Source organism: Tenrec ecaudatus, chromosome 15 (assembly GCF_050624435.1).
Source record: "Tenrec ecaudatus isolate mTenEca1 chromosome 15, mTenEca1.hap1, whole genome shotgun sequence".
Taxonomy (NCBI): Eukaryota; Metazoa; Chordata; class Mammalia; order Afrosoricida; family Tenrecidae; genus Tenrec; species Tenrec ecaudatus.
In genome coordinates this window covers 17,713,523-17,855,164 of record NC_134544.1, presented here as the reverse complement: position 1 = coordinate 17,855,164, position 141,642 = coordinate 17,713,523, and the positions used below count along the sequence as shown (strand labels likewise).

At 51.7% G+C, this 141,642-nt stretch overlaps 4 protein-coding genes across 10 annotated transcripts; 1 reads left to right on the top strand and 3 right to left on the bottom strand.

The window, feature by feature from the left end:
- The first annotated feature begins 46,147 nt into the window (after window positions 1–46,147).
- GRP (gastrin releasing peptide) lies at window positions 46,148–52,503 on the top strand. The gene is made up of 2 exons (XM_075533223.1): window positions 46,148–46,286; window positions 52,205–52,503. Exons 1-2 carry the CDS (start codon window positions 46,148–46,150, stop codon window positions 52,501–52,503), a joined length of 438 nt encoding a protein of 145 aa, XP_075389338.1.
- A 23,796-nt stretch (window positions 52,504–76,299) lies between these two features.
- On the bottom strand, window positions 76,300–81,088 carry RAX (retina and anterior neural fold homeobox). Its single transcript, XM_075533053.1, has 3 exons — window positions 80,742–81,088; window positions 80,188–80,441; window positions 76,300–77,088 (listed from the first exon to the last, which is right to left on the bottom strand). Exons 1-3 carry the CDS (start codon window positions 81,016–81,018, stop codon window positions 76,528–76,530), a joined length of 1,092 nt encoding a protein of 363 aa, XP_075389168.1. The 5' UTR covers window positions 81,019–81,088; the 3' UTR covers window positions 76,300–76,527.
- A 2,002-nt stretch (window positions 81,089–83,090) lies between these two features.
- CPLX4 (complexin 4) lies at window positions 83,091–117,521 on the bottom strand. Its single transcript, XM_075532709.1, has 3 exons — window positions 115,010–117,521; window positions 111,846–111,933; window positions 83,091–93,557 (listed from the first exon to the last, which is right to left on the bottom strand). Exons 1-3 carry the CDS (start codon window positions 115,174–115,176, stop codon window positions 93,330–93,332), a joined length of 483 nt encoding a protein of 160 aa, XP_075388824.1. The 5' UTR covers window positions 115,177–117,521; the 3' UTR covers window positions 83,091–93,329.
- A 5,528-nt stretch (window positions 117,522–123,049) lies between these two features.
- On the bottom strand, window positions 123,050–138,901 carry LMAN1 (lectin, mannose binding 1). 7 transcript variants are annotated; one of them, XM_075532706.1, is made up of 14 exons: window positions 138,637–138,901; window positions 135,158–135,312; window positions 134,967–135,074; window positions 134,693–134,754; window positions 133,239–133,338; window positions 132,724–132,847; window positions 131,628–131,686; window positions 130,912–131,044; window positions 129,712–129,905; window positions 129,566–129,636; window positions 126,821–126,974; window positions 126,312–126,433; window positions 125,960–126,026; window positions 123,050–125,551 (listed from the first exon to the last, which is right to left on the bottom strand). In XM_075532706.1, the coding sequence occupies exons 1-13, from the start codon at window positions 138,872–138,874 to the stop codon at window positions 125,990–125,992; spliced, it is 1,557 nt and encodes a 518-aa protein (XP_075388821.1). In that variant the 5' UTR covers window positions 138,875–138,901; the 3' UTR covers window positions 123,050–125,551; window positions 125,960–125,989. The 7 variants fall into 7 exon arrangements, with proteins under 7 accessions (XP_075388821.1, XP_075388822.1, XP_075388823.1 ...); XM_075532707.1 differs by having other exon boundaries at window positions 123,050–125,546; XM_075532708.1 differs by having other exon boundaries at window positions 123,050–124,518.
- Between the last annotated feature and the right edge of the window lie 2,741 nt (window positions 138,902–141,642).

Genomic DNA, 141,642 nt, shown 5'->3' with positions numbered 1-141,642 from the left:
CTAGGAACCGCAAGACAAGAACTCACACCCACACCCCACAGATCTTGATTTGTATAGATTACACACGGAAACCTGCACAAAGTCCTGGGACATGGAGGGCTTAGCTGCCCGGTCCTCTTGAACAGTCTTCTCGACAACCTTAGGCCAGGAAATCTACCCTTTTCCCCTGACTTTTCATTCTGCTTCCCCACCCAGTGCATGGGCGTTTCTCCCAGGAGCTTTTGCATGGGGCCGGGGCCAGGGCCTCTTTCAGGCTCCATCCCACTCCTGCGCTAGCTCTGGGCCAGCACGGGGACAGGATGCATGCTCCATGTGCCCCATGTCTCCAGGCCTGCTGTGGGAGGAGTCCCTTTGTCCTGCTACCATCTGCCCTGGTGGATAAGTGCTTGGCCACAAACCAATGACGGCAATCGTCCGACCCTACCAGCAGCTCGCCTTGGAAACCTGACAGGGCGGCTGGGTCACTGGGGGTCCAAATCAGCTCCATGGCACCAGCAAGGGGACCAACAGTGCCCACTCCCACTAGGCATCTCTGTTTCAGGGTGAACAACAGGAGGAGCCCTGGCGGCACAATGGGTTAAGTGTTGGGCTGCTAACCACGAGGTCAGCAGTTCAAACCCACCAGTGCACTCTGCAGGAGCAAGATGGGACTTTCTGCACCCAGAAAGAGTCACAGCCTCCGAAGCCCACCGGGGAAGTTCTACTCTGCCCTAGGCCCACTGTGAGTCAGGGTTGACTTAATCGTGGCAAGGTGGAGTGTAGACAGGTATTTAGCTGCTCCAACACGGCAGAGGCTTTCCCAGGCCTGTGTGTTTGGAAAAGCCCATTCAGCCTCTCCCTGGCCTTCTTCCTCTGGGCACTTCACTCCTCCTGGCCCTCTCTGAGACAGCAGCGCCCCTTCCTTCTTTAAACCCTCAGGTTGAACTTCGCCTGCCTTCCTGGATCTATGATCCCATCCATCAGGGTGGGAACTTGAGTCTTGCCCTCCCCTGAGAGTCACTGGGAGCTTCTCAGCTATTCAGCACCCACTCATTGGCTAATCTATCTAGAAGCCCTGGTGGTCTAGTGGGTTATACATCAAGTTGCTAACCACAGGTCGGCAGTTCGAACCCACCAGCCAGCCACAGGAGAAAAATGAGGCTTTGTACTCCGTCTTCAAACAAGCAGCCATCTAATTGAGTAGTCAACTAAGTCTACATGGAAGAAGCACACCAGCCTGTGTGATCCAGAGATAATGATCTCATAATCCGAATACGATGAAGGGAAAGGCCATCGACGTGTAGAAGGCTGTAGAAGACAGTGGGCGCCCACACTCCATCTGCAGACTATCTAGTCAGATGAAGCCTGGCAGATCCCCTCGACACGGACTCGGACAGCTTTACTATCAGACAGACAAAGATTATTGTAAACTTGATTCTGGTGGATCGAACCACGGTACGATATGATATTTAGTCCGTTGACCTCCTTCTTGATCCCACCTTGAATTTGCTCTAAGCGGAAGTATTTCTCACCCATTTCAGGACAGAAATTACTTTTCTGGTCTTTTAAGTATTGATGGTTGTCTTTTCTTTAGTACTATTTTTTTGTATTTTTATGTTTATATAATTATTATTTTCTTCTTGCCATTCTGTGTCTGTTGGGTTTCCCAGTTTCTGAAGCACAGACGGAGTGGAGACTCAGAGGCAGTAACTGATGCGGTGGCTTGTCAGGGACGGTGGTGGGAAGGTGAGGGGATTTGGGAAGCAAACATTGAATTTGGGAGGGGGCAGGGAGCACTAGAACTGATTATGATGGTGTATGTACAACTCTTTTAAAGCGATTTAACTATGGAAGTGTATGGTATGCCCACGTTATATCAAGAAAACTACTTACAAAAAAAAAAAAAAAAGAAAGCCAACTTGCCCAATGGTTCCTATGGATGAATGAGGAAGAGTCTGCTTACATGACACTGAGCGTATGTTCATGGTGGTGGAGTAGTTTGGAAAAGAACTTCAATAACGGTTGCACAACCTGAAGAACATCAACGGCACTGAGTTATCCATGCAGAAGTTCTTGAATGTTTTGTTGTATTTTTGCCACAATTAAAAGAATAACCACAATAATCACACAAGTAACGATGACTACAGGAAGAAGAAACGTTCTTGGGGCAACGATCACACACCGCTTCTTGATATGATTGAACGATTGAATTGTATGGCAGAGGATGAAGTGCCAATAAAATGCTTTTTAAGGGGGAGGGAGGGGAAAAATGAGGAGCTGATACCAAGGGCTCAAGTTGAAAGCAAATGTCTTGAGAATGAGGATGGCAACAAATGTACACATATGCTTGACACCGTGGATGGATGGATGGACTGTGATGGGTTGTAGGAGCCCCCAATAAAGTGATTTAAAAAACACACCCACAAACTATTTTTTAAAAAGGATTTAAAGCCTTGGAAGCCCCAAGGAGCAGCTCTCCTGTGCCCGGTGGGGTGCTCTGTCGGGCTGCTGCTACTCTGCCCCCACAGTCCAGAGGGGTGGGGATCAGCTTGAAGGTGGCAGATTTGTTCTTGGGCTTGGCTAATAGGTCGTGGCTGGGCCAACGGGTTCCCTTTGCTCCCTCCTCCCCCTTGGCCATCAGGTTCTAGCCCTCTTGATTAGATCAGAGGATTTAAAGCCAGACAGATTGGCTTGGACTTCTCATGAAGAAGAAAGAGGTCATAACAGGATCCAGCTGCCACTTAGTGCTGGTGGTGCTGGGAACTGCTGACGGGCGCCCTGTGGAGGATTAAGAACCCAAGGGAACCCGGTGCCCACGCATCAGCCTTCAGAGGGACTGCTCTCATCCCACGAGGGTAGAGCTGTGGCTTGTGGTCCTACTGAGTGCATCGCCCCTCGGCCACATGCCTTCTCAGGTCAACAAGGGAGACAAAATAAAAACATTAAAGGATACTGATTTTCACATGCAAACTTTTCAAGCAGTTTTATTGACATGGCATTCACATATCAGACAACTCAGTGGTTGAAGCATATTAAAAAGAGTGGTGCAGTCATCAACACAATCCACTTTAGAACACTTTCTTCTTTTTTATACCCATTATCATTAGCTCTCCATTTCCCCCGACTCAACTTCCCTTGCTGTCATAGCCTTCCAACCCAAACCAGTTTCACTGCCATCGAGTTGAGGCCAACTCACAGCGACCCTATAGGACAGAGCAGAACTGCCCTGTGAGATTCTGAGACTGTCACTCTTTATGGGAGTAGAAAGCCCTTTCTCCCACCGAGTTGGCTGGTGGTTTTGAACTACTGACCTTGTGGATCGAAGCCCAATGTGTAACCACCAGGGCTCCTTGTCATAGCCCTAAGAAAGGTTACAGCACTCTCACTGTCCAGTCACTGTCTCTATAGCTTTACCTACCCTGGAATTCATACGTCACATCAGTGCTTTCAGTGGGAGGCTTTCTTTTCTAGATTTTAAGAGAAAAATGGTTTAACTGCTGGGAAACACTGACTTTAGTGGAAACAAAGAACCCTGAACAAGCTTCTTCACGTGTGTATGGTGATCAGGAGCAAAGTGATTTGCTGACTGGCCGCCGGTGTGAGGTGAGGGGGCAGTGTGTCCTGAATCATCTAGACTATTAAGTAAGTAAGTGGAGGAAGTGAGTTCCCACAGAAAACTCCCTCCTCTGTGGCCCTGAATTTGATTTGAAAACGAAAGCGCTCTTGAAGCTGTTGTCTCACCGGTGAGCTTCCTTACCAGGGCCTCCTGACAAAGGCTTCTTTGGAGACAATGCCACACTCGCCCGCAGACGGAGAGGCTAGAGGCAGCGTCACATGCCAGCAAGGCATCAGGACCAGAAGGGTCACCACCAGCACGCGGCTGACTGCTATGGCATGGAGGTCGGCCATACCGCCTCCCTGCAAACTTCTTACCAGTTCTGACCCCAGCCGTCCCTTCCATGGTACGCTCCACCCCTCTGCTGGCTTTGTAGCTTCATAGCAATGGCCACACAGGACTCAACATGACGGGGTTTTTATGGACGTAGCAGGTTACAATTCAGGAGCAGAAACCATTCAGGATACAGCTCTTCGGTCAGGACAGCTTCAGGCAGACTTCTTCCTCAGTGCCCCTGCATGGCCTCTGCCCTGCTCTGGCAAGTATTACCCAGCTCTTTAGCTCAGCCAGTAAGTGCCCAGGGGCACCCTACTCTGCCAGGAACCCCCAGCCTGCAGGTGCTCAGGTGTCTCTTTGGTGGGCAGGGAGGCCCCCTGTGCCATCTTATACTTGTCTCCTGGTCCTGCTGTCACCATTTCTCTGTGACTGCTTTTCAGCATCTCATGGCATCTCCAGTGTTACAGCCTCCATGCCCCTTCTCTTAGATCTAGAAGGTTCTCAGCAAAGGGACCCCAGGTCACGCTCTGCTCGTAATCTTCCTGATGGTAGTAGTGAGACCCCCTGTGCTCTGGGATTGACTTTTAAGTCTAGTGGGATGCAAAACTGACCCAGCGTCTCCTTAGGGCTCCTTACTCCTCTTTGCATGTCTCAACTCAACGTAACAGGGAGCTCTGGCGGCATAGTGGTTACGTGTTGGGCCGCTAACTGCAAGGCCAGCAGTTCAAATCCACCAGCTGCTCCTTGGGAGAAGGACAGGGCTTTCTACTCCCTTGGTGAAGAGTTACAGTCTTGGAAACTCACAGGGACAGTTCTACCCTGTGCCATAGGGTAGCGATGACTCAATGACAGGGAGTTTGTTTGTCTTTACCCCACATAAGAATGCTAATACGCACAATAAACAAGTTGTCTAACCCCATTACGGGCCACAAGCGCTTATTTGCATAGTCCCACCCATTCTGCTGGAGTTATAAAACCACATAAAAAACCATCTAGAATTGATTCCTTGCACTTCCATGTAGATGTGAGGGGTCCCTTAAAAGTCCAAGGAAATGGTGGACCGTCTAGCCAACCATTGAAGCTGATGCTTAGCGCGGTAAGCTGATAGGTTCAGTTGGCGGAACCACGTAGAACACCTCCCGAAGGATTTGACCAGAGATTGAGCTGGGGGATTCTCAGTAGCACATTTCACTGTCCCACGGGATGAGAAGCCCCTGGCTGTCTCCCACGCGTTCCTGTGTGCTAGGAAGCCCCGCTTCCCTGTATCGGTTTTGGGTAAGTACTGGTGGGCCTGGGTATCCTGTCTCCCGCTGTCTATGCCCATGCCCCCCGGCTCTTTTCAGAAGCCAGGACTGGCGGAAACAAGCCGTTACTTGAAAAACAAAACAAAACAAGCTCTCTCTCTCTCTCTCTCTCTCTCTCTCTCTCTCTCTCTCTCTCTCTCTCTCTCTCTCTCTCTCTCTCTCTCTCTCTCCCCCCTCCCCCTCCCTCCCTCTCTCTCTCTCTCCATGGGGCAAACATTAAGAAATGAGAACTCCAGGTAAGATGCAAAATGGAGTGCCAGGGCTTTGACAGGAAGTTTGAAAGACAAACAGCTGAAGATAAAGAGATAATTAGCAAATGAGGTGAAGGAGGTGGCGGGTGCCCAGGCCTCAGCTGGCCACCTGGCCTAGCTGGGATGGCTAGTCCCATCACCTGCAAGGAGCCCTGACCAGCTGCCAGTCACCTGGCTGGATGCCCACCCCCAGAACCTACGTTCTCACGCTTGGAGAGTTGTGGCACTTTCGGGACACTGCAACCTCTCTCTCTACCCTCCCTCCTTCCATTTCCAGCTTCCGCCAAGTGGGGAATTCAGGAGAACGGAGGATGGGGTGGGGTAGGCAGAGACAAGAGTGGGCAGGACGCAGCTAGAGCAGGTCAGTAGTTCACATGCACCAGCTGCTCCCACGTCAGCGGTTCAAATGCACCAGCTGCCCTGAGGGAGAAAGATTAGGCTTTTTGTTCCCATAAAATGTTCTTATGGTCTCAAAAACCTTCTGTAAGGGTCCCTATGGGTCTGAATCAGCTTCATGACATTGGATGGATAACTTAGTGTTCAAAGTCCGTGGGGAGCTAACAGGTGGCCAGTTTGAACCCACTTAGAGAAGCCTTGCACCCATCACCAGTGGGAGGAGACCTGGGCTGCATTTCACAAACGTCTGGTCCTGGGCCTCATCCAGGCCATTGGAAAGGGTGCCTGGATATAGACAGGCATCCCCAGCCCCTCAAACTGCTGCGGTGCACATAGCCTGCTTGACTTCTCTTGGGAGGGGGGCAAGGTCCCCTCCAGGCAGCCTTTCCTAGAGACCTGCCCCCTTCACTTGCTCCCTCACTTGGGGCCTCTCCTGCAAACCTCTGTCTCCGCACGCAATGAGGCATCTGAGAAGGGCACCCTGGCGGTGTGTGGATGGAGAAAGAGGCCTGGTGGCCCGTGGTAAAGCACTTGGTGGTTCGAACCCACCAACCGGCTGCTCGCAGACAGGCAAGGCAGTCTCCCCGCTCGAGATTTACAAACCTGGAAACCCACGGGGGAAGCAGGGCGCGGGGATGCAGGGGTTCTCCTCTGTCCAGTCAGGGGCTGTTGTGAGTCAATCGCCTGGACCACTTGGGGTTTTTAGGTCTGGTGGATGAAGTCCGTGCTCCTCACCTTGGAAGGACTCTGAGGCAGGGCTCTGCAGACTCCACTGAAGGAAGGAGCCCTTGGGATTTTCTTAAGCCTGGGACTCCCCTCTTCCCAGGGCCGGAGCTCCCACTTGAGGCTGAGGGCCAGTAGGTTCATGTGGGGCAGCAAGACCCTCAGAGGCTGCCGGTGCCCTTACTGCCCTCGGGGGATGTTGGGGGCTACCTTGGCCCTATCGGGCAAGGTGGCTTCATCGGACTTGCCCAGAGGGTATCAGGAATGAGCCCCCCTGTGACCCTGGGCTGGCTTAAGGGTTGTTAGTGAACATACCGCCTGCAGCTCAGAGCGGGTACTGCAAGCGCCCATTTGTTGGGTGAATGTAAGTAAAATAAACGACAGGGCTGCCCACTCAAGCACCAGCACCAGACCACTGGTCTCGTGGGCCTAAAACCAGAAAGCTCGCTGCCCTCGAGTCAGTACCCCTGGGCTGCTAAGGACAAGCTGAGCGGTTCGAAACTACCAGCGGCTCCCACTCTCAGAAACCCGCCGGGGCAGTTCCACCCTGTCCTTCAGAGTGGAGCTGATGTTTGACAGGAAATACTAGCTGGAGCCTGGTGTGGTCACAGCTAGCACGCTGCTACCTCACACGAAGGGGATCCCTTTGCTGCCCTTCCTCAGCCTTGTGTTTCTGTGTTGCCATCCTTCCAGCTTCTCTGCTTTATGCCTGCTTCCCAGAAGAGGGTCTGGGTGAGCCTCTAAGGAAGGCTGAGGCAATTTGGATCTTTGACCACAAGGAAATTGCCAAAGTAAAGCAGAAGTGTTAGGAATGACAGAGGGAAGGGTCTGCACCAGCAGAGAAATGGGCCACAAATGAGAAGGATCAGAGGCCAGCGCGCGGCAGGCTGCTGTCCAGGACGAATACAGATTTAACGTCCACTTGAGAGCCAGTCTCCCTTTTCCCTTGGAATCTGCAAAAATCGGTGTCAGGGTTCATTGGCTGCCTCCCAACTCTGACTGTGGTAGCTCAACCTGTGACCCCTCTCATTTCCTGGAGATCTTTTCTTGCAGAATCGCTGGCTCCGTGTTCATTTGGGAAAATCTCTGAAAGATTGTACAGCACAGTGAAGGGGCGCACGGCCCATCTGCAAGAAGGCCCAGATGCTTGACTTCTCCCACCCGCTGCTTCTGGCTGGTGCGTGTGGAAGAAGGAAAATGAAGGGAGATGAAAGCAAATCAACCTTACCCTCTCTCCGCTTATGCATACATGACCAATGTGTGTGTGCGCACGCATGTGTGTGTCTAAATCCTGATCATGGGGAAAAGATTGAAGTTGTCAAGGATTTCATCTTGCTTGGACCCACAGTCAATGTTCCTGGAAGCAGCAGTCAGGAGATCAAACTGCACATTGCACTGGGTAAATCTGCCGCACGAGACCTCTTTGCGTATTGATGGGCAAAGCTGGTACTCTGAGGACTAAGGTGCACCGCGCCCAAGCCGTGGTATTCATTCACCATTGCATCATATGCCTGTGAAAGTTGGACAACGAATAAGGAAGGCCATAGAGGACTCAATGCATCTGAATTGTGGTTCTGGAGAAGGCTATTCAAAGTACTGTGGACTGCTAACAGGACAAACCGACCTGTATTGGAAGAAGTACGGCCAGAGTGCTCCTTAGAGGAAGGATGGGGACAGGGAGACTTTGCCTCACATACTTTGGACTCAGCATCAGAACAAGTGAGGACAGAGCAGGGCCGGGCAGTGTTTCAATCTGCTGTGCACAGTCACTGTGAGTCAGAACTGACTCAATGGAACCTAGCAACTATCAATATATATATGATCTATATACACATACATATGCACAGCTCTATTTTAAAACTTTATTTTACACGTAAAAATGTGAATGGCAATGACTGCTAAGATTCCTGTCTTTTCCTAGGCTACTCAAAGTTTCTGAGATGTCTGTGGACAATCAATCCCTTCACCTGGTGCACTCTTTGATAAGACCCATGACCTCTTACGTCCATGACATGAATTTGTTATAGGTAAAAATAGCACATGACTATAATAATGCATATCATTTAAAATTTTTAAATATATATCAACACCTCATGTCCTACATTTATTTTCATATACAAAGAGCTTTTTGATGGCTTTGTTGTGAGCGGGTGAGTTAATTAAGGTCCACCCTCAGTAGGGCCTGATCCAGGCCCCTGTAACCCAGGAAAATGAGATACCTACTTGGGTGGTAGAAATTGAATGGTGCCCCTCTCCCAAGGCCCCAAGTGGGTGTTGACAATCCTTACCTCCGCCCTCTGGGCTATAACCCCATTGTGAATAGTTGTCTTTGTTGAGTGGAGGAGACAGGTTAAGTGGAGTGAGTATTGGGTGTATTTGGAGCCAATGTCTCACTGCCACTGGCTTGATCCGGACTACAAGGGACTCCATAGGACAGGGAGAACTGCCCCAGTGGGTTTCCTTAACTCTATGGGAGTAGAAAGCCTGATCCTTCTCCCGAGGAGCGGCTTGTGGTTTCAAACTGCGGACCTCACAGATCACAGTCCAACATATAACCACTACGCCAGCAGGGCGCCTGGTGTTGAGAGTCAGTCTGTATCAAAAGCTACACAGGAGCATATTCAGCAGGCAGAGACGGAGGAAGAGAGATGGGTGCCACACCACAGGGAGACCGGCAAGGCCCTAGAAGGGGGAGAGGCAAGGCCCTTCCCCCAGCCGACAGAGAGCGAACCTTCCTGGGGAGCTGCAAGTTCTGAACCCTGACTTCTAGCCGCCTCAACTGTGAGAAAATACCTTTCTGTTTGTTCCAGCCCCCACTGGGGTACCCCTGTTACAGCCTGTGTGAGTCCAGGTGCATTAGAAAAACAAATTCACAAAAACGCATGTGCAAGACAGAGTTTTATATAAAGAGTAAGTGCACATCAAGAAAACATCCCAACCCAGTGCTGCCCAAGCCCACAAGTCCAACGTTAGCCCATATGTCCGACACCAACCCACAAAGTCCCTCCATTTCAATAAACACATACAATGACGCCGACTGCAGGAGGAAAGCCGAGTCAGTGGATGTGTAAGCATCTCAGCGCTGGCAGCGGTCTCCACACGGCTGCTCCAGCACCCAGGGCTGCATCAGGGTAGGTCCATGTGGCTTCTCTGGGATGTCTTGCAGGAAGTGAGCCTTGCCTGCTGAAGCAGGGAACTGGCTAAGACAGTTACACCCTGGTCTGACCACAAAGCAAGAGACCCGAGAACTCAAAAGGCGAGGGCCACCAAGCCATTTATCTCTTAATTAACCCCACATGTGTTGGCACAATAAACTTTAACTCTATCACAGCCACACTAGATGGCAGGACAGTGGGGTTACCTCCTGGGGGAGGAGCCATGACTTCGCTGCTGTGGCTAGGTGCCGGCCAGTCCGCTCTGACTCACAGCACATGGCTTTTGTAGACACCAACCCTCTTTCTTGAGCCTGGTTTAGGGCTGACTCTCAAACATATGTGAAGGAGAACATTCATTAAGGTCTTAAACGGGACGAAGAGAAGACAAAAGGCAGAGACACGTCGTCTGGATGAGGAAGATGGTTCATGCTCTGTTTCACTGCGCTGCCACCTTACCAAGCAGGATGCTCTTCTCTGGGGGCGGTCTCTGTCCAAAGGATGGGAGACAACGTCTTCCCATCCATCCTCGCCTGTACGGCTCACTCTGCCTTTACTGCCCCCAGGACAGATTTGTTTGTTCTTCTGACAATCTAGGGTACTCTCAAGATTCTTTAGCAAAGCAGTGGTTCTCAACCAGCGGGTCGCAACCCCTTTGGGGATCGAATGACCCTTTCACAGGGGTCGCCGGATTCATAACAGTAGCAAAATGACAGTGATGAAGTAGCAACAAAAAAATTCTATGGTTGGGGGCGCGGTCACCACAACATGAGGAACTATATGAAAGGGTCACGGCATTAAGAAGATGAAGAACCAGTAAAATAAAGCATGGCATACAAAGGAAACTCACAAATTCGTGATTGGCAGCAGATCATCAGCTCATAGTCACAGGTGGGTCTATGAAACTGGGAAAGGAACCATGACTGGGACACATGCACTATTTTACATTGATTGTGGGTCTTCTGACCAACGCAGGACAGGACTCATGGCTATGTTAAGCCCCACCCCCACCCCCCGGATCCCCCTACCCCAGTACCTTGTCCAATACAGCGAATGCCTAAGGAAGAGTACTGTTCCCTGGGCTGGCTGGAGAAGGGTGGGGTGGCTCACTTTCCAAGGCACCCTGCCTGTCACCCTTTGCCACTGGTCAGAAGGGAATGGATATAAAATTCCCTTTGCCACCAAGAGGATGCTTACCCACAGTGACCTGGTAGGACGGGGTAGAACTGCTCCCATAAGTCTCTGAGGCTGTTACTCTTTATGGGAGTAGAAAGCCCCAGTTTCTCCCGCTGAGTGGCTGGTGGTTTTGAACTGCTGACCTGCTGGTTAGCAGCCCGACTTGTAACCACTATCCCTCCAGGGCGCCTTCATCTATGTAGGGATTCTAAAAATGGATTTTGGGTTTTCACTGTTGCCCATAGCCTTTCAAAAAACAGGGTACTTAGAATCTAAGCTTTAATGCAAGACGAACAATTACCTGTGCCAAACTGTCTAAGTAAGACACTTGTTAGTGTACTCCTTTATTGTCCCACTTGCTTACAAATCAGAAGGATGCCGCCAACCTTGCAGTTCACGAAGTGGAATTAAATACATCCCTGGGCTCTAGAATAAGACAGGAGGGAGATCCAGATATCTGTGGAGAATTACAATGAAGGCAACAGCAGTTTTCAGTCTCATTGAGGTTGGAGGTGGTTCTTATTAAGGGCTGCCTTCATCCTAAACCTGTGAGTTACTTGCCTTCTAAAAATCACACTTGTGACTAGTCCTTATATATACTTTTGCCATCGCTGGAATGTGTGTAGAACTGGGGACATCTGGGATGCGTGGGCATAGAAACAATGGCACAGGGTTGTATTCTGGTGTGTGTGTGTGTGTGTGTGTGTGTGTGTGTGTGTGTGTGTTGGCCTGTGCACAGAGAAGGAAGTCAGAGGAAAGGCAGATGGGAAGGGATTTGGGTGAAGGGAAGTCCTGGCAGGAAGTGCTGTTGGAGTCGTGGCCATGTCAGCCTGAGTGTCCAGGGCGGGACTGCTGCAGTCAGTCGGTGACACCTCGTCTTGTCCCCACCATCTCTGCCTCTGCCCCAGACCCTGCCCTCTGCGGGCCTGCTGGGCTCTAGGCCATGTGGAAGCAGCACAGGTCCGGGGTGGTGTCTGGGGAACCACAGGATGGAGAGTGTCCCCTTGGTAGGAAAATAAAAGTGAGTTTTTGCCTAAAAGCAGAGTCCGGGAGAGGCTTCCACGGACTGTGCAAGACAAGGTTGGATAAAGCTCTGGAAGCAGCTGACTAGGGTGATGTTTTTCTGAGCTGCAGGCCAGGTAGGTAGAGGAGGACAGAGGTACAGTCTTCCCATTGGACCGGTCTAAGCTGTTGGCTGATCCTGCAAGTGACTGCCCCATGGGTGCTGACTGAGTTATCAGGCACTCTGCCAGGCTGGGCTGTCTGTGGGTGGGGAGGGTGGAGGCAGAGAGAAACAATAGGAGAGAAAAAGAGATAGAGATAGAGATAGATAGATAGATAGAGAGAGAGAGAGAGAGAGAGAGAGGACAAGAAAAGAGACAGATACAGAACACACACACATAGAGAAATAGCTCACAAAGCATAAGCCCAAACTCAAAATCCCAAAGCACGTGGATTCTAGCTATACAGTTAATATCAGGAAGATTGAATTCATGATCTTAATCCACATGAAAGTCAAAAGGTTTTAAGAGTAGCTATGTTAAGACAGATGAAGAAAGAGAACCCAGAGCACAAATCAGGACGACACGGCCACAGTCACTACCACCCAGTCCATTTCGACCCAGAGTGACCCTCCAAGGCGGGGGGCACTGCCCCTGTGGGTTTCCAAGACTGCTGCTCTTCACGGGAGCAGAGAGCCCCGTCTACCCCGCAAGGGTGAAGCAACACTGGGCATCCATGAGTGAGAGTGGGTGATATTAGATAATAAGCAATTAGAACCCTTCAAAATAAAAGTGATCCGGAATTACCATGAGAGAACAACATAGCTAGGATAAATTATAGACCGGTAATGGTATACGTGTCAGGCTGCCAACCCCACGGTTGGCAGTTTGAATCCACCAGCAGCTCTGTGGGAGAGAGACTGGGCTTTTCTACCCCCATCAACAGATATAGTCTTGGAAACCCACAGGGCGTCACTGTGGACTGAGCTGTAGTCCCAGAAGAATGCTGTTCCAGATGAGAAGTACAGACTGAAGTGATAGACTAGGTGAGGATTATGATAGACTAGAGGAGAGGGGAAGGCGAGACTCCCTGCTGGACGGGAAGGCAGGCCAGAGAGACAGAGGCTTGGAAAGAAACAAGCAGCCTCATAGACAGGCCTGCTAGCCCCCGAGGCTCCAGCGCGTGCCAGTAAAGACCGAGGGAAGACTGAAGATGAGCTCCCGGGGAGCGTTATGTGCTGGCATCGTAGGTGAGATGACCCCAGAGTTGAATAAAGCCGTGACGCTTCCTATCAAAGGCCTTCTCTGTGTTCCAAGCAAAATAGATAAGCTTAACCCCGCACCTAGACCCATCGCTAAGAAACGGGAGCATATTGACGATCGACAGGAACACGTTCGTCTCCCTGTCAGAGAGAGGCGCGAGAGCTCTTTCCCACCACGGAGCAGTTAGCTCCACAGCCAATGTCTCAGCACCTCCACGAGACCCTCAAAGTCAGAGGAGCCAACGCTGTCCAGGACTGAGAACTATTCTGCTCACCTTGGATTCCACCCAGCTGGACTCTTCTTTCTGAGGAGGGACAAATGGATTTGTTTACAGACACACGAAGACGGAGGAAATTTACTACCCACGTCCCCTCACAGAGCAACGGGGAGGCAAAAAGAAATAAACAAATGAAATAAAGCATAATGGATCCAGATGGACACGCAAATGGGATTAAGAAACAACAGCAAACGCAGAAATAATAATAAAAAAAGAATCGGCAAATTAAATTCACTATCGATTACTAAAAGAAGCAAACCCAATTAGCAAATTTGAGTGTGTATTATTTTATTTTATTTTACAAGCGAAACAATGCCTGTTATTGGACAATCACAAGAAGACACACGGATGAGAATGTCCGTGCCCGGGGGGACCATCAGGAGTGTTTTTCTCAGCTTTCTGCTCTTCCTCCCAGCGTGCACACAGGGTCTGCGACACAGAGAATATCCTTTAAGGGTCTGTTCCCCGAGTGGCCGAGCAAAGCATTTGCGACGCGGAAGTACACACAGCGTCTTCCCTCTTCCTGGGAGCGGGAGATGCTGATGAGCTTTATGCCTCGTTAGAAGAAAACACTCAAAGAGTGGAAGTGCCCTCAAGGGCGACCAAAACCGGAGAGAAAAACAAAGAAGCCCCAGAAGCCAAAGGGGGAGGCTGAGAAGGAGAACGGGGGAAGTAAAGAGAGAAGCGGGTGCCTTTCATGAGCGTGTGCCTGGGACGCAAACCATCATCATCATGCGTGTCCCTTCTGATTCTGAGAGATCCGACTGCGTGCCTCTCCCCCACACGTCCTTGCCATCCACCCACCCACGCACCTTCCAATCCTGCCCCTTGCATGTCCCCGGCCATCCAGCCAAACTATTAGCCACTGCTCAGACATCAGCGGAGGACCGATCGTCACTCATGCCCAACAAATGGGATTAAGAAACAAAAGCAAACAAGAAATAAAAAAGACATTGGTAAATTGAATTAATTATTGATTACTAAAATAAAAAAGCATTTATTCCCAGCGTAACCAGGACGTTTGACCACCAACCACTGTCCTGCTTTGACCCCTGAAACACAAAGTACATCCATGCATTTCCCCCCTGCTCCCACAGCCCCTGCTGTTTTTGCTACACATATGCCCATAGCAATAGGAATGTATCAGTTATGTATTGTTATGGAGAAATTACCCTAAAGCCTAGTGGTTCCACTTAACCACCTGCCTCTCTGTAGGCCAAGAATGCAAGAGTTCGGGCTCTCCTGAGGTTGTCCTCCGATGGGGGCTAGGGCTGCTTTCGCCTCAAGGCTTGCCTGGCCTTGGGGACTCAGGGATCTGCTTCTAGGTGGTACCAGGAGATCATACAGACCCATATTTAAATCAGGCTTGATGTTTTCTTTTTCTTATTCATCAAATGGCCCAAGGAACTCCCCCGTAGGCAGTAGGCATGGGCTGAGGGGAAGGAAGAAATCCAATAGGGATCCGAGTTGGAGAAGTTGGCGAAGTCTGAGATATTCCCCACACTCGTTTGCTTAGAAGCCACTTCCACTGGATGATGGATAGCTGCTATGAGTCCCCATCTCCAGGGTACTTACATCCCTACCAGAAAGGCACACCCCACCAAAAATTGGGTCTGTTTCCTCCTCTTGAATGGGGCTTGGAAGCATGCTCGCCAGTGGAGCTCAGAGGGAATTGCATTACGTGACTTTGAGGCTAAGCCCTAAAAAGAATGTTGCTTCTCTCCCTGCCTCTTGCTCTTGCTCACTCTCTCACTCTTGCATTGCTTGCTCTGGGGGAAGCTGCCTTCCATGCCACGCGGGCACTGGAGGGGCTCCCAAAAGGTCCACCCAAGAGGCACCAAATCCTCCTGCCAACAGCCAACACCAACCTGCCAGCCTGGTGAATGCATTGGAAGTGGAGTCCCCCGTTCCATCAGGCCTTCAGATGACTCAAGCCCCAACCGCCAAGTACACTCTGGCTCCTGGAGACGCATGTGCGTCAGTTCTTTAAGCTGCAGCTCTGCCGAAGGAGATGGCCAGGCCTTTCTTCCGAGGGCCCCTGGGGTGACTTGAACCTCAAACCTTTCAGTTAGCAGCCAAGCTCAGGGACCATTCGTATCTCCTTGGACACTGTGAGTATAGCTTATTCTATACTTTGCTTTATGGTTTAAAAAGTATTCATAATATTGGCTCCGGCCACTGATGCTGCCCTTCATCTGTCTGGGCTTTAGGAAGCTGCGAAGAACCATGCCCTCACCTCCCGTCCCGCCTGGTACACAGAGCTCCTGGGCTTGTACGTAGAAGTAGCTCTCAAGAGCTCAGTCAGGGATTGCTTTTTATAGGCGTTTGTCCGTGGAAACCTACAGGAGAGAATTTCAGAAACAAAATGTTCTTGGTTAGAGGATTTGGGAGAGGGAAGGAATTGCTGGTCAGCCCCTCTGCCACGTCGGGGACAGCTCTCACAGGTGCTTCCTGACAGGTGCTTAATCTCACGGCCCTTTAGCACCTACCAGTGACAGGTGCTCAGGCCTGGAGCAGCGTGTTCCACCAAACAGCGGACCCCGCTCAGGCCGATTGAACGCAATTCCCCATGATGCTCACTCACTGCGTTTAACTTCCAAAGCAGCACACGCCGGGCTACTCACTTCTACTAGACATCCCTGCAGATGTTTGCACACAACATCTTCTACAAACTCCCCTCCTCCTTGTAAGACATCTTTCATTCCTTCAGAAAGGGACAAAGCTAGAAACTCTTCAAATATCGGTCATATATATGCCCAAGAGCCCAGGTGGCATAACGAGGTATGTATTGGGCTGCTAACCTCAAAATTGGAGGTTCAAATCTACCAGGCACTCCTTGGGAGAAAGATGAGGCTAGCTGCCACAGTCAAGCGTTACAGCCTCAGGACCTGTAGATTGGGTTGCTCTGGGGTGGGGTGGGCTGGGAGATGGCAGTGGGTTGGTGGTTTTGTGTTTGTTGTGTTTTGTCATATGCGCTTGGCATTTTGGATTCAGAGCTTGACGTCGTCTTCAAATCTCCTGTGATTATCTGCACCCCAGATTGGGACGCTGAGGTCCAGGGCTGTTTGTTTGTTTTTAATTGTTGTTAAGAAGATACACAGTGAAACATGCATGAATTCAACCATTTCTTTTTAAAAAATCATTTTATTGGGGTTCGTACAATTCTTATGACAATCCATACATCCATCCATTGTGCCAAGCACATTTGTACATTTGTTACCATCATCATTCTCAAAACATTTGCCTTCTACTTGAGCCCTTAATATCGGCTGCTCATTTCCCCCTCCCTCCCCACTGCCCCCTACCTCATGAACCCTTCATCATTCATAGATTATTATTATTTTGTCATATGTTACACTGTCCGATATCTCCCCCCCCACCCCTTCTCTGCTGTCCATCCCCCAGGGAGGACGCTATACGTAGATTCTTGTAATCAGTTCCCCCTTTCCACCCCACATTCTCTCCACCCTCCAGGCATCGCCACTCTCATCACTGGTCCTGAAGGAGTCATCTGTCCTGAATTCCCTGCGTTTCCAGTTGCTTTCTGTACCTATGTATATCCTCTGGTCAAGCCAGATTTGTAAGGTAGAATTGGGATCATGGTAGTGGGGGCGGGGAGGAAGCATTTAAGAACTAGAGGAAAGTTATATGTTTCATCGTTGCTACCCTGCACCTTCACTGGCTCATCTCCTCCCCACGATCCTTCAGTAAGGGGGTGTCCAGTTGCCTACCAATGGGCTTTGAGTCTCCACTCTGCACTCACCCTCATTTGCAATGATATAATTTTTTATTCTTTGATGCTTGATACCTGATCCCTTCGACAGCTCGTGGTCACACAGGCTGGTGTGTTTCTTCCATGTGGGCTTTGCTGCTTCTGAGCTAGATGGCCGCTTGTTTACCTTCAAGTCTTTAAGACCCCAGACGCCATATCCTTTGATAGCTGGGCACCATCAGCTTTCTTCACCACATTTGGTTAAGCACACATTTTTCTTCAGCAATCGTGTTAGGAAGGTGTGCATCATGGAATGCCTATTTAATAGAACAACATGTTCTTGAATTGAGTAAGTACTTGAGTGGAGGTCCAATGTCCATCTGCTACCTTAATACTAAACCTATAAATATATGCATGTAGATCTATTTTCCCACCCTCCTATATAAATATATTTACATATGTACCTGCCAGTATTTAGACCTTTATAAATACCCTTTGTCACCTAGTTCTTTCCTTTATTTCCTTTTACTTTCCTCTTGTCCCACTATCATGCTCAGCCTTCATTTGGGTTTCACTGATTTCTCTCCGTTACATTGCCCTTGCTGAATCCCTACCAGGCCTCTCACACCCTCCTTGACACTGATTTTGGATCACTTGTTGCTCCCCTGTCCCTGGGTTTGTCAGCACCTCCTCCTTACCCCTGCCTCCCCCTCTCCCATGTCTCCCCGGAACCATTGGTCCCATTGTTTTCTCCTCCAGACTATTCATCCAGTCTCTCTTATCTAGATAGATCTGTAGAGATAATAAGATGCACCAAAAATCAAGCCATAGCAAAAATAGGTGATGAATGAGAACACAGCGATGACAACAAAAAAGAAAACCAATGACCCATAGAAGAATAAATTAATTAAAAGAAAAAAAATTTAAAGAAAGAAAAGCCTGTAAGTAGATCAAGGTCTGGTTTTTGATATCTAGGTGTATCCTTCAGTCAGGTCTGATGGGGTGCCACGCTCTGGCCCCAGAGTCTGTCCTTTGTATTCTCTTGGGAGCTTCCTGCTCTGCTTCCATGGTTGCTCTGCCGCACACCTTTAGTGGTTTGCCTTGGTGTCATGGGTCAGTCTGGACCAGGCCCAACACTGAGTCTTCAGTGTTGTCCCCCTTAGGGCCCTGGACCAGCAAGGGACGGCATGTCTCATAGTGGGATCAGCCATATTGTTCACTCTGTCCATTGGCTGTTCAGGGCAGGGATATCGTCCTCCAGGCCTGGTGGGCCAGGATGTGCTCCACTCTCTCTTCCTCCCCTTTCATTTGCTTCCATGTGCTCTTGCTCTGATCAGACATGCCCCTCTCCCCTAGCTGCAGCTTCAGTGCTGTCCTCTAAAGTAAATTCTTCTGGGGTGACGGGCAGTGGTCCACATGGCTGGTATGGGGGCCAAGCCCTCAGGTCCCTCCACTGGCTCCCCACTCCTTGCCGGCACACTGCATTCATCTGGCACTGGCTTTAAGTCTGGTCCCTCTTTCCCTGTAGAGACACAAACAATACCCTCCCCTTAGGTGGGTCAGGGCCCTATTCCCCTATCACACATCTGTTTTTTCTTTCCCTTTCTCCCTCCCTGCCCCCTTTATAGTTGGCTATCATATGTACCCCTGGATTTGGTCTGGCCCCTGACATACTACCTGGACATCACCCCTGGAGTGTGTGTCTACAGTAGCTTTTCCCTGTGCCCCTTTTGCATTTACTTTTCTGTTCTTTCTTTTATTTTTATTAGTATTATTTTTTAAACAAATCATTTTACTGGGGGTTCTTACAGCTTTTATCAAATTCTATACCTCAGTTGTTTCAAGTATATATATATATATATATATATATATATATATATATATATATATTAAACAATTTATTAGGGGCTCATTCAACTCTTATCACAGTCCATACATATACATACATCAATTGTATAAAGCACATCTGTACATTCTTTGCCCTAATCATTTTCTTTCTTTTTCTCCTCTTTTCTTTTTTTTACATTTTATTAGGGACTCATACAACTCTTATCACAATCCATACATATACATACATCAATTGTATAAAGCACATCCATACATTCCCTGCCCCAATCATTCTCAAAGCATTTGCTCTCCTGTTCTTTCTTATATATATATATAAACTTACCTCAGCAGACTCATGTTGAACTTGTCCTTTTGTGATTGGCTTACTTCACTTAGCATGATTTCCTCCAGTTCTTCCTATGCGGCGATATACTTCCTGCATTCATCACTGCTTTTTAGCGATACATATTACTCCATTGTATGTATGTACCACCATTTTTTAATCTGTTTGTCTGTTGATGGAAATTTGGATTGTTTCCAACTCCTGGCAATTGTGAACTGTGCCGCAATGAACGCTGGAGCACAGATGTCTGGCCATGGTTTGTTTCTTGCCTCTTCTGGGTATATGCCCAGTAGGGGGATTGCTGGGTCATATGGTAGCTCAATTTCCATCTGGTTTAGAAATCGCCAAATCGATTTCCCAACCATTTCTTCATGTACAATTCAGTGACACTGGTTCCATTCTTTGACCCCAGCAACCATTCTCACCGCCTTTTCTGAGATGCTCCTCCCGGTTAAGGCAATCTCGTCATTCCCCAAGTTTCCTGTGCGTCTTTTGAGGGGCTGTTGTCACTCTGACTGCACAGAGGCACGATTGAGACAAGCCCAAGCCCAAGGCACGTGTTCATTACTAGTTAAACCAAACTGCTCTTTGGCTTTAAGAAGACGTGTGTGTGTATGTGCGTCCGTGTGTGTGTGTGTGTGTGTGTGTGTTTAAGGCTTAAAGATTGCTTCAGGACAATAATCTCAGGGGTTTATTTGCCCTCTGTGGCTCTAGAAATTCTGGATGCCGTGTGAATGTGAACATTTTTTTCCCGTTTCCCACTACACCCCCCCCCCTTTTTTGATCATGATTTTTCTATATGATATTTTATCCAAATGTTCAGTAAAGGTTGTTGTGATTGTTGTGAGACACCATCAACCCAGGGACCCCAAGCCCAACAGAAGGAAACCCTACTTTGTTACATACATACCCCACCGTTGTATCCCGGCCCATGGTTGCGGTCACTGCGTCACTCCATCTCGCTGAGGTCTTCCTCTTTTTCAGTGACCTTCCACATGGCACAAGCATGATGTTCTTTTCCAGAGCCTGATCTTTACGTGAAACAAAGTCTCACCACCCACAGTTCTAAGAAGCGTTCTGGCTGCACGTTTTCCTAGAAGGATCTGTTTGCTGTATTGAATGGAGCCTCGGGGAAGTGGATGACTTCGCCAGAGGTTAATAAGCTGATGAAGCAGCAAAGCCTCTAACCCTCAGCTTCTGTTGCCTTTCTGCTTCTGAGGCCTAAAAAAATGAGTGCCAGGATGATTCAGCTCTGACTCACGTGAGCCCATGAGTTTCAGAGTCAGACTGAACCTAGGGTCTGGGCTGTGGTCTTTCAGAAGCAGTCAACCTGCCCTCAAACCCAGTGACAGTATGCAAGACAGGGATTAGAAAGCCTACATTCTAGAGCAAGAAAACTGGGTTCTTAGCAGGATTAATTCCCCCAGGAAATCTCACAACCACGGAGTAGACGATTTGGGATGCAAACTTAAGTCTTCAGAGTTCACACCAGCCCCTTCCACTGCACCAAGATGCTTCTCTGGGTCCAGAAACTTCCCAACAGGAAGAACCATTGCTGCTCAGTTCACGGGAACTTTATCTAACAATCCAAGCCACCCCTAAGAACCTGAAGTCTTCGGCGGCCAGTACTGTAGACTCTGGCTGTGGGCAACCTCCAACGGTCTGCGTTACACATAAACCATTGGGAGCTCGGAAGGGGCCCTGGTGGTCTAGCGGTTCCACACCAGGTGGCTTATTGCAAGGGCAGCAGTTTGAAACCATCAATTGCCCCGAGGGAGAAAGATGGAAGAGTTACAGTTTCGGTTCTGTCCTAGTGAGTATTGACTTGATGGCAGAGCTAGTTTCTGTCGGTGTTATTGGGAGCTCACTGTTGCCCGTGTCCTCTCCTTGTGGTTGAGAGTACACAGGGCCTTGGAAAACCCTATCATCTTCCATCCCAGGGTGAGCTACCCCCCAGCACCACCTGTGAGAGCATCCGGACCTCCTTGGAGCAATCCACCCAAGAAGCTCCTCCTGCTGGCATTGGACCCCCTGCACCATCCAGGACCATGTTCTTGGTCGCTGTGGATTTGTTGAACCCCCACTGAAAAGCAGGTCACTAAGGATGGAGTCCCAGGTCAGGGCTCCCCGGACAGCTGCCCGAGGACATACAATCGCAGGAAGAGAGACAGATGCAACCTTCAGATGCCGTGTCGGCGACAGGCAGGTGGTGGTGGGCAGCAGCCTGGCAGCAGCCCCTGGGAGCTACAGTCGTCTCTGAGCAGCAGGGGGAGGTTTGCAAGGAACAAGACATGCAGGGAGATGCCCGAAGCATCCAGGGCCTGTCACTGGAACAAACACACCTGCCATGCAGGAAGTCCAACCAGAATGCTCCTCAGAAAACAGACTTTGTCTCAAGTACGTTGGCGTGTTGTCAGGGGAGAACCATCCTGGAACTGGACACCCCGCTTGCTAAAGTGGAGGGTTAGTGGGAAAGAGGCGAGGGTTAACACAGTGGGTGCAGCCATGGACTCAAAGGTAACAGTCGTGAGGACGGGTGGCGGACAGGGCAGGTCTCCTTGTGCGGTGACCAGGAGCCGGCGGACAGCATGGGATCATCCCGGTTCATCATGGAGGTGGTCAAGGACATGTTGTTAGTTGCCATCAGTTGACTCTGACTCACAGCAAACCCCCTGTGTGCACTGTGCTCCCTGGGGCTCTCCTGGCTCCGTCTTACCAGGAGCAGATCACCAGGCCTATCTTCCGAGGGACCCCTGGGTGGGTCTGAACCACAACCTTTTCAAATAGCATTTAACCATTCCCGTCCCTAGGAGACTCTCTGCTCAGGGCTCTTCTGAAGGTCAGCTGGCGCCATCGCTGTCTCCCACGCGTGCTGCGCCACCTCAGTGGTGTTCCAGTAGCTTAGAAAAATCCCATCCCTGCCCCCGATGGAAACAGGGTCCCCCTCCTCCTCACACAGGTGTCCTTCTCGAATCGCTTTGAGCTCTCTCTTCTCCGAGACAGATGGTGTTTATCGACAAGAGTGGAATGGGAGTTATTCAGCCTCAGGGCTAGCAGGACGTACCCAGAAACCTCCTCTCTGAAGGCCGCAGGCCGCAGCTACAAGACCTAGGGGCCGAGATGGCCAGGCTGTGCCCGGAGAAGGCACATACTGCGTGGGGAGGAGGAGATGAGCCACTGGCTAACTTGTCCCCGCTGGACTGCAGTGGGTGGTTCTGGTGAGGAGTCCGGGAGCAACCAGACCTGCTTTTCCCAGAGCAGGGGGAGTTGACTGAGGGTCCCCACAGATCCTGTCCTCACCTCTGCTAGGCACCCAGTGGGACCCTGGAGAGAGGGAGGGGGCCTTTAGCTGCTGAGTGGCTAGGTTCCCGGGGCACCTGGTTCTTTTTGTCCTCAGCAGGGGTGGAAGTGGGAGATGAGGCAGAGGGAAGGGCGTGGGCATGTGTGCTTGTGTGTGGGCCTGATGGGGATAAGTGGATAATCATTAAATGTGCTCTCTCTCTCTCTCTCTCTCTCTCTCTCTCTCTCTCTCTCTCTCTCTCTCTCAATGAGTGAGAGGTTTGGGTTTGTGTTGAGAGAGAAAGAGACCTGGTTTCTGAGCCAGCTGCTACAGGGTTATTGCAAGGACAGCAAGGACTCAGGCAGTGGGCCCAGAGTGTGGGCTGTAGGTGGGGCCCACACAATAAAGGGCGTGGAAGAAGACATGGACTTCCAGCACCCCAGGACAAGGACCTGGCCCGCCACAGACCACCCTCCCAGTGGCCAGCGCCTGCTGTATGAAAGTCAGTCTGCTGGCAGGATTTGGGTCAGCCCCAGCCAGGAACCATGACAATTATAGGGACCTCTCTGTACCCCTTTTCCTTCCCCCATGGGAAGACGATTTCACTTCTGATCTAAAATGGGTTCCAATGGAAATAGTCCTATACCCTTCCCTGCGATGCAAACAAACCACGCAACCGCAGGCCCATCAAGTCGATCCTGCTTCACAGCAGAATTGGTTCTGACCCGGCAGAATGGAGTGGACTGTCCTAGGGGGGTTCCAAGGCTGTGGATCTTCACGGAGTAGATGCCCCCCTCTTTCTCCCACACAGCACAGCACATTCTGCTCAGGTAGACATGGGTGCCAAGAAGGGCCCTCTTCTGGAGAGCTCGCCCCTCAGAAACAGTCAGCCTTGTCCTTGGTGGTGACTCTGGTCTCTTCAGACTTCGCCAGGCCTGAGCTCTGAAGTCACCATAGCTACCCTGCGGCCAGCAGAGGATGACAAATATGTGGTGACTTAATCGTCGTGCCTGCCATTCCCATACATACTGCTTTCATGGCAAAGCAATGCGATTACTACCATGAAGACCATTAGTGTCCTTCTGTCCTCTGGCTCCGGGTCATTTTGCCTGAGCTTGTAAAACAAAACAAAAATGAAAACAAAGAGCTATAAGGCATCTCATCCCTCAAAGCAGAGAGATACTCACATTTAAAAATGAATTAAAATAGGTTTATCTGGTTGAGTGAGCATGTAGGAAATCCAAGAGGTGGTGTCCAGTAAGAATGCACCCTCCAAGCGAGGATGGCAGGACATTACCTCCTGTGCTTTGGACCCGAGATGCATTGGCACCATGGCTGCAGCAAGGGGCTTAGAGTGGGAGAAAATAGTGGGACAAAAATCAAAATTATTAGAGACCAGGCTCACTTGGTCAAACAGGTGGGATTCCCCCAAGATGGTGGCCCTGAGTCACCTCTCAAGTCCGGAACTCAACTGAGCCCCTGTGACAATAACCCATCAGTGAAGATCAAAAGACCAGCATTTTCTTAAGGACAAAGTTCAGGAGTGTTAGTGAAGACGGAGGGATGGAAACTGGATGGACAGGGAGGAAGTGGGGCAAGCAGGGACACACGGAGGGGACTGCGGCGCTGCAGAGTTGAAAAAAACATGCATGTGAATGGTCACTCGTAAGACTGATGACCCGTTCTGGAAACCCTCCCTTAGCTCACATGGAAAAATCTGGACAGGGGAAAAAGGCAAAAGCAAACATGTTAACCCCAGGGCAAAGTCAGAGTTGGAGCTGTGAGTAGATGTACTCTTGGATTCATAGATTGAGAAGGGGTGTGGGACCTCCTCTTGCCACAAGCGTGGGCTCGGTTAATACCACCACCACCACCACCATCACCACCACCAACAACACCAACACTATCACCACCACCACCACCACCTCCACCACCACAACCACCACCACCACCACCACCACCACCATCATCATCACCATCACCACGACCACCACCACCACCACCACTACCACCACAACCACCACCTCCACCACCACAACCACCACCACCACCACAACCACCACCTCCACCACCATCACCATGACCACCACCACCACCACCACCACCATCATCACCTCCACCATCACCACGACCACCACCACCACCATCACCACCACCACCATCACCACAACCACCACCACCATAACCACCACCACCACTACCATCACCACCACCATCACCACCACTACCATCACCACGACCACCACCACCACCACCACCATCACCATCACCACCACCACCATCACCACGACCACCACCACCACCATCACCACCACCACCACTACCACCACAACCACCACAACCACCACCACCACCACCACAACCACCACCTCCACCACCATCACCACGACCACCACCACCACCACCACCACCATCATCATCATCACCATCACCACGACCACCACCACCACAACCACCACCATCACCACCACCATCACCACCACCATCACCACGACGACCACCACCACCACCACCATCACCACCACCACCACTACCACCACAACCACCACCTCCACCACCACAACCACCACCACCACCACAACCACCACCTCCACCACCATCACCACGACCACCACCACCACCACCACCACCATCATCATCACCATCACCACGACCACCACCACCACAACCACCACCATCACCACCACCATCACCACCACCATCACCACGACCACCACCACCACCACCACCACCACCGCCATCACCACCATCACCACCACCACCATCACCACGACCACGACCACGACCACCACCATCACCATCACCACCATCACCACGACCACCACCACCATCACCACCACCACCATCACCATCACCACTACCATCACCACCAGCACCATCACCACCACCACCATCACCACCATCACCACCACAACCACCACCACCATCACCATCACCCCTATCACCATCACTCCCACCACCACCACCATCACCCCCACCGCCACCACCACCACTACCACCACCATCATCACCACACACACACACTCCATTCATGTGGATTAATTAATGGTTCACTTGAATTCCCAAACTATTAACATAAGCATGCTTGTGAGGGTCTCCGGGCACAATGGGCCCACCATGGTAATTTACCAACAGTCATGAGCCAGCAGTTTTACCTGGGGAACAACCAGTAGGTGGTGAAAGGCCAGCTATTTCAGACAAAAGTCGCAAAGGAGAGGCACAAGGTACTGTTTTGTTTCCCCAAAATAATTTTATTGGGAATATATGTTATTCATATGTTGTTTGGTTAAGGTACTCTTTGGGCAGTTTTGAAATGGCCAACGAATGTTGAGCGTGCACATGTTCTGATAGAGTTATTCACGTCCAGGTGACCTCCTGGGGAGAGCCTGATATGTGCACATGGAGATCATACGCAGCCAGGTGACCTCCTGGAGAGAGCCTGACGTGTGCACATGGAGATCATACGCAGCCAGGTGACCTCCTGGGGAGAGCCTGATGTGTGCACATGGAGATCATACGCAGCCATGTCCGGCACAGCATCCTTTGAGAGAAGCGATGAGCACTAGTTGAAGTATCATTGGCAGAGGGGGCTGGTGAGTAAGCGAGGTCCTTCCACACAAAGGGGGAACGGTCCTGTAAGAGAGCAGGGTTGATGGATGCTTAGTGACAAGAAAATGTTCCAAACAGGTGTTTAGTGACTAACAGCCAGGCTTGTGACCCCGCAGAACAAAGGAAGATGCCAGGGGGCTTCAAGCAGTTTGTGGGAATGAAAAGGAATCTATTGACCTTCTGGGTGGATGTGAACCTCCAACCTTCTGATAGCAGTAAACACGGGAACTGTCTGCACACCCCCCCGGGATCCCTATTTAATCCCTGGAGTAACTTCACTGGGTGGCAGCGGTGGCGGTGGTTAGATGCTTTTGGGTCAATTCAGACTTACAGATAGAGTCCTGCAACACCCTCACATTGTGATCTTTCAGCTCATTGTTCAAGTCCCTGTGTCAATCCACCTCACGGAGGGTCCCCTCCGCTTTACAAAGCATGACTCCTTTCCCCAGGTACCGGGCACTCCTGGCCATCTGTACAGGAAGTCTCACCATCTCGTTTCTAAGGAGCTTTCTGGCTGTACTTCTCCCAAGACGGTTTATGCTGGCAGTCCTTGGTACCTTCAATATTCCTGGGCAACACCATGATTCAAAGGTATTACTTCTTCTCCAGTTTTCTTTATTCTCCAAATTTAACATGCCCATGGGGTGATGAAAAACATCATGCCTCAGGTCGGACATGTCTTAGTCCTCAGAGTAACATCTTTGTGTTTAAATATTGCAAAGAAGTCTGGCATAGCTAGTTGCCCAATGCAATACCTCATGTGATTTCTTTTTTTAATTATTAAAAGATCATTTTACTGGGGGCTCTTACAGGTCTTATAACAATGCAGACATCAATTGTATCATGCACATTTGTACAGATGTTTCACTCGAGTTTTTGACTGCTGCTTCCATGAGTGTGGATTGTGGATCCGAGCAAGATGGAATCCTTGACAACTTCAGCATGTTCTCCATTTATCATGATGTTGTCTATTGGTCCAGTTGAGAGGATTTGGCTTTTTTTACAATGAGTTGTAACCCACACTCAAGGTCATTGGCTGTGACCTGGTTGACAGGCTAGACTCCACCCCTTCACAAGTTGACAGATTATGTAACTGCCACAATTAGAATACTCTACTTTGTCTTCTCAAGCAATCCCTCAATATTTCCATTCTGCTCTCTTACCTCCTCATTTCTCATCTTCGTTTTAGCTACTGTAGGAGCAAGAGCAAGTTTGAGAGTCTCTTCTGGTATACGCCTTGGCCTTTCCTTCCTTTCCAGTCTTTTAATGACCTTTGGCTTTCTTCAGGTAGGATGATCTTGATGTCCTCCCACATCTCGCCAGGTCTGTCCCTGATGTGCGATGTGTCGAATCTGTTCTGGAGATGATTTCTCAGTGCAGATGGGATATACTTAAGATTGCATCTCGGCTTTTTTTTTCTTTTTTCCAACTTTAACCTGGATTGACAAAGGAGCCATCGATGGTCTGTTCCACAGTCAGCCTCTGGCCTTGTTCTTGCTAGAGCTATTGAGCTGCTCCATCTTCCCTTCCCACAGATGTAGTCAATTTGATTCCTGTGTATTCCAGCTGTTAAAAGTCAACGTGTATAGACGATGTTCATGTGATGGAGACAGGCTCCTACTGCAGCACGCTCTAGAAGGCAGTGAGTGTTCCGCGGCTAGTCAGGCGGTGTTCCTTGGCTCATCTCCTAACAGCAGACTGCCGTGTTTGTGCTTCACGGTGGGTGACTCTGCTAGTACGGGAAATACTAGTGGCGTGGGCTTTTATTAGAGGTGTCATTGTTTTTTTGGACTTTAAAGCCTCAGAATGAACTTGCCCAGAACACAAAGTTCATAATTAGCAAACTCAGGAGCTCCACTCCGTCTCCCTGAGCTTTGTATATTCTCTAGATGAGCGCGCTGCAAATACAGTCCAGGGCACGCTCCTTGTGCACGCCATAATCCCTGCCTCTCCGTGGAATGCGGGTCAGTCTGAGAATACGGCATCCGAAGGTGGCATTGCCACCACAGCACAGTCACAAACAGTCACAACACCACACGGTGGTAAACACGGATGCTGTTCTCTACAAGAGAGCCCTCCCAGGCCACTGGCGCGAATGGTCCCAGAAAGACCACTGAATCCTGCTCTGTGTTCTTCATTGTAGCTATTGATGTCCCAAGTGCCTTCCCGGCTAGCGTATCAGCCCTCTCTCGGCAACAGTTTTGTCTGCTGTGTTAACTTGTGGGTCCCAGTGTCTAGAAAGCTGCTTGGTCCATGGTTTGTGCCTAATTATTTGAGGAAAGAAAGAGCGAGGGAGAAAGGGCACAAAGGAGTGAGGGGAGGGGAGAAGGAGGAGAGAAAGGAAACTAAAAGGGGATTTAGAAGTCTGCTTTCTCTAGAGCCCTGGTGGCAGAGGAGGTTACACATGGGGTTACTAACCAATAGGTCAGTTGTTTGAAACCACTAGCTGCTCCTCAGGAGAAAGATGAGACTGTCTACTTCCATAAAGAATTACCATCTCAGAGTTGGACAGTACAAGACATGATGAAATCATAATAATTATCAAGGATTTGTGAGGGAGGGGGAAAATGAGGAGTTGATACCAAGGGCTCAAGTAGAAAGCAAATGTTTTGAGAATGATGATGGCAACAAATGTGCTTGACACACGGATGGATGTATGGATTGTGATAAGAGCTGTACAAGCCCCCAATAAAATGATATAAAAAAAGAATGACCATCTCAGAAACCAGTTCCACACTGTCCTATCAGGCCTCTCTGAGATGGAATCAACTCAGCGGCAGGGAGTGGGTGTGAGTTCAATCCCATCCCATCCCAACCTTAATGATGGAGCGCTTCACTTCTGAGAGGGGAACTAACAAGCTGGTTGGTCAGCAGTAGGTCTCTCTGTTTCTCAGTCGGCCCATCCACTCCCTCTTTCTTGGTGGTAGCAATGGGGATGGAGGGTGGCCCGTTTGAGATAACTCCGAACACACAGGATGTCTCACCATCAGCATGGATGCTGTTTGGGGTCTGAAGAGCCTCTGTTGAGTCTGGGGGGAGTAGTAGCACTGGCCCTTCCCCACTGGAGATGCCTCCAGCATACCTTCCCACAGGTAAGTTGTGACAGCTCAACAAAGCCTCCAGACATTTCCAAATTGGCCACAGCCGACAGCAACCGGACTAGCAGATACTGACCAGCAGCCAGCTAGTTAAGGAGTAGTTCAGAGTCTTCACTTTGGAACAAGAAAGAGGGTATTTCAGACTTTAGTGGGTACCTAAGAACATTCCATAAACCGCCAAGACCACAGCAACCTGGACCTGTCTTGGCTTCCAACTCAACAGGCAAAAAACCAGTCATAACTCGGTGACTCGGGGCATGAGTGTCCTCACGGCTGCCCTGCCATCCCAGGTAAGAACTAAAGCAATGTAATAAGAAAATTGATCTCCATGCGCATGGTGCCAGAGAATCTAATGAGCAACAAGCCAGGCAGATTCAAAAGCCTCAAATTATTCCCCCAATGCAGGCCCGACCCTGTTTGACCATAATTATAGACTCAAAATCCCACAGGGGAATTCAGGGGAAATCATTTAGACATTTATCAGATGTGACCCCAGCAATTCATGGAGCGATTAAAGCATGGGGGCCTGGGAAGCCGGGCAGGAGCGTGGCTGGGGGTTCTGCTGACAAATGGCTGGTGCAGGTTATAATTGGTGACATCTTGAATTAGATCTGAGGCTTAAGAAGAATGGAAAAAGATCTCGTCGGGCTCAAGACAGGAAACTGCATTATCCAATCTGCAGTGCTGATTAACAACGTGGCAGGAGAAAGTAAAGCTGACTTAGATTAAATTTCCAGATAATGCAAAACGAGTGAGAAATGGCCAACGCAGAAGCTAAATTAAAGTTAAAATTACCCACGGGCCTGGACATCTGAGAACCTTGGCCAGATGGAAATGAGATGGAATTTAACAGGAAATGGGAAGACGTTACGCAGTTAGCTTGGGTTACCAATGAAGGTCCGTGTAATCAGATCGCACGTTCAGAGAGTGGTGGGGGCGGTGGGGGCGGCAGGCTGAGGACAGTTGGCACAGCCTGGATGGTGTCTTGAGCTTTTGCAAGCAGGCAAGTGGGATCGGTAGAGGTACAGCTCTTGCTCCAGTAATCCCGGTTCCAACCAAAACCAAACCTGGTGTTTCAGGCTCATGGCTACCCTATATAGGACTCCAAAGACTGTAAGCCTTTCTCCTGCACAGCGAGTCCAAACATCCCCAAACAAACTCACTGATATGGAGTCAATTCTGACTCAGAGAGACCCAATAGGACAGGGTAGAACTGCCCTGTGAGTTTCTGAGGTTGCAACTCTTTACAGGAGTAGAAAGCCTCATCTTTCTCCTGTAGAGAGGTTGGTGGGTTTGAACTGCTGACCTTCTGATTAGCAGCCCAACTCGAAACCCGCTGAACCACCAGGCTCCTGGTGGACCATGTAGCGGGGTCTGAATCACCAACCTGGCAGTGAGCACTTCAGTGCTTTGCCACCAGAGTTGATTTCAGGGCATAGATTTTTACCACAGGAAAGTGGAATTCTGGGTAGAGACTCGCGTATGGCTGCACAGTGATTCAGTTCTTTGCAGGTATGGCTCTGGCATCCTGGAGAAAGATGGGTTTCTACTCCCATGGAGTTAATTACAGTCTCGGAAACCCACAGGGGCAGTTCAACCCTGCCCTGGTTCCCTATCACTTGGAATTGACTCAATGGTGGTACATTTGTGTTTTGGGGTTTTTCACCTTGAGTTTATTCTTGTGCATAGAGTGAGATAAGGGTCTTGCTTCATTTTTCTGCAGGTAAATATCCATTTTTTTCCAGCACCACTTGTTGAAGAGGAAAACTGCTTTCCATTTGATATTTTTGGGGCCCTTACCAAAGATCAGTTGTCTGTATGCTGATGATTTTATTTCTGGGTTTTCAGTTATTTTCCATTGGTCTGAGTATCTGTCATTATACCAATACCATGCGGTTTTGACCACTGTGGCTGTACAATATGTGCTAATGTCAGGTAAAGCAAGCCCTCCCTCTGAGTCCTTCTTCTTGAGTTCTCTGCTGATTCTGGGCTTCTTCCCTCTCCATATGAAGTTGGTCATCGGATTTTTCATTTCTTTGAAGAAAGATGAAGGTAATTGTATTGGGATAGCCTTAAACTTATATAGTGCCTGGGCTCAGAACTGACATCTTTACTATATTGAATCTTCCGATCCACGAGCGTATTCTTCCATTTGTTGAGGTCACTCTTGGTTTCTTGTAATAGTGTTCTGTAGATTATCTCATATAAATCTTTTGTTCTTTTAGTCAGATGTATCCCTAGATATGTCAATTTCTGCTTGGCTATTGTGAAAGGTACTGCCTTTTTGATCTTGTGTTTTTTGGTTTGTTTGTTTTTTTCAGTTGTATCAATAGGAACCCTGGTGGCCGGTGGGTTGCATGTTGGGCTGGCCTGCTCCCTTTTGCCAGGACACAAAAGCTCTCCCAGAACCCACGTGTAACGGCTTGAACTGAATCCCCCCTGCCCGCCACCCCCTAAAAGTAGGTGCCATAAATCCAAAATCCCATTGGGAAGAGGCTCCCTCTGTTGTGCTCACGAAGCAATATAGGTGTGCGGTGGGTAGCAACCCATCTCTTCTCTAATAGAAAAGAGCAAATGAAACAAGCAACTGAGCAGAGATGGAGAGAGACAGATGTCCAGAGAACCAAAAAACAGATGCTAAAAAGAGACAAGGGCCTTCGCCCAGATCCCACAGAGAGAGAAAATCTTCCCTTAGAGTCAGGGCCCTGGATTTGAACGTCTAGCCTCCTAAACTCTGAGGACACACAGTTCTGTTTGTGGAGGGCAACATGTGACAACACTTTGACAGCTGCAGGAAAAGTGCTGGGACACCACCCAAGCATCCAGCCACTTGGGCCTCGATGGCCAAACTGAGGTCACAAAAGTGATAGCTAGAGCCTTGGGATCAGAGCCCTGAAACTCTAGTGGGGGGCTGACTCTGGGCAGCCTGGAGTCCTGGTGTATATGATTGATAGGCAACAGCGTTTGAGGTCCCGGTGCCCCCCTGCTCAGCCACAGATGCATGCTTAGGCTTTCCCAAGCTCAGATTCCCTCTGAGGAACGGAATGATGTGTGATAGCAACATGAAGAGATCAGATTCACACATTAAAAATGTCTTTTTATTAAAATATCCTTTGATTTTTAAATAGGTACAACAGTTTTATTAAAAATATTGTACATTCCATATATTGATAGGTTTAGTATTAAGGTAGCAGATGGACATTGGCCTTCTATTCAAGTGCTCCCTCAATGGAAGAACACTTTGTTCTGTTAAACTGGCATTCCATGATGCTCACCTTCCCAACACGATTGCTGAAGACAAAGCAGGTGCATGGGCAAATGTGGTGAAGAAAGCTGATGCTGCCCAGCTATCAAAAGATATAGCATCTGGGATCTCAAAACAGCCATCTAGCTCAGAAGCAATAAAGCCCACATGAAGAACCACACCAGCCTGTGTGAGCATGAAGTGTCGAAGGGATCAGTTATCAGGCATCAAAGAACAAAAAATCATATCATTGTGAATGAGGGGGAGTGAAGAATAGGGACCCAAAGTCCATCTGTAGGCAACTGGACATCCCCTTATGGAGGGTCGCGGGGAGGAGACGAGCCAGAGTGTAGTGTAGCAACGATGAAACATACAACTTTCACACACACACACACACCCCAACTATCATGATCCCAATTCTACCTTGCAAGTCTGGCTAGCCCAGAGGATGTACACTGATCCAGATAGGAACTGGAAACACAAGGAATCCAGGACAGATGAACCCCTCAGGACCAGTGGTGAGAGTGGCGATACTGGGAGGGTGGAGGTAAGGTCGGGTAGAAAGAGGGAACAGATTACAAGGATCTACATATAACCTCCCTCCCTGGGGGACTAACAACAGAAAAGTGGGTGAAGGGAGATGTTGGACAGTGTAAGACACGACAAAATAATAATAATCTATAAATTATCAAGAGTTCATGGGGGGGCGGGAAGAGAGGGGGGAAATGAGCTGATACCAAGGGCTCAAATAGAAAGCAAATGTTTTTAGAATAATGATGGCAACGAATGTACAAATGTGTTTGACACATGGATGGACGGATGGATTGTGATAAGAGTTGTACGAGCCCCCAATCAAATGATTAAAAATATATTGCACATTCACAGTTTAGTTTCATTGCTAAATATCTGACCATGGAAGAATTTGAAGGTAATGAAATAAACCTACTATTAGAAATACTTCATACGAAACTAATGGCCTAACCAAGTAGAAATAAGCATGACTGTGTAGCCAAACATATAAATTTTCACAAACTTCAAATAATAACTGATATATCCTCAGCTGTACAAATCACTAGATGATACTAAAGCATATGCATTAAAAATACTATTCTAATTTATTGTAAAATTTATAGAAAACATTAATTCATTTTTAAATTCTATTCAAATCTATCAGGTACTCTTACAAAATTTTTCTAATATGAGTTGAATATAAGAGCCCCCAATAAAATGATCTATTAAAAAAATAACTCAATTCTAGGAAGAAAATATTTAAGTACTTTTATTAATTTAAGGAAGGCATTCAAATCATATTATAAAAAATTTGTAAAAGATCATCTTATTGGGGGCTCTTACAGCTCTTATCACAATCCATACATCTATTGTATCAAGCATATTTGTAGATATGTTACCATCCTTATTTTCTCAATATTTACTTCCTATTGAGCGCTTGGTATCAGCTCCTCTTTTTATCATGCACATTTGTTAACAGGAGCTAACTTCCCTGGTCTGAGAGCTAATCTTCTTAGTTTCCTGGCCTCTGGGCACTTCTAGGCGCCCTCTCCATTGGCTTAGCTGACAAGAGGAGTACAGAAGTTTGACCCCCACCAGAGTCAGTGGTGGCTGAAAATGGAATTGAGTTTCCAAATCCGGTGGGGAGGACTCACCTAATCTCACTGTTTTGAGTGACCATCAGATCCTTGGTTTGGGCTGGTCTGATGCCCCCACCCACCCTGCACCGCAGCCCGTGGGCCCCTGCACCGCCCTCGGCAGGCACGCAGCCCCTGCCCACCAGTTTCGGGAGGCCACACAGAAAGGGCCCTGCCCCTTGGCTCCCTGGCTTCTACTCTAATGCGATCTCCTGGTCCGGGTACCTGGATGCCAAGGTGCTAGACGCCATCAGGATGGGGAGCAAGAGAGACGGAAGGATGGATCTTGATTTGATGAGTCAAATCAGATTAGACTAATGACATTTCAGAGATTTTCTGAATAGTTTTTTTCCATAGGAATTTACCACTGAGCCTCGCTGAGAACCTCTAGGCTGGAGAAGCTTGAGAGCTGAGTGGGAGAGGCAGTCATGATTCAGGGTTCACCAGACTTCCCAAATCTTTACTCTCTCTCTCTCTCTCTCTCTCTCTCTCTCTCTCTCTCTCTCTCTCTCTCTCTCTCTCTCTCTCTCTCTCTCTCTCTCCATCTCAGAGCTGTGCCAGCCCCGCCCTGGACAGCCTCAGCCTCTTCTCTCTGGCTTGCCTACTGTCTCAGCCCTTGAGTCCATGTTATCTGAGGAGCAAGAGAAACCTTTGAACTTCCCAGCTTTCCAGGCAGGGTTGACCTGGTGGATGCACAGGGGTCGGGGTGGAGTTCGGGGTGAAAGTAGCTGTGAGCAGCTTCGTCCGCCAGGTCAACCCTGCCTAGGTGGCTGGATGGCTCCCGCAGAGAAGCTCGGGTAGAGGTCGAAACCACCAGCAAGCCCGCAGGAGAAGAATGCGGCTTTCCACTCCCATGTAGACTTGAACCCACGGAAACCCACAGAGGCAGTTCTGCTTTGTTCTAAAGCAGTGGTTCTCAACCTGTGGGTCACGACCCTTTCACAGGGCTTGCCTAATTCATAACAGTAGCAAAATGACAGTGATGAAGAACAGTGAAAGTAAGTTGATGGTTGGGGGGTGGGGGGTGGGTCACCACCATGTGAGGAACTGTGTGAAAGGGCCTCGGCATGAGGAAGGTAGAGGACCACTGGTCTAAAGGCTCGGCTCGGCAGGAGTTGCTCTCAGCAGAGTCTAAGGAATCCTGGCCTGCAAACCCAAGGAATTGTACCTGATGTGGGGACTTAAACCTCTGGGAAGTGCTGACCAAGCGTGCTCCTGCTTCATCGACCTCTGGTCCCTCCGCGTGATTCGAGGAAGTGGTTCTTTTGTGATGGCTCCATATATGCTCCAACTCTCCCACTGTCTCCACTTTCAAGAAGGGGTGTCGGAACTTTGGGGCGTCCCAGCCAACGCAAATGGTGATGGGCGTCAGCGGTGCACTGCGCGGTCGGAGGTCCCAGTTCATCCAGAGGCCTTTTGAAGCACGGCAGGCGAGCTGCTTCTGGAACCCTGTGGGGTACCCATTCTACTTGGAGACACAGAGGCGACCAGGGGACAAACGCCACTGGTCCCGCAGGGAGGACAGGAGGCCTTGGAGCTGGGGAGCTGCTCATTGCTGGAGATTCCAAGTGAGGGCTGGGGGGGCCCGGAGGCTATAATGGAGGAAGGCAGGCAGTTCGTTTGACTGGGACTTCCCAAACAGGGGATCCTGTACCTGTGTATGGAAACACCTTTGATTGACATATCTGGTGGGGGAGGCTGCGGGGGTGGGGGGCTAGGAGAGGAGGCACGCTGCTTACTGGTATCTGATGGGAGAGGTCAACGCTCAAAACCACGCTCACTCTCTCAAGTTGAATCTGACTCATAGTGACCCTATAGAACAGGGTAGAACTGCCCCTTTGGGTTTCCAAGGCTGCAGCTCTTTGTTGTTGTTGTTGTGATGTGGTGTCTATTCAGTTCCCGCCCAAGCACAGGCCTGTGTGCACCAGAAGAAAACATCGCTCAGGCCTCGGCCATCCTCAGAAGTGCTGTTAGATTCGAGCCCGTGGTTGCAGCCACGTGTCAGTCCATCTCCCAGAGAGTCTTTCGCTTTTTCTGCTGCCCTGTGAGTTTACCAAGCACAGTGTCCTTGTTCCAGGGCCGCCTGGTCTCCCTTGGTAATGTGTCCACAGTACACAAGACAAAACGAGGAGAAATCTTTAAAGGACCAAAAAACCTCGTTTTTCTCCCTTGGAGTGGCTGGTGGGTTCAAACTACTGGCTTTGCAGTTCATAACCCAACACATAAACCACCAGGCCACCTGGGCTCTGCAGCTGAGGTCAAGAATGCTGCTAAACATCCCAGTGTGCCCTGGGCAGCCAAAGAAAGAATGGCCCCAAGGAAGCATGGTCTGGCCCCAACTAGGACCGGGACTGAGGCTGAGAAGCCCTGGATTCCATCAACTATAGGGCCGCATCTAGAACAATGCCTCCCCCCTGCGGTCTCCCAGGAGACGGTGGCGGTGACCAGTGAGTTTCTGGGGACCGGGGCTCCCAAGAGGCCAGCCCACTAGGCAGCTTAGGAGCCTGTCCCTCTCAGATGGGCCGCATGGGGTTTTCTCCTGGTGGTCTGGGGACTGCGCTCAGGGGTGGTTTTAGCCTGGGGAGTCCAGCCTGGGCTATATGTTTCTGCCACCACCAACTCTTCCACCGGCAGCACGGCCGGCCTTTGCGGTGGTCCCTGTCAGCTTCTCCTCCCTCACCAGAGCCTCTGCCCAGCGGCAAGCTCAGGGCAAGCAGCAGAAGGCCCTGCCCGTCACCTCCCTCCCACTCTCACCTCAGTCAGCTTGCCCAGCCCAACCCTTCCCCACCACCCACTCCCTCGCTCTTTTTTTAAATTAAAAGATCATGTTATTGGGGGCTCTTACAGCTCTTATAACAATCCATACATCAATTGTAATCAAGTATATTTGTACATATGTTGCCATCACTTTCCCCTAAGCATTTGCTTTCTATTTGAGCCTTGGTATCAGCTTCTCTTCCCACCCCGTCACCTTCATGACCCCTTGATAAATTATAAATTATTATTATTTTCATATTTTACACAGACCGCTGTCTCCCTTCCCCCATGCTTTTTGAGGTTCACCCCCCTGGAAGGGGGCGTGTGTATGGTTATGTGTAGATCATCGCAATCGGTTCTCACTTCTTCCCCTCGTCTCCCCACTTTCCCCTGCCCTCCGGGTATCACTACTCCCATTCCCGTTCCTGGATTCGGTGTGTCCTGAGCTCTGGTCTACAGCTCTTTAAGGGACTCTTGTGCCTTGTTTGTATTTTCTTTGTTGGCCTGGAGTGTGCTTTTCAGATGGTCAGGTTTGCCAAGCCTCAGGGGAATCCTGGAACGACAAAGAACCTCTTTCTAGGAGACTTGACACAGTCCGCGTGCAGACTCAGACAGCTCGCAAGTTGGCTCTTGGCTCTACCCGTTCCTGGCTGGGCACTGAGCAAGTTGTGGCATCTCTCTGAGCCTCAGTTTCCTCATTTATAGAATGGGACCCCCAGCATCTGTTTCCTCAGGATGGGTGTACAGTGGAATGGAAGGCTGGGGGTGGCAGCCAGGCCCGGCACCTGGCACATAATGGATTCTGTTACTGTCTGGTCACCCCTTAAGGGGAGTAGATTAGCACCTGGCATTGCATTAGGCTCTGAACATGGAAATGATGCTGTCTTCCACCTCACACTTTAAGACAGAAATGGGCTGGTTCTAATTCCCACTGTCCTCAAGTCCACTCCGACTCACGGTGACCCTACAGGACCAAATAGACGTGCCCCACAGAGCTTCCAAGGTGGGCATCTTCATAGAAGCCGAGGGCCATGACACTCTTTCTTGGAGCAGCGAGTAGGTTTGAACTGCTGACCTTTCAGTTAGCAGCTGAAGCACTGCCTTCCTGAGGCTCCTAGTGGTTCTAATGACAGCTTGCCACAAGGAATTCTTTACAAAAGAAATGGAAGCAGCTGTCAGCAGATCCAGATGATGACCTCATTAAACACTCCTATCGACTTGGGTTAAGTGTTGGCTACTAACAGCAAAGTCAGTGGTTCAAACCCACTAGCCACTTGACAAGGGAACGATGAGGCTGGCTGCTTCTGAGATTTATAGCCTCGCACACCCTACAGGGGAGTTTCTCTGCCCGACTCTGTGTTTGGTTTGGTTTGGTCTGGTTCATAGCCTAGGATTACAACCCATCCTGTTAGGCCGTGGGGTTTCCCGTGTTGCTGCGATGCTGGGAGCTATGTTACCCGGCCCAGCAGGCTAAGAAGAAACAGCCTGTGATGTGTGTTCAAAAGATAGCCAGTGGAGACCACCCGGATCACAACAGACAAGGGGCTGATCAGGGGCTGGAAGGCACTTGGAATACGCAGTGGTTACAGTCAGTGTGGCGATGGGTAAGGCCAGGCCACACTTTGCTGTGTTGTGCCCGAGGTCACCTTGCATGTGAGTCGTCGACTCGGCCACACACTCAGGAAGGGGCATTGCTAACTCCAATCACAGACAGCGAGGCCAAGAGCAGCGGTTCCGTGCCGTCCAAGGGTCCCAGCCGCCCAACGAAGTGGCGGAGGTGGGATCTGAACGCTCGCCAGCCTGCCTGCTACTCATTAGCGATGTTTCCTTATGGATGCTGGCATGACAGCCGCTCTCCGTGAATCAAAATGGGAAATTCAATAAATACAGCCTGTTTAGTGCCTTAGAACATTGTCCGTCTCATGTGCTTTGGTCGTGTTATCCGGAAAAGCCAGTTCCTGGAAAAGGACATCCTATTTAGAAGGGTAGAAGGGTAGAAGGTCCACCCAAGAGGAAGACTCTCGGTGAGACAGATGGACACCGGGCTGCAACAATGGGCTCAAACAGAACAACCATTGTGAGGATGAGCAGTGTTTTGCTCTGTTGCACGCAGAGCACCGATGAGTCACAAGAACTCCATCGATAGCCCGGAACAGCATCGTTCACCAAGACCATGTTCTGCCTCCTGACTCGGTGGGCGGAGACTGAGTCCTTAACACTGGTGAGCAGTCATCTCAGGCGCAGATGCGGGTCTTTCCCTGTCCAGAGGAAAGAAGAATCATGCACTTCAAGAAGACACAGGGAAGCAATTCGTCCAATGCATGACAGACCATGCAGAGGACAACCCTGCAACGATGGCTGCCAGCTGCCCTGGCGAGAAGCACAATAGAAGGACCAGGATCCAGTGGGAGGAAAATGTGGAGCCAAACCCCAAATCATACAAGAATTGTTGTCAGGCTTTTTGTTTTTGTATGTTTCTCTGTAGATGAAATCCAGAAGAAGTAAATTTATAGAGACCATAACTGGATTAATGCTTCCTTGTGGGTAAGGCAGAGGAGCTTGGAGGGAAAGTGGAGAGCTAATAACACTGAGTACAGGAAGGAAGAAAATGTTCTAAGATTGATTGTGGTGATGATTGTACCGCTGTGACGGTGACTCTTCTTGGCATGATTGAACCGTCAAATTGTATTGGATGTGGGGTATACATGTCAATAAAACTGTTTCTAAGAAATCATAAAAGAGACCAAACTTCTTAGTCAGAGAGAGAAATGTGGGACCCCACACCCCCTCCCCCCAGGACAGTGGTCCTTACCCTCCAGGGCTGGAACTGAACGCACCTCCTCATTACAACCGTCAGCTGCATCAGATCAAAAGGGGCAGCAATTATTTACCTATCAGCATTTTATTGGGGGTTTGTACAGCTCTTATCATAATCCATCCATCCATCCATTGTGTCAAGCACATTTGTACATTTGTTGCCATCATCGTTTTCAAAACATTTTCTTTCTACTTGAGCCCTTGGTATCAGTTCCTCATTTTTTCCTTCCCTCCCTCATGAACTCTTGATCATTTATGTTATTATTATTTTTCATGTCTTACACTGACTGATGTCTCCCTTCACCCACTTTTCTGTTGTCTGTCCCCCTGGGAAGGGCTTATATATGATTGGTTCCCCCTTTCTACCCCCTACTTTCCCCTCCTGGTATTGCTACTCTCAATATTGGTCTGGGGGTCTATCTGTCGTGGATTCCCTGTATTTCCAGCTCTTATCTGTACATGCTTTGGCCTAGTCGGATTTGTAAGGTAGAATTGAGGTCATGATAGTGGGGCTTGGTTGGAAGGGGGTGGAGGAAGCATTAAAGAAGTAGAGAAAAGTTTTTATGTGTCATTGGTGCTACACTGCACCCTGACTGGCCCATCTCTTCCTTGTTACCATTCTCTGAGGCAATATTCAATTGTCTGCAGATGGGCTCTGGGTCTCCACTCTCATTCACATTGATATGATTTTTTGTTCTGGGTCTTTGATGCCTGATATCTAATCCCATCGACACCCCATGATCACGCAGGCTCGGGTGCTTCTTCCTGGTGGTTTTTGTTGCTTCTCAGCCACATAGCCACTTGTTTATCTTCGAGCCTTTAAGAACCCAGATGCTATATATTTTGATAGCCGGACACCATCAGCTTTCTTCACCATATTTGCTTATGTACTCATTTTGTCTTCATTTTGTTTTCAGTGATCATGTTGGGAAGGTGAGCATCACAGAATGCCAGGTTATTAGAACAAAGTGTTCTTGTGTTGAGGGAGTACTTGAGTGGAGACCCAATAAAAGGGCAGCATTTAACCCAGGACAGAGGGTTGGGAAAGGAGAAGGAATGGCATGGTGACAGGAAGCACAGGGAGGAAGTGGGATGAGGGACATGCATTGAAGGGACTGCACTGGAGGAGTTGAATCAGATCATGTCTGGATCGTTGCATGTAAACCGCTGTTCTGCTCTGTACACCTTCACCTAAGTCATAAAACTAAAAATAATAAATAAATATGGCCAGTCCAAACATGAACTACCTGTGAGCACAGGAGAAAAGCTGCCCTTAATGCTGTTAGAAGGGGAATCCCAGAGCTAAATGGAAGCAGCCTGCCTTGTGAAGGCTGGGGCCAAGGTTAGGCTATGATACCATGGCTGTTAAATTGATTCTGAATCATAGAGACCTCATAAAAATGTTTTTAAACCTTCACTGTTATCAAGTCCATGCCAACCCAAAGTGACCTTGTAGAACTAGGGAGAACTGTCCTTGTGGGTTTCTGAGACTGTAACTCGTTAGGGTAGTAGAAAGCCTCATCTTTATCCTAAAGACGGGCTACTGGTTTCAAACTGTCCACGGTGCAGTCAGCAGCCAGTTGTATAACCACTTCACCACCAGGGCTCTGAGAAACCCCATGGAATTCGTGCATTGAGTTTCCAAGGTTATAAATCTTTACAGAAGCAGACTGCCTCATCTTTCTCCCACTGGTGGGTTTGAACTACTGACCTTATGTCTAGCAGCCAGACACTTAGCCCCTGCACCTGCTGGACTCTTTTGCATGAAAAGTTGTGCAGTGACCACGTTGCAAGCTGATTGTCTCTGGACATGGAAGCACACTGCGTTGAGTAAGTGGGGTTAACCCTCTAACTGGCAGCAGGGCTGTGACGATGTGCTGAGAGGCACCATGAGAAGCAGCCAGCAACCACGTGTGGCCCATCCAACCCACCTGGGTCTGAGCTGCAAGGGTTTCTTTCTCTATTGCGGGACCATCACTATCTTTTCTGGTGAGGGGACTGGACTCAGGTGCCTACACCCGCAGGACAGCTCATCCAATCACATCTACTGAGACACACCTTTGTGCCCAGGGCTGGGTCAGGCAGGGGGATGTGGCTGAAACAAGATCTCGGTGGTTGCAACCCCCAGGGGATGCCCCACCAGCCAGGTAGCCAAGCCCGAGTCCATGGTAGACAGTCTGCCGGTGGGCTGGGGGCTGCAAACCAGAGCAAAGGTGACCTCTGGGGACCTGGAAGTAGCGGCTTGCTTGAAGGAGGAGAAGAAGAGTTGAACCTTTTGTAGAATTGCTGGGTTTTGCAGACAGAAAGCGCTGTTTAAAGGCTTCCCAAACCAGGAGAGATGTGTTTACTGCTTCTCCAAAGTTCTAGAAGGCTCTTAGACCCGGGCTTTTCTTAGATCTGTTATTCATTCAACACACACTGAGCACCGCCATGATTCAGTCAGAAGCCCTATGGGCAGTGGTAAGTGCTTGGTGGCTAACCGAAAGGTTGAGGGTTCTTACCCACCAACCTCTCCAGGGAGAAAGATTTGACCATCTGCATTCCTATAGACTACCCACTGCCATCATGTCAATTCCAACTCCCAGAGACTCTACACAAAAGACTAAAAATTCCCCCTAAGGATGTAGCTCTTTATAGAAGCCGACTGCCTTGTTTTTCTTTCATCCAGTCGCTGGGGGATTCGAATCACTGACCTTTCAGTTATCAGCCCAGTGCTTAACCCGCTGCACACCAGGTATCCTTTTCATAAAGATTTACACTCTTGGGAGTCCTATTAAAACAAACAAACAAACACAGGGTGCAGGATAGCACTGATGAAACATACAACTTTCCTCTAGTTCTTTAATGCATCTTCCCCCTCCCCACTATCATGACCCCAATTCTACCTTACAAATCTGGCTAGACCAAAGGATTTTCACTGGTACAGATAAGAGGTGGAAGCACAGGGAATCCAGGACAGATAAACCCCCTCAGGACCAATATTGAGAGTAGCGATACCAGGAGGGGAAGGGGAAGGTGGGAGGTAGAAAGGGGGAACTGATCACAAGGATCTACATATAACCCACTCCCAGGGGGACAGACAACAGAAAAGAGGGTAAAGGGAAACATCAGTCAGTGTAAGACATGAAAAAATAATAATTTATAAATAATCAAGGGTCCACGAGGAAGGGAGGGAAAAATTTTAGGAGCTGATACCAAGGACTCAAGTAGAAAGAAAATGTTTTGAAAATGATGATGGCAACAAATGTACAAATGTGCTTGACACAATGGATGGATGGATGGGTTGTGATAAGAACTGTATGCGCCCCTAATAAAATGATTAAAAACTAAAATGAACAAATCCACTGCCATCGAATTAATTCTGACTCATAGTGAGTCCATAGAGTGGGGAGGAACTGGCCCTGTGGGTCTCTCTAAGTATGGGAGTAGAATCCTAGGGTCTCTATGAGTCAGAAACTTAACTAAAAAAATTATAATCTGGGGAGGGAGGGGGGAAAAAAAAAGAGGACCTGATGCAAGGGGCTTAAGTGGAGAGCAAATGCTTTGAGAATGATTGGGGCAGGGAATGTATGGATGTGCTTTATACAAGTGATGTATGTATATGTATGGATTGTGGTAAGAGTTGTATGAGTCCCTAATAAAATGTAAAAGAAGAAAAGAGAAAAAAATGATTAGGGAAAAGACTGTACAGATGTGCTTTATACAATTGATGTATGTATATGTATGAACTGTGAAAAGAATTGTATGAGCCCCAGTAAATTGTTAAAAAAAATTATAATCTGTGGACTCTGTGACCACACAGAAAACCAAGACCTAGTTCCTGATCAAGCCAGCTGGTGCCACAAGGTGGCCTTGCTGACAGTGGGCCGTAGGCTTATGGCAGGGCCTGGGGAGGGGACGTATGGACGGAAGCCCCAGGGGGACAGAGATCCAGCCAATTTGTGGGCATTTTCCTTTCTATTTTCATTTGGACCATTCCCTCGAGAGAAGATGACTGTATTTCTTTGGCAGCCAGTAGCGATCTTGGAAGTCACCAAAAAAAAAAAAAAAAAGGACAAATGCTTTTTTTTCTTTGTCGTGAGACCAAACCAAGAAAACTCCCTGCCATCAAGCCAGCGCTGTCTCCTGGTGGTCCCACAGAACACAGTCAAACTGCTTCTTTGGATTCCCGAGGCTCTCAGTCTTTGGGGAAGCAGACGGTCTCTTCTTTCTCCAGACTCATGTACAGACAGACTCAAGCACAGAAATACCTTCCCAAGCCCAAGCACGCAGTCATCCAACATGCACGTGTCAAGTCACCATGCAGTCCACGAACAGCATGCTAGTTTCAACTACCACAGCATCTGCACAGTGCTGCCGTGCAGCATGGCGCTGCGGAGACCCGACGGGGAGCAGCACCCAGGGCTCCGAAAGGACTGTGCCTCCGAGAACAACCCCTGGGCCACAGCAGCCTACCGCCTTCTCTTCAGCATCGCAGCGCTATGGTGGCCAGGCCCTTGGTGCCCATGGCAACTCGAACCCCAGGAGTTGGGCTGGTGACCTGTCTGCATACAGAGAGTAGCAGGTGAAAGTTATGTGACTCGAAAGAGGTGTGTGGCAGCAGACTGGGGACAATGAAACTCTCTGATGGACACTGCCATCAGAAATGGAAGGAAAACGTTCGTCCATAAGGGGGCAGAATGTGTCATGAACGCAGTGCCCGTCATTGCTCAGAACTAGCCTGCAGCTCAAACAAAGGACACCAAACCCACTGCCACAGAAACAATTCCCACCCATGGCATCCCTAGAGGACAGAGTGGAATTGTTCCATGGAGTTTCCATGACTATACATCGTTATTGGAGCAGACAGACTCATCTTTCCACTGAGGAGTGACTGATGGGTTTGAACTACCAACCTTGCAGTTAGCAGTTCAGTACACGCCCAGAGCTCCTTGTTACTACTGACCCCACCCCCACCCCAAGCCCACTGCCATCAGTCCATTCAGACTCACAGTGAGGCTATATGGGGTTTGCAAGGCTGTAAATCCTTATGGGTGCAGAAGAGCCTCATCTTTCTCTCGGTAGATTCGAACCGTTGGGTTTGCAGCTAACAACCCAACACCTAACTCACAGTGTCAACTGCTGTTGTTAAGGAGGCATCAAATCAATCCTGGGGACAATGGAAGGAACTACTTCTGGGGCCACACCATCCTCACAGTTGTTGCTATGTTCAAGGCTATTGTTGCAGCCCCTGTGGCCATCCAGCTCTCCAGAATCTTCCTGTTGCCCTGATCCTCTACCATAAGGAGCCCTGTTGGTTAGTGGTTCTTGGGCTGCACACCACTGGGTGGGCTGTAGGAAACCGGCAGTCCCTGTGCAGTAGAAAGCCAAGGCTTCGTATTCCCTTAAGGAATGACAGTCTAGGAACCCACGGGGGCAGCTCTACCCTCTCCTGCAGAGTCGCTATGAGTCGGGATCCACTAGAGTTTGTGCTCAGGGGACTGCTTTCTCCTGACGTGCCCAATGCATGAGGGGCAACGCCTCACCACCTATCTTCTGGAGAGCCTCTCACTGCCCTCCTTCCAAGTCAGATGGATTCTTCTCCGCATCCATCCGTGAAGTAAACCCCGCGGGAGAGAGTGCAGGTGCTGCGGACTCTGGGAGTGGATCTGTGCGCTCTGTGAGGGGTGGGAAGCACCGGAAGCTCTGGGGGCTGGATTGTGAGAAAGAGGTGCATGGAGGAGGATGGAAGGCTGTAACCTCAGAACACACACACACACACACACACACACACACACACACACACACGCGCGCGCGCGCGCGCACGCGCGCGCTGACCCTGCTGTTACCTGCTCTCTGCGGTCAAGAGACTGCGATCTGGTTGGAAGAGACTGCCAAGCCTGTCTTTGGTGGCTCCGCTGGGTGGGCTCAAAGTGATGACAAACCGGTGCATCCCCCAGAGACCCAGCCCTGCCCTGCCCTGCCGGAAGCAGCCATCCGAGGTGCCCTGCCCTGCGCCCCACAGGCGCGGGAGAGGAGTCACCGTGCCCTCCGCGTGGAGCAGAGGCGGAGGCGATGGGGCGGGGCGGGTGGGGCCGCCGGCTCCCCAGCTGCGCCGAGGAAGACTCCGGAGGGGCGGGCTCCATCCAGCTGGGGCACTGACCGGTGGGGGACTGGGAGCGGGGGCAGCGCGCGCACGCCTGTCATCGTTGGCGGGAGATGGATGGCTTTAAAGGACGCGTGTGGGGCGGGGGTAGGGGGGAGACGTCAGAGCGCCGGGTCCGTGGTGCCTAGCCCCCTGCTCCGCTCGGGCTGCATATAAAGTCGCGCAGAGAGACTGCGGCGGCGGCGGCGGCGGCGGCGCTCCGAGGTCCCCTGCTCCCGCGCTCCGGCCACCTCGCCGCGTGCCCGCCGACCGGACATGTGCGGCCGCGAACTCTGGCTGGTCCTACTGGCGCTGGTGCTGTGCCGCGCGCCCCGGGGACAAGCGGCCCCCGCGCCGGCCGACGGAGGCCCCATGCTGGCCAAGATGTACCCGCGCGGCAACCACTGGGCTGTGGGTGAGTGTCCCCGCGCCCTCGGCTCAGGGTCGAGTCCTGGATTCGGCTCCTTCTATGCAAACCTAGAGCCCGAGCGCCCCAAACCAGCCACGGGCGCGACACCCGCTGCGCTGACCCCAGCCCTTGCCGGCCGTTCCCCAAGGCGCTGCCCAGCCCTTAGCTAGGGCGCAGCCCCTGGCCCTCTGAACTCGGACCCTCCTTGCTTAGCCACCCAAAGCCCTCCGCCAGGTTCCTCCTTGCATAACTTTGGGGGCGCGGGGCGCTGGGGCGCGGCGCCGCCGCCGCCGGAGGGACTAGTCCAGGCTGCGCTCGCTCGGGGCTGGTGCAGGCACAGGTGCTGAGACCCCAGCGCAGGGAGCTCTGCCGGCTTTCAGATCGGCACCCCACATGGATGGCTTTGGTTCCAACGTCCCTTCTCTTCCTTCAGCAACAACATCTCTGTCCCCTGCGCTGCACCCAGAACGCCAGATCCAAGGAGCTGTTCTGCGCTGGGGGAACCGAGCTGCCCCAGCCTCTCTGCTCTCTGAGCCCAACCCCCTCCTCCTCCTCGCTAGAGCCATGAGCTCCTCCCTGCGCGCTACTCTACACTCTTTCTGTCCATCTGTCCACAGCCCCCACTCTCCTGGGCGTGTGGGTTTGCCAGTCCCTGGTGCCTGTTCCCCAAGTTCAGGTGGTGGGGCCCCGTGTGGTGGGAAGAGAGTGCGCACCCTTGGCCTTGGGCAGGTGGGAGGCAGGGAGGGGTGGGCAGCCTCCGCCTCTTGACCCCATCCTTGGCACTCAGCCTTGCTCAACATCACCTCTAGCCCCAACACAAAGGGTTGTGTTCCCACTGACTCTTAGGGTGCTGTTGAGAGGGAGTAAGGAGTGTGTTGCTGGCTAAGCCCCACATCAATCCTTCATAGATTTGCACGCCTAGGATGAATTTCCCGGCAGTAACGAGCGGGAACAGTCTGGTCCTCCACTCCCGGTGCCCTGCCCGAGAACTGGAGGCCTCTGGGGTACAGAATGGAGTAGTTCTCATCCTTGCTCACAGAAACGCTTGCTCTCTCTAGCAGACCCTGGAGTGGAGCATGTTCGATTTACGAGGGACAGGGTGACCCGAGTAGTGTGTCCAGCAGGGGCGGGGAGAGGTGACGCCCAGAAGCCCTGCATTTGTTTCCAGGAGTTGGGGAAGCCAAACAGGGGACTGGCTCTTTCCTTTAAATCAGCTTTTGGGGGCTTAGGGAAAGTGGCTGATTCCTGACTCGGGCACCAGCCAATGGGCTGGGAAAGTAGAGGGAGGCTTCTGGATTCCCCACCTCTTTTTGCTCTTTTACCTTCTTGGTGCTGAAAAGGATAACTATTAAATAACCACCATTGCAGGTCGGAGGGAGGGGTGGGAGTTAGCTGGGAAACCAAACCAAACCCCCAAAGCACTGCCATGCAGTGGAATAATGAGGAACCGCACTGCTCTGCTTCCAAGCCTGTTGATTCCTGGTGCAAGACCCCACCCCACCCCCACCACTACCCACCCCCGTTTGCCTGCACTTTGGAGTTGGTCTGTCGTTGTTACTTGAACACAGTGGTACCTGAACTAGAAGGAGCGGAGAGGCAAGCCCCCAGGACACGCTTCTGATTTGCTCTCAGACATCTTCGTTTTTCTCTCTCTCCTGTTGGGGATTGTGTCCAGTGTAGGAAGAGCAAGGAAAAGAGGTGTGTGTGTGTGTGTGTGTGTGTGTGTGTGTGTGTGCGCGCGCGCGCGCGCGCGCGCGTGTAAAGTCCCCCGGGACCTGACAACACATGGTAGGGGAGATGCAAATTTGCTTTAGGGGAAATTGCCTTCTGCTGAAATGTGAGCGTTGACCAGAATGCATGGCATGTCAGGGCCGGCTTTGTCATGTCCCTGTCACCTATCTCTGGCCAGGGTCCCTTGCTCCTGAATCAGGGAAGGCAGGCAACTGAGATGTGCCCAGCTTCATCCAGACACTGGTGGCCTGGAGGAAGCTGTTGGTCTGCACTGGCAGGCAGGTTAGGAAGCCAGCTTCTTCTTCCAGCAGAGGAACAAGGTATAGCAATGGACACGTGAGAAATGGCATGGCATCTCCGGCTGGCATGCTGTCCCTGGAAGGGTTGTGTTTGTGAGGTAGACATACCACCGTGTGTCCAGGCTTCACCCGGTGACCATCTCCCTGATGTCTATTAAATAGTCCGAGCGGTGGCTCTCCCTTTGATAGTAGGTCCGTGTCCAGAGAATGAATCCCAGAGCCCTGTCTTACTTACCCAGCCGTGCTGCCTGAAGGACGCACTGGTCAATCACTGTCTGTGCGGTTCCACAGGACTGCTCTCAGAAGTTTTACTCAACACTTCCCTCTGGGTCTTGAGGTAGATGGATCCTCACCTAGGATAATATTCAAGATTAGAGCTTCTAGAAAATTCATCTGCTTTAGACCTGCCCTACAGTAGTATCTTTAAGTGATTAAAAAGGACAATCGGTTTTGTTTTGTTTTCCCCCTCTGGCCAACCTTTTATTTTCCCTAAGAGGCTATCTTGTTATCTATTGTGTCCGTTTGATGTCTCTTTGTCTTTTGTGTCTATGTGATGTCTATTATGTCCATGCTTACAATGTGGACAGATGACAGATGAGGGCAGGGACAGATAGAAGAGAGTATCCCATCCATGTTGCCATAGAGATGGTTGACCGTGGGCAGCTCAAAAGCCAAAGGGGCCCTAGAGAGTGTGGGCTTCATGAGATGTGATTGATACCCAGTCTGTGGGCCCAGGAGATAGAGCACGACTTACTCACAGCCGTGCACACGTCACAGGGACCAAAGTCAAGTCAATGCAGCAGGAGGTCTTCTTGGTTCTTCCGTTTCAGGAAATTCTATAAATCTACCCAGGCCTGGCAAGAATGAAGCTCCTGTTTGTCCAAAGATCTCCCACAGTCCCCTCTGCATCCCTGTCCTTAGTGTAGCATCCTCACTAGATGACACTCCATCAAGGAGCGCAAGCATGGCTTTGGTCATTCCTGGGCACACCAGGGTTCAAACCTGATCTCCCATCAGCGTGACTCAATTTCCTCCATCGGAAGAAAGCCAAATGCGTTGCTACTGGCTGGGCAGTGGCCCAGCACAATCCGCTTGGTGGCTGAATGTAAGGTTATTGAGTGGACATTAAAATGACAAGCTGACCAAGCCAATGAGTGAGGGGCCCTGGTGGCCGAATGCGCTGCTAACCACAGGGGGAGCAGTTGGACTCCACCAGCCACTGCACAGGAGAAAGAGGCAGCTTCCCATGCCCACAAAGACTTAGAGCCTCGGAAATGCACAGGGGCAGTTCTACTCCGCCCATTAGTGTCGCCATGAGTGGGAATCAACGTGACGTTAGCGAGCTTTAGTGAATGATCACTCCAGGATTGTAGTCCTTCCGTGGAGACCCTGTTCTCAATTAGGTCTCCAACTTGGGTGGCCAGTCATGTCACAACCAACAGGGGTGCTCAGTGCAGTGCAGGATTCCAAGGCCCCCAATGTTCACAGAAGTCATTTTTCTGAGTCAACATCATGAGTCAGGATGTGTGGATCAGGGATCCCGATTCCTTCTTACAACATTAGAAATCCTGTTGTACGCCATATCCTTACTTCCAGACTCCAGAGTGATTTTAAATGGCATCATGTCCCTAGGAGATTAAAGGCACGTAAGAGCGATGTAATACAGTAGACCGTGGGCTCTGAGTAAGGATCGCTGGCGGGGGGTGGGGGGGTGGGGGGCTGAGTTACCAAATGGGCTGCTAATCACAAGAGCAGAGATTTGAACCCACCCACCAGCCCCTCCTCAAGAGCAAGATGAGGCTTTCTGCTCCTATGAAGATCTACGGCCTCGTAAACCACCCATATGCCAGTCTCTAAAATGTGCGTTGAACACACACCCAAGCATAGTGAGCTTCATTTTATGGTGATGGGTAAACCCCATGGATCAAGGGTAGCCAATTCTTGGGATGGCTGTCAATATAGCATGACCCTGTTTAAAAGAAAAAGCTGGATTGGCAAAAGGTGCATGCTAGATTTTCTCAAAGATCCTGACCTAAAGGGGGACCATGCAGAACACAATTTCAAATTCTCCTGGACGCTAGACTTTGTGGTGCCAAGGAGGATGTGTGAACCTCAGAAAGGATCGCCCCGGGATCATTTTCAAACCTGAAGTCGCAGATACCCCACTGAAACCCTCTTCAAACCCAATAGCAGTATCGTTTCCCAAGTACAGACCACCTGCCTCGAACACCAGGCTCTTCTAAGAGCCACCTGTATGGGAGCCAATGAACACGCACACATGCGCTCACTGCCTGCGGGTCAATCTGACTCAGTGACTCTATAGGACAGGGTAGAACTGCCCTCTGTGGGTGTCTACCCTCCTGGCAGTATAAGACGTCGTCTTTCTCTCAAGTAAGCAATAGCAACTCAAAGGAGAAGATAGAAACTGTGGGGTCGGGGGAGGCACTGCGTTTATGTCCTTGGAGGAGGAGCAATTCCGAAGAGGAGGGTGTGACTTGTCCAACCTGAGGAAAGTCACCGGTGCCACAGAAGGATACGGGTAAGAACTCTTGAGCTGCTGTGTGTTTTGCCGTAAATCTTCTCAACCATCATAGCAAAAATATAAAGAAACCCCCCCCCCCAAAGATGTACATAGGCAATAAAGCCACCGGAGGATTTCTCTAAAGTTGAGGATGGAACTTTCTGGGAAGCGGCCTTTTGCTCAGCTTCCAGGCACCAAAGGGCCTTCCAGTGTTATTCCTCATAGTGTTTGCCTTGGGCCTCTTTAATGCTGGATAACACGGATTCACTCAGAGCCCTGCCTGGGGAGCTTTGGATGGCAGCAGCGATTTCGAAATGTGAGAAACTGGTCAGTGGAAGAAGCCCAGTTCTAGAGAGGTGTGAGAGACCCATGACAGAGAGGAAGACTGGTGAGCTCGGTCGGTTGAAGCAAAGGACAGAGGGGGTAAGGACGCAGGTTTGGGACGCCAGGCCTCTTTGCCATGGGGAACCCTCTTGGGTTTGTTGATTCAAGCTCACAGCAGCCCTGATAGGACAGGCTAGAACAGCTCCCATGCATTCCCAAGGCTAGCTCTTCACGGGAGCAGAAAGCCTGTCTTTCTCCCAAGGAGTGGGTGGCAGAGACTAGCAGCCCACAAGTCACCACTGCGCCACCATGACTGCTTGCCCGCCCGGAGACTGTTAATATGGAGTACCCGAACTCTCCACTTCGGACACGCAAGGGAGAATTCTACTCTGAGGGCGGTTTGTCAGGACTGGCAGCTGGCTGGCTTGTGTGTGTGTGTGTGTGTGTGTGTGTGTGTGTGTGTGTGTGTGTGTGTGTTTTCATTTCAGAGCACCTTTTCTAAGTGGACTTTCCTCGATCCAATCTCAGCTTTAAAACCCTGAGAGGGTTGAGATGGAAATGCCTTTGGTACCCGAGCAGAAACCACTTTGGCATTCTTCCTCTTCCTTTGAGCCACACAAAGGACGCCACGGGGACTTCTCTTTTCAGCAGCAGTTCAAAGATTGTCCAGGAACGCTGTTTCCACGCCGCCATTCAGCGGAGAATAGAAATCCGCGCACACAGGACTGATGATAGAATTGTTGGAACGGAAGGCCCCTGCGCATTCTCCAGTGGAGAGCATGGAATGGCTTGGTGCGGGTGGCCCAGCTTGTTAGTGGGCGCGCTGGGGCCAAGCACAGGGCTCCAACGCACCTAGCTCCTTACATGCTTTTGAAATCGGGAGAAAAGGCAGCCATAGATGGCCGACCGCCTAACACAAAAAATGTTCTTTGCTCTGTGTTTAGGAGGAAGGAGTACCAAAGCCATCCGTGTGTCTTGTTTGAATGTCGCGTTCGCTCATTCCCTTTGGTGACATTGGTGACACTGGGCTTCGCTTGTGTCTTCCACAGGACACTTAATGGGCAAAAAGAGCACCGGAGAGTCTCCGTATGTGGACAAGGATGGGAAGCAGGAGCAGTCACTGCCGGAGCAGGTGAAGTGGGAAGAGGCTGCCCGAAACTTGCTGGGCCTCATGGAAGCCCAGGAGAACAGGAGTGGCCAACCACCTCCGCTCCAGCTCCTGGGTCACCGTCAGCCAACCTGGAAGCCCGAGGGTAGCAACAAGTTCAAAGACAGAGGTCCTGAACGTGAAGGTAAATTGCCCATGCCCATGTGGGGGGAGTGGTGGAAGACAGAGACTTTGGAGTAGAGACATCTAAAGGTGTTTCTGATGCGAGCCTTCAGGGCCACCACATTCACCAGGTGGCCACCAATACCAGTGGCTGCTCCCCAAGAGCCTTCCCTTTTCCACATTTCAATTCCTTTTCTCTTAGCCCCCAGAGGGAGCACCGGTACCAAACTCCAATTTAGGAATTGTACTCACTGCCTCCGAGTTGATTGCTGACAGGACAGTGGAGAACTGCCCCTGGGCTTCAGACACTTCCATTCGTTCCAGGAGCAGAAAGCCTTAGCTTGTCTTTCTCTCTGGTGGTTTCTAACTTTGGACCACTAGGCCACCAGGACGCCTTAATTTAAAAGTCAACCATTTCTATGGGCACCCTTCAGTGACATTGATTACACGCTGCAGCCGTCCTCTCTCGCCTTTTCTGAATTGTCCTGCCTCATCAACACGAACTTACTGTCCCCCAAGCTTCCTAGCTACCCTTTCCGAGGTACTGTTGTCCATCTGAGCCCATTACGGATAGTTCTTAGAGGGCACAGGGCTCCAGGCTGGCCTTCATCACTAACTGAGCCGCACTGTCATCTAGTGTGAAGACGACTTCAGAGGGTGTTTTTGATTTAAGGTTTGAACATTTTTTTCACCCTGGCAGTTGTTTTGGAGGTTGATTCAACCTCTAGGACCCCGAAATGTCTGAGTTCTGTGAGTTTTGTCATTCTGTTCCACATTTCCCATCTCTGATCAGGATTTTTCTGTGGAATCTCTGATCAATATGTTCAGTAAAGGTTGCCAGGCAGTATCCAGTCTATCTTTGGGTCTCATGGCAAAGGAGACAGGTATGCACGGAGGCAATTGACCACACATTCTGCTTTATCTTCCTATTCCTGACTCTCCTCTTAGTAGATTCCCCATCCTCACTGCCAGGTCCGACCAGAATATGGGGTAAGACCTAGTAGATGCACAGCTAGGCTTACGTTTGATGAACACAGGTGGAAGGAGCCAACTCACAGATGATTTCATAAGAGAGCTTGCTTGTTTGCTCCCCTTTATACAAAGGAGTATTTCCTTGCATTGGCCCCAAGTTTATCTAGGGCAAGCTTTATGCTAATATTTCAACATTTTGGTGAACGTATCCAAGGTCAACTGATGGGTCTTACGTAGGCTCTTACAGAATACCGGGAACAATAATGATAACAAACTGGCATTGTTTACATTCCATGGACAGGAATCAGGATAACGCCCACCTCTACCTCAACATTGAGTCAATTCCAACTCATAGCGATCATGTCAGAGAGTAAAACTGCCTCCTTGAGGTTTCAGAAGCTGTAAATCTTGATGGGCACAGATTGACTCATCTTTCTCCCTGGGAGCAGTTGGTGGGTTCGAACGGCCAACCTTTCCGTTAGTAGCCTGATGCTTAATGAGCAGGATAAAGGAGAGAGTAAATTTTTTAGCAAGAAAGCAAAGCAACTGAACAAGGAAGTGATACCATGAATGTTTATGACATTTCTGTGAAAGGTATGACAACAGACTAGTCATTGTGATAATAGTCGTACTGTAACAGCTAGTGTGATGGAATGCTCAGTTCGGTTTTGTGGGCTAAGCGGTTTCCTTCGGCCTCTGTTCCCAGCAGTCTTGGGTGAATTCTATTATCCTCTTCATTTTAAAGGCTTATCACGTAGTTCTTAATGGTGGGAGCAGTGTGAGAGATCCTGGGGCGGTCTGCCTGGGACACTCTGTTGTCACTCCCCATAGACTGCTCTCCCAGAGTCCCTCACTTGTCGACCGCTGGCCCCTTTCCCGGCTTTGCCAAGCGTCTTCTCTGTGCTCCACGACCTCAGATAGTGGGAGTGGTTGACACACTCCACTGCTCTCTCAAAGGTTGGGGGTTCAAGTACACCTAGAAAGGCCTAGTGATCTTCTTCTCCAAAACCAGCCCCCAAAGCCTCGTGGAGCACAGGTCTCCTCTGGCCCCCGTGGGTCGCAGGGACTTGAAATGGAGGCCGCCGCAGCAGGTCTTCCCCTTACATCTACAGTAGTGGCACACACGATGCCCTGCAGCAGCTCAGAGCTGGATTAAACAACAGACAGAAAGCCTCGGTTGCTTTTCCGCAAAGAGAAAAATGGGAATCCAATCAGCTCGGAGAATTCAGTACCACCTCTGTCCTGAGTGAGGAGCCCAGTGGTGAAGTGGCTTACTCACTGGCCTGCTGACCGCAGAGTCAGCAGTTCAAAACCACCAGCTGCTCTGTGGGAGACAGAGGTGGTTTCTGCTTCTATAAAGATCTGCAGCCTGGGACACCCAGTGGGGCAGTTCTACACTGTCCTAGAGGGTCGCTGTGGGCGGAAACTAATCCCGGCAGTGAGTTTGATTTGGGGTATTGTTCCTGAGTCTGGAAACAAAAAGGCAGCCATCAGCTTGAGCTGCTTGTTCCTTCAGCCTGGCTCTGCCGTCTGTGGACTGTTTGGGGAAATTCGAGGATCAGGGTGGCCTCTGCGTGCTGAGAAGGAGATGCTCTAACCGTTAAGGATCCTCAAAAGAGGCCTGGCAGTGAGGTGGGGTTCAGTGGGCAGCCTCTTTGCATCTTGGAAAGGATGCTTCCAAGAGGAGAGTAATTCTTGGTATCTAGAGCGCAATGGGAGAAAAAAGATCACCTTTGTGTAACCAGGCTTTACTTTTCTACTAAATATTGTTAGACCTTTCCAAGTATGGAATCCCCCTACAATTTTGTTCCACCTCAGATTAAGTCAATGGCTCATATTGGCAAGTCTGCTCAAACCCCCAAAACATACTCACTGCCACGTCACCATGACCCGGCAGGACAGAGTAGAATGGTCCCCTGTGAATTCCTGAGACTAGCTCATTGCAGGAGTAGAGAGCTCAGGTTTGCTCCCATGAGACCACTGGTGGTTTCAAACTGCTAACCTTGTAGTCAGCGGCCCAATGTATAACCACTCTACCACCAGGGCTCCTGGGAGAAAGATGGGCTATCTCCTCCTGTAAAGAGTTACAGTCTCAGAAACTCAAAGGGGTAGTAGTTCTCCCCTGTCCTAGAGGGTTGCCATGAATCGACTGGATGGCAGTGCGTTTAAGACAGAATCAGACTGACAATAGCAAGCAGAAAGAATTCGTTGGGAACCTAGGGGACTGAGATTCTGCTCATGGAGAAGGCGCAGCTCAGGGGAAGGAGGCGCAGAGTGGTGGCCCAGTTTGTACAGCGTCACTGGAGTCCCCGCATGGAACAGGTCAATGGTTCCATCGGTGTCTACTCTGCTGTGTGTCTTCTGCATCACAACAGCAAACAACAGTTTGAAAAGAGAAGAGATGCAAAAATAAAGAAAGACACGCAGAGAGAGATGCCAAGAGACTAGTTATATTAGGAACTCATCCAGCTCTGAGTGTAAAGACAAAGTTTAATAACGTAGCCTACCATTTCCAGAATTAGCAGCAGGGGTTTTCAGAGGCTGGAGGATGTTTCTTAAAATTAAAAACTATCCACATATGCTCTCCGCTCCCATTTTCGTAATCAAGCCGGGAGCCCTGCTGCCAGCGCTCCCAGAGATGTAGTTAGTAACGCGGAGCCTTTCCCTGCACTTCAGTGACAGAGATGGTTCCTTAATTCAGAAAAGATGGGTGCAAAGTGCCCGACTCGCTACCGCTGCATCACAGCAAACAAGCGGCAGCGCATTGTGACCCGTTGTGGCTAATAATCGGCACGGCTAACCTTCAGCTTTCTTTTAACTGTGTCTCCCTCGTGCATCCTTTGACTCTATTCTGCAGTGAATGGAACCTTTACGCCGTTGCTTCTGCCACATGAAACGGAGTTGTGGCCGGTGCCGGAGTCCAACCCATAATCCTCAGGGCTGAGGATCGCTCTGTGATCATTTTGGTTTAAGATTTAAGATCTGAGCTCCGAGAAGGGTTTGAATTGATCTTTGGTTCCCTTTGTCATTTGGACTGAGGCCTCTGGGAGATGGGATTATGCGTCGATCATTGTGATTGGTTCTCCCCTTCCTCCCCTCCTCCCTCCACATTCCCAGCACTGGGGTCATAATAGTGGGGGGTGGTGGTGGTGGTGAGGAAACCTCAACGAACCAGAGGAATATCATGTATTTCATCGGTGCTATACTGCGCCTTGGTTGACTCATCCCTTCTTTGTGACCCTTCTGTGAGGGGATGTCCCTGTCTACAGATGGGTTTGGGTCTCTGCTCCAATCCTCCTCATTCTCAACAATAGGGCATTTTTTGTTTGTTTTCCATCGACACCCCATGATCACACAGGCTGATCTGCTTCTTTCATGTGGGCTTTGTTGCTTCTCTGCTACATAGCCACTTGTTTAACTTCATGCCTTTAAGACCCCAGACCCTCTATCTTTTAATAGCCTGGCACCATCAGCTTTCTTCACCGCATTTGCTTATGCACCCGCTTTGTCTTCGGCAATTATGCCAGTAGGCAGGCAGCAGCTCAGAATGCCAGGTTGTTAGAACAATGTTCTTGCTTTGAGGGAGGGCTTGAGCAGAGGACCAAAGTCCATCCACTTCCTCATTGACGGTGTTTCTTTTCATTGCGATTGGAGTGCGAGTCTAGGGCATACACTCCAACAACTGATCTTTCGCTTAGCAGCTCAGTGCTTAACCCGCAGTGCCACCAGGCTTCTTCAACAATGCTGGGCACTGGCTGCGGTACCCATGATGGGGCTCCCCATGCCCATCCTACTTTGTGGTTTGCATGCATCCTTCCTTCCTGTCCCTTCCTACTTCTGAGCTTCCTCTGGACCAAGGGGATCTTTGGGTCTCCTATGGTGGGCACCTCCGGGGAAAGGCTTTCTTTCCTAATGCTTAAAATGCTCCATAGGGGGCTGGGGGCGAGGCTGGGGAATACAACCTACACTTGTTGTTAGGTGCTGTTGAATTGCTCTGACTCACAAAAAACAACACCTCACTGCCATCAAGCCAGTTCGTATTCACGATGACTCTATACGGCAGGGTAGAACTGCCGCTGGGAATTCCCAAGACTGTAAATCTTCACGGGAGTAGAAAGACTCCTCTTTCTCCCACAGAGCAGCTGATGGTTTTGAACAGCTGACCTCAAGGTTAGCAGCCCAATACGAAACCTCTACCCCACCTCTGACTCATAGTGACATCACACACAACAGGGCAAAGCATTGCCTCACAATCCTTGTTCTGTTTGAGTCCATGGTGGCAGCCACTGTGTCAGTCTATCTCGTGGAGGATCTTCTGACATCCCTCTCCTGGAACTGGTCTCTCCTGTTAAGTCCAAAGGACGTGAGAGGAAATCTCGCCCTCCTTGCTTCTAAGGAGTGTTCTGGCTGGGCTTCTTCTGAGACAGATTTGCTTGGCAGTCCGTGGCATGTCCAGTATTCTTCACCAGTAGTTCAGAAGCCATTGTAGGTGTTCAGTGACGGATTCCTCTGGAGTGGACAGCCTGTCTTCATAGTTTGCCCTTAGTCTGGAAGCTCCGGTGAAACCCATTCACCTTGGGTGAGCCTGCTGGATTTGGAAATACTGGTGACAGAGCTTCCAGCATCAGCGACATACAAGCCACCAGAGTATGACAAAGAAACAGACAATAGACACGAAAAAGCATACCCCTCTGAATACCTTGCGGTCCTGTGGAGGAGCAACTAACTCCCACCCCACATCCAGGGGTGGGCCTGCAAGTGTTTGCCCTTCCCTCTTCTCCCAGCACGACTCCAAGGCTCTTGAACCAGACCTCTCCGCTGGGGAGCTCTGGGGAGCTTCCTTGACTGGCCCCTTTCTGACCAGGGCAAGATGGTGGGACCTTCAGGCCCGAATCATGCAGTCCAACCTCACAGAGGCAACTGGAATGATCTCTGTGGGAATCGAACCCCTGACTCTGGCCTCATTAGCCCTCTGGCCGGAACAACTGAGCTGCCCAGTAGGGAATCAGGCCTTTCTCAGTAACAAGTGGCTGCTGTGGAGGCCGGGAAATCAGAGTTGCCAGAGAAGCTGGGGAAGGTGTGATAAGCACCTGTCTAGGTGGGAAGAGTTTGCTCATCTCATGGGGTGCCGTGTGGAAACAAAAGAAGGGTTGTTTAATTATAGCCGCTCCCTCTTTCTTCTGTCTCACTCAGTTGGTATACAAGCCACTCCAGGGCAACTGCTCACATTTCAGAATGGGCAGATGTCCAAAGGAGGGCCCAGCCAGAGGCTTGTCCCTGTCCTGGTGCAAACCTAGCTCTCATGGATATACTAAAGCTGGGAGGAGAATGCACTTAATGGCCAACAGTGATCCTGTCTGGGTGCCAGGGAAGGTGACGAAACAGCAAAAACAACATCAAACTCACTGCCATCGCGTTGATTCTGACTTGTAGCTCACCCTATAGGACTACTCAAATAACAGTCGCTCAAAGAATAATAATAACAAGGCAGAAGAGCGTGTCTCAGGGGAGAGCTGTGTTCCCTGCCTCAGAATCATGTGACGGTCCCACTGAAGTGCAGGTTGCTGGCCCCGCCCCCAGAACTTCCTATTAACAAGACCCACCCCACCCCACCCCCACCCCATGCTTATGGAGTATTAGGAATGTATTTCATTTCAGAGGCGCCCTAGAGTGACTCATGAGGTGAAGTGCTCGGCTGCGACCGACAAGCTGGCAGTGTGAATGTAATCCACGGTGGCTCGGAAGAAAGGCCTGGCAGTCTCCTTCTGAAGGTCACAGCCAAGCAAAGTCCCTGAAGCCCGCAGTGCGGCTCACATCCAAATCCGCTCTACGGCAAACAGCTGGGCTTTCTTAGTCTTCCAAATCCCTAACTGGATCTCTCTCTCTCTCTTTCTCTCTCTGTCTCTCTCTCTCTCTGTCTGTCTCTCTCTTCTGTGTTTTAAGTAGGTGGACCCCCTGACCCATCTGGCGAAGGGCAGCACCCATAGTTAATCGCCTAAAGGTGGCTGCCTCTCCAGGGAGCGCGCAAAACCCTGAAGAGACTGCATTCTATGAACCGATGCCTGCGCGATCTCCTTTGTCTCCTCTTCTGGTATCTTTCCACCTAGACGAACCCATGGTTCCCAAGCAACGCCTTCCTCTTGCCTGCGGGAAACCATCCTCCAAAAAAGAGTCTTCCGATTCATGCTTGGCCCGCAGCGCCACCACTGAGGCTCCCCTCCGTCCATTACGGTCAAGCCCCTGCCTGTGACCACTCACAATAAAAGTGTAAACCCAGCTTCCCAAAGGCAACTGGTCCTCTGCTTTCTAGGTCAACGAGGGGACGGTGTGGCAGAGATGAACATTGGCGTGGTAGGACCCTTAGCTCACCCCACTGAAGGCCGTGCCTACTGCATCCTGGTAGGGACCCGCAGTCTTCCCAGAGGTGTCTGGTGAGCTGACTCTCCACCCGTTATCCCCCAAGGAGCCCGGAGGATGTGATTGGTGGTTACACATCAGGCTTGTAACCATAGGGGCAGCGGGTCTAACCCACCAGGTGTACCTCCGGAGAGACAGGAGGCTTCGGCTTGGTGAAGATTTACAGCCTCATAAGGGCGGTTCTGCTCCATCGTCCTTCAGGGTCCCTGTGAATCAGAATCGACTCAAGAGCAGAGTTTGGCTTTGTGCTTTCACTATCACCAGCCCTGGGCAAGGTGGCATGTGCTATTTGTCACTGAATGTTTCTCCCTATCTTCAGCCTTTACCTTTACCATAGAGCAGGTATTTTACCTACAGCGCTAATATGCTCCTTGTAACCATTGCACAAAAATGATAATCTCCCATCTAATAGAGGAAGAAACTTGTCCAAGATAACACAGTGAGGGGGCTGGATTCAAACATCTGAAGGTGTCAGGGTTCCTGCATCACATACTACCTTCTGCATCCCCTCCCTTTGCTAACAGGCAAGCCTAGTGAGGGGGAAATTACATCCCAAATCTGGGAAGAAAAGTGCTCTCACCACGCTGTAGTGAGCTCTCTCTGTGGCCGTGGAGAAGAGGAATTGTAAAGGCTGCCTTTCCTTGTCAGGAGCCGTGACCTGGCAGTTCCTAACACTTTCAGGTCCATGCCTACCTCCATGATTACACACGCACATAGAAGGAAGCTTCTTGGCCTGTGTTTAGATCTCCTAAGATGAGGGAGCCGAGAAATGATCTACCCTCATTCTGATTGGCAAAGATCATTGGCTGTGGTGGGTCCTTTCTAATTTCTTCAAAAACAACAGTTTCACAACTCACAGTGAACCAGACCTGGGAAATACGTGGAAAGTGTTGTCAGGGTCCTACCACCTTCTTATAGGAGCTCTGGGGGAACAGTGACTAAAACTGAACAGTCAGCAGTTCAAACCCACCAGCAGCTCTTTGGGAGAAAGAGGAGGCCGTCTGCTTCCGTCAGGATCACAGGCTGGGAAACACAATGGGGGCCTTCTAGTCTGTCCTATAATGTCACCAGGGTCCGAATGGACTTGTTCTGGACCCAGTTCCGAATGGACCCAGTTCCTCTGCAGAGCCCCGGAACACAACCCTGAGCTGTGTAACTAAAACCTGCCTGCAGCAACCAGTGGTGAACGGTGCACCCTCTCAAGAGTGAGCCCGACCCTCACAGAGATGGAGGAAACTGCAGCCTGGGAGACTGCCTCTAGCAGTGACACTGCAGGTGTGGGGGGGTGGGGAGAAAGGTTTCCCCACAGCAGACATGTTCCTAAAACAACCCCACCCAGCCTATCGTTTCTCGTGACAAACGTGGCGATTTGTCTCTGAGTCTGACCTAACAGCAAGAACAGCTTACTGGACGACGCCCTTGACCCTTATGAGATGCCGTATCAAGCGCAAGTGATCCTCAAACCCCACTTCTAGCAACCTTACAGGACAGAGAAGAACCACTCCATCGGGTTTTCAAGGCTGCGATCTTTATAGATTCTCCTTGGAGCCACTGGTGGGTTCAAAGCACCAATCGTGTCTTTAGCAGCCTAGTGCTGGACCACTGCACCAGCAAGGCTCCTTCAGGTCCCTTTATGTAAGACACAACTCTTCTCCCTATAAGGGGAGCTTTCTGGAACTCTTGCTTATAAATGAAATCAGGTCGCACATCTGAGTGTATCTCTTAGGTTAGGTGTTTTGGAGTTTTTTTTAGGGACAATTACAGTGTAGGTTACAGAGCAGATCATAATTGTTACATTCAATAGTTCATGCACATTTTGTTTCACCTCATCCATGGCAATGTACTTCAAAGGCCCATCACGTCTCCCATGGCCCCCCTGGCGTTCTTGTTTCTGCTCGCCCTTCTTCTGTAGCTCACTGAGTACTCACTGTCCTTGTGATCTGAAATGCGGATCACTCTCAACGTGGGCTGAGTTCAGCTCTACACCCATCTCTATAGGACCCCTAAATCTGGTCTCTTTTTTGCTTTTGAGTTTCCTGCCACTCTGTCTAAGAACCTTTCCAGAGTGGTTGGTGGTAGCAGCTGGGCACCATCTAGTTCTTCTGGTCTCTGCCATGGAAGAGGATGTTTTCTTGGTCCATCAGTCAAATAGACTCACCTTTCCCTCAGATGGGGAGCGACTAATACTTTCACCCTAAGTGGCAGCTCATGAACTTTTAACAACCCCCATCACTACTCCCAAGGCAGGATGTAGAACACTGTCTTTGGGAACGTATGTCTATTGACCTTGGTGTCTCCTGAGACTATGGTTCTGATTTGGGTCGGGTAATTCTAAACTCCAGCTCACGGGTGCTCCTGGGTCACTGAAGCAGAAAAGACATGCTAGGGAAGGCCAGAGTCCCAGGCTCATGGAAATGTGCTTCTAGGTCATTGGGCAAGGCCATGCCTTCAATCCAGTAGATGATAAGGCTGTCACCCTCCCTGCTCACTGTGAACACCCTGCACAACTGCCTGGGTTTATACACTCCTCCATGGCCCCAGCGACCACCAGAATCTGCAGCGTGAGCCCCCTGGAAAGTCTCCCTGTCCCCGTGGCTCACTTCCTAAGGGGTGTCTTGAATGGGTGCATCTAATGATGGAACTCAGATCACCTGCCTGGATCAAGCTGCAAGTTGGGAAATGTAGTCTTAAGCCTTGGAATGTGGGGCTAAAATCGTGAGGCTGTGTCCACGTGAGAGGAGCCCAGGTAGGGTAGCGGGGTAATATTGGGCTGCTGACCACAAGGTCAGCAGTTGAAAACCACCTTTCCCACTCTGTGGGAGAAAGACACGGCTTTAAAGAGTCAAGGTCTCAGAAACCCACAGGGGCAGTTCTACTCCGACCTACAGAGTTGCTATGAGTTGGAATCGACTCGCTGGCACTGAGTTATGACATGAAGGTGAGGAAGGTGCCCTGGTGGTGTGCTGGTTAAACACCCAGAAGCCAGTGGCGAGGCTGGTGTTTCAAACCCACCTGCAGCTCCATAGGAGACAAGACCTGGCCATCTGCTTCTGTAAAGACCACGACCCAGAAAACCCACTGGGCAGTTCGACTCGGTCCCCTAGGATGGCCTACAGGGCCCATCAGAGCAGCAACATCGGAAAGCAGAGAGGGGCCTTCCAAAGCCGAGGTCAGCTAGATGGCAGATAGCCCCTTCCATCTGCCCATCCAGAACCCAGTACCCTGCCTGGAATTCTGGGGGACTCAGAGATGGTCATTGGTTTCTATGGCACTGCCAGCCCTGGAAGACCGTCTTGAAGAAGTGGCCAGGCTTAGCCATCCGCACACAAAGCAGGATCACCAGGAGGAAGAACTCAGAAGGGAAGGAAGCAATCGCCGCTTCTCAAACTGGCTCTTAGAAAAACACAGCCCTGGTTTTCCCTTCTCCCCCTTAAGTGCCACGGAGTGGATTGCTCTGGGTAATTTGGCAGCCTGTGCTTATGATTAGAGGCGCAGCAACGCACCAGATGGGCATTTGGAGCTGTGCAGTGCCTTCTCCAGCTAAACCATGCCCGCTGTCAGGTCCTGCTCAGGCTGCTGGGTCACCACAGTCTCCCCGCCCAGCTCCGAGTGTGGGAAGTCAACACAGTTAAACACAAGCGTGCCACCAGTCCCTTCGTCAGCCACAGGCCGCTGTCATAGGAGACCTGTGAAGGGCCCCATGCTGCTTCTGAAGCAGGGAGCCCAGTTGCCCTGGGACCCTGAAACACTCCACACTCCTCTCAGGTCTCTGTGACGCCCCTCCTTGCTGGGACTCAGGTGAAGCACAGAGCTCAGAAGCATCTCTCCACGGCCCCTGTTGGGCCACGTGCCATACACACAGGGCCTGGCTGACAAAGGAGGTGGGGCTGGCCACGGGAGGCAGGGGCCAGAGGGTTGAGGGCTCCCTGAGTACACACTCATATTAAGTGGTTCACAACAGGTTAGGAAGTAAGCACAAGTAAGCCCGGGCTTCCCATCTGCCCCTGACCCAACACCACCTGCTGCCATCACGGACTTCCTGTTTCACTTAGTAGTCACTGCTATGGGAGAAAGACGGGGCTTTCTGCTCCCATAGAGAGTTGCAGTCTTGGACACCCTGTAGGGGCAGTTCTGCCCTGTGCTGTAGGGTTGCTATGGGCTGGAGTCGACTCAATGGCATTGAGTTTGGGTTTTGCCTTTGAGTCACTGCTATGATGTGTGAACGGTCTCTGGGCAGCACAAACAGTAAGAACCGCATAAGGGGCATGATTGCTGACCGGAAGGTTGGTGGTTCAAATCCACTCAGGCACCTCGGAAGAAAGGCCTGAGGAGCAGCCTCCGTGAGGTCACAGCCTCAAAATCCCTAGGAAGTGCATTGCAACTCTGGACCATGTGCATCCGAACCCACGAGACGGCAACAGGTTTGGGTTTGCAGATTCTGCTAAGCCAGTGGTCCTCCCAGAGGTCACCCGATTCAGAGCAGTAGCAAAATGACAGTTATGATGTAGCAATGAAAATAATTTTTATGCTTGGGGGTCACTACAACATGAAGAACTGTATTCAAGAGTTGCGGCATCACGAAGGTTGAGAACCACTGTGTTAAGCAGAACCAGGAGAAAGATGAGGCTGTCTGCTCCCATGGAGATTTACAGCCTGGAAAATGCGAGGAAGTCATTTCACTCTGTGTCCCAGGTTTCTATGCGTCGGAATCGACTCGATGGCTGTGGGGCTACTAGGTGCGACCCATTGGGTTTGCGTCCTCTCTCAGCCGCTCCTGTGCAGCGGTCCTTCAGGACAGTGTGGAGCCTCTGCTTTTGTTGCCCTGACCAAGAGACCACAGTTGGCTGGCTGATCCTTGCCTTTGTCTGGGCTGTTCCCATTCTGCACGTAATTGCCCTTCTGACTACCTCAGAGAGAAACAGAAATGAAAAGGGAGTGGGGAGCTTCCAGTCTGCTGCCTCAGCCCACCTGCTTCCCCAGCTGCCTCCACTGAGATGGCCGAGCATGATGGGCTTGAGGTCAGCAGTTCAAAACCCCCAGCTGCTGCCCAGGAGAAAGAGGAGGTTTTCTACTCCTGTGAAGCCTGTCTCTGGAATGCACAGGGGCAGTTCTACCCTGTCTAATAGGGTCGCTGTGAGTGGGTACCGACTCGGTGGCAGTGAGAGAAGAGGGTGGAATCAGATGACCTGCTTCCAGAGACTCATTCGCTGAGAACTCTCACTGTGTCTGGAACCCAACCACAGAGCTATCCCCACGTGGAGAGCTGCTAGTTCCCTGTGGTCTATGTGACCCAGACCCCACTGCCATCTCTCTCTGCTCTGTGAGGAGCCAGATGACCAAGCCTCACCAGACCCAACAGTCATCACTACTTAGAGACTTTGATTTCATCAATAGAAATATTCAAGTTCTCTGGAGTGGTTCAACTTGCGTGATGACCGCCTCTCTCAGCAATCTCCTCCACTCACAGGACGTCCAAGCCCAACACCCTGATCCTGGATTTCTGCTCTGCTCTGCCCAGGTCAGCTCAGATCGATCCTCTAGACTCCCCTTTCAACAAGACCTCCGCAACCTAGACACACCTCAGTTATCCAGGTTCATGCTTCCTCTTGTATGTACCCCAACCCCCCCGTCCATCATCTGGATAAATGAGAGCTCAGTGCTTGAGTGGGTCCAAGTTTAGGAGGGCTTTCAAATGAGGGAAACCTGCATTAAATTTATTTCTTATATGTTGTTGCTAGGCACCATCAAGGCTGCTCAGACCCATAGCGACCCCATGCAGCACAACAGAAACACTGCTCTGTCTGCGCCGACTCAAGATTGCTCCTATGCTTGAGCCCATTTGTGGTAGTTACATCATCTGGTGTCAATTTGAGAGGATTAACAGTGAAGGGGTGGAGTTTAGCCTGTCAATTAAGTCGCAGCTTGACCTCATTTGGAGGGACGAAGGAGATACATAGCTCACTTGAGGTGGGGCAAGAGCTCACTCCCTGGGAGGCATTGCAGCTGACAAGACTCGTGAAACTATGCTAGAGCCGTGGGAGCTGGAGGAGCCACATAGAGACCCCTGCCAGCGCTGAGATGCTTATACCGCCACTGAATCCAGAAGACTTCCCACACTGGTCTGTGATTTTCCTGCATTTGGTGTCATTGCATATGTTTCGTGAGTCTGAATAGGACTTTATAGATTGGTATCGGACGTATGGGCTAATATAAGACTTATGGACTTGATCTGGAGTGGGCAGGGCTGTTTTCTTCATATGCAATCACTCTTTATATAAAGCTTTCTTTTATACTTGTAAGTATCTCTTGATTTGTTTCTCTAGTCTACCCGGACTAACACATCATTGTTGCAGCCGCCGTGTTAATCCATTTCCTTGAGGGTCTTCCTCTCTTTTTGCTGCCCCTCTTCTTTATCAAGCATGGTGTCCTTCTCCAGGGACTGGTCTCTCCTGATCACGTGTCAAAGTTCGCAAGATGAAGGCTCATCATCCTTGCCTCCAAGGCGTACTCTGGCTCTGCTTTCAAGGCAGATCTGTTGGTACTTTGGGCAGTCCCTGGTGCTTTCAATCTTTTCTGCCAGTACCACAGTTCAAAGGCATCGATTCTTCTTCACCTTCTGGGAAGGTTCACTTTGGTCACAGTGAATTTTTTCGTAAAAGCAGTTTTGCTCAAACCTCGTTTTTTTGTGATGGCCAATTTAGGAGAACAGCATGCAGCTGTGAAATTTGGTTTCCTGCTTTGGAAAAATGCCGCAGAAACTGTGGTGGTGTTGAACACAACTTACAAGGACAGCCCTATGGGAAGAACTCAGTGTACGAGTGGTTTTCTCATTTCAAAAAACCGTAATGTCGATTAACGACAAACCTCAATGTGGGCATCCATTAACTTCCCAAAGGGAAGAAAATGTCGACTCCCCAGGTCAGACTGTTAATCAAGCTTTCTATTTAGAGGTTCTGAAAAGATAGCGTAACAACGTGTGACCCAAAAAGGCCTGATTTGTAGTGATACAGAGGACGGTACTGATGATAGAGTTTGGGGAGAGCGGCTGCCCTGTCCCGTTCACATGGGAACAAACTAAGATGGAGAGAGAGAGAGAGAGAGAGAGCGAGAGCGCGAACGAGCCTCATTCTGATGCACCAAGCCCTGAGGATGACAGCCATGGATGACAGCCGTGTTCGGAGCAGCTGGGTCACAGAGTGCACTGCAGCGCTGGCTCCAGCTGGAGATATGACCTCTCTTCCCAAGATCACAGCTCTATAGAGGTCATTGTAGATACAGGGCAGGGAGTGTGGCCCATCTGAGCTCCCCACAAGGGGGCAAACCAAGAGGGGAGCACAACAGATCAGCAATGGGAACAAAGCCACAAAGTCTCAGAGGAACCCCAACAGTAGACTCCTGTCTCTGAGAGCAGCTATTAGCACCTAATTTGAACTTATTGGGGGAGGTTCCGAAGGTCAGCAGCAACTGTGTGTGTGTTTATATTTTTATTTATTTTGTTTACATTTTTATGTCTATATAAGATAGACAGGATAAGCAATCTCAAGGAGACTGCAATGGGACTGATGGTTCGGGGTGGAGGGCGCTCTGTGGAAGACTTTCCTATCTCAAAGACCACCTCTTCTCTGAGAACTATTAGAAGCAGTAGAGGGACCCCTGGATGCCGTTCCTACTGTGAGACAGCTAGGAACAATGTCACCGCATGGAAGTCCCTGCAAACCACACAGTGCAGGCCACAAAATGCCAGCTGAGTGAAGCCCCAACTCATCTTCCACTTAACCACATCCCTAGCACACCAGTGGCCATCCAACTGACCAAGGCAAATTTTGACAAAGGGGATTTCAAAGGGGAAAAGAACAGTCTTAGCCAATTGTGGTGCAAACATCTCGAGTTTTGCAGAAACACCTGCAAACCTGTGGTTAGCAGCTTTCCCCAGGGCCTTGGAAAGAACTAAAGCAGAAGCTTGGCTAGCCTCCTGGTAAACCGGATTTGGTTTAGGCGGAATTTAGAATGGTTTCTGAAAGCAATGCTGTTTTTAAAATCGTTTTGTACGCCTCTGCTCAAGACCCAATGCTTGGGGCCTTACTGTGAAAATAAATAACGCCTAAGAGCACCTTTCAGTCGATCAAATACTTCCCTGAATGTCCTCACTTCTCTTCCACGCAGGGACGCTTTGGAAGTGGTTTCAGGACAAGACTTCCAAGCTGAGTTCTTGCAATATTTTAGTGTAGCAATTCTTGATCATTGATGATTCTGAGCAAGGGCTACTTGGAAGTTTGTTGTACTATTTTTACTTCTATTAGTACGTTTCTACTTTTTTCTCTTCGGTTCTCGTGCAGCTTCTACTTTGTGACAATGACGGCTATGTTAGGTGGTGCATTGATGTCCATAACTTTTCCATTGTGCACTGTGAATTGCTCCCTTCAATACAAAGCCCGCTTCTGTTTTTCTTTTAATAGGTTTGTGGCTTGAAGTCTCTCACTAAGCCATCCGTTGCCTTTGTGTGTATAGCTTGTTTTCTGATCTTTAGGAAGGTTTGTGTTTATTTTTTTAACCTTTATAACTTTATAGAGTGCCTTTAGACATCAATTTCTATAAAACCAGGGAAAAAATGCCGTCAGGTCAACCCCAACTCACAAGCACCCTTAGGAGAGACTCAAACAAACCTATGGGGCTTCCCAAGCTGAAATCTTTACAGAAGCAGCCTGCCTCCTCTTTCTCTCCTGGAACGGCTGGTGGGTTTGAACCAGGGACCTTTTAATCAGTAGCCGCACATTAGCCACTGCACCCCTGGGCTCCGTATCTACTTCTGTAGACAATGTCTGTTCGTCTTTATATGCTTCAGTGATCATAGTCTTTGCCCTGCCTCCTTGCCCTTCTCCTGCTTTCTTGGCACTTCACTTGCCACACGCCCACTGTCACCGAGGTGACTTCCACGCATAGCCCCTCTCCAGGACAGGGTAGAACTGCCTCAGTGGGCTCTGAGACTGTAACCCTCTATTTCTGTTAGTTCATTTGCCAGTGTGGCACATTGTTTTACTTCCCGCTGTTACACAGGAGGTGACCAGCATGCCACCCTCATAGCTTCGGGCTAGTGGCCCCATTTCTCTGTTGCTCGAGCGGTGTACTTTCTGCTCTGCCTGCCTCATCCCTGTGTTTATGTTCACCTTTCAACTGTCAACACCCCCTCCCAGTTCTTTGGCTGTGGCTTCTCTGGATGAGCTGAAATCCGTTCTTTAATAGTTTTTCTAAGAAGGACTCATAAGGAGGAATCCACTTCCCTGGGTTCTTGATCATTCAAAACTATTCGTTCGTGGCTTTTATACTAAAAAAAAAAAGTTCGGCGAGGTTCGTAATGCTGTTATTGAGTATCCTGGGGACAGTCAAGGACATTCGACTCCAGGCAGTTCATCCATGATCTTCCATGGTGAGAAATTACTATGGCAACCTGATCGTGTCCCCCTCAAAAGTGATCGGACCTTTGTTTCTTTTCTCCAGTGACGGACATATTTATCCATCCTCTTCCCTTTTACCACTCACCAAGTTTGTTGTGAAAAGCAACACTCCAACCCAAACTCACTGCATCGAGTCACCGCTGGCTCATAGCGTCCCACTGTGGGTCTCCAAGACCGTGACTGCTTATGAGGGTAGAAACAGCTTGGTCTTTCTCCCTCGGTGGTGCCAGCCATGTGGATCACAACCCAGCACAGAACCACTGCACACACCAGGGCTCCTGGAAGACTCAGGAGAGTGCAGAAAGCTTAACCACTAAGAAATAGTTGGTGAGCTGGCCAGTATCAACATCCCTGTCCCATCCCCTCCACTGCCCCTCCCTGCCCCTATGGAGAAGGTTTTCACTTGTTTATTTGGTAATTTTGTCTACCTTTCCCCATTTAAAAAATCTATTTTTTCCATTATTATTAGTTAGGCAACAAATGAGTTGACTTGCTTTTATCTAGCTAATTTCACGAGTGTGGTAGTTACACAGTTTCATGTCAATTTGATAGATAAGACTGAAGGGGCGGAGTCTAGCTTGTCAATCAGGTCACAGCCTGGTGATTCCTCCTTTCACGCGTGACCTCATGAGGATTCTGGGAACTTCCTCTCGATTCTGCCATCAGAAGAGATGGGTCTCTCTCTCTCTCTCTCTCTCTCTCTCTCTCTCTCTCTCTCTCTCTCTGTCTTGCACATTCCTGTTGACAAGTTACATAGAGCCAAGCTGATAGCAGCCAGAGCCCTGGAGATGCATCCACTGCCATAGGATCCACAGGACTTCCCATCCATTGGCCCGTGATCTTCCTGCATTCAGCATCATTGCATGTGCTGTGTGAGTCTGCAGAAGGAATTCATGGGCTCATATCCAATGTATGGGATAATTAGCAAGCTTATGGACTTGATCTGGACTGGGCTGGGATGTTTTATTTAGACATAATTACTTCTTGATTTAAAGTTCTGTCTTACACATACATAAATGTCCCTGGATTTTTTTCTCTAGTTTACCCCATCTAACAAAAGGAGCAAGAGCTTGCTGTGGAGAGCAGGGGCCAGCAGAGAATTCTCACCCCACAACTTGTTTTGCTGCTTCCACAAAGACAGCCTGCTTCCTGCTAATGTGGCATCTGTGTGAAGTCTCTCATCTTTTGTTTTTCTTGCCAAAATAAAGCCAGGGTGATGCTGGCCCTGCTCGCTCCAAACCCTCTCCCAGAGCTCCTAAATCCAACCGAACCCAGTCCACATCCAGTCAATGCCAACTTAGAGCAACCTTACTGGGAAGCCTTCTGAGGGCTTCCGAGGATGCTGGCTGTAAGGAAGCAGACTGCCATGCCTTCCTCCCATGAAGGGGCTGGTGGCCTAAGCCCTTCGACCTTCAGGTTAACAGCCAATCGCTTAACCGCTGTGGTACCAGGGCTGGGGGGATATTGCTGCGCACCGCCCAGCTAACAGTGACCCCATGACGCCGTGAGAGAGACGAGAACTGTCTCACCGGGTGGTTTAGGCCTCAGGTGACTCCCAATGTTGGAAAGTAGAACATTTCTCTCTCTGAAACCTTTTAAAGCAGGAATGGCCGGAAATGTCGCAATCGTCATAAACTAGTGTGAGGAAAATAAATGCCTAGTGTCTCCAGATTGAAAAGCAGACCAACCAAATCATACCAACTAGCACATAAAGCCCAAACAGCCCGCCATGCAGTGTTCACGGCGCAGAGCGCAGAGGCCTGGCAATGAGAGGCTTCCAGTGAGGCTGCTCGGGCGGGCGCCCTCCCTCTTCAAGACGCTGCTTCCTATCTTCATGTTCCCTTTCCCACTCAGAGCCCCCCCCCCCACCAATCCAACCCAAGCAGGTGTGGCCCACATGCAGGCACCCCCACTTCTTCAAAGTTCACTGCACACCACTTTGCTAAGACTGTGTATTACCTTTTTCCTCAGACAGAAAATTAGCAGATTTTTGATTTTACAAAAACAACAACATGCATGGATTTGGGGGCAAGGTTAGGGGAGTGGGATTTGTTTTTTGTTTGGGGGTGGGAGGCCGAGCAAGGGTCGTTCTCCAGGTTCTTGAGAAGCAGATCTTGCTGTTAGGGGACATGTGGCAGGCGCTAACTCATAGCGACCCCGAGTACAATCACTGCCCAGCCGCATGCCATCCGCACAGTCGTCGCTCTAGTTCAGCCCGTTGGTGCAGCCACTGTGCAAACCCATCTTGTTGGGGGGCTTCCTCTCTTTGGGCCGCCCCTCCAAGCATCACGTCCTTCTGCAGGAACTGGTCTCTCCTGAGAACGTGTCTAAAGCATGTGAGGCAAAGTCTTGCCCTTCTTGCTTCTAAGGGGCATTCTGGCTGTACTGCTTCTTCCAGACGGATCTGTTTGTTCTCCTGGGGGTCCACGGTACTTTCAGTACCTGACTTCAGCACCACAAGCCATAGGCCTGGAGGGGAATCCCTCCGTGAACAGTCAGCAGGTGAAGTTCTCAAAACAGCCACCAGAGGGCAGCCTCCACCAAATTTCTGGCTCGTTCACACCACCAGAATTGGGCTGCAGGGAGGCTATTACTGTGAACTACCCAGTTGGGTGATCCAGTAGAACTGCACCTGGGAGGAAGTTGAGGCTAACTGCTCGAGGGAGGAGTTGCAGTTTCAGAAACCCCATATCGACTGCAGGGCGCTGGGCGCTGGGCGTGGTTTGGCCTTTGGGAATCTTCCCAGGAGCAAACAGATGGTTGTTTCTGCTGCACCGCCTCTGTGCCGGTTTGAACCACCAACCTTTCAGTTAGCACAAGTTCATAACTGTTGCCACCAGGACTCCTTGGGCGGCGATAAGAGGCACCCCTTCTTTTCATAGTCAAGGGACTGGAGCCTGCGTGAGACTGGCTGAGCTAGAGTCAGGTATCAGATCAGTGGGAGAACTAGAGTTCCCTGAACTTCCCTAAAGGAATTTCAAAAGCACGTCCTCTAACCAAAAATGAAAACATGTTAAAGCTATAGAAAAGACCAGAAGAGTGGCTGTTGGAATATATTTGACTGGTGTAAATGATCGGGCTGCTGAACACATGGTCATCAGCTCAAAACCATGCAACGCTCTCAGTAAAGACTCCGCTTGTAAAGAACTATAGCCTCGGAGACTGGGGGGGGGGGGTGCGGAAGGGGAGTTCTGCGCAGTCCCAGGAGGTCACCATGCGCTGGAGTGGACTCCTGGCAGTTAGTGTGATTCTGTTTGTGGTGCTGGAGAGGAATATTGAAAGCACGATCCACTTCCCAAAGATCAAGCAAATCTGCCTTGGAAGAAGTACAGCCAGACTGCTCTGTAGAAGGAAGTATGTCTCACATACTTTGGACATGTTGGGAGAGACCGTTCCCAGGAAGGACATCGTGCTTGGGAAAGAGGAGGAGCAGGGGGAAACTGGAAGGCTCTCGGTGAGAGGGATTGACAGTGGCTGTAACAATAGACTCAAGTTTAAGGTTAGTTGTGAGAATAGCTCAGGACCCGGCAACATTTTGTTCTGTTGTGCATGAAGTGGCTATGGGTCACAATCGACCTTATTGGGATGGCATCAAACAACAAGATCGCCAGTTGGAACTCAACCAGAGGTCTTAGAATCGGACCAGGAGATCTGTTTCTGAAAGCTCCCAAGCCAAAACTCAAAGCTAAGGAGTGGATTCCGATTCAGAGAGGCCAATATAAGGGTCTCAGAGACTCTGGATTGTTGCCTGAGCACCCAGCCTTGCGAACCTTCCAGAGCCATCCCACTCTGTATAACCAACTCCAGGGCAGCGGTATTGTGTGTTTGGTTGGCTGGTTTATAGAGAGGGGATGAAGGACTGCAAATGTCCTGCTGAAGGTCACTCAACCAGCCAAGGTTACAGCCACCACTGGTTCCCAGAGGTCGGGCTCCAGAGCTGGCTGCTCACTGGCTTCCAGAAGCCTGTGCACCCGAAGGTGGAGAATCGCACAGCCCCACGGCTTCCAGGGATCTAGATGACTTAATCCATTTTAAAAGGGAGATTTTAGGGGGAACAATTAAGGCCCGGCTAAGGAATGAATCAGTAATGAGTCGTTAAGTTCACCCACCATTGTTTAGTTAATAAGCTGAAGCCCGGTTATTAGAGCCGGTCTGGTCCCCAATTAGGGAACACTAGCAACCGAGAGCGTAGGGGGGGGGCGGGGAGGGCCTCTCTGGGGGCCTGGCGCCGCTTTCCCAGGATGGCTTTGCCGCTTCCAGGCCGGGCTGGCACGGAGCTGGCATTTGCAGGGCGGAGAACACAACGCTGACCTTCCAGGAATGCGACAGAGATCTCTGGAAAATCCTTCCTGCCCGCCTCCGCAGGGCATGGTCCGTCATGCGGCTAGGTTGTTGGTGACACCGGAGCGCAGGGAACGCAGACGCAGCAGTTGGCGGGCAAGGTGCGGGGGGGGGGGGGGATGGTGGGGGCAGTTGGGGTGAATGGGGTACTCCTCACGTCAAAGACCCTCCCACCAGGTCCTTGTCATACGCCACCTGCAGCAGGTCTCCCGCCCCAGGGGCCCGCAGACTTTGCATTCATGGGATGGACTGGGCGGAGGGGTAGGACACGTATTCCAGATTTGCTGTGCTGGGGCGGGGGGAGCAGGGATTGTGTCCCCTGCTTGGGCGTTTGTTGATTGGGGTTGCTGTAGCTGAGCTCGGGACCCAAGCCTGACCCTCCCCCAGGAGGTCTAGCCCAGCGACCCACACCAGCCCGCTCCCTCTATGGGACAGTGACGTCGTCCGGCAGGTGCAGAATTGGGCGCATGAGCCGGAGAACCATGAGGGACTGAGAGCAGGGACCAGGGCTGTGGGCGCACAAGGGGTGCCCAGAAAAGGTGGACCCGCCGTCCCCATGTTAGCCCAGGTGAGAAATGGGGCTGTCAGCATCGCTTCCGGGCACCAGGGAGAGGATCCTCCTCAAAGAGAAAAACGTGGAGCGTGGAGTATCCCCCGCGGCAAGTGGCAGGTGGAGGAGTAGCTGCGCCGCGTGGGACCTTCGCTTGGGCTCGGGCTCCGGCTTGGGCTTGGCCCCACCTTCCCGGCTGCATCCTGGACCGCTCGCGCTTCGCCCTCGTCGGCACAGCCAATCCCAGACGTCCCGCTTTACCCAAGGCCGGTGCCCAGGCGCTAAGCGACAGCCTCGGACATAAGTGGGCGTCTGTTCTCCGGTGTCCCCAAGACCTCCCTCCTCCTTGCACAGGCTGAAATCTAGTCGGCCTGGGTGGAGGTCTCTGTGCTTTGTGCTTTCCCGCCATGTACCCCGTAAGACCACCTAGAGGGTTCTTGTGAGCCAAGCCTGCAGCCCCGGCAGAAGGAGCCAGCTCTGCCTCCCCAGTGATACAAGCTTGGGAGGCAGCTTTCGCGGTCGGCAAAGCCTGTGCCCGCCCTAAACCAGAGAGGCCAGCACAGTCCGGCGGGGTAGTGGGCACCGTGCTCCCTGTCTCTGTGAGCCTACAGTGACCCCACGGGTTTCATTGTCATGGGGCTTCTTTCTGACTGATGATGAAAGAAATCTTCTTCGCTCCTAGCTGTCCGGTTCGCTGGAGCGGGCAGCACAGTCGCCCACCCTTATGGGGTGTCCTTCCAGGCAGGCGCGGGAGTTGGTGGGGGTTAGAGAGGCCCCTGGAGCTCCCACAAGGCCTAAAGAGCTTCCCTTTAGAAATGTAAATAGGCTCCGTGGAAATAAGGCACACTTTCCCAGCAAACAAGGAGCCCTGGTGGCGCTGTGTATTAAGCATCAAGTTACTAACCTCAAGTTCTCCCTACCACCCGCCCCACGGGAGAAGAATGAGGCTATCTGCTCGATTCAAGAATTACAGTCTCAAAAACTCTATTTGAAGTCCCCATGATTCAGGGTGGCCTCAAAGGCAGTGAATTCGGTTTGGTTTATTTCGCACACGTTCCCTGAACGTGCAATGTGGACAGCAAGAACCGGCCAGTTCCCACTAGGAAAAGCGGTGAGAATTTGGACAGCCTCTCTGTGCTTCGGTGTTCTCTTGTATTAAACCCGGCTAGTAATAGTATCCTCCTGGTAAGGTGGTTAGGAAGGTTATGTGGGAGGGTGGGGATGAGAAGAGGGGGGCGGTCCCTAAGGTGCCAAGGATTGACACTGCAGTGAGTTGATGCGAGAGTGGGGGACCCCAAGGATCTACGCTGGAATCCGGTTAGATAGGCAGCCGCCCAGTTTCTGGCGGAGACCTCGGGGTCCCGTCTGCGAGTTCGGCACTCTCTTGGACCATGGCCGGCCAGAGGAGCGCGGGAGCTCCTGGAGCCCCCCCACTGTGGATTCTTGCAAACTGCGAAGCCTGAATCGTCCATCCTGCCCAGAACGCAGCACCTGCGGGGACACCAACTCTTCAGACCCCCTGGGCAGGGGACTGGAGAGGCCGCCCGGAGCACAGATCTGGGCCTGCAGAAGGAACAGTCTCTGCGTCCCAAGGGGAAAGACAAGCGCCCTGAATCCTGCTAGGGCGGGTGTTAGTGGAGCCAGGGATATGGACGACAATCTGAGGGTGGCCCTTGGCTTGCCAGGCGGACCACGACTGAGGCCAAGGGGAGCCTGCGTCCTGAGCCCCCTCAACTGAGAGAGGACGGTGTCCACGCTTCCAATTCTTCAACCCCACGGCTGCGCTCAGCTGTAGAGCGACCGAGGGGGCGGCGGAGGGAGGCGCCTCTCCTCCGCTGCCGCAGATCGCCCGGGAGCTCTCCCACGGGGACCTTCAGCTTCGTGCCCTCTGCTTTCCGCGCCCACCTGCACCCCACTCACCCTGGCCCCCAGCAGCCCGAGCGCGCAAAACCGGGTCAAACCCAAACCAGGACACGTTTAATTCCCTCCAGCACGTTAACACGGAGACTGCTTATGCCACCGGCGCTCGTCCACTCGCGCCTCCCAGCCCGCGGGCTGCGGCTGTTTGGGGTCGCCTAGCCAACGCGCTCGGCCCCCCGCAGGTCCCGCCGCCGCCGCCGCCGCCGCCGCCTAGTGGCTTAGGGGATGCGGCCAGTGTGGCGGGCCGGGGGACGCCGCCCCTCCGCCGCAGGGCCGGGGATCCACGGGGGCGGGGTGGCGGTGGCGGCCAGGGTCTCAGCAGGCTGTGCATGCGGAGCAGTTGCGTGTCCCCAACCGAGGCCTGGCAGAGGCTTGCAGGCGGGGCCGGGGCCTGGCTGCCTGCGGGACCAGAGGGCGGTGCGACTGGAGGACGGCCGCCCGGCCGGGCCCCTAGAGGCCCTGCCACGGCTTCCCGATGGCCTGGATGTGCTCCTTGGCCTTGAGGCGCAGCGCCGCGATGCTGCTGTTGCGCGGGTCCGCCTCCTCCAGCGGGCATTTGTCCCCGAAGTCGGGGGCGCACGGGTAGGCCGGCGGCGGCGGCGGCCCGAGCGGCGGCCCGAGCGGCGGCATGCCGGGGCCCAGCGGCGGCGGCGGCGCGTTCAGGAAGGCGGGCGGCGGCGGCGGCGGCGGCGGCGGCGGCGGCGGCGGCGGCGGCGGCGGCGGCGGCGTGTAGCTGGTGGGCAGGCTGGGCGCGCGCGGCCCGAAGCCGGGCAGGCTCTGCAGCGCCGTGGCGCCCCCTGCCGGCAGCGGCGGCCCGAGCCAGGACTCCAGCGGCAGGGCGCCCCCTGCCGGCCCCGCGCCGCCGCCGCTCGAGCCCGCGTCCAAGGGCGCTAGGGCGGCGCAGGGCGGTGAAGGGCGGAAGGAGAGCAGGGGCGAGTCCTGCAGCTTCATGGACGACACTTCCAGCTTCTCCTGCCGCCGCCACTTGGCACGGCGGTTCTGGAACCACACCTGCGAGAGGCAGCACAGGTGGCTGAGACTCAGGTGCGCCCCGCCCCGCCCCCTGGCAGGCCCTTGCTCTTATGACCCTCCTCCCTATTTCTTTCCCAGCCGGGTTTCCCCTCGTTATTCCTCTGGTCTTTCAGTACCACCCCGGCCCTCCGTGTCTCCACCTTCCCCCTGCTCGTCCCGTCCACGGCAGTGGCTGGATCTGGCTCCAAACCCTCGGTGTCGGCTGGGATCCGACTGGGGGACTTGGGAAACCAGTCTCTGTCCCATTTGTCCCTGCTCCTTGTGACCTACAGCTCGGCCAGGCCACCGCAGACACCACCTCCCTGGGGTGCAGCACACCCACACTCACTGAGCTGTGCCCACCGTTGTTGTCTTGAGTTACAAACATACAAACAAACTGCTCGAACAGGCGGCTTCCAGGGGGACACTAGAAAGATTTCCAGGCACTGCCAGTGATATTGATTAGATAGGAGCAGGTGAGCTTAATTTCACCTTCTAAGCCCAAAACAAACCCCCGGCTGTTGCAACACATACTGACCCTAGATAGGGTTTCTTTAAGCACTCAGTTAGCCTCTCCTTTCTCTTGAAGAGTGGTTGGTGGCGTTGAACCTTGGAACTTGGAGTTAGTCACCCAATGTTTAAACCCTTGTGTCATCAGGCCTCCTTTCTTTATCACAGTGCATTTGAATTGCTGCTTCCGTAAGATTTTCATTCCATTGTCCCCTGTGTAAGCACCTCTGATGTTCCTTTTCAACGATTTTCAAAGATTCTAACAAGTTACAGACTCTATCAATCGAGCTTTAACTAAACCCACTGCCATCCAAGTGATTCCCAGAGACCCAGGTGTGCGAGATTGGAAGTCTTTCTGGAAGCAGACAGCCTCATCTTTCTCCCTGTGAACTACCGACCTTGTCTGAGCAGCCCAATACCTATCTAACCCAGCCGCCAGGGCTCCATAAACATTGAGTTCATCCATTACCTTGCTTTACACTGTGATGTTCGTTTTAGTATTTGACATAAGCTAAAAGCTCAGTGCATTGAAGAGTCTTGTTTGTTTACATATGGAAAGTCTGCCGAGAGTAGAGCCTGGTGGCTTATGATGGACCTGCCAGCTGATTTGATAGCTGTGCAGGGAAGGGGACCATTCCTGTGGCAGCAGAGGTCACTCCCCTTGGAAGGTAAGCTCAGAGAACGGGAGTCTGGAAAGAAGTTTGGTCAAACTGAGGGTCAGCTCTGGAGAATGGAAACTTCCAGAAGGAGACCGCAGTTAATACCCAGAGGAGGACAAAGCCTAGAGCAGGTAGGATTGGGAGAGAGGGGGAGGAGAGTCCAAATAAAATGTAACTATGGCTGCTCTCCTTCCTGTAAAGTGTTCATGTTCATGCCCAAGGACCAGAAGTTTCCCAAAGCTTAGCTATGTGCCAGCAATAGAGAGATGGGAAGACTGGCCTGGATGAGGGTTCCCACTCCACTACGTCCTGCACCCACTCCATCCAGTGGGGAGCCTTGGTCATAAGTCATAGGTCACAGGGCTGAAGATAAAAGCCTCTACTAGGCTTCTACTCTCTTGCTGCCCTTAACACTTGAAGCTTCCCCATCCTACTACAGATGACAGCAGGTGCTTGGTGGTGTCTGCCTTGCCCTCTGCTCCAAGTCCCAGGGACCCTGCAGGGCAGTGTAGAACGGCTCCAGCCGGTAGTCCATAGTCTGCCAGGGACCTAAGTCTTTCTCACTAAATCTTCTCCTGCAGAGCGGCCAGTGGGTTTCAACACCTATGCTCTGAGGAGTAGCCCTGCCTTGTGCTGATCCATCCGGCCACCGGGTCTCCTTGTTTGCATCAAGCCGGGTATTACACACTGGGCAGACACGGGCCACTGTGCAGGCCGGTGGGCACTGAGAAGCCACAGACGTGGCACTTAAGTATCTCATACTCCGTGGAAAAGCCGGACCCCCCACCACAAGCAGGTCTGAGAAAGGAACCAGATGGGATGGGGGGTGGGTGTGGGCTGTTGGGTCTGCAGGGGCCCTGAGGGCTGCCCTCTGCCCTTCTTTCTTCCTCTCCAGGGTCCCCCCTTCCCTACTTCACCCTCCCTCCCCAGGAAACAGGTGCTAGAATTTCCACCCCTCTCAAAGACATCATGGCACTGCCCTAAATTAAGGGGAAAGGGACTGTCTTTGCTAGGCTGTCCCAAATCAAATTAGGGAACAATTTCTTTAAACCCCCGACTTCCACTCATTACTTTAGCCTCCTAGACTGAGCCGAAAAGACAAAAGGCCCGAAGAACCTGTCCCCATTTCAGCCAAGTCACAAAGCCCCCATACACCTAAGTCCCCACACTTCCTGGAAATCTAATTTATTAGACACACGGAAACACCACCTCAGTCCAGGGGCCTTTCAGAGGCAGGGAAATTCACCCTCCTCCTTGCCCTTTCAGGCCTCTTGGTAAACGCTCCCCTTTGGAAATCCTCCCAGGTTTTTCACAGATGACTAGCAAATATTTAAGGCTTTCAAATATTTTAATGATCAGGGATTAAGGATAATTCAGCTTTAATTAAAGCGAAAACCCCTCTACAATAAAAAAGAAAAAAGAAAAGTTCTAGGCTGCGGGAATTTCGCTTGGACGTGCCCAGGTGCCGAGAAGCAAAGTCAGTTTCTTAACCCCACTGTAAGTTTCAACTGAGTAGCCTCCAGGCCCCGTGGCCTGGAGATGCGGCTTTTGCTGTGCACCCAAGGCCTCAGCTCAGCTCAGCTCCTGGAGGGAGCGATCTGAGCCCCATGTTACCTACCCTCCAGTCGCTCCCTGCCTACCTTGCCTTCCTGCCCAGCTCTTTTTCGTGGTGATTCACCCCTGCTGTGGCCACAGAGCGGTCAACCTCTACATTCAGCAAGCCATTCCCAGCTCCTCAGCTTAGAAGAGGGGACCCCCCCCCAAGGAAAGATCAAGCTACACTTTCAGACCGTGGGTGGTTTGTGACAGGCCTAGGGGACCACCCAGAGGGGAGGGCAAAGGGTCACCAGTAATTCCAGGGGCGCACCTGATGACAGTGTGTGCCTTGACTCTCCCTTTCGGGTCACCGTCCCCCAGTGGGTTCCTTTACCTGGACTCGGACCTCAGGGAGGTTGACCTTCCCGGCCAGCTCCTCGCGGCTGTACACGTCGGGGTAGTGGGACTTCTCGAAGGCGCGCTCCAGTTCATGGAGCTGGTACGTGGTGAATGTAGTGCGGTTCCGCCGGTGCTTCTTCTTGGGCAGTTCCTCCTCCGCCAGCTTGCTGTCACCTGCCGCGGGTCCGGCCAGCAGCCCCGGGCTTGGCCGCGCCTCTCCGGGCTCCTTGGGGCAGTAGGGCCGAGGGGCTGTGGGCCAAGGTCCAGTTGGAGTCAGAGACTTCCTGGGGCGCCTGGTTGCCCACCCGCCTCCCAGAGCTGGCCAGCAGCGCACTCTGGGATGGTCGCAGAGGGCCTGGGGCGATGGCTGGCAGGGGTGCCCAAGCTTTTTCCGAACACAAGTTGGAAGCTCCCACTAGAGACGGCGGGGTCCCCTCCCAGGGACCCAGCAGAAGCTGCATCCTACGCACCAGGGGCTAAATCTCCGGCTGGGGCTGTGCGCACCCCTCTGCCGGGAGCCAGAGTCTGGGCCCTGGGGCGTGCACTCACCTTCGTACTCAGCGCCCTGAGCTGGGGAGGCCTCGATGCCTGCGGGTGCCTGGGCGTGGGCGGCCCGAGTCCCGGGCCTCTGCTCCCGTTCTTTGGTGCTCTGGGCCCCGCGCTGGGCCGGGAAGGGGTCGAGGAGTCCGTCGTCGTCCTTGGTGAACCCCAGGATGGCCTCGATGCTATGCAGTCGCGCGGGGTTGGCGCCCGGGCCGCGGAGCAGGTGGCCAGCGAGAGCAAAGCCACCGTCGGCCATGGAGGGCGCGCAGCTGGGCAGGTGCATGGGGTCGCGGGAGGCTTTAGGGAGAGCGAAACTCCCCGTCGGCCCGGCCCCAGGCGGCCTTCTCACTGGAGGGACCCGCCCCGAAGCCCAGCTCAGTGGGCAACACGGTTTGGGGCTGTGCGCTGGAGCCGGGGCGCCGCCAGCCAGGGTCCAGCTGGAATGGGTTGATCAGGCTCTGGGCGCAGGGGCTGGGGACGCCTGGGGGCAGCCCACCCGGCCCCGCCCCCTCACAGCCCCCGCCCCTCTCAACGCCCCTTCTGCAGACTTATTCTTTCTCCACTACTTGGGGTTCCAGACTTGTAGCCCCCCTTACCGCCGGCGCCAGCACCCTGAGCACCCACCGCCCACTTGCAAACCTCTAAACTGCTGACAGGAACATCTGATTGGGGCTGACGGGGGTCTCTTTACCTGGCCCGGACTCCGGAGGGAGTGCTGTGCCCCTCAGCCCAGCCACCTAGGGCTCCCCTCTGTCTCTGACTCACCTCCCGCCTCGGGCTCCCCTCCCCACTCTGACTTTCCTCCCCTGTGTCCTCCGCAGAGCTGCGCGCCTGGACGGGCGCCCCTGGCAGGCCGAGAGAGACTGAGTGGCCCCACCGCCCTAAGAGTCAGTCTTCCAATCTCCGGGGTTCCAATGTCCCGCTATTTTTTTACCCGCTTGGAAGCCCCTCTCGCCGCCTCGGTGCTCTGAAGCCCGGCTCCAGCTCCCTTGGCCTGGCTGCCTCTGTCCTAGAGGCTCCTCCTTGTCCCCTGGTACTTGCTCGCAGGCAGGCGTCCTCACCCCAGCGCCCGCCCCAGAGGCAGCAAGGCCATCTGTGCCGCTGGCTCAGTGACCTCACGTGCCCGACGGAGCCCCAGTGGGATGCGCTGTCGGCTCAGCTCGCCTCCCCCCACACCCAGGAGACTCGCTGGGGGGTTGCTCTGGATAAGGATGGGGGGAGGATGCCCCTAGGTGGCCATGCAGGGTGTGTCTCCCCACCCCTTCCAACAACCTTCCCAGCCAAGGAGGGGTCCAACCTCTGGCTAATGGGGGGAGGCCATCGGCCGAGGACAGGGCCTTGGGCTTCCCTGGGGGCTGCAGAGTAATCCGCTTGCCTCTCAGTCCCCTTCGGGGGCCCCTCGAGGCTTTCCTGGCCCAAAGAGACTCATTGGAGCCACGATGGCTTAGGGTCGGCACTGCGCTCTGGGAGCAGAGTCCTGAACCTGCCCTCAGGTCATACGTTCCACCCAGGACTCGCCGAAAGGGAACTAAAATTCTTTTCCAGGAAGGTGAGGACAGGAGACTCTCTCCCCAAATCTCCTTCTCGGTAGGTGCTTGAGTTCCGAGATGCCCGGATCTTTCTGACCCAGTGCGATGCCCCTGTCAGAGTAGAACTGCCGCTATGCAGCTTTCTAAGGAAGGAACCCACCAGAGGCGGTAGGGGATGGGGAAATGGGTTTGAAGTCTTGGAAACCCTAAGAGGGCCATTCTGTAGGCTTGCTCCATGAGTGAGCATCGGCTCCAAGGCCTCTTGTTGGGAGTTTGGAGGTTGGGAGCCTTTCTGCAAGCAAATCCCCTTTCGGAAAGATGCCCAAGTGACTGTCCGGCTCACAGGCAGGCTACCGATTACTGCCTTCCTGGGGCGGTTCTCAGGGAGAGAGATGAGGCTTTCTACTCCCTTACAGAGTGAGAGGAATCCCACAGGGACAAGTCTAGTGCGCCCTATAGGGTCGCTCTGAATCATAGGCAAGTGAGTGGTGGAGGGAGTCCCACCATGTGGGCGGTGCCAACAACCCCACAGAAATGGAAGACCAGGCAGGCGTCCAGAAGTTTCCATCTAACCTGGGACCCAAGACACAGTCATAAAAAAGGGGGGAAAATCACTTGGGCTAGTCCACCTTTAAAAGGCCATTGAAAAGGACCTGTGCCCTTAACAACTATAAGTTAGAGGTGAGCACAGGAGAGGTGGAGGGCCAGTGACCTCAGCGCCCCCAACACACAAAATAACAAGAACGGGAATTTTCAGGGGATGGAATTTCCCATTCATGGTAGAAAGTGCTTTTAATGAAAAACAAAACAAAATAAAAAACCCAAACCTAAATAATGTTAGAAACTTTTAAAAAGAAAACAAAAACCAGGTATAACCATATTGGAAGTTTCCAGGCCTCCAGTGGTTTGGAGCCCCGATAAGAACTGGAATTGGGAGACAGATGGCCTTCTCTACTCCCCCGATGAACTCCAGTCTTGGAAACCCACAGGGACAGTTGCGCTCGGTCCTAGCGGGTCACCACGAGGAGTCTGAGTTGCCTCCTCGATGGCAGGGAGACACACTGGTGCTGCAGTAGGCATCACTGGTGATCTGCTTCCACAAGGATGTTTTACAACCCCGCTGAGACCACGCTGATTTCTGCTCAGATTGAGCCTGTAGAGCAACAGAACTGCTCCGGTTTCCAAGACTGGATATCTGGAGGGGGCGTGGACAGCCTGGTCTTTCTCCTGGATCTCTAAAGATGGTAGCCTGGGTCCTCTGGGGTTGACAGGAGAGTCTTCCACATGCCTTCCCATTCCCCTTGTCATCGGAGCTGGACAGCTATTGTCTGGGCCCATTTGGCAGAAGAGAAAACTGAGGTCTGGGGTGTTTCCTGTGATGAAGTGGAGGGGTTGGGCTGGCTGGCTCCTTGTTTGCTGCTTTCTGGCCATAGCTATGATATTTTAAAACCCAAAGAACTCAGATCTTCTCCTGCACTCTGCTGCTTAATCCCTCTGCTAGGCTGAGTCCTTTACCCAGAGGCCTCCCTGAGGAAATGAAGTCACAGCCCACAACACTGGCCTTTGGGCACTGGCCAAACACCAGACATGCCCAGGGGAGGTTCTGCCACAGCTTGAGCTAAATCTGCCCCCAGCCCCTTACCCAGCATGCCAGGCCACCACAGCTTTATGTACCCTTTACATGCACTGGGTGGGCTGAGATGACTATGGGTTGGCCCTTGGGATCATGAATTAGTATTTTGCTGTTTCCCTCCCAGTGAGGATACATTTTAGGTAAATTTCCCCAATATTAAATTGATCTCTATTATCACCACTAGGTTGGCAGAGGTTCCTTAAGCTGCTGTCCACATGCTGCTAAGGGGCTTATGGGCTTGTTTTCCAAAGTTAATTCCCTGGGGGACTGCCCAGTGTTCCCTAATAGGCCCAGGTGAGGCTAGCTTTTATTTACTGTTTATTGCCGAGTCTCAGGAGAAAAGCAGCAAAGACTTCAACAGCCTCTGGGCGAGGGCCGGCCTGTGGGGGAGCAGAACCAAGTGGGAGCCCAGGAGGGCCGGCAGCCTTTGTGCGAGGATAAAGAGCTAGCCGTGGCATTGTGGGCTCGGAGGAGGGTCCTCCAAGCAATCAGCAGGGGTCATTGTGAGGGGCTAATCTACATGTGTATTTCCCAAGAACTCCATTAGGGGAGTTGAATGGGCTAGGCCATGTCCCTAATTCTTCCCGCCTGGGCGGCAGTTTCCCAACAGTTAGGCCCGCCTTTAACCAGCCCCGCTTCAGGGAAAGCGAGGAGCCTGGCTTCTGAACCCCGCCTCTGTTTAATTCATTAATTCATTAGCTGGATCAAAGACAATGGCCGTCTCCTGGCCGGCCCCAGGCCGTTAAACTTGGCGTGCTATGGAGAGAAGTTTCCAGAAGGGAAGAGAGGCAGAGGGAGGGAGGCAGGGAAACGCTGTTGGGTTGGGAGTGGGGTTGGGGGATGTCTTGAGAAGGGGAGGCGCCTGCAAAGTGGGAAGGACCCATGGACCTGGGGGAGAGAGTTTGAGAAGAAAGGCGATAGGGTCAGGTTAGCTCAAGGAAAATGCCACCTGAAGGTGGCCAGTAGCTATTTGAGGCTGTCCTGCAACTCTTTACAGGAGTAGAAAGTCCCGCCTTTATTCCACGGAGCAGCGGGTCATCATACTGATGACCTTTTGTGTAGCAGCCTAACGGAACCCACTAGCCAGGGCGAGTGAAGCAGGCCTCCTATAGAAGGACCCAGGAAAAGCAGGAGACGCCCACACTTATCGTGGATTATGGTCTATGGTTCAAAAGGCTTCATTATCAGTGGGGTACTTTTGTTGTTTTCCTGAATAAGGTGCCGTAGGCCAAACGTTTGGGCACCTATGAAGTTGATCCACTTAGAAAAATAAGTTTTCATGTGGCAATAGCTTTACTTGTCTTGGCCACATTTGAAGACCACTGATAGAGACTCAGGGAAGGCAACTTTAATTTCAGCCAAGGCAAAACCTAAATTCATACAGGGATTGCCATCCCCTCCCCCAGCGGTCGCCTACACACAGTCAACATATTCAACCTCTAAAAGCTAAAGTACTGTATCATGATGTGGTGGTTAGGCGGTCCAGTTGGTTCCAGCTCACCGGGACTCTGTGCACAACAGAATGAAGCCCTGCCCTGTCCCATGCCTGCCACCCTCACAATTGCTGTTTGAGCCCACTGTGCAGCCACTGGGTCCATCCAACTTGTTGAAGACTGTGGTAGTTACATAATCTGGTGTCAATTTGAGTGTAGGGGTGGAGTCTAGCCTGCCAATCAGGATATAGCCAATGAGGCCTCCGTGTGGGCATGGCCTTCTCCTGAGGGTTCTGAGAATGCCTGTATTTCCTCCTTGGAGGCGGGAGACACTCTCTGCTCATGGAGCTATAAAGCTCTTTCCTACACACATGAGTGTCTATGGATTTGTTTCTCTAGTCATTGCAGACTGACACACGGACCTTTCTCTTTTCCACTGATGGAATACTTTACCCAGCATGATGTCTGTTTCCAGGGACTGGTCTCTCCTGACAGCATGTCCAAAGGATGTGACAGAGTCTCGCCATCCTCGCTTCGAAGGAGCACTCTGGCCTGTGGAACTTGGCGTGCTCCTATCACGAGTTACAGGGTGGGCCTCAAATGCGTATATCCTGCAAGACAGAGCTGCTTGTTCTTCTGGCAATCCACGCTGCTTTGAAGACTCTTCATCTGCACGGTCATTCAGACGTCTGCGTTCTCTGTTCTTCCTTTCTGCTGGCCAGCTTTCACTATTGACTATCAGGAGCTCTGGTGGTGCTGAGAGCTAAGCACCATAACATTGGCAGTTCGATGCGCCCGCAGCTCTGGGGGAGAAAGACGGGGCTGTCTGTGCCTGTAAAGGTTTACCCTCTCAGAAATCCCAAGGAGTAGTTGTACTTTATCCTTTAGGGGTCGCTACGAGTTGGAATTGACTCGACGGTAGTGCGTTTGTTTGCTTTCCTTTGATTGAATACTAACTCTACACCAGCAGGCATGGTGTTGAGTACTTTCCCATAGTTTGCCACATTTTTACGCAAAGGACTGGTGAAGTACATGGTTCTGCAAACAGTGCAACCGCCTCCTAAGTGAGCTGTGTTCATTATATGCATGGATGTGCGACTTATGAGGGCTGGTATTTGTGTAAATTGCCTTATGTCCTCGTCCTCAGCACCATCCCGGGGTGAAACTAGAGGTCGCCAAACTTATTGGGAGAAAGCTGGGCTTTCGACTCTTGTAAAGAGTTACAGTCTCAGAAACACACAGGGGTAGTTCCACCCTGTCCCATAGGGTCACTCTGAGTCAGTATGGCCCTGATGGCAGTGGATTTGGTTTGGGGTCTGGTTTCCCAGCCAGCCCACTTGGATTGTTGGGGGCCACTCTCCTCCTCCAGGGGGTGGTGCTGCTGTTTGAGAACTTGGTTCTCTCTGATGTCAGAGGTGCCTGCACTCACTGAAGAATTACAATGGGGTCCCTGAGTGATGTCTTTTTCTGCTCTCTTTCCCAGCCTCTCCTTTCTGTTGCGGGTGTGGAAGTGGAGATCAGGGAAATGAAGTGATTTTCCCAAGCTGAGTAGAAAGTTGGTGGCAGAGCTTGGACTCAGGCCAATCTCCAGACCCCCTGTCCCTCCCTGAGGTCACCGAGGCTTTGCTGAGCTCACTGGATGGGACACTGGGATGGCCCATGCTTGTGGTTCGAGTGAGTCTGGGCACAAGTCCTGAGGAAGAGCTATTTATTGTATAGACACAGAGAAGCTGCTCATTCCGTTACTGCCCCACCATTGACCAGCAAATGACCTTGATCCTCAGCAAGGGTTTGTAGCAGATGCAAGTCCAAGCAGGCCCTGTTTAAGGGGAAACTCCCTGGCAGTGCATTTTCAGGGCAGCCGGGCAAATAACAGTACTCCTCCCTACACATTGATGTGTTGGTTCATGATTCCCACCGGTTAGTTCTTCTCCCCAGCTCGGTGGAGCGACTTTGCATTAGTGGCTTTCGATCGGAAATCCAAAGCAAACCCACTGCTGCTGAATTGATTCTGATGTCCCCCATCCGTGGGTATGCACGGTTCTCATCTTCATGGGGGAGAAAGATGAGCCTTTCTACTCCCATAAAGAGTTACAGTCTTGGAAACCTGTAGGGGCAGTTCTAGCCTGTCCCACAGGGTCACTCGGAGTCAGAATTGACTCGATGGCAGGGAGATTTCATGGAAGCAGACTGCCACATCTTTATCCCATGGAGTGGCTGGTGGCTTTGAACTGCCCATCTTTCCTTTACCAGCGCACGATTAACCACGGAGGCACCAAGACACCCTCAAATCAGCCACGTACGGAGTCATTTCATAACAAAAATTGGCAAATAGGGCTCCCCACCCTCCTGCTTTAACTCCAGGCTATTCGTTTGAAAACATTTACTGGTGAGGGAGTTAGTTTATTGTGCCAACCTGGCTGATAAACACATGTGGGGTTAATTGAAGGGCAGAGGGATAAATGGCTCAGTGAGCCTCGCCTTTCTAGTTCTTGGGTCTCTTGCTTTCTGATGGTCGCACCAGGGTGCAGCTGCCTTAGCCAGTTCCCTGCTTAGCTGACAAGGGTCACTTCCTGAAAGATAACCCTGAGGAGAAGCCACAGGGGCCTACCCCAATGCAGCCCTGGGTGCTGGAGCAGCCGTGTGGAGACCCCTGCCAGCGCTGAGATGCTCACACATTCACTGACTTGGCTTTCCTCCTGCAGTCGGCATCATTGCATGTGTTTTGTGAGATGGAGGAGGACTTTGTGGATGGATGTTGGACATATGGCTTAATGGATTAATGTTGGACTTGTGGGCTTGGGCAGCACTGGGTGGGGATGGTTTCTTGATGTGCACTTAACCTTTATATAAAACTCTCTCTTATGCATGCATTTCTGTAGATTTGTTTCTGTAAAGTACCTAGACTCACACAACTATCATGTTAAAAGAAGAAGAAATCAGGTGTTTACTTATATTATTAAAATCAAAGCAATAGGTTGTATTTTTTTTTGGCTCAATATGGAACACTGCAGCATGACTTCAGAATATGTAAACAAGAGGGGAACGTGGATTTCTGGAAAAGAACTGGGCTCCTTTTGAGTTCCTACAGGCAAAGCGATGTGAAGATAACTCCTTTTTATCTGTTTTCTAATCAAACTAATTGAATTCAGAGTGTCTTGGGGGAGACAGACATTTAGCTTGAGGGGATGATGGTCTTGAAGCTGCACAATCCTATTAGAGGTAAGAAGGCAAATCCATGGATGCCCACTTTGCAGCAAACTTGGCCCGCCCCCACGCTGGACTTGGGCATCTCCAGGATCCTTCTCCCCTCTTCCTCTGGAAAGGACAGCATGCAGGGGAGCAATCAAGAGTTGAATGGCATTGGTTCTGTGCATGTTGCAAGGCCATATTCATTTTGGCTTCTACCTCCTGGCTTTCTTCCTACTTCGCTGGCTGTCGTTCTACAATAAGCCCTGCTGATTCCTCCTTTTGCCCTTGACCTCGGGAAGCCAGAGGCCAAGTCTGCTCCCTATCTTTAATCACTCCTTTGTTGATCCCTGACTCCATTCCACATCTCTCTTCTAAACTCCAGACTCATGAGATTGACTTCCTGTGAGATACCTCCACTTGGATGTGTTGGGTACCTCCAACTTAACACTGTCCAAACATAATTACTGAACAGAATTTCCCTTCTGAACCTGTTCCACTGCCAAACCAAATGAAACCCACTGCCATCAAGTCGATTCCAACCCAGAGGCCCTACATAGGATTTCTAAGGCTTCTAAGTCTCAGTGGGATCAGGCGGCCTATCATTATCCCATGGGTTTGATCATCAACCTTTCAGTCAGCAGCCGAATGCCCCGTGTCAGTAAATAGTGACTTTTCTTTCTCAGTTCTCAGGCCAGGACCCATATTGCTTCTCTGGGCTGACTGAGAGATGGGTGACTCAATCCCATCAGCCACTTCATGGGGGATGGGCCTGACAGTCTGCGTTTGTGAGAAATATAACCTTCGAAGCCCTGTGGGGGCAGGTCTATTCCATCACTGAGTTAGAACAGACTCGATGGCTTCATCATATGAACCGAATCTGCTGACTTTGACCATCTCCCACTGCCCCTCATCTGGCCTAAGCAAGGCCCCAGCTCTGCAGAAGCTCGGCAGTCCAGCAGTAGCTACTGTCCAGGCAGTGCCTATTCCCAGGGACTCCACACGTGCAACTTGGTCTTCCTGCTTTGACTTTCATTCCTCTTTGGTCTCTCAAGGGAGCAGCTAAGCTACCCTTTTGACACAAAAGTCACATCATGGTCATCGTAATGATGAACCCTTGCCCAACCTCCATTTCCCCAGTCCTCAGAGAGCCTGTGGTGACGTGATATCACTTGCTGGCTCTTCCACTCATGGTCTCTGTAACGCCCATCAAATGTCTGGGTAAGGGGACATGCAAGTCAGGTATACACGTCTCTAACGTGGGGATTGGTCAGTTTTGTCATTTCACTTATCTGTGACTCACTCCATATAAAGTAAGCCATCTCAGACACGGTGCCAGTGGCAGAAGGGGCAGCAGGCTTGGGCATTTATCAGCCCTGACGGAGCATTGTAACACCTGCACAAGTGTTACAGCATTACAGACAGCAGCCCAGGTCCACAGGCCTGAGAGCGATGTGCCTGCCAGCGTGGCTGAGAAGAGACACTGCAGCTAAAGACAGGCTCCTTCACATTTTTTATTCAGACTCGTTAACTTCCCTAGTAAACCTGTGAGTTCGGTGTGGCCACGGCGATAGCTTGCCAAACCCAGCAGAGACCAGAGAGCCTGGGCAGGTGGCTCGATGTCAGAAGACGGTAATGGAGCATGGGGAGTGGAGGCAGGTCTGACCTCTGTTCCAGAGATATCGGCCAGAGGCAAAGGTAGAGCCAGAGGATGCTGACACGGCCTCCACCTCATTTTCACAGAGTCCTACATGGTGCCACATCATCTGCTGACCAATCACTCAACTCATGTTGCCCTTGCTTAGTCCATTCTAGTCAGTTCCCCTATTGCTGCTCCTGGAATGTGCCCCTGGGCCTTTGTACGGCATGCGTCTGTGAAAGGAACGTGTGGCATTGGAAATGCATCAGCATCGATGTTAGACCACTCCCATGTGACCCCTCCACCCTTGGCTCCTCTGCCAACTTCACTCATTTGCTTCTGCCTCACTCTGCGTTCTTTCTTCCACACACCTGAACAACTTTCTCCCGCACCTTCCACCTGGAAAGAGTGTGCCAAGTGAAGGTATTATTCGAGGAAGCAGGTGTTGTGTGTGTGTGTGTGTGTGTGTGTGTGTGTGTGTATGTGGGAAAGTACCGTGCAGGTCCATCTGAGGACAAGCTTTCCATCGAGATCCCCACCTCCAGGTTCTTGGGGAGTCCCTAAAACAGGGTCCGGCACACAGCATGTTCTGGAGACTTCTTTTTCTTCCCTCTGTGGGGCACGCCCTGATGTACCTGTGATCATGCCATCCTTCTCTACACACCTCTGCACGAGGCTTGTCTTCAAACGCCTGCTCACAGAAATACAAGGGTGGTTTTCCATGACAATGAGCTTTTGGTGATGCCAAGCAGGTTGCATGAGCTGTTTTGAGCTCAGTGATCTGACTGGGGGATGGTCCTGGCCACAGGCACTCTGCGTCTCTCCCTCTTTGTTACTTTACCTTTTTAAACAAGAACATCCAATAGTCTCTCATCCAATCATCTTTACTCCCAAACTCAGTGCAGAGGTGCCTGGTGTTTTTAATTTTTGTTTTGTGTTTTAGAGGGTTTGGTAAACTCCTGTCATTTACTCTGCAGCTCAGAAACGCAAACTCCCTGCCATCAAGCCGATTCCGACCACCGTGGCTGCATAAGACAGGGCAGCACTGGCCCTGTGGGTCTCCAAGGCTGTGAAACTTTGCAGGAGCACAAACCTCACCTTTCCCCCATGGAGGAGCTGGTTGGTTTGAACCGCCGACCTCCTAGTTACAAGAACAGTGAGTAAGCCACCAGGACTCCTGATCTACTCTCTAAGATGTCTTTACTTAAATGTCAGATGCTTTTCTGCCCTTGCTACAGGGTGTGTGTGTGGTGTTGTGTAAACCGTGTGTAAATGAGTCATCTTCAAAGAAAGATGACGGTGACAAGCCCCTGCCACCTAAAGGGAAGTCCCAGAGCCTGTGGCTGCTTTGCCTGCGTCCTACGGACAAGTCAGACAAGTCCTCACTGCCCACATTCAGGTCAGTCTAAAAACACGACTGGCTGCTCAGTACCTGCCAGGCACGAGGGCTAACTGTGCAGGTGCTGACTCACTTCACCCTTCCAACATCCCTAGGAATTGATCATAGTATAACCCTGTCCTCCTCCCGCCCCTCACCTTCAAGCCACTTGTTTGGCTACTTCAGAAATACTTCTCCTGCCTCATATAATTTCTCCATCCTGAGCACCTCATCTCAAAGGCCCCCAGCAAATCTTCAACCATGTGCACTCATCCTGGTCTTTGGGCCCTTCTGCAGGCCTTTGGAGTTCCTTCCTGCACCGGGGCCTTTGCATATACTACCCCCGCTGCCTGAAACGCACCCCACCAACGATCACGTGATCTTGTCATTTTCATTTTCTGCACAAAATCATCTTACTAGTCCTTCACTTATTTATGACCTGTCTCCCCTCATTGTATTTCCAGTTGGTTCAATTACACCTTTTCTTCTATTCTTCACTGCATAAAGAAGCCTGATATCCCAGAGCCCTTTGTATACAGGTGGGGTTTTTTGGAGGGGGGGATGGGGGTGATGATACAGCGTTTAGCACTCTGACTTCTCTAGCAAAAAGTCTGTTTGCAGCACCCAGCGAACACAAGAACATGGGACCAGTGTCCGTGACCTGCACTGTTAGGGAGTAGGGGGTGGGGTCTGAGCTGCAGGTATGCAGGGAGCCCCACACTGCATCACACACGTGTTCCAGTCTTCTCCCCACACCTGCTGCGACAAAGCGGGAAGTCCACCTCCCTCTCCACCTCAACAATCACTGCAAAAGTTGTCTCAGCGCACGGCTTAGTGTGTGAACAGATGTGCTGGAAAACACGGTCAAGGTGAGTGCTCTAAGCCTTTCAAATAGCATCCCTTTGAAAGGGAGCAGAAACAGAAAAGGGGAGTGACCACTGCCAGGTATCCCAACACGTGCCCACTGAGTCGATGCTGACTTGTGGCACCCCACATGCGTCACAGTAGAACTGTGACCGGCGGGGTTTACAGGGACCAGGATCATGAGGGAGCAGACTGCCAGACCTGGCTGCTGCAGCCCCACAGGTGGCGTCACATCGCTCACCTTTGGGTCAGTAGCTGAGTGTCACTGTTCTCACCACCCAGGGACAAAAGGATTTACTGGAAGGTCCTCTGAAGACCTTTCCAGAGTCTCTCTAGTGTGCCCTTCCTTTGAAGGAGTGGGGAGAAGGGAGGGGGAAGGAGAGAGAGGGGACAGGTGGGTGAATTCCACAACTCGATTTGCCCGCTCCCATTGCTGTCTGCCATCCAGTGCAGTGGAGAGATCACCCAGCACTCAGAGAGAGCAAGCACCTCCAGTTCCCCTCCCGCACGGCAGTCACTCTTCCCGTGCTCCCTAGCATGATCTTCCCTCGCAGAGGGCTGCTGCCGCCTGCCCGTCTCCACTTCTCATCTCCTATCCCTCCCTGTGACTGCCCCTGGGCTGAGGAGCACCCAGGGGCCAGACTAGATGAGAAACACCCACAGCATCAAGGAAAGGAGCCGGGGAAGAGGTGGGGAGGGAGCCCTGCCCCAAGGAAGGAAGGCAAGAGGAAACAGGGCACTGGCTTTGGGTTCTATGGTCTGTAAGTAGGTGTGTCCCTTCTGCATCTGTCCCTCAGTTCCCTACTTCTGCCACCTTGATAACTCTTGCCCACAGTTCCTAGAGGGTTTCATAAGCCTACTACTATGTTAAAATACATGCTGTGTTCAGTGCCCCACCGAGTGCGCCCTGCCTCCGCCCCTGTGCCCCCTCACATCACAGAACACTTCTGCTCTGCCGTCTGCTTGATCTCTGTCATGGTGGCCTGTGCTTTCTCTCTGATGGTATCCAAGTCCATGTTCTGCAGATTCTGCAAGTGCCCAAGGATAGAATCTTTATCTTCTTCCTCTTCTTGATCTTCATCTACCATTTTCCGGAGGTCTTCGGGCAAGTCCACGTCGTCACCGGCCATCTGGATCTGGCTCTCGTCCATGTCACTCTACACAGCAGAGAAGCACAGGGATGGAGAATCACTCTGAGGCACACAGAAAAACACGCATGTCAAAAAGCAACATGAAAATAAACTTCTGTCCAGCCAGGTGATGGGGTTGTATGTCCACTCGGCTGGGCCAGGATTCCCAGGCGTTTAGCTCAGTCATCCCTCCTAATGTGAACTAATGTAACGTAATCAATTCCACGATGGGCTCTGCTGGGAGAAGCCCCCCAGATGGTTATGTGATGATTAGGGTGGTATATAAGCCCCTGGCTCAGGACACAACCTACATCCCACTGAAAGGAGTGTGGCCTGGTCCCTATGTAAGTGGATGCTGTGGGGGAAATTCACTCGCTCTTCGCTGCATTTGCAACCTACATCTGGCTCACCAATCTCCCGACTTGAGCCAATGACCTGCCATCTTGCCTGCTGATTCCGGGAGCCATCGGTGAGTGGCCTGCATCTGACCTGCTGACCTTAGTGTTATCTGGTGTGCCCTGGGTTCACCAGCCCCAAGGCTCTGTGAGTCAGGAGAAAACGCCACCGTAACAGCTGTCTTCTCTCAAGAGCCCAGCGTAACACAAGCAGGAAGGAAGAGTGCTGGGTGGTACTGGCAGGCAATGCTACTGAGGGAAAAGTGGGAGGTTCTGTCCACCCAGAGGTCCTTTGGAAGAAAGGCCTGGAGATCTACTTCCTAAAAAACACACACATTTCTACTGGAACTAATGGGACACAGGGCTACTCTGATGTACATCGGATTGCCAGGGTGGGAGTTGACTCAATGGCTATTATTTTACATATACATACATGTACAAGTGTACACATTTTATTTTTTAATGAAGGCAGGTGGTCTTGGTTACCTCACAGCTAACAGGGGCATTGGACCCCTCCTTCCCTACCCTTGGCCAATCAGGATCTTTGAGCACAATGGTTCCCCAGGTGTTGTCTCTGAGTATAAGCATCATACAGGAACCTGTTGAAAGCACAGGTCCATGGGCCTGTCCCAGATAACTGGGTTAGAAGCCACGGAGGTGGGGCCTGGCCCTCTCTGACTCATGCCATGTGCCAAGCATGAGAGTCACACCCAGCGCTCCCTCCCCTGCCAGCACCACAAGGTTGGGAGCCCTGTCCTTATCTCATGAGTGACATCACTAGAAGGGTGACATCTGGGTGGGCAGGGCCTCTGTGGTCAGAGCTCTGTCATTGCCCTTGTCACACCCGACTGCCAACCCGTTTCCCCCTGCTGCTGACAAGACGTGGGGCCTTCATGGACTCCCTTCCTGTCCCATGCACCATGTGTCCCTTTTCCTCCTCAGGGCCTGGCACAGATGAAGATGAACCTTCGTGGCTGGTGATGTTCTTAGACATGCTGCTGTGTGGCCCCAGCATGGCTGCTGCCCTTGTGGCTGTCACCTGGCTGCATGCAGAGCCTCTTGTTTCTCAAGGAGACAAGAATCTCAGAAAAGACACCCCCCGGGAAAGGAAACAAAACGACCCCAAAGTCAACGCCATCAAGTCAATGCCAACTCATAGCAACCCTACAGGACAGAACTGTCCTTCTGGGTTTCTGAAACTGCAACTCTTTACTGAAGCAAGGTAGTAGAAATTCTCCAGTGGCAGCAGTCAGAGAATTTCCTAAGGTCAGGTTTTAACATGAGGCAAACTGGGTGTCAGGGGCACAGAAGATGATGGCACCAGAAAAGCCGAGGACAGGACAGACAGGAGCAGATGTGCCTCAGTCCCCTTGCCTCTCAGTCAATTGGCTCGTGGCGACCACATGTGGTTTGCACTCCATTGAGTTTTCAAGGACTGAGTGGATCTCCAGGTCTCTTTTTAGGCTTTTTGTGGTAGCTGTATAATCTGTTGGCAATTTGAGAGGATTAAGAGTGAAGGGGTGGAGTCTAGCTGTCAATCAGGCCCATAGCCAATGAGGCCTCTGTGTGGCAGAACCTTCTGAGGATTCTGGGAATTTCTGTCTTCCTTTCTGGAGGTAGGAGACTCTCTCTCTTTGCTCACTCCCTGGGAGACATTGCAGCTGACAAGACACATGGACCTACACTAGTCCCCTGGAAGCTGGAGGAGCCACATGGAGACCCCTGCCGGCGCTGAGATGCTCACAACCCCACTGGGTCTACAAGACTTCCCATCTACTGGCCTATGATCTTCCTGCATTCAGCGTTATTGCATGTGTTGCATGAGTCTGAAGAGGAATCTGTAAATTGGTATCAGACACATGGACTGATTTGAGATTTATGGAATTGATCTGATTGGGCCAGGATGTTTTCTCAATATTCAATTGCTCTTATATATAAAGCTTTTTCTTATATACATATGTTTGTCTATGAATTTGTTCCTCTAGTCTACCCGGACTAACACACTCCTTCTGGGCAGACAACCTTTCCGTTAGCAGAAGCCACCAGGGTTGACCATTTGAACCACTCTGGTACTCCAAATGCATGTGTGCATGTGAACACACACACACACACACACACCACCCCACCTCACCCCCAAAAGGTCTCCTGTGCTCAGAAGCCTGCCTGTCAACGACTTCAGGGTCTAATAGATGAAGGCTGTAGGCTTCAGCCTTCCAGAGCCAGCTAGGGAAGCAGATAGCCATGGGATGCTGGCACCGGGAAGGGCCCTGGAGGGCTGGCCCATCAGGCCACTTTACAGATAGAGGACATCTCCAAGTCACAGTGGCACGCCCAGCACAGCCTGGACCACCACCAGGGGGTTCCTCGGGTGACAGAATCTTTGTAAAGTTGGGTCTGCTAAAAACTTCCAAACCAAACTCACTGCTATCCAGTAGATGCAGCCTCAGCCTCAGCGTAAGGGCAGAGGAGGCTGCCCCTGTGCGTTTCTAAGACTAGCTCTTTACAGGAGTGGAAAGCCCCATCTTTCTCCCATGCAACGGCTGCTGGATTTGAACCATGAGCGCATCTCGCAGTCATAAAGCCTGACTCATAACCACTGCCACCAAGGCTCCTGGTAAAAGCTTAGGTGGTCATTTTATCTCCATACGTTTTCCTTGAGCACTGGTAAGAAATTCAAGGCTGGTAATGACCACGTCTAGAGATGGATTCTCACCCTGCTGACGGTGTTGCGGTAGGTTATGCTTTGGGCGGCCAGCCCCAAGGTCAGAGGTTCAAATCCACCAGCGGCATGTGATGAAGGAAGAGGTGGCTGCCTGCCTCTGTAAAGTGGGGAGGCTTCCTGAAGACCATGGCAGCTCCCACTTTCCCCTCAGCAGCCAGGGTGGCCAGCGAAGCTTCCCCTGCAGTTGGCCAGGGCCCTTCCTAGCACTTAGCGGATTAATTAGTTCCTCGTCAAACAGTTGTGGAGATTAATGAGCTAGCTAATCCGCAGCGGCTCCAGGCCAGGCGCCCCATTCTATTTATTTCTTATTTACCTCCCCCCAGCGGTGGCCTCCCATCTCTGAGCACCCTTAGAGGGAGGGGGAAGAAGCAGGAGTTCAGCGGGGGCGGGGGGTGGGGGGGGTTCTCCCCTGTCCTAAAGGCAAGGGCTGGGAACGTGGCCAGGGCGGGGGCGGGGGGCGGGGTGGAGAGGTTGTCAGTAGTTTGGCCAACTGAACTACTTTCTCTACCACCATGGGGCCTAAGTAATGTGAAACTGTCACCTTCCAAAACACGACCCTCCAGTCCTTTAAAGAGGAGGTTCCTCTAATCAGGACCTCAAGAGATGACCCCTGATACCACGCGAGAAGAACCAGACCAGAGCTCAAATTCCTGTTGTTGCCAGGTTCCGACCCACAGCGACTTGATTTTTATGAAATTGTACAGGGGGGTGGAACCCAGTCTGTCAATCAGCTCACAGCCCGATGATGCCTCCTTGGGGATATGGCCATCTTATAAGAAAGGACGCTGGGAGCCCCCCTCACTCTCCTGCCCTTTGCCTTCATTTTTGCTGGGTCCCTGTGTCTGACTCTGGGGGTTCCCCAATGTGGGCTGCCTGACTCTGAGAGCTGAGGGCCCCCGGCCAGGCCTCCACCGACCTTGGCTCCGGGTAACTCTGTACCCACCGGCCTGTGATCTTCCTGGCCTGCATCACTGTTCTGTGTCATGAGCCTGCGGCTCGAGAGGAAGTTTGAAGAGCCCCTGGTCTGCAGGGGACTTGTGGACGTGAGTAGGCCTGGGCTGGGATGCCTGCCTTCTTGATGTAAGATGATTTCTGGATATAAAGCTCTTTCTTATACGTACACGCGTGTCACTGGGTTTGTTGCTCTTTACAACATGGCTTCACACACTATGTGAACATAATGAAACACTGCCTGGTTCTGTGCCCTCGTGACTCACGCCACACATATGCAACACATGCAATGATGTTGAATGCAGGCAGATCACAGGCCAGTGGGTGGAAAGTCTTGTGGATCCAGTCTGGTGGAAGCATCTCAGTGCTGACGTGGGTCTCCACATGGCTCCTCCAGCTACAAGGCTCTGGCTGCCATCAGCATAGCTCCGGGTGGCTTGTCAACAGGAATGTCTCACAGGGAGTGAGTATCCTACTCCCAGCAAGCTATTTATCTCCTTAGCGCCTCCAAATGAGGTCATCAAGCTACGACCTGATTGACAGGCTAGACTCCACCCCATCACTCTTAAGACTCAAGTGGACAACAGATGATGGAACAACCACAGTCAGCCAGCAGCCTGTCCTCAAGACAACCCCACCCAATACTCTCTCCCTCATGCCCACCTCCCCCTGCCTTCCACCTTTTCCCCATTCCAGTCTTGCCAGGCCCCCAACAAACAGGGGCGGGCCTCCACAAACTGACAGCATCCAAAAAACTGACTTAATCAGCCACAACCACTGGGCCATCTCACAGACCCTTGGGAAGTGCCCAGCCTGGCCCAGCACCTGGCGTGGACATGCTTGGAATGACTCCGTGAGCCCACTGGAAGGACTGGAGCAGTCAGTCCTCGGCATCGTGATGGCACAGTGGTTAAGCACTCGGCTACTCAAGCCAAAGTTGATGTCTGGGACCCACCGGCCCAGCGGTTCTCAACCTTCCTCATGCCGCCATCCTTTCATACAGTTCCTCAGATTGTAGTGACCCCCCCCACAACCATCAAATTATTTTCGTTGCTACTTCATCACTGTCATGAATCGGGTGAACCCTGTGAAAGGGTCGTTCGGCCGCCCAAAGGGGTCACGACCCACAGGTTGAGAACCGCTGCACCAGCCGCCCTGCGGGAGAAGGCCGTGGCTGTCTGCTCCGGTAAAGACTGAGAGCCCTGGAAACCCCAGGGGGCAGTTCTACCCTGTCCTGGGGGGTCTTGCGGAGCCAAGTTTACAGCAGCCATTGTTACAGCTAGCGTGCGGGTCATGTCCGTAGCTGCTGACTTGCTTACCTCTGTATTCTCAGGGCCCTGTAGCCCAGGGGTAGGGGAGCTGGCCTGAATGAGAGTATTCGCTCCACCACTTATGAGCTGTGCTCCTTTGGAGAAGTTCGACAACCACTCTGAGTGCTATTGTCTCATCCCTAGGTTGAGGCCACATCGTTTGCCTTAGGGCCAGCGAAGAGGTGGGATGCATCCACAGACTCCCCCCTCAGACTTAGGAGGGGGCTTTGGGCGGGGTGAGCCTGCCCCCTGTTGTGGTGCTAGCCTGGCTGGTCTCTGCACCTCCCTGTAGCCTGGAGCGGCTCCTGCCTGCACTCCACACACTTGGCTTTCCTGCCCACGCTTTCCCTTGGGACACCGGGCTCTCCATCCTGAGAGAAAGCCGCCTCTCAGCACTCCGTCACCCCTACCTGCAGTCAGCTCCTCTGTCTTACTTGTGGGCCCACAGCATGCGTCCAGCCTCTGGCTGCCGCCCTCTCTGGAAAGGTCCTCAAGCATGGACATGTGGGCAGTCCCCAGTCCTCAGGCTGGCACCTCCGAGCACCCAGAAGCACAGGTCTGGGGAAGAAAGCTGCATGAATCCTGGGATTCACCTGGGCTGGAATCCGGCCCCGGGCAAGCGCAGTGTAGGTGAGAGGAGGGCAGGCAGGTCTCGTTGGCTTGGCCAATTGCTTACCCAGGTGAAGCTGGTATATCCGGAGTGGGGCCCAGGGGAGAACCCTGAGAGCAAAAAGCCAGGACAGGTGATCCCAGCTACACAAACCTCCAGGTGAGGCCAAAAAGCAGAACCTTCGCCATCCTTCCAGAAGGCTGCTGCTGCTGACCCTCCACCAGCAGGACAGTTGCTTCAGGTGACAATGCTCACCCTGCAGTCACGTGAGCTGAAGCCCGGACCACGGACAGCGTGGGAGGGACAAAGGAGGACACAGTGACACTTGCTGGAACCATGCCAGGCCCCTCGCCCCTTTGGCTCAGGATCAAAATGCCTGTTCTGTGGGAAACCACAGTCAGCTCAGACCACTGTCCTGCAGAGGTGGCCAATGACAGGTGGACAGTGGGTGCCAGACCTGACCCTGTCACTCCCGGACTATGAGACCTTGGGCAAGTGCCCCATCGGTTCTGGTGCCCAGTGCAGAGGCGACTCAGGGGAGTGCCGAGCAGACAAGGGGCGCATCTGTGAACTGACCCTGCGAGCTTCAGGGCTTGGGACCAGTTGTGCTGATTAACACGTTGTGGGAGATGCGGAGCTGAATCAGGACCCCGCTGAAAGGGCCTCTGGGCAGAGGGTGGGGGCACGGCGGCCCTGAAGAGAAAGAGCCGACAGAGTCGGCAGTGTGGGGCCTGCAGGAGATTTGGCCCTGGACACTGAGCAGCCTTGTTCCCTCTGTTAACAAATGTCATCTGCCAGGAGTGGACAATAGCTGTCTTGTCCTGCTCTCTGCTGCCCAGGGGACAACATGAGGTGGGGGAGACCAGGGAAATTTTGACACAGTTCACACGTGTAATTCCTCATTACACCCCCCAAATAAAACTGCAGTGACAGCCCTGTGGACTGGACACCACCCCAGAGGACCTCCTAGAAGGAGGAGCTGAGCGCTGAAGAATAAGGTGAATGGACGAGTGAGTTACTGAGTGAGTGCTGAGTGAGTGAGTGAGCAAGAGAGTGAGTGAGTGAATGACTGAGTGTCTGAGTAAGAGTGAGTGAGTGAGTGAGTGTCTGAGCAAGAGAGTGAGTGAGTGAGCAAGAGAGTGAGTGAATGAGTGACTGAGTGTATGAGTAAGAGAGTGAGTGACTGAGTGTCTGAGTAAGAGTGAGTGAGTGAGTGAGTGTCTGAGCAAGAGAGTGAGTGACTGAGTGACTGAGTGTCTGAGTAAGAGAGTGAGTGACTGAGTGACTGAGTGTCTGAGCAAGAGAGTGAGTGACTGAGTGACTGAGTGTCTGAGTAAGAGTGAGTGAGTGAGTGAGTGAGTGAGTGTCTGAGCAAGAGAGTGAGTGACTGAGTGACTGAGTGTCTGAGTAAGAGAGTGAGTGACTGAGTGACTGAGTGTCTGAGCAAGAGAGTGAGTGACTGAGTGACTGAGTGTCTGAGCAAGAGAGTGAGTGACTGAGTGACTGAGTGTCTGAGTAAGAGAGTGAGTGAGTGAGTGACTGAGCAAGAGAGTGACTGAGTGACTGAACAGGAGAGAGTGAGTGAGAGAGTGAGTAACTAAGTGTCTGAGCGAGAGAGTGAGTGAGAGAGTGAGTGAGTGAGTGAGTGAGTGAGCCCATGTATCAGGACTAATTTAGGACCCCTGGTGTAGTAGTTACAAGTTTGGCTCTAACCTCAAGGCCAGTAGTTTAAAGCCACCAGTTGCTCCACTTGGGAAAGAGGAGGTTTTCTGCTCCTGTAAAGAGGCGCCGTCTCAGAAACCCACAGGAGCAGTTCTATCCTGCCCTATAGGGTCGCAGTGAATCGGAATTGACTCGATGGCGGTGTTTGAGAGATGAGACTGAAACATTGTATTGCTTGTCTTCTGCTCACCAGAAACCTCACCAACTTGGGATATTGTTTCAGGAAGTTAAGATGTATTCCTTTTAGACCCTCAGAGCAGAATCAGTCTAAGCTCTTGGTTTTCACCACAGACTTGTGTCTGACTTTGGCTCCAGCTCACATAGAGCCTGTAAGACAGACTAGAGCTCTTCATGGGAGCAGGAAACCCCCTCGTTCTTCTGAGAAGCAGCTCGTGGTTCCAATCGCTGACCTTGCAGTTGGCAGCCCAGCCCATAACCCGCTATGCCATGGGACTCCTTACTTCAAGGCTGTGTGAGTCCAGGTGGACTAGAAAGCCAAGTGCATAGACCTCACCTGTGCATGAGGAAGAGCTTTATCTACAAGAGCAATGGAATATTGAGAAAACATCCCAGCCCAGTCCAGTTCCGATATTAAGCCATATATCTGATACCAATCTGTAAATTCCTCTTCAGACTCACAAAACACTGAATGCAGGAAGATCACAGGCCAGTGGGTGGGAAATCTGTGGATCCAGTGGTGGTGGAAGCGTCTCAGCACCAGCTCAAGTCTTCACCTGGCTCCTTCAGCTCCAGGGCTCTAGTGTAGCTCCATGTGTCTTCTCAACAGTAATGTCTCGCAGGGAGTGAGTGTCCCGCTTCCCGCTGTCAGTGAGCGCCTCCAAATGAGGTCCTCAAGCTGCGACCTGATTGACAGGCTAAACTCCACCCCATCACTCTTAAGTCTCAAATTGACAACAGATTATGGAACTACCACAAAAGCCAACCAGGCAATTCCAATATGCGGAGGTGTTGAGCCTCACGGCCATCAGTCTCTTCCCTGTAGAGCAGGGTGAGATTATTCCCCCTTCAGACATGAGAGCACAACTCAGAGAGGGGAACTGACTGCTCCAGGTCACCCAGTACTCGGGGGCCAGATGAGATTGGACCCCCAGCAGCCCGATCTCTTGTGAAACCGTGTGTGTCAGGTCCACACCCACAAAGGAGCTTCATCACCTTGCTCTCTGAAGGGCAGGACCTTGCTCTCTGAAGGGCAGGACCTCAGTCTCTAAAGGACAGCCTGGGACCTGTGGCTTTCATAGGGGCTCCTGGACAGCGCAAATGGCTGTGTGCTCCACCACTAGACCAGAGCGTGGCAGCTCAAAACTCGCCAGGGCCGCCTCGGGTGACAAGCCCGGCCACCTGCTTCCCAAAGTTCACAGCCTTGAGCACCCATTGGGGGCTGGGAGAGGGCATGGCTGGTGAGACCCCCATGCCTGCTACCTGAGCCTCCAGTGATGTGTTCCTCCAGCCCCGGGCCCTTCCCCACATCTGTCCACTGCTCTTTGGAGGTGATAGCAGAAGTAATGAGGTGGACAGGGAGTGGGAAGGGAAGGAGGAGATGGTTGCATCGCACAGGGCACTCTGATGCTCGCCCCCCTGGCCCCTCATGCCACCACCTGCAACAGATGCTCAGAAACTCAGGGGGTCGGGGTGTTGGGCGCTGCTGGGAACTCGAGAACACATTGGAAGCAGGCTGGCGACTAAAGTTGCGCTGCCACCGGTGTGGTTATAATTTTAGGAAGGGCCTCTGTCTCAGTTCTAAGGGCTTTCACGACGTGACGTGTTCCAAGACCATTATTCCCACCGGTTCCCACTCCCCACCGTCTTTACCCTCCTCCTAAATGAAGGCCGCCCTTAATACAGCGACAAACAGCAGGTGTAACCCAACTTCACGGCCCAGCAGGGGGCAGGCGTGATCCCCCAGTGCCTAACCAAGATAGACAACTCTCCTTAATAGGATTAGCACTCATTGTAGAGCTGTTTGCTCTTATTAATTTGGCTGGACTCACAGATGCACTGGGAGAGGGGCTCATTTCATTTTGAGGGAAAGAAGAAACATCTTGCGGTTTCTTTAAAACCCATGCCTTCTCCTCTGTAAAGAAGGGAGGCATTTAAGATCATCATATCAATGTCTGAAACAGGAGCATAATGGGGAGTCCTGCATGTTTTTCATGAAAATGTATTTTCACAACTACAAGCTTACGGTCCACAAATGATTTCTGTTGCTTTTTTTTTTCGTTGAATACTTTATTGTTTGGGTGTATCCGTATTTTTCCCCCCTCCTTCCATCTAATAACATCTACTCATCAGCAACGATGAGGTTAGCTACTCCAGTGAAGAGTTAGCGTCTTGGAAACTCACAGGGGCAGTTCCACCCTGGTGACTATGAGACAGAATCGACTTGAGGGTAGTGAGTTGAGTTTTGGTTTACTTATCAGAGAGAGAGAGAGAGAGAGAGAGAGACATTGCCATGTCAGGTACTGTGCTAGGCGAGGAGGGTACAGATGAAGGAGGAGCCCCTTTATTACAGGGTCCGCAGGCCAGCAGGGAGGGCTGACACACACACAAGAGGCTATTTATGGTGGGGAGAGCGGGTGAAGGAGCTCTGCTGGACACTGGTCACACTCTGGATGACCAGCGGAAAAGTTAGCTGTTCAAACCCCGCCCAGTGGCTGCATGGGAGAAAGGTCCAGAGAACCATTATTCCAACGATTGAAAGCAAACCCAAGCCAACAAGACAAAGCTGCTGCCGTGCAGCTGATTCCGACCCAGAGTGACCCACAGGACAGAGTGGAGCTGCCCCGTGGGGCGCTCAAGGCACCATCTCTCTGACAGTGGACCGCCACATCTCTCTTCCACGGAACAGCAAGTGGCTCTCAACTCACCACTCTCTCTGTTGGCCACATCTGCACCCACTGGGTCACCAGAGCTCCTGTCTAGGAAAGAGAGCCTGTGGGGACTGTTCTACTCCATCCCAGGGGTCACTAAGGTCAGAGCCCTGGGACTGCAGGTCACCCAGTCAGAACAAAATGATGTCACAGAGATGTACAAACGGTCTGGGGGCTCCGAGGAGACAGGGAGGCCAGGCAACACTCCAGAAGAGCAGCATCCTTCAGATCTTACAGAAGACGAAGGGGCGAGTGCACAGGTACTTCCCCCATCTCGTGAGGGGGGCAGCATCTATGGGGACAGAAGGGGAGGGAGGTGCATTTGCAACAGGGAGCTAGGGGTACATGCATCATGGGTGCAAGCCAAGGATTTTAGACTTGATCCTGAAGGGCAGTGATAAGCCTTTTTAACCATAGCCCAAAGAGGACCAGGATCAGATTGGTGTGTTACACCCTTCACTCTGCAGATTTGAGGGACTCCAAGCTGAAGACAGTAGAGTAGTGACAATAGAGGTGGAAAACGATAAAGCCCTGCCTGCCCATGGAGGAGTCAAGAGTTATCTACAAAACAATAACAACAAACGCCCACAGAGTCTATTCTGAGTCATGGTGACCACAGGTGAGTCTGAGCCCAGCAGTGCTCCACAGGCTTCTCAGTGGTGATTTCCCATGGGATGGCCTGGCCTTTCTTCGACGGCATTCTGGATGGATTCGAACTTCCAACTCTTAGCGGCTGAGCTCAACAACCTTTTGCACCACCCAGAAATGACCGAGGGGATATTAGGGTGACTTGGCGACTTGCTATGAGGTGGTAAGCCAGGTGGAGTTCACGTTGGAGGGGCAAAGGCTTCCAGGGACCTCTAGAGAGTCCGTGGTGGAGGTCAGCTTGCTAGATGGTGAGGTGACCAAGTAAGAGTAGATGCTGCGGTGGAATTTAGGGGAAATAAGGGACTGGAGGGGTTGCTGTGAGAGTCATCCACCTAGCTGAAACTGACAGCCAGACATCCACTGGAAAAGATGGGGAGAAAAGCCCCAGATTTGGGAGGCAGGCCAGGATCACCCAGGAAGATGACAGAGAAGAAAGAAGCTGTTGGGGAGAGTGAGGACCAGAGCTGCGATACCAGAGACGCTTGCTCACCACAAGGAGGATGCCACCAACGGCAAGAAGTCCCCAAAGACAAGACCCAAACTTCAACTGGGTTTGGACAAATTATGGAGCTTCTTCAGGAGGAAGGATGCGGCAGAGCAGGGGATTGGGGCGCTTAAGAGACAATACCTAGAAACGGTGGTTACTCTGGAAGGCCTGTTGGTTTGTCTGTTTGGAGTTGGAAGAGGGGATTAGACCTCCTAAAGATGGGGCCAGTAGAGAGGGAGGCAGTGAGGGCCCAGGTGAGGGGTAGCAGGTGGACTGTCGTGCACTCCGGAAGTGAGCATGACTATGGGTTACTCCATTTGGAGTCCTCTGGTTGGTGGTGCAGGAGCCCTGGTGGCTTAGTGGTTAGGATGTGTGGAGCTGAGAGCCACAAGGTCAGCAGTTTAAAACAGTTTAAAACAGCACACAGTAACAACAAACTGAGGGTCTGTGTCCCCAAAGGACCCAACCTTGACAACCCCATGGAGGGCAGTCCACTCTGCGACACGGGTCGCCAGGAGTCTGGATGGGCCGGTTTGGCTTGGTTCTGAACTACCCCGAGTCTGACAACTAGGGAAAACCAATACAGGCTGGACATAGACAAACCAACCAAACTCACTGCCCTTGAGTCAATTCTAGCATAATGAGTTACGCCCTAGGCTGCTAACCACAAAGTCAGCAGTTCAAAACCACCAGCTGCTCCGAGGGCGACAGATGCAGCTTTCTACTCCTGTAAGGCATTAGAGTCTCGGAAACACACAGCTGGTTCTACGCTCTCCTCTAGGGTTGCTATGTGTGATGATGGACATGTATCTAGGGACACTGCTTTACAGGATTGGCCACATCTGCCTACTCTTTCATTGGCATGGTTAGGTTCCAGAGACCAAGTTATTACATGAAAATGGAGGATGGCCATGGTAGGTCATCAAATGGAGGATGACTACATCATCATGTACTTGCCAAATGACACCATAACGTAACTGCCAAGTCACTGAGAACCCCAGCCCAGGCAAGGTAATGCATAGCCGTAACTACCAGAACTTGTGTTACTCTTGCCTCTTGTAGCTAATGCACAGAAAAGTCAGGTGAAAACCCCAAACCAAGCTCGCTGCCATCGAGTCCACCAGACAGGGCAAAACCGTGCCTGTGAGTTTAACTCAGAATGCCACTCTTTGTGGGAGCAGAAGGCCTCATCTTGGTCCCGAGGAATGGCGGGTGGTTTCCAGTGATGGATCTGGCAGTGAGCAGCCCCACGTGTTTACCATGAGGCCACCAGACAGTCGATGTCTTCCTGTTGTGATAAATGCAAATGGTCGGATAACGGGGTTGTCCCCGAGGGAGGAGTTGGTGCAGCCTTCGGGAAGCTAACACACGAACAACGATGACCCGGGCCCTCGTTCCTGTCTGCTGTCCAGCAGGTCGCGGGAGTCCGAACCGCTCTCATCAGCAAACAGCAAACCACAAAGATGTCCACTTCAGATGACGACTGGAGTTTGCCTAGCACACTTGTTGATGACTTATCTGATTACTGCAGTTAGAGACGACCATCAAAGAGCAGCAGTCAGACAGACGCCGCTGTCACGAACAATGAACACATTTGAGCCGGGGGCCCTTTGTCTGGTTGCCCAGAGGGCCAGGCCAACAGCGTTCCTCTTTCCAGAAGCCAGTTCGCCTCTTGCAATCATCCACGGAGGAAAACTCCCTTTCACAGCGAACACGGCACTGTCAGTCCTGAGCAGAAGCAGCTCCGGCCCCAGCAAGCGCCGGCTCACCCTGATTAGACCTGACAGCTCCCAGGAAGGCGTTTCCTTCAACTCTGCTCTCAGAGGGCCTGGAGAGGGCACAGAGCCCGGCCTGGTTCCTGCTGCCGTGTCCCTGCTGCGAGGGTGACCCCAAAGAATTGTGAAGGGGGTGCCCTGGGGGTCGTGCTCATTAGCCGGAAGGCACGTCGAATGCATCCAATGCCCCGTGGACTGCGAATGCTATTCCTGACGCTGCTTCCCAGAGTGGGCTTGATCACATGACTCGGGGCCACTACTCTGCCATACGCCTGGAGGCGGGGACGTTTGTGATTCAGAGGCCAACGGGCCCTGGAGCCCCTTGATTTCTGCCCACTGACATTTCTTTGTTAGCAGGTCTTTTAGACTCTAAATTCTACCATGACTGATGGGGACATGGAACTCAGAGGGGCCTTAGGGAGGATGGGGGGAGTCTGTGGGTGCTGCCAACAGTTAATGTGCTGGGCTGCTAACCAAAAGGCTGGCAGTTTGAGTTTGCCCAGTTTGAGTGGTCACGGAAGAAAGGCCTGGCTATAGCACATCCACTTCTGGGCTGTAGGCCGTGGGAAACCCTGTGGAGCCGGGGTCCATGTGGATACTCGCAGGTCTCCACGGTTGGCTCGTTGGTGAGGGTGGAGGGAATTCTCACAGTAGCTTTATGATGATGCACTCAGTGTCTACTTGGGATGTGTGCTTCTCTGTCATTAGAAAAGACATAATGAAATTTGACTTTATTTCAGGGCTTAGGACCACAGTCTTGTGGTCTGGCTGGTCAATTGACACAATACATCGTTCACAAAGACGATGTGTTCTACATCGTAAGTTGGTGGGTAGATTTGGGTGAGTGGCTAGCTAAAATTCGACACTGAAGCCTACACATGTGGCACAAACGAGAGAGAAAGAAACCAAAGACTCAGAGAAGAAATGAGTCTACAGGACTTGTATCTGAAACGTGAACTCACCTCCCTGGAGGCCAGAAGAACCCGATGCTGCCCAGCCGCCACTACTGACCAGTGGCTGTCCTGGATAGGACGGGAGAAACATGCAGAATGAAACTCAAGATTCCTAAAGGCGAGGCCAGACTTACTGGACCAGGTCAGACCAGAGACTCCTTGGAGACAGCTCTCGCCCGGGCACCGCCTTTAAATTCAGAATTCCACGTGCTAACGGAGGCTGCCTTGCAGCCCCGTGACAGAGCAGCTCCTAAGTGAAATTGCATCTCCTGTGAGTGCGCTGCTCTGCTAACTAACCATCCGAATGAAGCCAGGTGGTCAGCACTGCCCCGGGCCCTGAGATGGCAAAGTTAGGGGGGAACAGGGGAGCTAGATTTACGGAGACAGAACAACTAGAATGGAAATAAGGAGCGTGTCAATGCTTTGGGGAAAAGGCAACCAATGCATGGAGCAAAATGCACCGAAACTGCTGCAGGAGGACTGAATTTGCTGGGTCCACTTGCAGCCCAAAACACAATAAAATTAATTTTTTTAGTAGAAAGAGTTTTAAGAAAAACCAAGACCACTCTTGGATGTTGAGGCATCTAGGTCATGTGGTGGTCCGGGAACCCAGCATTCTGGCAAAGGCGCTCTGGGGAGAGGACTTCTTTGAAGAGGAAGAGATGGGGGCACGCCCCTTGGATGGTCTCAGCGCTGTGCCCTGGTAGGGGCTCTGCGGTTCCCTTCCTGACCACAGGTCCTCAAGGAACAGGCCCCCATGAGTACCTCCCTGGGTGGCTGGTGGGGGTCCCTGTGGGGGACAGAAAAGCTGAAGTGTCTTCCTAGGCCAGAGGTGCTGTGGAATAAAGACCTGGCAAGTACTTCAACAACAATCCTCCCTTGGAAGCAGCTGGCTTGGCAGACTGCCTAGGAGGTGCGCATCGGGGCCTGCTTCCCATCTGTTCCCTCCACTTCGTCCACACAGGCCTGGCAGTCTCCTTCTATGGTCTCCTTGTTCCCTTCTGGAACTTTCTGATGGCTTCTCCAAGCCACCACTCTCTCCGGGTTCCTCTGCAGACTCCCAGAGAGCGCCAGGCCCAGCTCACCTTAGAATACAGACCCTGCACTCACGGGCTGGGCTGAGCATGATGACCTTCACCTCCTCTGTCCCGGACTCGGACTCGTCTCTCAAGACAGAACACTCCTCGCTCACAAGCGCCACCATTTCTAAACCCACCTGGTGAGGTGAGCGGACCCTGCCCCTTCTGACCCAACTCCTTGCTGGCCGTGCCCACCACCGGCCCATTCACCTGGCTATGGCCTCCTGCAACTCCTGGAAAGCCGTTTCCAGTACCCGCCCTTCCAGGCTGGCTAGAGCTGGGTCACTTCAGAAGAAAATACACACCCTGGCCTTCATAAGGGGATGGTCAGGGAGGGGGAAGGGTGAGAAAGGAGGAACCCATCACAAGATTGGATATATAGTCACCACCCCACCCCCACCAAGGGGAGGAGTCACAGAAATGTGAATGAAGGGAGATACAAAATAACAATAACAACATATAATTGGTCAAGGATACACGAGGGTGGGAGGGCAGGAGGAAGGGAAAAAAGAGGAATTTATACCAAGGGTTCACGTAGAGAATGCTTTGGAAATGAAGGTGGCAATGTTAGATCTCTCTGGGGATACAGTTGCACCTCGGTCCTTGGCTCCGCGTGAGAAAGAGTTCACGCCGAAGCCTGGCTCGTGATCCAAGTGAGTTTAATGAGAGTTAGAAGTTGTTCCAGGTTTTACGCGGCATCCACAGGATTCCTCCCGACCATGCAGCCTGGCAGAGACTGCTCGGTGTCACGCAAAGAGCTCTTTCCCTGCCACTCTCTGTTAGATCTCACCCAAGTTCTCTTCCAAGTCCCTCCTCCCGGACGCTAGGCTCCTGCCTTTTCAAGGATCCCACCACGGGGAGGTGTGGTGGACGACCACAGATCGACCCCATTGGCTGAATTGCATTCACCTGGCCCAGGTGGGCCGATTCAGGATTAGCGCACCCCCCATGCCCACCTGCAGCAAAACCTGGGCCTCTGAGCATGTGCAGTGCGCCGCCCTTTGTTCTCGTGCTTGGCTTTCTGGGCATGCGTCAATGGACATCCTATCCCTGCCCTATCTGCCAACAGCAACATATGTACAAATACGCTTGATACAATTGATGTACAGAATGTCATAAGAGCTGTAAGAGCCCCAAATAAAATAATTTAAACACAAAACGGTATCCCAGATTGGCGCTCAGGGTTAAGGGTGAAACTCTCCATTACCTACCCAAATAATTATGGTTTGAACTCACCTACCAGAGCCCGCCACAGCCTTGAAAACCACGAAACAGCGTTGCTCTGCACAGAGTGGGTCGCCGGGAGTCACAGGACATTACAGGGCAATTAACAGCAACCATAGTGTTTTCCACGGGATGTTTTAAAAAGATCGGCTCCATACATTTCTGCCCATGCCTCTGCCCATGGTACCGCCCACAGCCGGGAGGAATGCTTTCTGCTCGCGCACGTGGGTGCGGTTCCTGCAGAGGACAGCAGGCGGCGCTGGGGAGCCGCTGGGCGTCTTCCAGGAGACTTGCTGCTCTCTGGAAAAAACGCGTTTCCAGGGCCTCCTTCCAGCCCCAGAGCACCCAGGGTCCTGGCTGTGGAAGAGGGGGGTGACCATGGATGTGGGGGCATGAGAGGCGGCAGGGTGTGTGTGTGTCTCCAGACTCGAGTAACATGGGATAGGCACGGGAAAGTGAGGAGGGTCCCAGGATGGAACTGTTTTCCTGCACTATGTGGTGCCTTTCCTCTGGGAAGTTGGACACTGGGGAACCAAGGTCACCACTCACCCCCTGGCATTTGTAGTGTCTGATTTCCATCAGTGTCAGAGGGTCACCCAATCAGCAAGGTAAGCCAGGGCTGTCTTGCGCTGACTTGCTCATGCACAATGAACTATTTTACATTCAGCCACGACATGCAAGGTTCTGCTTCCCCGCCGCACCCACAGAATCAAAGCCCCCATTCAAATGTACAGCGGGCTAGTCCTAGTGCAGATTAGGTGTTGGGACCCAAGCTCTCACCGAATTCTGTGGCTCAGTAGAGGTGGGCCGTTGCAAAGTGATAACCCACCACTTTCCTGCAGTTTCCTGGTGTGTAAAATGAGGCGGTAGATGGCTGTGAGTTTCCAAGACTGTGAACTTTATTTATGAGAGTAGAAAGCCTCATCTTTCTCTCACAGTGCTGCTGGGGTTTCCAACTGTTGACCTTGCAGTTAGGAGCCCCAGTTTACCCTGGCCATCCAGTCCATTCTGACTCATGGGGATCCCAGGCATGCAGACTAGTGGTTACACATTGGGCTGCTAACCACAAGGTCAGCAGTTCAAAACCATCAGCTGCTCTGTGGGAGAAAAAAGAGGTTTTCTACTCTCGTAAAGAGTTACCGTCTCAGAAAGCCACAGGGGAGTTCTACCCTGTCGTTTATCGTTGCTGTGAGTCAGCGTCCCTTGATGGCAGTGAGCTTTTGTTTGAGATATAAATAGACAGGTAGATAGATAGGTAGATTTTACATAAACCTGTCATCTACAGGTATTAACCCCGGTTTGTGGAAAGGATGTGGAGGTTCACAGAGATAAAGGCTGTATGAACTCCCAGTTCAGGGCCCCAATCCCCAGGTGAAGTGCTCTAGATGAGGAAGGAAGGGTGCGTGCTCATGCACGGGCACGTGGAAGATGAATAGGGACGGGTGCGTGCTCGTGCACGGGCATGCGGTGTACGTTCACGAAGGCAGCCCTTGGCGGACGGTCCTCTACCTCGGCCACTCCTATCAGCCTAGCCCGTGCGGCGGGTCGTACCTTTGGAAGCCTGTATTTCTCGCGGAGATGGACTCGCAGACACGCCCTCTCGGCCTTTTTTTGGGTGAAGGCGGCGTCCCTTTCCATCCTGGAGGTTGAAGGAGAGAATTACGTTCAGGAGGACTCAAAAAACGGCCCTCGCCCATGAGCAGGACTCGGGGCCACTCTTCCCAACCCCAGAGCAGACAGACAGGGCGGGACCCTAATGACCCAGGTTGCCATGGCCACCAGTCCAATCTGACTCATGGGGATACCGTGTATGCCGGCTAGAACTGCGTCATATGGGGCTGGGAGGCTCTAGTTTTTACACAAGCAGCTCCTCAGGCCTTTCTTCCACATGCCACTCACTGGTAGGTGGGTGGGTGGGTGGGTTAGCAGATGGTGTCACGTCTCAGGGAACATCCAGGAGCACCCTCTCCTCGTTGTGGGGACAACTCCAAATTGAAAAACAAAGGTTTCATTCCCTTGGCTGAAAATAAAGAAGAGGGCCCCCTGCTCTCTGTGCTTGCAGAATTGGCTTGCGGGCAAATTCTTTCTCTGTCTCTTTAGAAAGTACAGTTCCCAATTAGTCCAATGGGCTTGTAAACATCCATCTCCATGACTCTGAGATCAGAGGAACTAGATGGTGCCCAGCGTCCACCACCAACAGCTCTGGGGATCACATTAGAAGGTCCTGGATGGAGGGGAAGAAACATGTGGAATGAAACTCAACATCAGCAAAGAGACCGGGCTCACTGGTCAGCTAGAGACTGGGGGAACCCCCAAGACTCAGTCATCCTGCAGGTTTAGAACCATCAACCATTGGAGATCAAAAGGGCAGCATTGACCCAGGGACCGAGTTCAGAGCGAGAGGATAGGAGGAGGAATGGACACAGCAGACACAGGGCGGATGCAGGATGCTCGACAGACATTACATTGAGGGGATTTGCAGTGGAGGAGCTGAATCAGAATGAGTCTGAATTGCTGAAATTAAACCGATGCTCTGCTCTGTAAACCTCCACCTAATTTGCATTAAAAAGTAAAAAGGTGTGTTTCCCCAAGGAGCTGGGAGACTTCCTTCCCTTTTCACATCAGGTCATCAGGAAGAATATCCTCCCTCCAGTTCCCTGGGGTGCCGTCAAGTAACCCCCCCCCCAAGATACTGAAACCGTGAGTGCCGTGGCTGCTGTACCCCAGGAGCTGGATAAAGGCTCACGTTTCTTCCTGTCCTTGCTTGTGCTGTCATATTCCAGCTTAACGCCTATTCCCAAAGAAAGCCGTCCTTTCTCTTCTATTTTTCTGTGAGGAGGTTTCCTGGGCCGAGGGGAGACTTTGACTTTCACACCTTCTCCCCCACACCTCCCAGCTAAGCATACCTGCGTGGGGTCTGCCCTCTGGGTGCACCCATTGGCCCATGCTGGGTAAATACAATCTCTTCTCTGAGAAAGACAGAGACTCCTAGCTTAGTGTGGCCAGAACTGAAGGAGGAGGGGGCGGGGCTGCTGTCTCCTGCCTGCCCTGCAGGTTTGAGTGGGAGAAAGGAAGAGGGAGGGAGGGAGAGAGGGAGGGAGGGAGGGGGCCGGGAGAAGAGGCAGTGAGGAGGCCTTGAGCTGGAGTGATATAAAGTGCGTGCATTGTCCCTACCGCCTCTGCTTGCCTAGGTGGGGTGCACCTAGGAGGCCCTTGGGGGTTCCTGCCCTTGGGCTTCATAATGTATCTTGCCTCCTTAACATAAACCCCATTTCCATTGGACTGAGTTGGTTTCTGAGTTCCGTGGTGACCTAAATGGTTTGTGATGGACTCAAGCTCCCAACCCAAACCAAACTCCGGCCGTGCTGACTCCTAGAGACCCCTGTGGCTTCCCAAGCCTGTAGCTGTTGGCGGGAGTAGAAAGCAGTCTTTCTCCCTGGGAGCTGCTGGTGGTTCCAAACTACCCACCATGCAGATCACAGCCCAAAGCCTAACCACTGCACCACCAGAGCTCCTGGGCCAACTCCACAGAAGCCAATAAATACCGTGATGTCCGAAATCTACTTTAAAATGGTGATCGACGCAGCTAGCTGTCAACCATCTACCTGTCTACCTGCCTGTGAGCAAATATGGCAAAACGTTGGCCATCAAATTTACATTGTATTGGAAAAAAGAAATTAATTAATAAAAAATCAGCATCCTGTGCACATAGAGGGATTCATTGTACTGTTGCACTTTTCTGAATGTTTATAAAATCTTCCATCATAAAACATCCCGCAGAGAGACAGGGTCTTCTGACCTTATTGCTGTGTTACCTGTTTGGACTTTGTTCACACAAACAAAATAAACAGGTTTTATGTTGTGTTATTTTTCCCGTCCTCTTCCCCTGAACTAAACGGTCTGGGTTTTCCCAAAGTTACTGCTTACAGCAACACCAACAACCGTATTTTCACCTCAAAAAAATGCAACCAATCTTCGTGCTGCCCAGCCCCCACACGGTCCAGTTACAATTTTCCCATCACTCTCAGCAAAAGCTCACAGTCCCATCCTCCCTGATAGGTCCTTTAAGACCCCTTTCCAGGTATGAAACCTGGATGCTTAGGTTTTCCCACCCAGGAGGGCGGGTTGCAGAAGGCTGAAGATCGTTAGACACATGACTTTTCGCTTGGACAATTCAAATGCTATTGAGGGAACTGTATGCACAGGCAGGGAAGGGGTTAACCCTTCGGTGACATAGTCACATCGTGCCACCAATATCTTCAGCCTCTTGGGCTCTTTGGGATTCCCCAGAGGCTGCCTCCTGGTGGGACCTAAATGCCAATGGGCCTCACCCCACCAATCCTACCACCACAGCCACCTGGGACAGATGCCACACAATGGCAGCAAAATCCCTGTTGCCTCGGGAAAACGTTTTCGCCCTTGAATTCAGCATCTGTCCCTTCCTGGAAGGCCAAAAGCCAGAGTGGGAAGTAATCTGGTCACGAAAGGGTTATGGCACTGCATTAAGAAGCGGGGAGCGACACACTGTTTATTCCACCTTTCCATTCCTTCCCAGACAGGTGGCTGTGGGCGCTCTTGCAGGCAGGGAGCTTCCTCGGGGTGAGAGGCACACAGCACCGGGAAGGGCGGCTGCATGAGGAAGACACGGCTGGCAGACGCCATCACCCAGGAGATGCCCTCTGCTCTTCAAGGGAAAAGAGGCAGCTGGTACTCACTTCTCCTCGATCATCTGCTTCTGGAATTCCTCATACTCCTCCCTCGTCATGCCTTGGGCTGCCGCAGGGTCGGAAGGACTGCCTTCTTCACTCTTCTCCTCAGACCGGCCCCCCAATCCTAAATTCTTTATCTGGCTGCTTATCATACTTTTCACAAAGAAAGCCATGGCTTCCTCTCCACAAAGACAGCAGTAGGAAGAATAATGAGAACCCCCCAGACGAAGGCTGAGAACTCAAGCCAAACAGTAGATGCCCTCAGTTACCGTAGGCCATCCCGGGCGGAGGCCTTGCCTCAGTCAGCCTCGTGTGTTCAAGGGCGGGCGCCCGGCAGGGCTGAGGGCAGAGGGCTTGTCGGTGCACGGCCAGTCGTAAGCTGGATTAAGATGCTGAAGCCCTGAGCCCACGGGGCAGATGGTTCCGATTACTCAAGCATACTGTCAGGCCCGGCCGCCTGCTCACGGAATTAATACACTGAGCTAATTTCAGAGGGTGGGGGTGGGAAGCCCTTCCTTTATCTGTGACCCCCTCTTCCATCCATTTTCTGATTTGTAATTAGAAGCCCAGCAGGGTTTCTCCAGAAGTCTGGTTTCAATTAAAGTCATCGGAGCTGACTGGTTCTGATAGCCGTCGTGAAATTCCCTGATTCCAGCTCTCTCCAGAGGCCAGTGAGCATCAAAACCCAGAACCCCTCATGAAGCAAAAATAACAATAATCCTTTTGATCCATCATTTTATCTCCTCGGGCACTGAGTACCGTGCAAGGATTTGTTCACTGTTTTGCCTGTGTTTTGGGGGTGGGGTGGGGGGCTTTAAAGGCTACTGTGTCCTTTACATAAGCACATTTCAGAGCCAAGTCTGAATAAAGGACAAAGCAGCAGATCTTTGGTTATATCTGAAAGGTTAGTTCAGCCTTCTCTCAGAAAATATGACATGCTGGCCACTTCTGATGCTCTGGCCAGTCGGTTAGAACACACAAAACTCACTGCCATTGAGTCAGAGTGACCCTACAGGACAGGGTAGGACTGCCCTGTGAGTTTCCGAGACTGTAACACTTTACGGGAGTAGGAAGCCTCATCTTTCGCCCAATGAGCAGCTGGTGGCATTGAACTGCTGACCTTGCAGAATGCAGTCAAGTGAGGATCCACTACACCACCGGGGCTCCTAGATAAGGAGACACCCACCAGCATGTGAGTGTCAACCTACAGCAGTTAACAACTAGTAATCCTGTAGGATGAGATCCCTCTCAGGGGGGTGTCCTGCTTCCAAGGTGAGTAGATGCTGTGGGAAAGACTGCTTGCTTTTTGTTGAATTTGGATTTTCTCTGGCTTATCAACCCTCCCAAGTTTTCTAGCTGGAGCCAGGGGCTTGCTGTACTGCCTGCTGGTCCTGGGACTTGTCCGCAGCCTGCTGACTCTGTACTCATTTGCCTCTGCAGCCAGAAGGCTCACGTGATTGTTCAGTCTTGAGTTCATCAGTCCTTGTGTGATATCCACGGAACTGTTTGAGCCATTTCCTCGATATCAATCTCGATGTCTATCTATGTATTTGTGTGTGTGTGTGTGTGTGTGTAAAGTTTCACTGCTTTTGTTACTCTAGAGCAGCGGCTCTCAACCTGTGGGTCGAAACCCTTTTGGGGGGGTCAAACGACCCTTTCCCAGGGGTCGCCTAATACATCCTGCATATTAGATATTTACATGATGATTCATAACAGTAGCAAACTGACAGTGATGAAGTAGCAACGAAAATAATTTTATGGTTGGGGATCACCACAACACGAGGAACTGTCTTAAAGGTTTGCAGCATGAGGAAGGTTGAGAACCGCTGCTCTAGAGAATCCAGCCTAGGACTGGTTCTAGAAAAACAAATTGTAAGGCTGTCTTCTAAATTGCTTCTCAAGTTATGTGCAAAATATTACACCAACAAATCAAGTATTAGTGGGGAGGAGGCATTTCAGGTGATCAGATGCTTGATACTTTTCTGCACCTTTCTTCAGATAAGGAGTGTAGTGAAGCTGGTCGGTCAGTCTTACTTAAAATAGAGTGGTAAAGGAGAAAGATGAGCTCAGGGCCTCAGTCTCACCTCAAGTATTAATTACCCTATAGACTGGCTTCAGGAAATCTCCATCGTTCCTGTAGGCAGCAGTAGCAGTGCAGGTACATGAATTTAGGACAGAAAGGGCTTCAGGGGAGAGTGACTGTGCCCAGCAGGAGCAGCGCGATCTGCTATGCACGGTGGAACATGACAGAAATAGTGCTGGTCGTTGCTTGACTGACAGGACAAACTGGCAGAATCCAAGAGAACTGTTAACAATGTCCAACCCAGGGGGATGCGGCCACCCGAAGCAGCAAGGCATGACGTGAACCAAAGGTGTGCAGAGAAAAGAGAGAGCAAAGACTGTGTGGTGGCCGACCAGGCAGATGTGGGGACTTAGTGTGTGTCCGGGAGGACCCAGGGGGCTCCCCACTAACAACTCCTGTGAAGGGAGAGGAAGAGCCAGCAGGCCTCCGTGCACTAGGTGCCAGTCTAGCTCCCCCAGTTCCCAGAGCCATGCAACAGTGAGCATTCACAGAGCCCCATGCATTCACAGAGCCCCATGCATTCACAGAGCCCCATGCATTCACAGAGCCCCATGCATTCAGAGCCCCATGCATTCACAGAGGCCCATGCATCCGGAGCCCCATGCATTCACAGAGCCCCATGCATTCACAGAGCCCCATGCATTCACAGAGCCCCATGCATTCACAGAGCCCCATGCATTCACAGAGCCCCATACATTGAGCCCCATGCATTCACAGAGCCCCCATGCACTCACAGAGCCCCATACATTCACAGAGCCCCATGCATTCACAGGGCCCCATGCATTCACAGAGCCCCATGCATTCACAGAGCCCCCATGCACTCACAGAGCCCCATACATTGACAGAGCCCCATGCATTCACAGAGCCCCATGCATTCAGAGCCCCATGCATTCACAGAGCCCCATGCATTCAGAGCCCCATGCATTCACAGAGCCCCATGCATTCACAGAGCCCCATGCATTCACAGAGCCCCCATGCACTCACAGAGCCCCATACATTGACAGAGCCCCATGCATTCACAGAGCCCCATGCATTCAGAGAGCCCCATGCATTCACAGAGCCCCATGCATTCAGATCCCCATACATTGAGCCCCATGCATTCACAGAGCCCCATGAATTCACAGAGCCCCCATGCACTCACAGAGCCCCATACATTGACAGAGCCCCATGCATTCAGAGCCCCATGCATTCAGAGCCCCATGCATTCACAGAGCCTCATGCACTCACAGAGCCCCATGCATTCACAGAGCCCCATGCATTCACAGAGCCCCATGCATTCACAGAGTCCCATGCATTCACAGAGCCCCATCCATTCACAGAGCCCCATGCATTCAGAGCCCCATCCATTGAGCCCCATGCATTCACAGAGCCCCATCCATTCACAGAGCCCCATGCATTCAGAGCCCCATGCATTCACAGAGCCCCATGCATTCACAGAGCCCCATGCATTCAGAGCCCCATGCATTCACAGAGCCCCCATGCACTCACAGAGCCCCATACATTCACAGAGTCCCATGCATTCACAGAGTCCCATGCATTCACAGAGTCCCATGCATTCACAGAGCCCCCATGCACTCACAGAGCCCCATACATTGACAGAGCCCCATGCATTCACAGAGCCCCATGCATTCACAGAGCCCCATGCATTCACAGAGCCCCATGCATTCACAGAGCCCCATGCATTCACAGAGTCCCATGCATTCACAGAGCCCCCATGCACTCACAGAGCCCCATACATTGACAGAGCCCCATGCATTCACAGAGCCCCATGCATTCACAGAGCCCCATGCATTCACAGAGCCCCATGCATTCACAGAGCCCCATGCATTCACAGAGCCCCATGCATTCACCACAGCATGTGCCCAGTGTGTGTGTCTTGGACCCTTCAGACTCTGTTCTCGGAGCTCCGGGTGGTGATGTCAAATCATCACCCCATTTAACAGATTTAAAAATGGAGCTATGGATTCATCCTCCCCCGTCCTGCCTTCCGGACACTATGACCTGGAGATAGTATGTCCGTGTTGGTGGCTCAAATGGTAGTTCCACTTGCCTCACTCCCCTCCCCCATACCTTTTCTTGTGTTCCCTCCTGTAGGGAATGGTGCTACCCTCCGTCCAATCCCCTGAACCAGAATCAGCATTGTCTGACCTTCTTCCTTCTCATTCTCCTGGGTGCTATTAGTTCTATTTCTAGAACCTTTTCACACGTTTCTACACTCTATTTCCACGTTCTCCGCCTTCCTCCAGTCTGTTCTCCAGGCAGTAAGGGGAGACCCCATCCATTCTGCACTCAGACATCCCCCTTCCACTAACACGTTCACAGCCTCCCATCGCCCTCTGCATGCAGCCCAAGTTGACAGTAGCTTATTAGGAAACTTTGTGTAGCTCACCGAGAAAACCACATGGAGGCTGCCTCTGACCTCTTAGGCGACAAAAGGGCGGAGACTCCATCTCCACACCAGCCCAGAGCCCGATTGCTGCGAAGCAGGCGTCAAACCTCTGCTGTGTTCTTTACCCCATTCCGACACCCACTGTCCTCCCCACTGGACTGCTTTTCTCTGCTGGGGCCAAGAATGTGTTTCAGTGGCCACAGAGAACCCACAGAGGACACTCACAATCACAGGGCAATTAACAGGCCAGGATTAGAAACCATTAAGGATACAGTCTCTGGCCAACAGCAGCATCTCTCTCTCTCTCTCTCTCTGGTCCTTAGCCTCTCAGCCGCGTGGGTCCCTGGCCTCTGAGCTCCACAGGCCAGGGAGCCTGCCTGCTGCCCCACCTCAGTCTCAGGGTCTTGGTGCTGCTTCTCTGCTCTGGCTCACGATCTCTTTGCTCCAGCTTCTGCTGCCTCCACCACTGCAGGCAAGGGCTTCGAACGTGCCCCACTGGCGGCTCTTCTTCCTGCATGGTTCCGGAAATTCTCTCCTGACTCAGACAGGAATGGCAACCAAAGGGACCGATCCCCTCTCCGTGTTTCACACACCCTATCTGCACGGTCTCACCCAATCACCTGGTGGGAGTTACAGACACGGACAGAAGAGCCGTATAAAGAAATTTCACGTGACCACACTCACCCAACCATCACTCCCCCATGTTTCCAGCATTGCTTAGCATCTAGGGGATAGTTTATTGTATTTTCACATCGTGTGTCTATGGAAATAACCTGCAGACCTAGTGTAAGAGGGCTGCATATTTTTAAAAAATCATTTTATTGGGGGCTCTTACCACAATCCATACATCAATTGTATCAAGCACATTTGTACAGATGTTGCCATAATTTCCAAAACATTTTCTGTGTACTTGAGCCCATGGTATCAGCTCGTTTATCCCTCCCACCCTCGTGACCCATTGATAAATTACAAATTATTATTTTCATATCTGACACAGTCTGCTGTCTCCCTTCACCCAGATTTGTTGTGTGTGTGTATACTTTTGTGATTGGTTTCCCCTTTTCTCCCCCCACCCTCATGGTATTGCTACTCCCATGATTGGTTCTGAGGGATTTATCTGCCCTGGATTCCGTATTGAGAGCTCTTATCTGAACCAATGTACATGCTCTGGTCCAGCCATATTTGTAAGGTAGAACTGGGGTCATGGGAGGAAGCATTAAAGATCTAGAGGAATGTTGTGTTTTGTCAGTGCTATACTGCATCCGGGCTGACTCATTCCTTCCTTGTGGTCCTTCTGTGAGGGGAAGTCCAACTGTCTACAGATGGGCTTTGGGTCTCCACTCTGCACCCCCTCATTCGCATGGATGATTGATTTGGTTCCATTGTTTTCTCTTTGGGATTGTTTATCCTATCTTATATAAACATGAGGAAAAAATAAGTGGGGAAAAAGCCTAGAAAGAGTTTCAGGTCTGTCTGCTGACCCTTATATTTACCAATCGAGTCTGATGAGGTGCCAAGCCCTGCCCACCCCCCTACCTGCCCCAAGTCCGAAGTCTGTTTTTGGGATTCCTCGGGGTCTTTGTTGCTTTGCTCCCCTTGCCGCTCTGTTGTGCTCCCTTCGCTTCCTGGTGGTGGGGGTCAGACCAGGCATGATTCCCACATGTCTCCAGTGCACTGTGGGTCAGAGGGGACATTGTGTCTTATAGTAGGGCCTGCTCTATGGTCCCCTGTGCATTGCCTGCTCCGAGCAGTAACATCGGGGCTTGGTGGGCCAGGATGCAGTCTGTCTCCCCATCCACCCACTTCTAGTTTGCTCCTGGGTGGCCTGGGCAGACCCGGCCCCTCCCCCCTCTCCTTGTACTGTTCTCTGTAGTGCATTCTTCTAGGGAGGGGGAAGAACTGTTAGTTTGCTGCTTCATGCTGGTGTGTTACCCTCAAGCCTTGACACCCCAGGTTGAGGCCTGGTCCCTTCCCCTTTCCTGTGGAGACAGTTCCCTCCCCATGGGTGGGCTAATGCCCTGTACCCCAACTACCCATGTCCCCCCCTCCTTTTCAGTTGGCTGCCATGTATCCCTGGGCTGGCTCTGACTCTGCCAGAGTGCCTGGGTCTTGCCCTGGGGCCCCAGGAATTTTTGCCTTCAGAGGCTGTTCCCCAAGCCCCTGGTGTGTTTTAAGCTTGCCTCGGTGGACTCATGTTGTACCTGTCCTTTTGTGCTTGGCTTACTTTTAAAAACAAAACCCTATGATGCGTGTATTATGTAAAGATGCAGTGTGACCCCACATAGACCATTTCTCAGGCATTGTGTTCATGACACCTGGTCTGGTACCTTAAGTTCCCTCTCGTCCCGTGTTTGTGTGGCTAGCTAATGTCTCCTTTCTATGGGCCTCTATTGCACCTTAGTTGTAGAATTATTGTTCATGATTGGTTTTGCTTTGACTTCCGGATTTTCCCAGACCAGAAGCAAATTACATATTGCTTTTGGCTTAGAGAATTCCCCATTATGGAAGTAAGCCCGAGGTTGGATACTCTAATGCCACACCACCTTAGCTTGGGGTTTCAGTTTTTAACAGGAAACCATTTCCTTGCCAAGTCTCAGCAGGACAGCTTTCTTCTCCCTTCCTTGGCTTGTCTGGCTCAAAACAGTTAGTCCTCTTGTGCAGAAGGAACACTCTTCAAAGGTCCTGGCATCTTTCAACAGTCAGACTCCCTTACCTCTTCCAGGCCCAAGATGGTCCCCAGAGCCCCCTAATAGTCTAACCCTCACTTACAGTCTCCAGGTCCTATATATGGACCTAGTCTTCCCCCAACCCCCTACAACAGGCTAACTGGTCTAGAGCTGCCTGATTTAAAATCCCAACAACTACATTGTATGAGATCACTACACTAAGGATAACAACCCAGACAAAAGCTTGCATAGCAGAAGGAACAGAGAGGGTTGACAGCTGTTGAAAGGGATGGAGGAGGACCAGGGGATGGTGGGAGGGATGGTGGGAGGGAGAGGGAGGGAAGGAGGGAGAGCTGAGTGGGTGAGCTGCTGAACGCAGTTGTTAGTCAGAAATGTACATCTCCCCCAACCAATTCACAATAAAGGAATTAAAAAAGAAAATCCAACCACTCTGAAAGATGAGTTCTGAGGAATTTGTGGGTCACCTTCATAAGTTACAGAGACTGATTTCCAACTCAATTAGAGTGACACCAACTTTTCCCATTATCCATTACACCTCGGAACTGGAGTTCCTTGGTCAAACAGTGCTTCGCTCTCTCATGTATACACATATACGTATATTATATACTTATATGCCTATATTACATACAAATATCATATACTTAGACTAAGACTTCTAGCTTACTGAGACTACCACCAGCATTAAAGGGGACAAACATTAAGCCCACTGCTTTCGATCATTTGTCTTCCTGACTGACAGCCAGACAAGCCTGGCTCCGTCATGGCCAGTCCGTGCAGGAGCACCCTCGGCCGGAGGGTCACGCTATTAAGGAAGCAGGACCTCAAATTGGGCCGATGAAGACACTAAGCGGCTCTTCTGGGCTGAAGTCAATAAAGGAGAAAGCACATGTACTAAAATATTTCTTTATTTCAATAAGGTCAATGTCAGGTGTTTAAGTCCAGCTAGCATCCAGTAACAATTGGAAAAAAAACTTTTGACAAAATGTTATCGAATTGAAATTCATATTGGATAGAAAACCTTTTTAAGCTTTAAGTAAAATCCATAAAAGAAATATCTTGAACAGGCAATTTAAGGATCTAATACGTCGTGAGTGTTTACTTTCCAGGAATCCTCTGAGGAAAGGAAGCCCTAATATAATGTTGTTCACTCCCTCCCGAGGGTAAGCACGTGGCTGGGAACGACAATCACACCGTCCAGGCCCCTTCCAGAGATTCTCTCAGTAGCACAGTGGACCCTGCAGACCGCATTCAAGTACTTTGCTTTCCCCAAGTTATCAAAAAACACACTCGTCTGAGATCAATGCCATCATCATCACCCTCAGGTAAGCACAGAGCTATAGCAGGCTGGCTTGAGGTGGCAGCTGTTGCCTCGGCTGACAGGGACCGGAAGAGGAGGTAAGCTTTAAGGCCATCACTAAGAGCTCAGAAGCCTACAGTTCTCAGTTCAGCGTTAAACAAAACAAACAAAAATACTCCCAAACACAAACAAGCTGTGTTTGTCCCTCCAATATCCAGCTGTCTGTCTGCACTGTCGAGGCGGGGCCCTCTGGAAGCAGATCCTAAGCCTGTCGTCTGACGTGGCTCTCTGGGAGGGTTCCAAGTCCCTGCCCTTCCGCTGGCAGCTGAATGCCTCCTGCTGGTCCCTGGCTGCCCGGGCCTCCCTGCCCATGTGGAGGCCCCCAGTGCACAGGCACCAGCAGAGCACTGCCACGCTGAGGCCCTCCCTGCCTGAGGAATCGTGTGCTGGCCCAGCGCGCCTGAGTGCAGGTGGCCACACCCCAAGAAGCACTGCTCTCCCAGAGCGGGAGACACGGGCAGAGCATCCCACCCCTACAAGACAGCGAGGCGCCCTCCCGATGCAAAGGTGCTGCCACAGGCACGGCGATGCACACGCAGCTTTCACCATCAATCTGGCTTTAATTCAAGGCACCTGTAAAAGCACTTGCTGGTGTCAGAGAGTGAACCGATTCAATGGTACAAAACAGTACAGAAACGAGTGTCCTGGCAGTGATCGACTTTCCCACAGAGCAAATCCGCACCGTCAGTGATTTTGAGGAGTATCAGTCACCGTGAAAAACGACACACAGCAGTGTGGCTCGGGCGCCAGCAGGGAACCCACTCACACGTGCTTGCTCGTTGTCACCACTGCCACCTCGGGGAAGGAGACGGGGCCCAGGAGCGCGGGCTGACAAACGTCGACGGCACAGATCTGGTTCCTCGGACGTTCAGGCTTTATAATACTGGGTTTGGAAGCCTGTTCTCTCAAGAGAACCCCCAGAGCTGCAGAGTCTACAACTGCTCTTCGGAAGGTTGGACATTTTTTCACGGGATAAGTGGAAATTCTGGAAAGATGTCTCTGAAACATGAATTTCAAAACATTACCACCACACAGGAACAGCCGAGGGCAGAGCATTCTGGGTCACGAAGAGGGCCGAGGGCCCCGAGACTCCTGCCCTGCACCTCTAGAACGCGGGCGAGAGCAGCAGCGTCCGCACACGCGCACAGCCTTCCTTCCTGTCGCACACAGACCCGGTCCCCGGGAGTCAGAACCGTCTCTGCGACACCTCACAGCTACAAGCGCTCCGGAATGACCCCACCTGGGAGGGGCATCTGAGAAGAGACTTGGGAAGGCTCGGAAGAGGCACACGGCGGTTTCATAAAGCAGAGCTGCTGCAGACCCACGGTGACCGGAAGATGAAACTTCAGCGAGCTTGTACAGGGCATTCCGAGGCCGGCAAGAGCTGAGAAGGCGATCTGAACCCTGCACTCGGGGGGTGGGGTGCTGAGAAGACTAACCACCCCACCCCCATGATGGTTCCCCATGAAGTTTGCTGGGTGGCGGTTGAGTGCCCTTAGTTCATGCCAGCGCAGGATGTCTGTGTGCTATTCCTCAAAATTGACCTCTAAAGTCCTTGAAGCAGCTCCTTGATTTAACCGGAACCAACACACAGCCCGGATGGCACAGAGCACCTCCGTACCACAGAACGCAGCGGCTTCGTGGACTTAAACACCCTCGGATCGTGCCCTGCACGCTAAGTTTACTTTCTGCGCCAAAGGCAAGAACTAGCGCTTCCCACGACACACATAAAGGACACACGATCTCATATTCCTGAGCTGACATGCTGAGAACGAGACAGGAAAGACATGGCCAATCCTGAACTGGATCGGTGACCAGGCTGACACCCACAAAAGCCATGTGCAGAAGGCGCTTTGGAGCTGAATGTTCTTTCAGGCACAGCTATACTGCTCCCCACCCCACACCCCCGTTTCCTTTCTACATGACACACACAATCAATAAATCAGAAACTCTCAGACTGTTCTCTGATCTCAAGAGAAGCTGTACTGCGATTCAAGGACTGCAGGGCTGGGGTGCAGATGGGATTTCTGACCTCAAAAAAAAAGAAAAAAAGTTGGGGTTATGAAGTAAACTTGATGGGCACTTTGCTGGGCCTCACACTGCAGGGCACTGAGAGGGACGGGAGTGTGTGTTAAATAAGGAACCCCCAGCACTGGCGACTGGACGGTCGTGTTCGCACCCAGGGCCGCTCCCCCTTCCACCACACACCCTCCCTCCCGCTCGGCAGAAACACCTGCTCAGTGGTCAGATCCCACTGGCCAGAAACCCACAGAAATTTGTGTAGGTTTAGGCGCCATGCACAATTTTACATGGTGGCGTCTTAGCTTTGCAGTTTAGTATTACTGCAAATCCATGTTTAAACAGGTATTGTGTACAAATTGAATAATTTAGCCCCTGAAATGATTTAAATTCCCCGGGGAAGAGCCCCACTCGCACATACATACACGATGCACACCCAGCCAAACGGTGGTCAAAAGAACTTCTTGGCGGCTGCTTCTTGCTGAGTCCTGATTCGGTGCGGTGCGGTGGGGGAGAAAAAAACAACAACATTGGAACACGATCCAGATACGTTCCTTAGAGAGTAAAGAGGGCGTCTTGCAGTGAAACGATACATGCCCTTTACATTGCGGTGGGCATAAACTCAACACCTGCAAAGCCATGGGGTCGGAAAGAGGCTGGCCAGCATACTTCCTGGGCACAGAGCAAATCTCATAAACCCCGACAGTGCTGTTGAGTGTTTCTGATCAAAGAGCCCGAAGAGCCCGCCCTGCTCCCTTTACCAGGAGACCCACCGGTACATGACGTAGCCGATGAACAGCAGCGTCTGCACCACAGCGAAGATCACGAAGTGCACGGTGGACAAGCAGGAGGGGAAAGGCGGCAGCTCGGGGCACCGCAGCTTCTCGTTTGATGGCTGCGAGGCAAGAGTTTCCATTGCCATCGGTCAGAGAAGTCACTTTCCCACCCCCCACCAATACCACCGGCTCCCTTCACTCTCACCAGGCTGGCTGACCCCAAACTCCCGCCATGGACTGGCTGCTAGCTCAGGGCCACCCTACAGGACAGGACAGGACAGAAGTCCCCTGCGGGATTCCAACACTAACCCCTTTAGGGAGTAGAAAGCCTCGCCTTTCTCCCGAGGACCAGCTGGTGGTTTTGAACTGCTGAGTGACACCACCAAGGCTCCTCCATTGAGCTGTTAGGAAGAATTATTCCTGGGAACCTTCTCACTAGCTACTAACCCAGTTGCCTCCGACAGGCAACACCCTGGGCTGAGAGCCAGGATAAGGTGGGGAGGTACCGCATTCCGCTGCACGAGGTGGTCCAGGTCCCTCTTGACAATGTGCAGGTGCTCTTTGATGTCGTTGAAGTGCTGTGTGGTCTCATACACCCCCCCGGCGGAGCCTGGGTGCTGCAGCCCGCTGACCAGCCTGACGGTCTCACTCAAGGAATTCCTGAAACAGAGAGCCTCTTTACCTGGGGGCACACGAGGCGCTGGGCGCTCTGTCACGGCTTTCCAGCGGTCACAGTTCTATGGCCAACAGGCAAGATCTTAAAAATCAACATTAAAAAAAAAATTACCTTCCAATTAGGAAGATCAACTCTAACAGCCTGTCTTTATCTTTGACTAAGGGTCATGAAAAAACAAGCAGGTAGGGAATTCCACTAAGAAATGTATTAAAACTACAATTGTAAGGGGATAAGCTGGTAACCCAGGGTCAGGAGTGGGCTCACTGCGCCCCCTACAGGACAGGGTGGAACTGTCTCCATGGTTTCCTAAGCTGTGGACCTTTACCGGAGCAGATGGCCAGGCCTTTGCTTCCAGTCAACAGTGGGTTCAAAGCACTGACCTTTCAGCTAGCAGCCAAGCACTTAACCAGCGTGACATCAGAGACCCTTTATAAATGGCGACCGGACACATGAACAGGTAGCACTTTTAGAAAACCCCCGACATTCCTTGTTGACGGTCTGTGGCTGAGTCAGCAAGCCTGGGCTGTCTGACCCTGCACCCTCCATGGGTCTTTAGTACTGGCCCGACAAGCTCTGGGGTGGCCAGAACCTCTAAGTCCCCCGAAGACCCTGCTGATGCGAGGGGCCTTGGGCTGTCTGGCAGTTTATGCGACAAGGTGACGTACAGGGAGCACTTTTTGGCAGCCTGGGGTCTGGACCGATTTGAACCTGGGAGAACTGGATGATAGACAAGGCCAGCACCCAGGGGCTGCAAACAGGAGTGGCTCCTGACAAAACTACGGAGGCCCCGGCTCAGGTGAGCTTCCATGGGTGCTGTCGCCCGTGGCTCCTGAGGAAATGAAGCGTGGCCCTGTGACCTCACTGGGAGGACAACGGAGGCTCGCGCCTGGTTCCCCTGCACTCTACCTTGTGCCCTTTGCCCCGCTGCCAAGTTTTACTGCTGTTGTTTGTAGTAATACATTCTAGCCATGGAGACAGCTGCTTCTGCGAATCAGAACCTCAGGACTCCCCCGCCCACCCCCGGTCTAGTAGATGGTTCCTAGAGACAAGCCAAGGGCTGCAACTGGAACCCAATCGCACACATAGTTGAACAACTTGTTGGGTGATGGGAGATGGCATGTCTGTCTAGCCCACTGTCTTCTTCTCTGACTTAGAATAGAACCCCCTCACCCAAGGTGTGAGTCCACTGCTCAGGTGTAAGATAAAGAGCTTGGCACCAAGTCTGCCCTGGGGATATGCACGACAGGAGGGGACAAATGAAAGATTATTTTAACAACAGCAGAACCCTGACAGTATTATTTATTAAGGCTGTTACTCATGGTGGCCTTGAGAAGCACTATTAACTGCCTCAGTAAGCCCTTCTTCTTAGCAACATGCACTCAGTGTTCCAGCTCCGTGTCCAGTTCTTACTGGGCGGTTTGTGAAACAATTGCTCTTTTTCTGTCAGCGAGAATTTCCTGCATCACATTGTGTGTGTTAGAGTCCCACTGCTACCGGCTTCCTCCCCTCACCCCTTCACAGAATTATAATGTATGGCCCCAATTCTGTTTCTCTTTATATCTGGCTCTGCCTCGTAGCTCAGACAAATCTCTCTTTTCCTAAGAGGCTAAAGGGGTTTCTACCTTTTCTTTTTCAGGTATGAACAAGCTGAAAATTCAGACCTTTGGTTTCTAAATGTCAGAAGTTATTGAGCTTATAACAGGGCATACAGGGAGCAAAGCTCTGGTAGAGAAACTTCTTCACCATGGCCATCACCTCAAGACACTAAGCTGCTGGCCTTGGACTCAGAAGCAGTGTCTTGAAGGGTCAATTGGGAGCAGAGAGACAATGTTCTCCTTCCTCTGGCAAAGAGCAACTGGGGACTTAAAAGCTTCGGAGTGGCCACCTAAGCTGCCACCATGGGTCTCTCTGGAGCGCAGAGAAGAACACGGAGAACATGGAACAATAGCCCAGTGCCCTGCAAAAACCTCCGTCTCCACCATGACACTGATACCAGAAGAATTATATGGTGCCCGGCTGCAGCCGATTGCTCTAAGAGTCATGAATAGAGCGGGAGAAAAATGGAAAACAAAGCTCAAAATCAGTAAAAAAAAAAAAGAAAAAAAGACCACGCTTACTGGTTGGACAGGGCCCCCTGAGGAGGAAGGACCTCAACTACCCTTAAGGCCCAGGACTGAGCTCATCCCTGGGGAGGGGACGGAAGGGGAGAGGTTCCTGTGCTTTACATTTCTCCACCCACCCAATGAACCTTGCGCGTGATTCTTATCCTCATGCAGGACGCTCTAGGTGCCCGCAGACCCAACCTAAAACACAAACTCACTGCCATCATGCAGACTCTGACCTACAGCACAGCACAGCACCGAGCTGCCCCTGCGGGTTTGCGACTGTACTTCTTTGTGGGGGTAGAAAGCCTTGTCTTTCCCATGCAGAGCAGCTAACGGTTTCAAACGGCCGACCTTGTGGTTAGCAGCCCAATGCGTAACCCGTACGCTGCCAGGGCTCTCCCACAGCCCTACAAAAGCTGTGGATTTAGGATCGTGATGTCATGAGTCACTCAGCCTCGGCGCATACTCACTTCACTTCGTTCACTTGTCTGAGGATCTCATGCTGCGTTCTCACCACCGTGTCCACTTCCTGCTGAGAGATCTGAGCAAAGAAAGCCCGAGGTGAGCGGCCTGCTCCGCCACCCCGCCCTGCAGCCCAGCGCCCGGGAGGGCTCACCTGTCCCGGCGGCCCTGGGAGGCTGGCTCCGCGCTTGGAGAGCTCCTCCGTCACAGAGGAGACGTACCTCCGCTGCTCGTCTAGAATCATGTCTAACTGTCGGTTGAGCTGTTTGATCTCCAGGTGGATGCGGTTCTGTCCTTCGAAGATCTGCCTCAGCTCGCGATCCCCAACAGTCTCAAAGATTTCTTCCGCTGAAAAAGACAGGACAAATCAAACGGAGAGGAACCCCTGCACGATGGACGGCGCTGAGTGCCTCCAGGGACCGAAAGGAGGCCATTATCAACCAAGCAGCACACGCAGGGCTACTTCAACGGGCCCGAGGTCTGTCGTTTCCACCATTTCCACGGGCCACACCACACTCATACTGCAGACACTCGGAGAGCGTGCTCCCACTTTACTGTGATGCAGAGTGCATCGAGGAGACCAGCAGATTCCCCTTCTATACTGGCCTATGTAGAAGACAGCTACGTTCACTCAAAGACACGCCCATGGCACAGGAGATGATCACAGGAAGTGTCTCCACCTGGTCTTGGCGTGCTCTTTTCCACACGAGCAGACCAAGTGCCTCATTAGTTTGGCTTAGACCAGGGGGGTCAAACTGGAGGCCCGAGGGCCATATGGGGGCCCCAAGATAATTTTTTTGTGGCCCACGATGCTCTGAAATAAAATGTAATGAGGGAGTTGTAGGTACGGTATTGCCTCAATCTCCCCTAAGCGCTATTTTCTTCATAACAATTTCTATTTTCATTTTATTTCAGAGCATCATGGGCCACAAAAAATTACCCTGGGGGCCACGAGTTTGACCCCTCTGGCTTAGACCAAATGCTTCACAACATTCATGCCCACAGCCCTGTCCAGAGCCCACGGGATCTCTTCACATACAACTGCTCTGGTCTCTGCCCAGCTCTGCTCAGCCCAACAGAGAGGAGCTGCACCCCCAAGGGAAAAGAACACCAGCTGTGCACTGCGGCTCGACTACGGGTGGGGTGCCAGCACGGTCTGTCTCAGATTTGGGGAGACAGCAGTAAACAAAACCCCCGTCTGCGTGGTGCCTTCATTCTGTGGTCGCTGTCCCATCATGTCACGGCAGGACTTCTTACTGCAGCCGCCAGGCCCTTTAAGGAGCCGAGGCGTGCTCACAAACTGTCCCCAGGTCAGAGGGCAGGGCGGGGCAGGGGCCGCCGCAGCAGCACTCACTGGGCTGCCCCTGGAGGTCGGCGTGGTCCTTCTGGAACTCCTCCTTCTTCTTCTCCAGTTCCTGCTGAAAGTGCTCAAATTCCTCCTGGTACTTTTCCTTCTCTTTTTCTGAGATTTCTTTATCTGGTGTAGGCTGTTAGACATTGAAGAAACGAAATCAAAGAAAACAATGAAACCAGACAAAAAGCTCATGGAAGCCGTATGACACATGGCAGTTCTAACGCTAGCAGCAGGAAGGCCTTGGGGCCACTGGAGTTCAGCGATGACAAGGCACACAGGCTGCCGTCTAGCACAGGAGACAGCACAAGCCGCCGAGGGCAACACCATGCGAGACACCAGGCAAGCCTGTGCTGTGGGGAATGGCATCAGTCCACTCGCTCAATGCAGGCTTCCACAGCCACACACACAGGATCTGCAAAGCAATCCAGTGCAATACACCCGCTCCTGGTCAGGAGCTAGAGGAGGAAACTGGCTACTCCCATCCCTACCTCCCCTCCCCCCACCACCAACCCAGCGGCGACCACCAGGCTTGGCACACACAGGTTCATCTACCTTCCAGCACCACAAGGCACCAGACCAGCGTCTTTATTCTACCCGAGGCAAGGGGCCTGCACCCATTCCCGCTACGGTGAGAGAGGCAGACACAGACCCAACCCAGGCCGGCCTCCCGACTCCCAGCCCCACAGCAACGCTGGTGGAAAAGGGTGCGCGCTTACCGGCTCTTTCCCAGGCTCGGTCAGCTGGAACGTCAGGAAAGAGAGGACATCGTGGTCATCTAAGCATTAAAAACAGAAGAAACAGCCTAGATAAAAGTGCGATGCAAAAAGTTACAGACTCGACTACTCGTAGCTTTGCATTCAGCTTGCCCGTCATGAGGAAAATACAAATGAGCTCCAACTTGGTGAAGACAGGCCTTAGCCGAAAGATTTCCTAGCAACAAAACCCACCTCCTGGAACCTTAAACAACTCAGAGCAGCACTGACCAAGCAGATGTCCTAGAAGGAAACAAGCAAATGACCAGCTCCAACCAGCCCTGCCCCCGACAGCTTGGGCCCGCCCCACCTGATGGCGCACCCCAACCAAGGTTCGCCAGCTCACTGCTGTCCGTCCAAGAAAGCCCCTCTTCTCCCTCTGAGAGCTCGGAGTAGACAGTGGATCACCCACACACCACTCCCACCCGCTTCCCTCACACAGCAGGTGCCGGTCATTCCGTTTTAGCTAAACTTCACTGATACTGAACTCAAACGCCAACTGCAGCTTGAGGGCTGTTCACCTGGGCTGTGTGGCAACGCCTGCGCTGTCAGTGCCAGGGTGCCCCAGAGAAAGCCACAAGAGGCCAACGTGTGCTGGGAAATTTGAGGGGCAGGGCAGTGGAGCCAGCCCCGCCCCCTCCCCCCGCCCCATCCCTGCCCAGGTGACAGGCAGGCAGAATGTAACCTGCCACCACCCCCGCCCCCTTGCCCAGGTCCTGTAAGGTATAATCCATACACTTTAAACTACTTTAAAATTACAATGTATCATATGCCCTAAGACAGCAGGAACAACACATGGTAGTTTTAAAGGTGAGTCCCCAAATATTTTCTCAGGCTGTCCAAATGCAAGCTGTGATGGCTCCTGGGACCCTGCCCCCCGGGCCCTGGGCCTTCTGCAGCCTCCGTGGCATCCGTCTCCCTCGATGGAGAGTGCCCACCACGGGCATGCAGTTCCAATCCACCTTCCCAGATGACTCTCTCACGAGGCAAGTCGTACTCCCCAAAGAGACACCATTTCCAGTGAAGCCCAGCCCAAGTGTGTTTACACTGCACGGCTTACCTGCAAGACCTCCCGTCGCAGCCGATATCCCAAAGTACCCTTGGGCCGGGATGACCATGTTTTCCACTTTGGCGCAAAATTCAAAATCATTTTTATCGGGTGTGAAGCCATTATTGATCATCACCTAGGAAGACATACCAGGGCTGTCACTTCTACAAAAGACACTGGTCAAATGCATCGCAATTAGTCCATTTCGTGACTAGTCCTGTCCAGCCCAAGGTCAATGTTCTGCCCCTCTCATCACCGACTGAGCACACAGGGTAAAACCCCTTTCCCACCCCAGGTACCCACTCACTCTCTGTAGGAGTTTCCCCCACAATGCACAATAAGCTTCAAAAGAGAAGGCTTCTCACTCGTCTCAGTCGAAGCCTTTTGACCACGAGGTCTCTACAGTAACACTGCTGAGACACGACCGGGACAATACCACACGGAAGGGCCTCTAGTATCTATGAATAATCCCAAGTAAACAATGCCAGCATGGCTGCCTGCTTAGAGCCTCTCAGGACAAGACTCACTGTCAAGGTTTTCTGGTAGTATATGATCTTCGCCCGGACTGGGTAGGGTTTATTCCGGAAGTCCCTCTGGCAGCTGGCTAGTGCTTGATCGAGACCATCACTACAGCACAGTGGAAGGAGACAGAACAGGCTTCAGAACTCCCTCCCATGTTTCAGAGTCTACGATCTGAAACCACTACTCTCCACAAGAACGTTACCATCAAGCAACAACTCGCAGCAAAATGCACTCCCCGTGACGTCGGCCAGCATGCAGGACACTGTCAGAAGGCCCAGGCTCGCCCACTCAGCGAGCCCTGGGCTCCAGAGTGTAGGCCGAAGCCCGCACGCGGGCAGTCAGACCACACACACCCAGAGCTCGCAGTTGCCCCAGTCAACAAGAGGCTGAACCAGTAGGTGAGGCCTCAGGTACCCAGTGTTTGTTTGCAGGGAGCTGGTCAGGAGGCACACATCCCCCCAGCACAGAGTGGGCCCAGCTTCTGTCCCTGGGGACTGTCCACAGCAGCTCAGCGCCAGGCTGCCAGGGCTCAGAAGCATCTCCGTGAACAGCGAGTGTTGCTGTAGGTCTCCGGTGTGACTTGGAAAGGCCTGGCAGATTATTTTTGTGAGTCTGAGATAGCTCAAACTTTTTTCTTATAGAATGAATGGTATTCACTTGTTTGCACTCTTCTGGCTACGGAAGGCTTCAGAGGCACATTCTACTTTTGGATAGTGGGGGAAACCTGTATAGTCTGACAGTTCGCTGACAGGTTAATTCCTCCCTCTATGATGGAAAAACAACAAATCAGAGTGCTAACTCATACACATTACAATCTGTCCACCATCAAGAACCTTTGTGACCAATGTCCACGTGACACAACAGTGACAGTGGACAGCAAGGGCGGTGCCGGCTGGGGCAGTGACTTGGCTCCCTGCTGAACATGGGGTGGCTGAGTCAGAGGGCCTCCTGGTGCCTACGACAAGGTTGCACAAGGTGGCAAGCAGGGCCCGCTCCTTTGCAATCAGTACCGCAGCTCTTGCTCATCTCACGGACGCGAGAGCAGGTATTAGGCACTACAGGGCAGGAGGGAGGACGTGGCGAGGGGAGTCACGTGGGAAGCGGCAGCTTCCGTTCAGGGTGAGAGCACGACTTGTGGCAGCAACGACGGGTGACAGGTGCACACGAGGAAGGTGAGCGCCTTCACTGGGCTGGCCACCTGAGAAACCGTGACCTGGCCAACACCCATGTAGAAAATAATTATCACCTATTTTCAGTTGAAGCCAAACAACACATGCGTAGGCCTGAGATCTGAGGTGCTCCCAGAAAGAACTCTGAAACAGAACCAACTTTCCCAGCAGATCACAAAGCCCGGCCTCAGGAAAGAGAAGATCTTATTGCATCTGCCAGTGTTCAGCTTTGCCTGGTTCCCAAAGGAAGATGAAATCAGGAGTAACGTAAAAGTAACGTATACACTTACTTTTGATGGTCATAATGGATCTGGCCGTTGTTGCCGATAATTACTATAGCAGGGTTATTTTTCTGAAAATAAAAGAGAATGCTTTGTTTTGAAGTCTTTAGAGCCAGAATTCTGCATCACACTGGATGTGCAGTGAGGTCTCTGATGTCTTTCCAATTCAAAATGTTTAAGTAGTTCATATCGATGGGAGAGACTGAAACAGCTAATTAAGCTATGTTTCTCTCGGCCTCATGGATTAAAGTAGACAACAGTAGGCTCTAAGAATTAAACATACCTTTCCATCATTGTCAAAAGAATCAAAAAATATTCCAACACCATTCCACATATCAGCTGATCCAAACACAGATCCCTCCAAGCCTTGGTTTTCCGTGTACCACACTGCCTGCAAATACACAACAGGGCGTGCTCAGCAGCTGGTGGTACACGCATGTGCACGCACCTCTGACACTGGGGATGGATTCGTACCAGGCCATCGGCTCCGATCCGACCTCTTCCGGTTACTCGGAAAGTCACCTCCACCTCCCAGTTCTCAAAGGCAGCTTTTGTCTTCGTCCACACTGATCCTCTTTGGCTTTTTAAAGATGGGGCTATTCGGATCTGATCGGAACTTGCAATGGCATCTAGCACAAAACACAAGAGCGAAAAACTTTATGTCAGAATTAAGCAAAAGCCACCAAGTCCTCAGGGAACTGCGGCAGATAGTTGAGATCTCATTAGGCCTGTAACTTGTGCAATAATTTTGTTAGGAAAAAATTTCATGTGACAGTTTCAACCCTCCTTTATACTTTACAGTGAAAAATCTGTGAAGGATTAAGGGGCAACTACACAATGAAAACTCAAGGGGGAGGAATTTCTGGCTTAAAAAGCAAGCCAACAATCAGGCTCATACTGTTTTTTCACTACTTCAAAAGTAACATACACATTATTCTTAAAACAAAACAAAGTACAACTACCATGGCTTTTTAAAACCAGCTTACAACATTAGAAAGTTCAAACTATGAAAAGAACACACTACTAGGAATCAAGAGATTGTTCCTAGTCTCAAGTCAACTGTGTGACTTGAGGCAAATAATTCTTACTCTCTTGGGTTCCCCATTTGGTCACCTGTAAAAGAAGGTGCTAATAAACTCAGCCACTTCCTGAGGTGCTAGATGCCAAGACTTGTGCCTCTGTACATTCTTCTAGGGAAGAGGACCAACTGACTCTCAAGTCAGTAAGCCCAGCAAATCATCACAGTTAACAGTGACCCCAAGCAGTGTGCGCCTCGCTTGTCTGGGCTCTGGTCCCTGACGGGTTGCTGACTGGCCATGTGATCTCAGATAAGCGAGTCCGTTTCTCTAAGCCGTGCCTAGTTAAGAGCTCATGAATGTTCTGACAAACGTGAGCTACTCCGCTAGTGACTGCGTTACAGAACCATGAAAAGTACGTCTCGGGGCCAATGTGTGAGCCATACTAACACACGCCAGATATTAACCAGTTCCACTGTCCAGGTGGAGAAATAGGCCACTGTATCCCCACTCTACCTGTAGGAAGACAACAAGCCGGAAGCAGTCTGATTGGCCATTGTTTGTTTCCATCACTTTTGTGCAAGGCATCAGGGACAGAGCACCGGACACTGAATCGAAACACCTGGATTCGAGTTCTGGCCTCTGGAGGTGCTATGGATCTGCGTCCATAAGGATTCTAGCCACAGAAACCTCCCGGGGCTGTTCCCATTTGCCACACGGGTCATTATGAGGCGGAATTGACTTGATGGCCCCTAACAAGCACGGCAGTTTTTCCAAGAAGCTCGACTTTTCAGAGCATCGGTTTTTCATGTAGAAAGCACTACACCTGCTTGGCCTGCGACAGATCAACTCAGCTACTACATGCGAAAGTGTTGCTATCACCAGTTTGCCCTTATGGAACCAAGGAGCTACAGAGAGCAGGGACGGATGGGCAGGAGAGCCAAGACGGACAAGTACAGCTTAGGTCTTCACTGGGGCCTGGAACACAGGGCCATGCTTACACTAGACACCAGATTTCTCTTTCTCTGTTTTTAGTAATGGGTCTCACGTTACAATGAAAAAGGGAAGGCCGGTTGGTAGAGCCCAGAGAACTGAGATTGAAATCATGACAGTGACAGCTAAGGAAGGGGCATGACTGCAGAGAAGGCGACAATGGCTGTTGGTTGCTGTCAGGTTGGCCCCAAGTCCCTCTACCATCCCCAGGGCTGCCGCTGGCTGGTTGTAGAGGGAGACCGCCAAGCCTTTCTTCCTAGTCTGTGGGCCTCACTGAAACCTACGCAGTCCATGGCAACACACAAGCCTGCACTGACGGATGGACAGGTGGTGAATGCCCTTGATGTGCACGGCTGGGGATGGAACCCAGGTCTCCCTCGTGGAAGGAAGAAGCCTACCACGAAACCACCCCGGCCTCAATGGCTAAGATCCTCATCCCTTTAGCTCACATCCAGTCTAGGCACGAGCTGGTAATTCACCAAGGTAGAGTACCCTCGCAGGTCTGCAGACTCTGTGAGCTGGCTACCAGCTCTAAACAATATCAAGGTAACAGACTGGGGGTGGTGTGGGTGTGCGCGAAGTAAAAGGCTGTGACCAGACTCACCCTCGTGACTGAAAAACGGATCCTCATTCCAGAAATAAGAAAATAACCCCCCCAAACTTGTGTTTGGTGTCAGCTCATCATCTTGGATCTATCTACTCACCTTAACAAATGCTTCCTCCACCCCCACCCCACACTCTTGTTGGAGTAGAGTGGGCACAAAGAAAGACTATCTGCTGGTTATCAAACTAATTACATGCTATTTCAAGTGCATAATGACTGGGCTATTCACGTCAATTAAAATGTATGCCCGCTAATTACAAACGAACTCCCACGAAACAACGGTCCCTGTTAGTACACGCTTTCTAGAAATGGGCATATGTTGTTGAAAGTACAGGGCGGGCTAAAGCTCTGTGTATCGTAAAGATGGTCTTCCTCCCTAAACACACACGGGGCCACCGTGAGTTGGAATCAGGCTGGTGGCAACTGAGCAAGAGAAGCCAGAGACATTTGCCACTCGTTCCAAAGGGTCACCGAACAGAAGCTGGCAGTGTGCGTGCCAAGGGCTGGTGGTGGAACCCTTAGTCAGCAGTGACACATCAGCACTAAATAAAGACTGCAGATGTTTCTCCCACAGAGATCAATGGTCGGGGTCTGATCCAGCACGGGCCAGGCGCACGGGGCCAGGCGCACGGGGGGGAACCGCATTGTTCCCGTTCTCCCCCGAAAAGAAACGAAAGAAAACGAGGTCTCAAGGGATCCTGCTATTCTTGGTCTCCGGGTTCAGAAACAGCAAACACCAAAATAGACGGCCCCTTCTCCGAAACCGAGATGTGACACTAAGCGTTAGTTAATACAAGACCACAGCTAAGTCTCCCGGAGAGGCAAACGTGGCCCGTAATTCCAGTTTAACGAGAACGTCCTTCGGACACCACAGACAGGCTCCAAATCTAAGGCCGCACCAACATATGCCCTCTCTGAAGCTGTGGGGAGGCGGGGAGGGCCGAGACAGGGACGCGGGGTCCCCGGCGCCCTCGGGGGGCGTGGATCCCAGCAGGCCGCGAGGGCTCGGGGTGCAGGTTGGGGTGACTGGGCAGAGTTGGGCAGACGTGTCCCCAGGAGACGTGGCATGAGGGGGTGAAACGTGATGCCCGGGGTGAAGGGGCGTCGAAAGTAACTGTACACCCCCAGATCAAACGGGAAGGGCCCGTGCGCGCGGCGCCGGGAAGAAGGGGCGCCGAGGGAAGAGACCCTCGCCCCGCGCCCCAGGACGAGGGGGGGGGAAAGCCAGCGGAGGGGGACCCCTTTCCCGCACGCGTGGGGCCCCCAGGACCACAGGGCCCGGGGCTGAGGGGACGTGGAGGGCAGGAGGGGCCCCGGTCCCCGCCCCCGGCCCGGCTTACTCCCCGCGTGGGCCCAGAAGGGCACGGTCCCGTCGCTCTGAACCAGGTGCGGCCCCTTGAAGCTGAACTTGTACTCGAAACGGCGATGCGGCAGCGCGGCCGGGGTGCCCGCGGCGCCCGCAACTGCGGGGTCTCCTCCCGCGCCGTCGCCCCCGACGAAGCGACTGAGGGACAGCAGCAGGGCGCAGAGAAGGGGCCGGACGCGGGCCTGGGGAGCCCTCCGCCTGGAGCCCGCCATCTTGGATTGTGGGACGCGGAGGCCGGCCGGAGGGGGCGGAGCGCGGGAGCTGCGGACGGCCAACAGGGCGTTCGCTGATTGGCGGAGCCCGAGGGACCCGGAGGGCAAGGGGTGAGCCCCGCCCCCGGCCGCCGGATCCCACCGCGGCGGGACCCGGAGCGTCGGTGGGCGGGGCCAAGAGGAAGGGGCGGGGCATCCCGTGGGGGCGGGGCCCGGAGCCCGCAGGTCTCACCCGGGATGCATTCCCTTCGCACGTGCTGCAGGAGTGAGCCAAGTGGGGTCCACCTCCCGTCGCTTAAAACACCTTAGGGGAAGAATTCGCGGAACCTAAGACCTGGGGATGCACACGCACATCAGGCGGTCATGAAGCTTTCCAGTACAGTATGGGTTTGAGGAAAGGCATCCCTTTGTACAGTGGCTGGTTGTGCTCTAGGTGCGCTGTCAATATTTAAGTCCTTTCAGAAACGTGGCGTAATCATAGTACTGGACCAGCCCACGTCGCCCTCCCCCTACCCCCATCTTGTGCTAAAAACCAAACTCGCTGGCCCCGTGTGTTAGGACTTTTCATACTGGGAGCAGGTGACCCAACCACCGCCCAGTGCTGGGAAAGGTCTGTTGGTGCTGAATCCAACATTTCTAAGAATTCTTTAGTTGGCCTTGTCTCTCTCCCAAGTTCAATGCCAAGAGCGTTCCGAGGTTTGAAGCCAGGGCTATAGTGCACTGAAATGGACCTGCTGGATCAGTACACCTAGGGCATTGAGAGAATGGGCCATAATGACTTAATGAGTACAGAATACGGATTTTTTTTTCTGAAGAGGAATAAATAATATAAATAATAAATGACCAAATCAGTCATTATCCAGAGTTTTGTTTTTCATAAATGTGTCTTAATCCTCAAATTGACACCAGATTACGTAACTATAGTTACATAAGGCAATAAATAGTCCACAAGGCAATGTTCGACATCTCGCTTTGGTGAGTCCTGACTGCATCTTAAAAGCTTGTGGCTGGGTATTTAAGGTGAAATTATTGGCCTCTCTGTGTGTGTCCAGAGGAATGAAGAGCGATGAAAATCAAAGACACGTGGAAACAATTAGTCCAGTGGAGTAATGAGTGACAAGAACGTCCATCTATATGACCCAGAGACTAGACGGGCCCTGGGTACCACTACCAACCGAAGGCTAAAAGTAGATGATCCTGGATAGAGTGGAAGGGTTCCCTGGTGGGCTCCTGGGTTACACACTCAGCATCTAAGCACAAACAAGGTCAGCAGTTCCAATCCTCTAGCAGCTCTGCTGGAGAGAGATGAGGTTTTCTACTTCTGTAAGGAATTTCAGTCACAGTAGCTCACAGAGGAAGTTCCACTCTGTCTTGTAGGGTCGAGGAGTCTGAGGAGACTCAATAGAAGTGAGTTTTTAAGGACAGAATGCAATGAAAATGTGGAAGCGAATCATAAAAAAGACCAAGCTTACTGGTTGGATAGAGACTGGTGGAACCCTTGAGACCATGGCCCATCCTTATCCTGGAGGTCTGGAAATGAACTCATCCCATGGTTCCACTTCAGGGGAACAATAGACGAATCCATTGGGGGAAATTCTAACACCAGGAAGCAGGCACAGCTTAGACTAACCGAGCGTTTGAAATCCAAAGAGCAGCATTTACCCAAGGTCAAAACTCAGAAAAGTTGGGAGAAGAGGAGGAATGGAGACAGGAGACCCAGGGAGGAAGTGGGATGAGTGATGTTAAGCTGCTGGAATTGCAGTAACTGTTGACTGGAACACTCCTTTGCTCTCAGACCTTCTCCACTCAGTTCACTGTCAAAAGCCAAAAAGGGAAAGCAGCAGCAGTTGCCTGGCACAGTTACAAAACAACCCAAATTGCTTCTACGCGGCTTCTATTGGGAACCAGAAAGGAGAATGGGGCCATGTTGGGCACACATATATTGGGGTCAGTTGCCCATGCCTTAGCATGCTGTGTGACAGTTGCCCATGCCTTAGCATGCTCTGTAAAGTGCCCCAGCGCCTGAATCATCCCACACAACCATAACAAGGACACCGTGAGTGAATGGCTTTAACAAACAGAATTTTATTCTCACAGTTTAGGAGGCTAGAAGTTCAGATTTCATGTGCTGGTTATAGGAGAAACTTCTCTCTCTTCATTCTGGGGGGTTAGTTCTTATGCCCCCTGGCTCTAGGACAGCGGTTCTCAACTTGTGGGTGGTGACCCCTTTTCGGGTCGAACAACCCTTTCACGGGGGTCACCAGATTCATAACCTTATCAAGATTACAGTTATAAAGTAGCAGTGAAAATAATTTTATGGTTGGGGGTCACCACAACATTAGGAACTGTAATAAAGGATTGAGGCATTAGGAAGGTTGAGAACCACTGATCTAGGAGATTCTCAGCACAGGAACCTGGGTCCAAAGGTGTGGGAAACAGAAAGATTTCTCCCAAGTTGTATCCCCCAAATATATGCCAAACTTAGCTGCTTGCTACACATGTTAGATGGCTATACACTTGGAGGTCAACAGAAATAGGTCAGGGATTCTTCTCCCTAAGGGCTACCGGCCATCTAGAGCAATCAAACTGTATAGTCTGTCCCATCCTAAGTAGGGCCTACTCCCTTCTGAGAAGGGTAGTAATAGATTGTTTCCCTGAAGGAGAGCCCAGGGAGGTCAAGCATACCCAGGGTGACCAAGGTTAGGCCGCCATCATGAATCTAGGGTCCACCCTTCTTGTCACATGTATACTTCCACCCCTTCCTGTCA

Bases quoted from the DNA above. Each gene is read 5' to 3' on its own strand.
- RAX (XM_075533053.1), bottom strand. From the start codon at position 81,018: ATGCACCTGCCCAGCTGCGCGCCCTCCATGGCCGACGGTGGCTTTGCT. The intron at 80,442-80,741 runs GTGAGTGCACGC...CTTGGCCCACAG, and splicing joins TCAGGGCGCTGAGTACGAAG to CCCCTCGGCCCTACTGCCCC. The intron at 77,089-80,187 runs GTAAAGGAACCC...TGCCTCTCGCAG, and splicing joins TCCCTGAGGTCCGAGTCCAG to GTGTGGTTCCAGAACCGCCG.
- LMAN1 (XM_075532702.1), bottom strand. From the start codon at position 138,874: ATGGCGGGCTCCAGGCGGAGGGCTCCCCAGGCCCGCGTCCGGCCCCTT. The intron at 134,755-134,966 runs GTATGTTTAATT...TTTTATTTTCAG, and splicing joins CTTTTGACAATGATGGAAAG to AAAAATAACCCTGCTATAGT. The intron at 131,687-132,723 runs GTAAGCCGTGCA...TTTAATGCTTAG, and splicing joins TGCGACGGGAGGTCTTGCAG to ATGACCACGATGTCCTCTCT.
- CPLX4 (XM_075532709.1), bottom strand. From the start codon at position 115,176: ATGGCTTTCTTTGTGAAAAGTATGATAAGCAGCCAGATAAAGAATTTA. The intron at 111,934-115,009 runs GTGAGTACCAGC...TTCAACCTCCAG, and splicing joins AAGCAGATGATCGAGGAGAA to GATGGAAAGGGACGCCGCCT. The intron at 93,558-111,845 runs GTACGACCCGCC...TCTGCTGTGTAG, and splicing joins AGAAATACAGGCTTCCAAAG to AGTGACATGGACGAGAGCCA.
- GRP (XM_075533223.1), top strand. From the start codon at position 46,148: ATGTGCGGCCGCGAACTCTGGCTGGTCCTACTGGCGCTGGTGCTGTGC. The intron at 46,287-52,204 runs GTGAGTGTCCCC...TGTCTTCCACAG, and splicing joins CGGCAACCACTGGGCTGTGG to GACACTTAATGGGCAAAAAG.